General features: G+C 39.6%; 1 protein-coding gene and 2 pseudogenes across 1 annotated transcript; all 3 read right to left on the bottom strand.

The window, feature by feature from the left end:
- Positions 1-3,880: 3,880 nt before the first annotated feature.
- RNF169 (ring finger protein 169) lies at positions 3,881-86,599 on the bottom strand. Its single transcript, XM_043907185.1, has 6 exons — positions 86,066-86,599; positions 55,481-55,554; positions 32,837-32,983; positions 27,143-27,261; positions 8,875-8,974; positions 3,881-8,440 (listed from the first exon to the last, which is right to left on the bottom strand). Exons 1-6 carry the CDS (start codon positions 86,565-86,567, stop codon positions 7,256-7,258), a joined length of 2,127 nt encoding a protein of 708 aa, XP_043763120.1. The 5' UTR covers positions 86,568-86,599; the 3' UTR covers positions 3,881-7,255.
- On the bottom strand, positions 41,026-41,163 carry LOC122703688 (annotated as a pseudogene).
- On the bottom strand, positions 46,809-49,885 carry LOC122681213 (annotated as a pseudogene).
- Positions 86,600-105,659: the final 19,060 nt, after the last annotated feature.

Genomic DNA, 105,659 nt, shown 5'->3' with positions numbered 1-105,659 from the left:
TGTTGGGAGCAGGGCTCAGGTGCAAAACTGAGCCAGGACCTTGAAATCCTTGAGGTTCTCTCTGCCAGGTCACCTTTTCCACTGTGATGGCAAATGGAAGGGAGAAGAGAGGACTGGGGATTTCCTTGTTACATGGACATCACCACAAAGTTGGGACAAGTTGAAGGAAGGGCTTACATGGAGTTTCCCAAGGTCTTCTAATCCAGGATGCAAACCAAAGTCCCATGTGCAAATACAGTGGGATGTGACTCTAAAACTGGACTGTGGATTGTGCAGGGTCAGCCTGGACGCAGGGTAAGCAAGCTAGTTCTGGTCAAGGCAGCTGAAAGGGCTGCTCCATTACTGTGCATGCACAGTACTCCGCACCTACTGCAGAGGAGGGTCAGGAGGGTCACTGGGGCTGAATTCTGGAGAATGCACTTGGGGATGGACACTGGGCCTGACCTAGTCACCTAGCCAATGATTGCTCCTTGGACTGCTCTCCTGTAGGTGCCTACAAGCCAGACCTGGGGCAGGCCTGTAGTTCCCAGGGTCCAGGAAGCAGTGGCATAGAAATGAAGGATCCACTGCAAAGCACAAAGTCTCACAACCTAAGGTGTAATTAAGGCAATTACAGAAGTAGTCTGGTTGCCACAGGTCTGTGGTGCAGTATCTGCTGTATCTTGAGTGTGAGACTATTAGGACACAAGTGTTCGCATGTTATCATACTCAACCACAGCCACAGACAGGGGGCCAGATACATATTTACACCAAGCTGTGTCATACCAGACATACACATTCCAGTTCAGACAGTCTCATGCACGATCACACACATTCTCATAGACATACCAAGTTATGAAATCAGTTACATCTCACTCACACAGGCACCTGGACCAATTCAGGTAATACCTACAGTGCTACCCTCCATGGCACTCCTGTGCTGGGGCCTGTTGCTGAATTGCCACATTGGATCGCCCAGGCCCAAAACCACCCTTCTGCTAACGTTAGGAAAGAGAATCCACCCCAACATTCACGCTGTAAACCTCACTAGGTTCGAATTCAGGAGATCTGGGATGCTCCCTTCAGCCAGAAACACCTATCAAACCATAAGCTCACAGGCCTGAAAGGCTCCTGAGAACATGCTGTCCCAGCTTCAAGGCAGGAAGTCTCTTGCCGTCTCCCCAGCAGACCACTGTTTGTGCTTGCACGTCTAGTGACAGGAAGCTCATTCCCTCCAAACGCTGTTCCTTCCTTTGTTGGGAAAACTATTGGATGGCTCAAGTCATCAGGCTAAGCATCTGCCCAAGTCCCTCAGTAATCCTAACTCTGCTTTTTGGCCCAGAGCATATCTGCCCTCTCTGCCCAGTCAGGCCAGTCCTTTACCTGTATGAGACTATCCTGAGCGGTTATACTTATCTAGATCAGATGCTCTTACCTTTCTGTTATTCCACATGGATACCATCTGAATAAACTGGTTTTCCTATAATTTTGAATACTGAAGCAAGACATTCCAATATGGGGCATCTTCTAGAGCAAAAATGGCATCAGAACTCATATACAGTCTACACTTGTCTCAGATTTGCTTGAGATTGCTCTCCAGAGATAAGACTTTGACCAGAAACAGAACATTCATGAGTTTGCTTTACTGTATTCTCAACTTGGGCCTCTCCTCAGCCTAGCAAACCTACATTGAGGAATGCACTTTAGTACTGTTCAAATAACGCATCATCCCATTTGGTCTTGTGTGGGCAGAAGCATTCCTGATAGGCATGCTCTGAGTCCTCTTTGTCAGAATGCTCTTTTTGAAGAGTTGGAGAGGAGGCACCTAGCAGGGGCACTGCCAAGGATCAAGGCCCCTTCTGTGCTCTACTGCAGACAGCAGGTTGAATAAAACCAAAATCCAAACCATTTTCTTTCTGGGTAGACGGGGATAAGGCCTTAAGGATAACTGTATGAAGAATTAAGAGTAAATAAATAGTACATCAGTCACACACAGACAAGAAAATCCATTAGTTGGCACTTGAGACAATCATATTTCCCTTACATAATTATCCATTCTCACTGGAACTTTTAAGGTTCTGCTGGAGATTAAGGGTTGAACCACTGAGCAAAAGCCCCTGCCCCCACTGGTGGCAAAGCGTGGGGAGAGGGCAGGGCCAACAAGGGAGAATCTGCCACCATCTGGAGCCAGGGCCCAAAAGCTGCTCTTGAGCTCTCTCGGCTTGATCTTTGAGGAGTATACTCCCTTTATTATTTTTACCCTTTATTAAATGAGAGGAAAGGAAGAACAAGAAGCCTGGCCTTGCCTTGGCTTTGTCCAACTAGTTCTTAAGACCCCAGAAAAGGTAGAAAGGGAGGCACCCCAGTTTGAGGTTGCCTCCCACAACTACTGAGACTAGGTATTAAGGAAGCATTTACTCACAAAGTGTGTAAATATTTTTCTTAGGGAAAAAATACTGATAACACATAGAACAATGTGCACATTCAGTCTTGGCACGTTTCCTTCATCCAATATAACCAGTTTCTAAACTGAAGACTTCTGTATATGTATCTTACTGTGGATGACTTGTGTCAGGATGCATTTCTGGATCATCTTTGGAGGACAGTCTTCAAGCAGCCTCTTTTCCTAGTATCCCACCCCTCAAAAAGCAGACCTGCTTCCTCATTGGCACAAGAATAAGTCATTCTCGTTGAGTGACAACATAAGTAGCTATATTTACTTCTAAAAGCCAAGCCAAATGACCAATCTGTGGGTTGATGAGGAAAGGCTGGCCAATAAAAATTAAGTACCTATGGAGTTTTTGATTTTCAAAGAAAAATGAAGGGCTGACTGGGTTCTAATCCCTGGTAGTTAAAAATGACAGGCTGTTCAATCAAAATACATCACTTCCCAAGATTTCATGTTCACATTACTCTCACTATGGCAGGGGGGGGGGGGGGGGGGGCGGGTTCCCTACCTGGGTGTGTATTCAAGGGATCTGGGTACATTTTAATTCTATCTGAAAAAAAGCAGGAAGAAAAAGCTGTTAAAATAATCATTTGGATATCTCCTTCATTAGCAAATTGTGTGTGTGTGCAGCTTAGAGGACTTCATTCACACCCTAGATAACTATAGTACAAAATATGACCCAGTGCACTGAACCCCAAGTTCCTTGTTTCTTAAAGAGAAGGAGGGCATCAGGTGGGATAGTGTGACTTGGGTAATTCCCATGCCCATTCCAGCTATATAACATTTTGTGATTATGATCCAGCCTTCATTTTTCTTCCCCTCCTTACCAGCTGGCCTTCCATCTTAATGGAAAGCCGTGCAAGAAAAAGGAAAAAATTCCAAGTTGCTGCCAACTTTGGTGAGAGGTCTGGTTTGTGGAGAGGTTGGTAGGTTGCTAAGTTGAGATCTGAGTCTCTTCTAACCATGTCAGTGATCCACAACCTTCCTCATTTCTCGGGGCTTTATGCTAAAAGCAGCTCCTGGAGAACTATAATTGTCCTATAATCGTGGGAGGAGAAAGATCATTCTCCTCTGGTAAAAGTACTTCAGAAACAGAAAGCAATATTGCAGTCAAGTTCACAGAACTGATGGGGGTATCTAAAATGTCCAAGGGTGCTGGACGATACCTTGAATGGGCCATCCAAGATCATCACTATGGCCCTTTATGAAACCATTAACAAACTCTCCAGCCACACATACATTCAAATACATTCCAGGAGACACTGAGTTCAAGAGCACGGACTGTCCTTTCCTTCTTTATATCCATGACCCCGCACAGGGTTGGCAAAAGTTCAAAACTCAGGAAATATCTGTCAAATGGAACAAAAAGGATGAGCAGCACAGCCTTCGGTCATCAGCTTCACCAGTCAAGCCAGTGGCAGCTTTCCATCTTAGTCAGTTTGTAATCACATAGCAATTAATTAAGCAGCTTTAATCTCTTAAGGGCATTTTTAAGAGAAAATGAACAACAAAAAAAACACAGAAGGCATTCATCACTAGTGCTTCCTCCAGGCAAAAATTCAGAGATTCCATTTAAAAAAATAAATGAAGCCATTTACAAAAGGTTTTCTTGGGAAACTTCAGCCAAAAAGAATCAACCTTCTAAAAAAAGGCAATTATATGAAAGGGGCCAGGGGCTGGATACATAATCCCCAAACTTGACATCAACCCAACAGGCCCAGGTAACTTCTCTCCAGCAGATACAATCAATGGATCATGAACATGTTCCCAAAGTATCTTGTTTAAAAGGGCTTCGAGCCCCCTTCTCAGGAACCACATTTCTTGGATTTCCCATTAGAATGACCTCCATCCTCCAACCTCTCATAACTTCCCCTTTAATAAGAAAAAACACAATCCATATACACAAAGAACAGAGTAAACAGAACATGGGAAATTTCTATGGTGAAGCAGATTCCAATGATTTGTGAGAAATGTTTGTTTTGTGAGATAGCGTATCTTTCATTCTAGCTCACAAACCCTCCCCATCATTCTGTTTTCCTTCCATGTCTTTTTCTCTAAAGAATTCATGTCAAAAAAAAAAAAAAGAATTCATGTCAGCAACTCCATTTGTGACCAACTTCACAATTAAGCAACAGGGGAGGGGAATTCTTTCAGAAAGAAGTATTCAGGTTTTAGTAGTTAAGTATGGGAAGCATGTTAAAATACAGATAATATCTTAGTGGTTTTACCCTCCTCCAAAGCCAGGAAGATGAAAGATTAAGCCTCCTCCTTCCTTAGCCTAAACTACTTTGCCTATATTTGAAGGACTGCTGCTCAGCTGGAAGTCTGGAAACAACTGTCAGTACCATTCAAGGCTCCACAGTAGGTGGTCATTAAACTGGATTCAGCTTTTGGAATATTCACGTAACAAATTTTCACTCTGAAACCTGGCGCTAAAACTTGTTGCTACTACTAAGCAATTTCTTAAAATGAAAGTATTACTTTGGGGAAATATTTAAAATATATATCTTTTCTATTAAAAATATTCATCTTTTTTCCAAAAACTAAAATTAGCTCCAACTGAAAAGTGTTTTTCAAATTATTGGAGATACAGAAAAAGGTGACAAGTGGAAAAATAAGTGTCTTTGCTACTACCAATGAGACTAGCCTTCCAATAACATTTACTAAGACTGAAAAGGAACTCCATGAAATGGCAGTAACTGACGTCTTCTCTGAGGGCATTTAGTAAGTCACCCTCCCTATCCTCTACAGACTACTGCCAGCTTTTCTATCCTGGGCACCAATATGCCCTCCATCGGCTTTTGGAGGGCCTATGTTGCTGGGAGGACCTAAAACTAAAGTGGTATGAATATGAAGTAATGAGATTGGTGTATATTTTTTAAACATCTGCATGTGTGCACGCACAGACACACAGAACACATATATTCAGGTGAGTGACACTCCCCACCAAAGTAGTCAATGAGGAGGTCCCACACATCTCAGTGATTACCCAGGTACTTCAGACATCTCTGGAACTCCTCTGGGAATTGTGTATGAGTTGCCCAAGAAAACGGCTCTGGTGCTTTACAGCTGCGCCTCATTTCTGACTCCAAACCCTCTTGATAACTTACTTTCTCTTCCAAAGGTTCCCAATAGCTTCTGACTAGTTTCAAATTAAAATTCTCTTTCCTATAACCCAAAGATTAAAGAGAAGAAGGGAGGCAAATCTTCTGAGAAGAATCAAAAGTAGGTGATACAGTAAATCCTTTGTGATCTGGATAAGTGAGTCATTGTTCTGAACCTTAGCTTCTGCCTTAGTAAGAGAAAGAAGCTGGAATAGACAACCATTAACGTCCTTTCCAGTTTGAATATAGATGTCTAGATGTCTCTAGACTTTGAGGACAGTTCCAGAAATGTTTTCACCAATGACGGCATCATTGGAAAAACTGTGCAGCATCCAGCTGAGGCCACCGGAGGGGGACAAGGTACACCGGGATACAGAAGATCTGAGAGGTTTGTTAAAATGCCAGTCACATGACTTTATAGTAACAGCGCATACATGCACAGGGAATGCCAGCCCACCAGATTCCCTAAAATCCTATCCTAATCCCTACTCTCAAGGAGCCCAGATGGGCAGAAGCACCAAGCTCCACCAGAGATGCAAAAGACACACGGTGTCACCTGCTAAGGAGAGGAACCCCAAAGGTCCATGGGACTGAACTGACCAGCTGCACCAGCTAGACACCGTGTCTCCACAGTAGGGAGTCGCAGTACTGTTCTTGCTTGACTTCTGCGCAAGTTTTTTGGATTTTAGAACAACACTGCAGATAACTCTTGTCCAAAAGGAGAGTAATAATGAGGTCCAATCATAGTTTATCTAACAGAGTGGAACCCCAGGAAAACAGAAGGCTGTAAACTGGAGGGATGTGGATAACTGTACAGTATATGTTTACACTTCCAGTCAATCTCAATTATCTGCATGTGGATTTTGCACAATCAATATTCAAAGCCCAGCCAGCTTTCTCTAGGCTCCCCTGGTGTGTCCTTGGATTGCTGTCCATTATGGCAACCTCTTAAGTGTGGAAAAAATCCATGGGATTTGTTGTCGGGAGACCCGGCAATCAGTCTGGGCTATGTATGCCCTTAGTAGCTGAGAGAACTTGAACGTCTGCAATGCAGTTTCATCATCAAAAACGGGCTAATACCACTTACATGTGAGGTCTCCTGAAAAGACCAAATTAAACAATGACTATGAATGTGGTCTGTCAACTATATAGTATTAATCAAATGTTATTTTTTTAAACAAGGAATGTAAATTAACTTTTGTAGAAGCATAAAAACTGATTTCATTAGGTATATTTACTTGAAGCAAAGCTAAGGGGGAACACAATCTTTCTGGATCTGGCAAAGAACTACACTGTTGCACTTCTTGGGGGGGTGGGGGGAGATGGAACTAATTTTTATCTGCAAGGCTGATTTAAAACACCACCTGCTGAAAGAAGTCAGGAGGTCTATCAATGTAAGAAGGCATCCCCTTTCTCCTCTACCATCTAACCCTGGCCACTCTGCTTCTGAATCTCATGCCAAGCAGGTGCTGCCAGATTTGGCCCGGATGCCCTAAGGGGTGGGCCACCCTAGGGAGTGAGGAGTGCTTCTGGCCTGGGTCACAGGGAGGCAGAGACGGAGTTCCCTTGGATATAGTCTACAAAGGCCCCGAAACCTCTCAGAATCATATTTGACAGTGTTTTGCCATTAAAAGAAACCCAAAGTGAGAACACTCATTTCTTCGGTGTAAATCATCAAGTTCAAAGACCTCTGAGAAAAACAGGTAACACTGTTCATCAGGTGCTACTTGGCCCCCGCCATGCTACTGGACCGCAGGAGATACTGATCCACGCTTCCTTTTCGCCGACTCACAGTCCGCCTCTCATTGTCAAACATGCGCTGCAACTGCAGAGCCAGCTGCCGGTCCTCTTCCTCTTGCTGCAATTTCTGCTCCATCTCTCGCAGCACTGGGTCTGTTGGGGCCAGACCCACCTCACCACTGCTTTGTCGCAGTTTCTTAAGGGAGCCATTCTGTTCCAGGTGCTTGGTCTTACAGCGTCTTTTCCTGCCCCGACGCAAAGAAGGAAGTGGCTCCTCACCTAGGCTGTCTGCCAGAACACCATTAGGCAGATCAAAATGATTCACTGTCTTCAACTGTTTCTTTGTTTTGAGGACCCCACCCAAAACACTGTTTTTAGGTAGCACTGAGTTAACTGCCGAGATTTTCATAGTTGCTGTTATACAGGTTTTATCTAACTTGGCATCTGGGGATGACCCTGACCTTTCCAGCTGCTCTCTCTCCAAAGAAGTCCCACTGGCCCCCACTGGGAGTTCTGAAGAGCAGCAGGTTTCCAAAGGGATCTCAGCGTTCTTTTTACGGTCACCTCCCTGTTCTGCTTTTGTCTGGCTAGCAGAGGAGAAATGATCAAGGTCAGGGGCGGTAGGTCCTATACACTCAGAGAGAACTTGCCCACTGGACAGTCTTGTATTTAAAGCCAGAAGAGGCTTCTCCTTGCTAGACTGGGTAACTTCGGAGACCAGTAGGTCATCCCCTGTTTCTGGAGCCAGGGAGGTGAGGGTGGCTTTTGAAAGGGTCTTTTTGATCTGCCGTTCCTGAAAGATCTGCTCCCACTTTTTGAGGATCCGTGGACTAGCCTCATAAGAAGTCTGCTTCTGCAGGCTTCTGTTTAGGTTGCGGGGTGTTGATTTGATGATGAGGGGACTCAGCACGCGGCCATCAGGGAGCCTCTTGGGAGGAGTACACGGTGAGCAGACAATGGGCTTGAAATGGTTTAGTTCTTCTGAGATGCTGTCGTTACTCTCAGGGCTGATAGAGCGTTCTGGCTTATGTAAGGAAGCCAAGGATGACAGGGAGCTGAAGGGCAGACGCTTTTCAATGGTTAAGTCAGGGGCCGAGAGGCATCGGTTGTTTTGGGTGGACAAAAGGACACCAATGATGGGGTTGGAGGTCGGGGTCATGGTTGTGACCTAAAAGAGATTAAAAAGATTATGTATACATAATTTTTTTCTTCATCATTCCTTCTTGATGGTAGAGGGGTAGAGAAGAGAAGGATAAGAAAAGGGTGATACAAGCCTAAGAAATGTAGAAAATCCCTAATTTAGAGTGCACCCACCATTTAGAGAAATTCCTACACACGAAACAAATAATGAGATTGAAAATCTTTATGAAAAAACCTCATCTAGAATTTTTAAGAAGGTTTTTCTAGGAGCCCTCATTCTACCTATCTTGCTACTAATTCAAACTCTCTTCCTTCACATCTGTTTTGTAAAATTCTCCAACATAATGAGTTTGGCTAGGATCCATTGTGCCTCTTCTCTGAAATCGTTCTTTCGTGGCCATGTGCAGGAGGTTATGGGACGGGACGAGAGAGCCCCAGGAGAAGCCTGTGTCTGAGGTCTACCTTGGCTTTGCTGGTTGGGGCTGCTCTGAGTCTGCTCTTTGCTCTGTCCTGACCAGTGTCACTGCAGCTCTGACTCCTTTCCATCTTGGAATTTAGGTTCCTAAAAGAGAATAAAGACAAATAGTCAACCGTAGCCTATGATTGCTAAGGAAAAAAAAGATGACAATCTCTTCTGTGCTTTCAAAGCTATGCAGCTATAACAGAAAATGTATTAATTAACAAAATAATTCTAAGAACAAATCCTGTCAAAAGAGCGAGTTCTCCAGAGAGGACATTTGGTTTAAGTCTTTAAACTTAGATTTAGATCCAAACTTAGATCCTGCCTAAATAACACAAAACCAAAGGCTATTTTACTCATGCTTAGAGAAATGTAGGGGCACCTCACCTTCCTTAATAGAATGGATACACAGACTTCCCTGGTGGTCCAGTGGATAAGAATCTGCCTTCCAATGCAGGGGATGCAGGTCTGATCCCCTGTCAGGGAACTAAGATCTCACATGCCTCAGGGCAACTAAGCCCATGTACTGCAACAAGAGCCCAAGCTCCACAAGAGAAGCCCCTGTGTGCGCAACTAGACAAAGCCCATGCACTGCAACAGCCAGTGCAGCCAAAAAATAATTTTAAAAAATAATCATTTAAAAAATAGGATGGATACAGTATTAAATCATGTTTAGAAACATTTTTTTTTCCTTTGCTTAGGCCCAGACCTCTTCTCAAGCAATCTAAATCATCCATGAAACAAATATTTAAGTACTTACAAAACACATAGCAATGCACTAGATTCCCATGTAGGGAATAAAAATTAAATATACTCTCTCCCTTAATCTACTACATTTAAGCTTCCAAAGACCTATATCCTGGTGATTAAGAGATTTCAACATCACAAGATTTGCCTTGTGCATTATGATTTTACAACGCAAACCAAAAACCAAAGTAGCTGTACTGTAACCCTAATCTCACTGTGTGACAGCTCTACTCAGCAAGCATTCAACATACACTTACTATACGCCAGTCCCCTGTGAGCACTACCTGGGCACTGGAAATACAGAAAAGAATGAGGTACAGTCTAGGTCTTCAAGGAATCAGTCCAGTGGAGCAAATAATTCAATATAACACAGTTAAATGGTACAATGAAAAATTATGCCTAATAATTTTGCCTAATAATGGCATAAAAGAGAGTTATTAATTAATTACCTGGGATGGAGTGAGAACAGGGTTGGAAAAGCCTTCAGTGGCATATATATTTTGAAGGATAAGTAAGAATTTACCAGAAGACAAGGTGGACACTTAGCCATGTTGATGATCCCAAACAGAAATTATTTCCTTGAGTGATTTTATTTAGCTCTGGAATGGAGTAGTCATATCTACTCTTGTGAGCAAAAAATTTAAAATTTTATGATAGCAGATTAGTTCAGAGAAAACTTATAAAGGAGGTAATGAGGTACATGTTCTCTCCCAATTTGGGACCAGTCTGTTGTTCCATGTCCAGTTCTAACGGTTGCTTCTTGACCTGCATACAGATTTCTCAAGAGGCAGGTCAGGTGGTCTGATATTCCCATCTCTTGAAGAATTTTCCACGGTTTGTTATGATCCACACAGTCAAAGGCTTTGGCATAGTCAATAAAGCAAAAATAGATGTTTTTCTGGAACTCTCTTGTTTTTTCAATGATCCAACAGATGTTGGCAATTTGATCTCTGGTTCCTCTGCCTTTTCTAGATCCAGCTTGAACATCTCGAAGTTCTTGGTTCATGTACTGTTAAAGCCTGGCTTGGAGAATTTTGAGTATGACTTTGCTAGCATGTGAGATGACAGCAGTTGTGCAGTAGTCTGAGCATTCTTTGGCATTGCCTCTCTTTGGGATTGGAATGAAAATTGACCTTTTCCCATCCTATGGCCACTGCTGAGTTTTCCAAATTTGCTGGTATATTGAGTGCAGCACTTTCACAGCATCATCTTTCAGGATTTGAAGTAGCTCAACTGGAATTCCATCACCTCCACTAGCTTTGTTCATAGTGATGCTTCCTAAGGCCCACTTGACTTCGTATTCCAGGATGTCTGGCTCTAGGTGGGTGATCATACCATCATGGCTGGCTGGGTCATGATCTTTTTTGTATAGTTCTTCTCTGTATTCTTGCCACCTCTTCTTAATATCTTCTGCTTCTGTTAGGTCCATACCATTTCTATCCTTTATCGTGCCTATCTTTGCATGAAATGTTCCCTTGGTATCTCTAATTTTCTTGACGAGATCTGTAGTCTTTCCCATTTTATTGTTTTCCTCTATTTCTTTGCATTGGTCACTTAGGAAGCCTTTCTTATCTCCCCTTGCTATTCTTTGGAACTCTGCATTCAGATGTATATATCTTTCCTTTTCCCCTTTGATTTTTGCTTCTTTTCTCAGCTATTTGTAAGGCTTCCTCAGACGACCATTTTGCCTTTTTGCATTTCTTTTTCTTGGGAATGGTCTTGATCACTGCCTCCTGTACAATGTCATGAACTTCCATCCATAGTTCTTCAGGCACACTGTCTGTCAGATCTAATTCCTTGAATCTATTTGTCACTCCCACTGTATAACTGTAAGGGATTTGATTTAGGTCATCCCTGAATGGTCTAGCAGTTTTCCCTACTTTCTTCAATTTAAGCCTGAATTTTGCAATAAGGAGTTCATGATCTGAGCCACAGTCAGCTCGCAGTTTTGTTTTTGCTGATTATATAGAGCTTCTCGACATCTTCGGCTGCAAAGAATATAATCAGTCTGATTTCAGTGTTGATCATCTGGTGATGTCCATGTGTAGAGTCTTCTCTCGTGTTGTTGGAAGAGGGTGTTTGCTATGACCAGTGTGTTCTCTTTGCAAAACTCTTTTAAGCCTTTGCCCTGCTTCATTTTGTACTCCAAGGCCAAACTTGCCTGTTACTCCAGGTATCTCTTGAGGCCAAATTTGCCTGTTAATTCCAGGTTATCACTTGACTTCCTACTTTTGCATTCCAGTCCCCTATGATGAAAAGGACATCAGGGAGGCCCGGGGTGCTGCAGGCCATGGGATCGCAGAGTCGGACACGACTGAGCAAGTGAACTGAACTGAACTGAACTAGAAGGTCTTGTAGGTCTTCATAGAACTGTTCAACTTCAGCTTCTTTGGCATTAGTGGTGGGGGCATAGACTTGAATTACTGTGATACTGAATGGTTTGCCTTGAAAACGAACAGAGATCATTCTGTCCTTTTTGAGATTGCACCCAAGTACTGCATTCTGGACTCTTCTGTTGACTGTGAGGGCTACTCCATTTCTTCTAAGGGATTCTTGCCCACAGTAGTAAATTTAATGGTTCAGTTCAGTTCAGTTGCTCAGTCGTGTCCGACTCTGCGATCCCATGGCCTGCAGCGACTCCATGAATCACAGGCCTCCCTGTCCATCACCAACTCCCGGAGTTTACTCAAATTCATACCCATTGAGTCGGTGATGCCATTCAGCCATCTCATCCTCTGTCGCCCCCTTCTCCTCCTGCCCCCAATCCCTCCCAGCATCAGGGTCTTTTCCAATGAGTCAACTCTTCACATGAGGTGGCCAAAGTACTGGAGTTTCAGCTTCAGCATCAGTCCTTCCAATGAACACCCAGGACTGATCTCCTTTAGGATGGACTGGTTGGATCTCCTTGTAGTCCAAGGGACTCTCAAGAGTCTTCTCCAACACCACAGTTCAAAAGCATCAATTTTTCAGTGCTCAGCTTTCTTCACAGTCCAACTCTCACATCCATACATGACCAATGGAAAAACCATAGCCTTGACCAGACGGACCTTTGTTGGCAAAGTAATGTCTCTGCTTTTTAATATGCTATCTAGGTTGGTCATAACTTTCCTTCCAAGGAGTAAGTGTCTTTTAATTTCATGGCCGCAGTCACCATCCGCAGTGATTTTGGAGCCCAAAAAAATGAAGTCTGACACTGTTTCCACTGTCTCCCCATCTATTTCCCATGAAGTGATAGGACCAGATGCCATGATCTTAGTTTTCGGAATGTTAAGCTTTAAGCCAACTTTTTCACTCTCCTCTTTCACTTTCATCAAGAGGCTTTTTAGTTCCTCTTCACTTTCTGCCATAAGGGTGGTGTCACCTGCATATCTGAGGTTATTGATATTTCTCCTGGCAATCTTGATTCCAGCTTGTGCTTCTTCCAGCCCAGCGTTTCTCATGATGTACTCTGCATATAAGTTAAATAAGCAGAGTGATGATATACAGCTTTGACATACTCCTTTTCCTATTTGGAACCAGTCTGTTGTTCCACGTTCAGTTCTAACTGTTGCTTCCTGACCTGCATACAGGTTTCTCAAGAGGCAGGTCAGGTGGTCTGGTATTCCCATCTCTTTCAGAATTTTCCACAGTTTATTGTGATCCACACAGTCGAAGGCTTTGGCATAGTCAATAAAGCAGAAATAGATGTATTTCTGGAACTTTCTTGCTTTTTCAATGATACCTAAATTAAATTTGCCCATTCTGGTCCATTGTATTTATTTTTTTTTCATTCTGGTCCATTTTAGATCACTGATTCCTATAATGCCGATGTTCACGCTTGCCATCTCCTGTTTTACCACTTCCAATTTACCTTGCTTCATGGACCTAACATTTCGGGTTCCTATGCAATATTGTTCTTTACAGCATTGGACTTTACTTCCATCATCAGTCACATCCACAATTGGCTGTTGTTTTTGCCTTAGCTCAGCGTTTTCATTCTTTCTGAAGCTACTTCTGCACTCTTCTCCAGTAGCATATTGGGCACCTACCGACCTGTGGAGTTCATCTTTCAGTGTCATATCTTTTTGCCTTTTCATACTGTTCATGGGGTTCTCAAGGTAAGAATACTGAAGTGGTTTGCCATTCCCTTTTCCTGGTTAAATTTACTCATAACAATGCTGTTTTTGTTTTTTGTTTTTTATGCTACTGCAAATAAAATTGCTTTCCTAATTATATTTTCACAGTGTTCACTGCTAATATAAAAAATGCAGCTGATTTCTGTGTGGTGTTCTTGCATCCTGCAACCTTCCTAAATTTGTTTATTAGCTCTAATAGTTTTTTCATGAATTCCTTAGGATTTTCTATGAGTAATACCATATCATCTGTGAACAGAGATGTGAAAGGAAGAATACTTCCTCCTCTGCAATCAGGATGCTTTTCTTTCACAGTTTTACTGAGCTATGTTTGACATATATTGTGTAAGTTTAAGGTGTACAAACTGTTGGCATTTGATACACACACATTGTGAAAGGATTCCATGGCAAGGTTAGTTAACACCTCCGTCACCTCACGTAATTACCATTTATTCTGAGGTGAAGAACATTTAAGACCCACTCTCTTAGCAGCTTTCAAACACATAAATACAGTATTGTTAAGTATAATCACCACACTGTACATTAGATGCCTAGAACCTATTCACCTTAGAATTGGAAGTTTATACCCTGTGACCAACATTTCCCCATTTCCTCTGCCTTCTGCCAACCCCCTGTTTTTATGAGTTTGACTTTTAAAGATTCCATATGTAATTGACATACAATATTTGTCTTCCTCTCTGACTTAACTTTGCTTAGCACAATGCCCTCAAGGTCCATCCACACTGTTGAAAATGGCAGAATTTTCTTATTTCTCATGTCTGAGTAATATTATATATACATATATGTATCTTACATTTTCTTTATCCATTCATCCATGGACGGACACTTGAAGACTGTTTCCATGTCTTGGCTATTGTGAATAATGATGCAATGAATGTAGGAGTGCAGATATCTCTTCAAGATTCTGATTTCATTTCTTTGTGAATATACCCAGAAGTGGAACTGCTGGATCATATGGTAGTTGGAATGTTTGCTTTTGAATTATAGAAGTACCTTAGATATTTTGGATATTAATCCTTTATCAAATATATGATTTGCAAATATTTTCTCTCATTCCATAGGTCGCCTTTTCATTTTGCTGACTGTTTCTTTTGCTGTGCATAAGTTTTTTTAGTTTGAGGCAGTCCCACTGACATTTGCTTTTGTTGCTTAGTGTCATCTCCAAAAAATGACTGCTAGACAATGTCAAGGAGCTTTCTTTTACAGGTTTTACCCATTCAGGTCTTATTGGTTAAAAGTTTAATCTATTTCAAGTTAATTTTTATGAGTGATACAAAATAGGGGCCCAATTTCACTTTTTTGCCTGCAATTTTCCAGTTTTCCCCAGCACCATTTATTGAAGAAACCATCCTTTCTCCACTGAGTTTTTTTTGGCTCTCTTGTCTCATATTAGTTGACTGTGTATGCATGGGCTTATTACTGAACTCATTGGTTAGCTCTAATTAGTTTTTGGTGGAATCTTTAGGATTTTCTTTTCTTTAGGATGATATAAGATGATATCATCATAAACAAAAACAATTTTACTTCTTCCTTTCCAATTTGGATGCCTTTTATTTGTTTTTCTTCCTTGACTGCTACAGTTGGGACTTCCAGGACTATACTGAAGAGGAGTGGTGAGAGTGGGCACCCTTGTTTTGCTCCTGATCATAGAGGAAAATCTTCAAACCTTTCACTCATGAGTATGTTACCTGTGGCCTTGTCATATACGGCCTGTATTAGTATGTTCCTTCTATACCCAATTTGTTGAGAGTTTTTATCATGAAAAGATGTTTGTATTTTGCTGAACACTTTTTCTGCATTAAGACCTTACAATTTTCATTTTTCATTCTATCAATGTGGTATATCACATTTATTGATTTACCTATGTTGAACCACCCTTGTGACCCAAGGGTAAAACCAGTTGATCATGGTGTGTGATTCTTCCAATGTGTTGCTGAATTCAGTTTGCTAATAGTTTGTTTGGAATATTTATATCTGTATTAATCAGGGATATTGACCTCTAGTTTTCTTTTCTTATAGTATCTTTATTTGGCTTTGGTATCAGGGTAATGCTGGGTTCATAAAATGAATTAGGGAGTGTTCCCTCCCCTACAGTTTTTTGGAAAAGTTAGAGAACGGTCAGCATATTAATTCTTCTTTAAATGTTTGGTAGAATTCACCAGGGAAACCATCTGGTCCTGAGTTTTTCTTTGTTGGGAGGTATTTTACTACTGATTCAATTTCATTACTCATTATTTATCTATTCAGATTTTCAATTTCTTCATAATTCAATCTTGGTAGGTTGCATGTTTTTAAGAATTCATCCATTTCTTCTAGGTAATCTAATTTGTTGGCATATAATTGTTCACAGTAGTTTGTTGGGCTCCTTTGTACTTCTGTGGTATGGAGTGTGATGTCTCCTCTCACATTTCTGATTTTTTTTTTTTTTTTTTGAGTCTTTTTCCCCTTAGTTAGCCTAACTAAAAGTTTAGCAATTTTTTCTTTTCAAAGTATCAGCTCTTGGTTTCACTGGTCTTTTCAGTTGTTTTCCTGGTCTCCATTTATTTCTGCTCTGGTGTTTGTTATTTCCTTCCTTCTGCAATCTTAGGCTTAATTTGCTCTTCTTTTTCTAGTTCTTAGAGGTATAAAGTTAGATTATTTGAGCTCTTTCTTTTCCTTAATAGGTCTTCCCTGGTGTCTCCATTGGTAAAGAGTCTGCCTGCAATGTGGGAGACTGGGGTTTAGTGCCTGGGTTGGGAAGATCCCCTGGAGAAGGAAATGGCAGTCCACCCCAGTATTCTTGCCTGGAGAATTCCATAGACAGAAGAGCCTGGTGGGTTACAGTCCACGGACTCACAAAGAGTTGGACACAACTGAGTGTCTAACACTTTCACTTTCACGTTTTTCTTAATATAGGTGTTTATCATTATATACATCCCTCTTAGAACTGCTTTTGGTGCATCTCATGTGTTTTGGTATGCTGTGTTTCCACTTTTGCTTCTTTCAAGGTATTTTTTATTTCTCTTTTAATTTCTTCTTTGGCTAACAGGTTGTTCAGGAACATGCAGTTTATCTCCCTTTATTTGTGAATTTTCCAGTTTTCCTCCTCTTATTCATTTTGAGTTTCATACCATTCTGGTCAGAAAAGATACTATTTATGATTTCAACCTTCTTAAATTTGCTGACCTGCTTTGTGACTTGTATGATCTATCCTACAGAATATTCCATATGCACTTGAGAAGAATGTGTATTCTGTTGTTGGGTGGAATGTTCTATATATGTCTGTTTGGCTCATTTGGTCTAAAATATAGTTCAGTTGCAACATTTCCTTATTGATTTTCTGTCTGGGTGATCTATCCATTGTTGAAAGTAGAGTGCTGAAGTCCTCTACTAATATTTGTATTGTTGTCTATTTCTCCCTTTGGATCTGTTAGTATGTGCTTAAAATATTCAGGTGCTCCAATTTTGGGTGCATATATTATATGTTTATGATTATTTTATCTTCTTGATAAATTGACCCCTTTTAATGCCTTTTTGTCTGCTATTACCATTTTTGGCTTAAAGTCCATTTGTCTGATATTAAAATAGTTATTCCCATTCTCTTTTCCCACTTTGGTTTTCATTTGTATAAAGTATCTTTTCCCATCCTTTTCACTTACAGCCTACCTGTATCAGCAGAGCTGAAATAAGCCTCTTGTAGGCAGTATATAGTTGAGTCTTGTTTCTTTATTCAACTTGCCACTGTATGTCTTGTGATTGGAGAATATACTTCATTTACAGTTAGAGTAATTATTGATAGGTAAAGATTTACTAATGCCATCTTAGTCAGTTCCTAGTAGTTCTGTACTTGTCTTTCTCCTTTAGCCTTCTCTTGTGGCCTGCCTTTGTGAACTGCTAATTTTCTATAAAAGTAGGCTTTGACTTCTTTGTATTTTTTGTGAATTTACTGTAGGTTTTTGCTTTGCGGTTATCATGAGGCATAAAACATGAGGCATAAAACACAGATATGAGAGTCTATTTTATGCTTGATAACAACTTATCTTCAATCATGTACAAAACTTTATGCTTTTACTCTCCCCCATTTTGTTTCTGATGTCACAAAACACTTCATGTCTTTTTATATTGTGTATTCATCAACAAATTAGTTTAGCCATAGTTATTTTTCATCACTCTTATCCTTTTAACATTTATACTAGAGTTAAGTGGTTAATTGAGAACTTCCCAGGTGGCTCAGTGGTAAGTGATTAATGAGGACAGCCTGCCTGCCAACACAGGAGATGCAGGTTTGATCCCTGGGTCAGGAAGATGCCCTGGAGAAGGAAATAGCAATCCACTCCAGTACTCTTGCCTGGAAAATCCCATGGACAGAGGAGCCTGGTGGGCTGCAGTCCATGGGGTCGGAAAGATTCAGACACAACTTAGTGACTAAACAATAACAATAAATGTTAACACATCACCATGTTACATTATTATTCTTAATCCTAACCCCTCCCAGCTAGTGACTATTCTAATGTTTAGATCAGAACATCTCTACAATGATAGTTTTATCAAAGGGGCAGTGAGGGGTGTTTCCTTGGTGCCAACTGATGCCAACCTGACATCAGTTTTCCTTAATTAGTAACCTCCCTTTCTCTCTGGTTGTGAAGACCACTGCCGTGTCCTGCCCGCTATCTGCTGCACACAGTGGGATGTCACTCTAGTACCTTGCTTCAGACATGGAAGATCCCTCTTTAATCCCATTAAACTACTCATGTCTGTATTCCTGCCTCTGGGCTCTTTAGTCTTGAGGCAGGGCAAATACAGGCTTGCAGACCTACAGGGTACAGCTCAACAGACACTGGGAGCATGCACAGGGAGCTGGCCACAGGGTGAGAGCATGTGTGAAGGAGGCATGTGGAACCACAGGCCGACGGGGAGGATGCACAGGACAGGTATCCCCAGTGGCTTCTGGGTGATGTCTGTAATGTAATTAGTAAGAGCTTCATCTCTTTAAAACCCTCTGGAGTCCTATCTACTGCTTTCCCAACCTGTTTCTTCTGCTCAGTCATAGAGCTCAAGATTCAATACCCTGATTGAGGCAGGAGAGAAATGGACTTCATCTACAGTTGGAGCCTTTTAATTGGAGAGTTTATTTACATTTAATGTAATTACCGATAAGGAAGGACTTCTGCCACTTTTCTATTTGTTTTCTACATGTCTTACACCATTTTTATTCCATAATGCCTTCAATAATGCCTTCTTTTGTGTTTGATATCTCCTACTGTAACCATTTTGATTTTCTTCTTATTTAACTATATGTGTTATTTTCTTAGTGGTTGCCCTAGGGATTACAATTAACATCTTATTTGAAAGCAATATTTCAAATTAATACCAACTCAATTTCAATAGCATATATGAGCTTTTTTCCTATATAACTCTACTCTCCCAATGTTGTTATTATCACATGAAGGTCACAAAAATCATGAGTGTGAAAATATTGTGGAAACTATCAACATAACATATAGATATTATTATTATTTCAGTATTTGGTCAGATTAAGAGGCTTTGATGCTGGCTGAGAACAGTCAGCAGTAAACTTGATAATGTTCCTAAGATTTAAGAGCTCAAACAATACCTTTGCTAAACAGGAGAAGTAACTACACCTCCCACCTTTGTGCATATCCATTTCTATATTCCCAAGCCCTAACAAGTACCTGGAACACAGTGAATATGTTTAATAAATTTCTTATAAGTGAATAAAAATATGTACAGAAATACCTATGACCTCCTTAAGGAAAGGAGAGAAAACCTCAATATTTATTAGGAATCTATTATCTGTCAGGTATTGTGTGTTTTAAATATATTATATCTCATTTAAACCATATAGGGACCCTGTAAATCAGCATCCCCAATTTTATAGACAAAGAACTGAAGGAAGTGATTTTTTTTTCCAGGTCACACAGCTGAAACCAAAGTTTAACATGAATCTCCAAAATTCTAAGACATGTGCTGTTTCTACTTCAGCATACTGATCTTACAGTCTGCTCTAGTCTGCCACAGAACAGATCCAGCATATCTAGGGAAGTTCTCTTTTCCAAACACATAATGAAGTCGTAAACAAGAGAAAGCAGCATTGTCTGAAAGGTTACTAGCTTAAAATTTCCACTGCCAAGGGACCAGATGGTTTCTGGGATGTCTAGTTAAGCTAAAAATACCCACAACCACAATGAATCTGACTTACAAACAAAGAAGAGGAGGAGCAGCCAGTGTAAACATGCAGCTGGAAAGCTAGAAGATTTAATGCTTATAGAACACTGCTTACAGGGTTTTCAAATGGAAATACATGATATAAAACATGAGACAGCTCATGTTATTAATTGCTTACTCATCACTCTCTCACACATACCCATACCACATTAGTTTCTTCCCCCACCCCCCCACATTATTTTCTTAATCAAACTCTTGGGCCTGGCAGAGCTGAGTCCCACCAAGAAGCTGAAGGCAAGAGAGGACCCTCCTCCCAGCCCCTAACCTGGATGTGTGAGGCCCCTCACCCCAACACATACGTACTTGAGTAAAAGCAGCAGCAGCCTCCTAGGGCCCAACTGTAGCTGCCATGCATCCAGAAATGGGCAAGATTTTGTTACAATCCTTCCCTTGAATATTTATTACTGGGTTATCTGCCTTGTGTACACTAGCATTCTTTTTAAGTGTACAATTTAATGGTTTAAGTATATTCACAGAGTTATTTAACCATTACCACAATTTTAGAATATTTCCATCACCTCATAAAGAAACCTCATACCCTGTAGCTATCACTCCTAAACCCCCGCTTCTCCTCCAGCACTAGGCAACCACTGACCCACTTTCTGTCTGTCTGTGTTTGCCTACTATGGACACACACTGCTATTTGTTTGCTGATGGATGGGACCATTGTTTCCACAGCTACATTTCAAAAGTAATGCAAAAGGATTTGAATTCCCTCAAACAACAGGATAACTGGGCAGCTTCCCACCCAACTCTATACAACTTTGTGGTTTTTTAGAACAAGATAACGTATAAATTATTTAAACCAACAGAAAGAAGGAAGCTCTCTGTTACAAAGGTAGATCATTTCAAGACAAAGATCTAAGTGCAGAGTCTTTTGTCATAGGATTTTGACAATGGTTTGCTAGAAAGAGCACAGGTTTGTGGAGTCAAGAGAGACCTGAGTTCCAATTTCATCTCTGTCACTTTACTGAAGTGAGAAGTTCTAGGGCGAATTGCTTAATCTCTTTGAACTGCATTTACCTTAGCTGAAAAATAAGAATGTTAGAAATCTTACAGGATTAATGCAGGATCTAAAGGAAATGAGGTATGTAAAGTACTAAACCACCAGTATATTCCTATTTTAGTGTGATAGAGATTCAGTTCAGTTCAGTTTTTGCTACACCTTGGACTGCAGCATGCCAGGCTTCCCTGTCCATCACCAACTCCCAGAGCTTACTCAAACTCATGTCGATTGAGTCAGTGATACCATCCAACCATCTCATCCTCTGTTGTCCCCTTCTCCTCCTTCCCTCAAGCCTTCCCACCATCAGGGTCTTTTCCAATGAGTCAGTTCTTTGCATCAGGTAGCCAAAGTATTGGAGTTTCAGCTTCAGCATCAGTTCTTCCAATGAACATTCAGGACTGATTTCCTTTAGGATGGACTGGTTGGATCTCCTTGCACTCCAAGGGACTCTCAAGAGTCTTCTCCAACACCACAGTTCAAAAACATCAACTCTTCGGCATTCAGTTTTCTTTATAGTCCAACTCTCACATCCATATATGACCAATGGAAAAACCATAGCCTTGACTAGACGGACCTTTATTGGCGAAGTAATGTCTCTGCTTTTTAATTGCTGTCTAGCTTGGTCATAACTTTTCTTCCAAGGAGTAAGCGTCTTTTAATTTCATGGCTGCAATCACCATCTGCATTGATTTTGAAGCCCCCCAAAAAAAAAGTCTGACACTATTTCTACTGTTTCCCCATCTATTTGCTATGAAATGATGGAACCGGATGCCATGATCTTAGTTTTCTGAATGCTGAGTTTTAAGCCAACTTTTTCACTCTCCTCTTTCACTTTCATCAAGAGGCTCTTTAGTTCTTCACTTTCTGCCATAAATGTGGTATCATCTGCATATCTGAGGTTATTGATATTTCTTCCGGACAGAGAGATTACTGACACCTCTAAAACCTACTACTTAAGTTCCACATCACTTCTCCTTAGGCTCTTTCTTTTCCAACTGTAGCTGCCATGCCTACATGAAATCCATACTTTTAACAAGATCTGTCCTCTTAACCAGTTCATCTACTTGATTTCTGTTCTTTTATCCCTCCCCCAACACACACACATGCACATACACACATGCACACATACACACACGATCTGCCCTAGACCATCATTAAGCCTTATGGTTTCTTTTAAATCACTACCTCAGTTTTCTCTCATAGTCTCTTTTCCCTGACAGTTATTGTTTGGACTATTCTCCACATATAACTTGCTAAATCCTATCCTGAGATTTTTATAGAACTCACCAACTGCCCTTACCCCTTCCATTTCATGCCCTGGCCACATTTCCTCCACCCTTTAAAACCCTACTTTAAGCCACTTCTAGATACTTCAATCTTAGAGGTGAAAAGAATCTTAAATCATTCAGTGAAATCCCCTGCCCAGCAAGCAAAAAGTAGGGCATAACAACCTGTATTTTACATAAATCATATAAAATGAGGTCAACTGATTTTACTCAAGCTCACACTACTATTTCCCTAAAACCTCCCAAGACTGGCTCCTCCATCCTCACACCTCTCTGGCTTGTCTCTTTTCATCAGTTCTAAAGTTAGTCCTCCAGTATCACATCATTTATATGTCTGGTATCTGTCAGCTGAAAGAGTTCATATTTTCATGTGTTTGTTTTAAAAATGAGGAACAAGTCAGGATAGTTTAATTCATCCCAACACTAACTGGGCATGCAGTTATTATGACTGACTCAGGAGTCAGTCTCTGTCTCTCTCTTCTTACACATATACCTTACAGGAAACACAGACACTGCAAGGTTCTTTTGCTGAGCCCCACTCTGAACCACAAACTCAGGCTTAAGGTATCGGAACATGAGCAAACAAAATAATGTAGTTAATTTCTACTTAATTAAGGCCTAATTATGACTTGGTGTAATATAGGCTTTTCTCTTACAGAATCTATAAAAGGATCCCCATAAGCTACTGCTAATGCATTAAAGGGAAAAGTTAACTTTATAGTATAAAAGCTTTATCAGTGTGGTCACTAGGTCCCCCCCACCCAAATCCCATATTAATCCTATAGAATCTACTCTAAACAACAGCCACCAGCCAATCTGTTTCCTCCACAACTCCCAGAGTCCTCTCCTAGAGACCCTGCAAGTTTGACAATTCTGACAAAAAGCCTCCTTTAACCTACCCACAGGCACAAAGACCTATATCATTAAACACTTCACAAGTATTTACTGAGCCTCTACTGTGGGTCAGGTACTATACTAAGTACTGTGAATACAATGGCAAACAAGATTTTTGCCACTGCTTGCCAAGGATTTAAAGTCTAGTGGGAAAGTGACTTTATAAGCGATTTTATAAAAATAGGGATCTATAAGAAGGTCATGGGGGACAAAAGAGTACAGTGGAAAGAGCCAAGAAATCTAAGTTCTAACTCATCGTCCTTCTATTCTAGCAGTCTAAGATTTGGCAAGTCATGTTTTCTTGCTGGCCTTTAGTCTTTTCACTCTGAAATAAAGGAATTAGATAAGACAATATTTATGGTCCTTTTCAGCTCTGGGTTCTAAAAGAAGATAACAAAATAGTGGCAGCAATACTCACTGAAGACTTAACATACGCCAGAAATCTCACCAGGCACCGTCTGCGTCACTTACAGTTTTGTACAGCGGTACAGGCAATACTGCCTCACTTTCCTTTTTTCATTTTTTAAACTAGAAGGAGGACAGACAATTTGACAATATTTTTTTAATGGTTATATCCTATTTCCCAAGTAGAAGTTTAAGTGATTTACAGTAAAAATATGTAAAAACTGAGCCTTAATAAAGACCACATTAAGTAATAAATATGAGAAGAATATACCAAATGTTATTTTTGAAAATTATATGTCATGTTGTAAAGCCATGATGACCGAACTGAAAACTCTGCCATAATCCTAAACTTCTTGACAGCCAAAGCACAGAGGAAAATGGAACTGGACATGTAGCTCTTAGAAAAGACACTGGCTGAACAGAGAACGTTTTTCCAGATTGAGCTTTTAGTATAACTTGCAATCATGTTTTTATTTTTGATTCTTCAAGTGGTAAAGAGAGTATGAGGAATGAAGGGAAATAAATTTAAACAAACAACAAACCAGTTTTTCAGATATCTAAAATAAGACCTTAACTTTATGATTTATATCTTATGGTTCAAGTTATTAAATCTTTTCAATTCACATACGATTAACTTAGAGATGACCTTGGGTTAACTATTACTCTACCTGCCTATTTGAAAGAAGCTTCATTTTCAAAGAGCTATAGGACTTTATTAATAGTGTAGCAAAACATTCTTTGTTTTGAACGTTTCAAATGCAAATAGTCTGAGCTGCTCTTGCAAGATTCAGCCAGAATCTATTGATGGACTTCTTCCAAAATAACCATCCTACCAGGCCTACTCACTCTTACCTCCATGCTTCTGGGCTTAAGCAAGAAAAGTTTAAAAAAAAAAAAAAAAGAAAGAAAGAAAAGTTTATAGAGTAGATAAGTAAAATAAATGCAGATTAATTTGATTTAAATACAGATGTTAAAAAAAAATTTTAAACTTTTACAAATGAACTCTCATTAGGAAACAAACTTGAAGAGAAAGCCTATTCTTTAGCTGTTGCTTACCAGATAGAAAAAAATGTATTTGAAATATTCCCAAACTATTACCAATGCTAATTCCTTTTTACTTGTGCCAAAACATATAACATAAAAGTTACCATTTTAACCATTTTAAGTTCAGAGGCACACTATATGCAACCATCACCATGCTAATTCTTTTTTAATATATCCATAAACCTCATCTCAGTGTCAGCACTAACAACTCCATACTACTTTCCTAAATATCATTTAAAATTGAAACAACATTTTCTTAAGTAAGAAATAAAACATGTTGACTCAATAAGAGACGCAGTTCACAGTATTACCATAATAGATTTTCCAACCTTAAGTTTCCATGACATCAACAAATTATTTCCTAAAAAGATAACCGTACCAACCAAATCCAATTAAGCTTTTTTTTCAATTTTACTAGTAATTGAACTCAGCCCACAACCTTGGATATTTGGAGGAAAATGCTGAAATTCATAAATGTATAATATGACTGTAAACATCTCTTAACAATAAAGTGTTAAGTCAGTATTTTCCTATAAATTAAGCCCATTGTGACTCAGTGTTACAAACTAAGGGAAAGTATGATCCAAGGAGCAGGAAAAGAAGATGTACCACAGATATCCCAGAGCCACACATCATCAGAAGCACACCCCTTGGTATACAGACGTTACGCTTTGCCCTTCAGAGAAGAATTTTCAAAGTTTCTTGCTAGGCATTTCCAAGTAACAATATTAACCTTCTCATCACCTTAAAAGAATGAATTACAAGGGCAGAGATCAGGATTGGTAATAAGTAGTTCACCTATACAACGTCTACTCCAATTAACTGGGGCAGTTCGGCCTTGACATTGTTTTGGGGTTTTAATAAAATTTCCTTTTTTTCCAAGTAATTTCAAATGAAGAGATGTTAATTGACTAATCACAGATTGCCTACAGCAACATTATTTTGTTTCAGGGGATATTTATTGCAACTAGACTGGAATTAATAATATGATCTTTTTCTCTTTTTCAGTAGATCCCTCTAATAATCATTAAGATATATCTGCTATAAATGGGGAAAAGTTCTGTATAAATATTCTGCAGCTGACAATTCTTAGTCAAGCAATCTTGAATTTTTTAACTTTACAGAGCATCTATATTTCAAGCACATATGCACAAAGCAAGAGTTTCATCATCACCATAAATGGTTATGTACACTGGCTTACACTTTATATACTGGGTCCTTATTACATCAGTCAAACTTCAGTAGCTTAGTGGCCATTCAACAAATTTCAAATGAATGAAAAAACAGTTTAGGAAACAGCCTTCCTGGAAGGAGTTACCATTACCCAGAGAAAAGAAGGCATTTAAGGGAAGGAGAAGTTTAGTGAATTTTACTCACAGAAATACTCAAATTCTGTAATTATCTACATGGGAAAAGAATCTGAAAAAGAATGAATATATGTATAACTGAATCACTTTGCTGTATACTTGAAATGAACACAACATTAAATCAATTATACTGCAGTAAAATTTTTTAAAAAAGAACAGGAAAATCAGAACATATACAAAAAGGGTTCAGGGATCACAACAGTATGAATGAACTTTATAACATTATTAAACTTGGTAGATTTTTTTGGTCTTATTTATTAGTGACTAACAATAAAGAGCCTTCAGATAAAAAGGATCCAGGTGTATGTCCACAAGAAAAGCAAGAAAAGTCCACTTCATAATGCTGTGGGAAGGGAAAGAAGAACCCTAGAAGCAAGAGTGAGCAACGCCAGCTTTAAACCAAAACAGACAACAAAGTGGGGTAAAGATTGTGTCTTTTCATATTAAAACACAGAGTATATGGCATGTAGTAGCTGTCCCCAAAATGTCATTTGAATAAATGATTCAAATAAATGATTCCTTCCAGCCTTCCTCCCTTCTTTCATTTTTCCTTCCCTTCCTTTCCCTCCTATCCATCCATCCTTCCTTCCTTCCACTTAGGCCTTCATTATTCTTCCATCACCCAACATCCATCCAATTCCTCCTTCCTTTCCTCCCCAGTGCCTGCAAAGTCCAAAGTAACAAGAGATTACTTGACAAGGGTCTTAAAAACTTTTCAGTTTGCCCTCTTGAAACCTATCAAGATATATTTTAGTTCCAGGCACTGAAAAAAAAATCAACTTTGGCTTCAAGTTCTTACTAAGAGAAAAAAGTTCACAAAGAAAATCCATGGCTATTGTCTTTAGTATCAATGGATATTGAATAAGACTTTATTGTTTCCTCCCAGAATAGAAAGTTCTTCTATTCAGCAGAGCAATTAGTACAATCCTATCCTGAGGATACCAGAAAAGGATAAAGTTTACTTTTCTTTAAAAATTCAGTACAGTCCCTTATTTCTTTATAATCCATATTTGAAAACCAGTTTCCCCCTTCCCCAACTCCCACCTCCCCCAAAGTAGCTACAATAAATACTTTTGCTGCCCCGCCCCACCCCCCACCCTATCCCTTTTGTCTCATACCCCAAAATGAATGAACCCTGACTGAGTTCATTATCAGTCTCTTACCCTGCCAGGAAAGCTAAGGAGTAGGAGTTGTTCTTGGAAACAAATGCTGAGCGGTGTGTCTGTATCATCTTGCCTCGGGAAGGTTCTTCATTCTCTGAATCTGAGAGACGTGCAGGACACTGGCAGGAGACAAGGGAGACAACACTGTCCATTTGGGGTTCCCATGGAATCTCCCATAGCTATTGTTCAAATCTATTATATGCTACTTCTCTCTGAGCCAATTGATGTTTCTAACTGCCTCCTGGGATCCCAATCTGGATAGTCCAAATACAGCTCAAACTTAATATATCCAAAATCAAACTCACTATTTCTCTTCTCTAAGTCCCACTACCAACCCAGTTAGAAGCCTCAATGTCATCCATGATTCCTTTCCTTTTTTCAAAGTCATAATAACATTGCATAGAGCTCTTGAGTACCCCAACACATCCAAGTATTTTATTTCATTTACTCTTTAACCAGTTCCACTAAGAAAGACCTATTATCTTTTACAGATGGCAAACTGAACTGAGGCTCAGAGTAGTTAATTTGCCTAGGATTTTAGAGTTAATCCGTAGCTAATGCTGGTACTCGGATCCAGAGCATCTGTTTTCAAACTGCCTCCATGTTATTCCTACTTTGTTCCATTGCACTCCTCAAATGTCTCTCAGATCTAACTTTACTTGTGTGTACTCATCATCATTGCCTTTCCTTAGATTCTCATCTCCTACCTTGACTACTGCAATAATCTACTTACAGGTCTTGCTCTTGCCAGCCTTTTTTCCCTCTAATCCTCTCCATCCTATTAAGCACACAGATCCCATCACTCCCCTGCTTAACTGTTGGTGACTTCAGGATCAAGTCTAAATACCTCAGCATGATCCAATAACCTTCAAAAACTAGATCCAACCTTCTTTAAAGTTTTTCCTCCCCCAAGTTCCAACACAGGTAACTCCTTGAGCTCTAGAGCAATCAAACTATTCTCAACTCTCCACATGTACCACCATAGTCATTCAAAACTTCTGTTCTTTTGGACATGCTATTAGTCCCTTTCCCTAAGATTCTCCTTCCACATTTTCTGCCTATAAAACATTCACTGGTGTTTCAGAGGCATCTTAAATACTACTTTCTCTTGAAAGATTTTTCCATCAGCTTTTTCCATCTTGCTCACACTATTTCATTTACCTTCACTTTATTTTTGAGTTTCTTTTTGAGTCTTTAAATTTATATTCAATGTTTCTTTTATGTGTGCCTTTTACATACAACATATGAGAATTTGCTCATGATTTAATATAAGTTTCTTCTTTATAGTGTGTACGTGTGGGCTAAATCACTTTAGTCATGTCTGACTCTGTACGACACTTTAGACTGTAGCCTGCCAGGCTCCTCTGTCCCTGGGATTGTCCAGGCAAGAATACTGGAGTGGGTTGCCATTTCCCTCTCCAGGAGATCTTCCCAACCCAGGGACTGAACCCGTGTCTCTTGCGTCTCCTGCATTAGCAGGCAGGGGGAGCAACTATCACACTGCACTGTAGCTTCTTATTTAGGAGTCTGAATTCTGTTTTAGACAACTGACTTGGAGAGCAAATGATTTCCTTTTCTCTAAAACATCTGATACCGTTATACAGTAGGTAAACAAAAAAATGTCTAATCATCTAATGATTAACCAGTTTTCTAATGATTAAGTTAATATCAAAGTTAGAGTTAAAGACAGAGGCATGCAAGGCATCTTACAGCTCAGAATACACTGTATTCCTTAAACGTTTTGCTATTCTCTAGGCTGATAGGCACATTCATACAATAGACTAGGTTTCCAACAGCCTGCAAGAAAGAGTTGAAGGATTATAATTTACAGAGAAGCTCTTCAGTTTTGTAGGGTATCTATCACTCCTTAAAACCCTGTTGTACAAACTATTCACTGGAGAGATGTTAACAGCACTAGTTCATTACCAAATAGTGTGGGAAGCAAGAAAAACCTTTGACATCAATAGACTCAACAGGGGGGTAAATAATGGCAATTTTTCTTTATTTAGGCTTTTCTACACAATCAATTCAGTACCGAATAAAAGAATATTCAAATTCCAGCTCTACTATTAGCTACCACTGTCACTAAAGGTTAGTTGCTTTACCTTTGTGAGTCTCAGTTTCTCATCTATAAAATTAAGAATGATCTCTCTACTATTAATACACCTATTGTGATAAACCATTAAAAACACATGGTGCATTAGCTCACAAGTAGTAAATGCTCAACAAAAGATAGATTTTGTTTACATCAACTTAAGTACTATTAATCTCTTAAGAAAACACTTTAGTGTTACCATACAAATATGCCAGGTTTCTTTTAATTATTGAAAATAAATTTAATTATAAATAATTACATAAAGAGAAAGTACTCGAAACCCCAACCCCTCTATATTTCTACCCCCACAAAAACCTAAAACCATTAAGATAGGAAAATATTTACCTCTCATCTTTAACACTGCATAAAAATAAACCTATAGCACAGATCCCCTGGAACAGAATATGGCAAACCACTCCAGTATTCTTGCCTGGACAATTTCATGAACAGAGGAGCCTGTTGGCCTACAGTCCATGGGGTCTCAAAGAGTTGGACCTGACTGAGAGACTGAGCATGCACGCAGGCAATGAGACATGAGGATATCATCACAGTGGTGGTTTAAGACAGCAAAATATCAACAGGAGATTAATTAAATAAATCCTACAGTAAAGAATAACTAGCAGACCACTAAATAATGATGTGGGATTCTTTATTTACATGGCAAGACATCCATGATTTATAATTTATTAAAATAGATTATAAAACAGTATGTATACTAGGTTGCATTTTCTGAAAAGAAAAAATATCTTACACACACACACACACACACACTTGGAAATCTGGAAGGATATTCACCAAAATGTTTTTAGGAGTTATCTATAGGTTATGGGATGACAAGCAATTTTCCACTTTCAGCTTTATAATCTTTGGTATGGCTATAATTGTTACACCAAATTGTTTTCCAACAATTTGAACTATTATTGGTATTAACTATCATTAACAGATCATAATAAATTAAACACTGTGCCTATATTATTTCCATTCTAAACAAATAACAGATAACTGCTTCCAGAATCAGCCCTTGCCTTCCTCTATTCGAATTCAACTTGATAAACATGTATCAAACTCTTGTGATGTGCAAGGTACTATGAGAGATTTTTTTTAAATGGTAAGACATTTCCTATAACCAAAAAATTTACAAATCAAGAAGAGAAATACAAACACACAAATAACCATAACATAAGGAAGAATTAAATAAGTCATACAAAAGTTACAAACTGAGGAGAGGAAAGTTGAGGGGGAGAGAATGGATAATGGGAGTGGCGAAACAAGAAATTCCTACCAGTTCCAGAAAGGCAACAGCTTTTGAACTGGACACAGAAAGATTAATGGCTTTTCATCAGGTAAGGTTAATGGCGTATCAAGGAGATGAAATGCAAGAGCAAGGATCCTCAGAAGAGAAAGCATGGGTTATATGTTTGGGAGAAAGCAAACAGCTCAGTTCCCTAGAGTTCTGGGATGTAAGCAAGGATAGAAAGATAAGCTAGACTAATACTAAAGACTTAAATGTGAAGAGTTCTCATTTAGTTCCACAGGAAATGGGGAGCCACTGAGGTTTTTTAATCAGGAGGGTAAAATGATCAGTCCAGCTCTAATCATAATACTCTCTCTATTAAATATAATCCTTTAGCTGACTTTCCACTGAGACCACTTGAATGTCTCTTCAGTCCCAATGAATGTATCGTTGGCTAAACTAAATGAAATTACTTGTCCTACATCAAAATTTCTTAAGAAATATTTGATTGTAAAAGTCTCAAAAATATGAAATATAAAAGCAGACACAAAAAAGGTAAAATCACAAAATCTAAAACTTGAAGTGTTCATAGATCCAATTTTATTCAATGTATAGGCAATTTTGCAAAACTAGCCATGACCAATCAGAATTGGTATTAATACTTCCTGATTCCTTTTAAGATTAAATTTTAGGTTGATGTAATTAATTTCTATTTCAAAGATTGAAGTGGCAAAAGAAAAAATGATTAGAGCAAATTTCCATCTTTGTTATGAGTGGATATTCAAGATCATTTCCTCGAGTAAACCTGGGTCTGGCAAGGTCAACAACAACAGGTTCTTTCTATCAAAGGGCCATAGTAAAGAGTAAGCTCTCTGAAAAAATTGGTTTGTTCTGAAAAGAAATCTCTTTCTGGGCAGTTTTCGATGAGAACAATAATGGATAGTCCTGTTGGGGTGAAGAGGCAGAGTTTGCAGTTTTTAGAGACCACAGACAACTATTAGTTCGGGGCTATTAGTCAGAAGAAATACTATATACACAACACTATCATGTATTTTATTCTTGCCTTCCTAGATGAACTATATTCTCTCCAAAAGCAGTCTTTTTCTTTTTGTAGTTCCCGATGAACAGAGTTTTAAGAGTACATAAGCATTTCATATTTTTTAAACTGAATCTTTTCAGAAGGTTGAAAAGGTTGTTTCAACCTTCAAAATGGTTGTTTTTAACAATCAAATAATAACAATTATTATAACTGGGATCAAAAAGCCCCACATACACGTTGACAGTCAGCAAATACTATCAATTCAAGAAAGCTTATGTGATCTCAGTTTCTAAAGTTCAGGAAAAATGCCTTTGCAAAGAGTAATCGACAAGCACTGAGAAATTAAGTAACATGGCCAAAGTTGTACAGTCTGTTATAATGCTGGGACCTGTTTAACAGGCAAACTTCAAGTCTAGAGATTGTTTTCCCTCTATTCTGTTATGCTATCTCTCTTTATATATAGTAAAGCTTTATTAATCCACCTAATTAAAAATATAACTTGAAATACTAATGAGACAGAATCATAAAACATTTTAACAGGTATGACTCGAAAGGTATGCTAAGTACATACAGTAAGTAATAGATGTCCAAGCTAATATAAATTGCTAAAGGAAAAGAAAACCAGTTGTAATCATACATTTAAACCATAATCAGTGGACCCTCCAAAGGGCTTTCTTGTATTAGTTAAATATACCATTTACAACCTTTTCCAGTAATTTGCTTGGTAAATAAGTAACGAAAAGAATTCAGGCAAGATTTGGCCCAATTAGAAGTTTAATTAAGTTAAGTTTAAACAAAGTGTCTAATCTAATATTGAGGACTGACCTTGTAAGCCTGGTGGGCTACAGTTCATGGGGTCGCAAAGAGTCGGACATAACTGAGCACACACACATACCCCTTGTAAATAGAGAACTGTGCTGTTTGGGTTATTATAGAGCAAAGGGAAATGAAATACAAACTTTAAGAAAAGTTCATCCTCCTAGTTGGGGATATAACACATACAGAACCCCATAACATAACAATACCTAAGTCAAAATGACAATATATGTATAAAGCTTACCCCAAGTAGCATATACCACACTAGGTTTTTCTTCTCACTCACCATTTTTCCCCACTGCTCCCCCTTAATCTTTCCACACAAGTCTCATTGTCCTGTTCACAAATCATTTTCTCCAGCTCTCCATCTGGATGCTAAGTTCTTCAATACTCGTAAGTAGAACAGTCAATGACTGTTACTGTTCACCAACACAGGTTTTTCAGATCCATGTCACCTAGGCTAATGGCTGATTTTGAGACAGGTGTCCATCAAAAAGGTGATCTACTTACACGCTCTAGATTTGTCTTCAGTACTAATGGCTCATCTCTTTTTTTCTGTTCATCCATTTTCCTTTTTCCTATTTCTGTGTCCTCTGGTAACAACTTGTGGATTTGATCTTCAGAGGTTTTCTCCTCTGGTAACTTTTCTTCTCGCAGCTAAAAATACAAATCACATCGAGACAGTAGTTTTAGACCACAAAAGACTTAAAAATATCTTTTATTCAGTAGTCTATTAGAACAAGCAGGGAAGTTCTGAGACTATTTTCTTATTGGATATAAAGCCCTCTTATTTTTTAAGAGAGTCAACTTCCACTTGACTCTTGCCAAACATCCACTTCATGGCTTAAGATTTAACTGCTCTGCATTCTTGAGCAATATGAAATCACAAAAACTAAGATAATACACATAATCAAGAACTAAGGTTTATTCACTTAGCCAAAAAATGATGAATCTACAAACTTTCTTTATTCCCATAATCCAGATATAACTGCACTAGGCCAGGAGAATAGCAAAGATGTGTGCCACAGAGGGTCAGGGAAGTTGGACTAAGCAAGAGAGGTCTTTGGGCCTACTGGCAACAGGAAAAATGGGATATAAGAGTCCCAATGTCCTACAATTTATACTGTTATCTTGTTACCTACAGGATAGGTCAAGTACATGGTCTACAAAGAAAGTTAAGGCAGACTGATATGCTCCTCATTTGAGGCAGGTAGCATGGCATTACGAAAATAAATGGCTTTTGAAATTAAGTAGTATCTTGCTATATACTTACGGTGTATTAAGAGTTCCTTTCCTAACCTCCCTTTATTCTCTTTTCATTGCCTGGGACTTTAATAAAATTTAAATGGCATAATGTATATGAAAGCAATTTTAGGCTACTAGTATTTTTAATCATACTTATAAAAAATAAAACTAGAGAACAAATTTTTTCATTGGCTGTCAACTCAGATTATAAAACAACAATAACAATAAACAAAAATATTCAGTTTTTTAAATTAATATTTCTTTTTTATTTTTTTAAGTTATGAAAGTATAACTCATTTATGGAAGACTTGGAAAACACAGAACAAAGTTACATATAGTCCCACTACACATTACAATTATTTTTTAAGTAGGCAAATTACGATTTTTAGTTAGAGTTTCAATATCAAACTGAAAAATTAATAGAATGAATACACAGAAAAGTAGAATACAGTAGACTCGAGGGCTTCCCAGGTGGTGATCATGGTAAAGAACCTGCCTGCCAGTGCAGGATCTCTTGGTCAGGAAGATCCCCTGGAGGAGGACATGGCAACCCACTCCAGTATTCTTACCTAGAGAAACCCATGGACAGGCGCCCTGGCAGGTGCCTTTGCAATCCATAGGGTTGCAAAGAGTCAGACATGACTGAAGCGACTTAGCACACATGCACGCACACACAGCAGATCTGAGAAGTACCATGAACCAATTCCATTTAAATTAAGATTTATACAATTTTCACACAAGTGTAGGATACAAATTCTATCAAGTTCCTATAGACTATAAACTAGAAGACACTGGAACATATGCAGGGACATAAAATAAGGTGTGAAAATTTCACGGTCTAAAGGTAATAAAATCATACAGAGCCTGTTCTCTTATCACTGTGGAATTATGTTAGAAATCAATATCAAGAGATATTTGAAAATAACCCACATATTTTTGAGTGCAGTGTGACATCTACCAAGAGTTCACTGACTTAGTCATTTAAAGCCTCAATAAAGTTAGACTGAAAAAAACACAGACGGTGATTGCAGAAAAGAAAGCATTTAAATGAGAAATTAATATCAAAGCTACTTTAAAAACCCCATGCATCTGGAAACTAAATATCCACTTTAAAATGATGGATGCATCTAAGAAGCCATAACAAGGAAAATAAGAAAACATCTGTAACAGAATAAAAATGAAGAGAATTTATCAGAATTTGTTACATGCAGTTGAAACTGCTCAGTGTAACTTAAATACAATGTGGAATCTTGAAAAAGGTATGAAAACAAATAATGGACACTGGTATAAAATTTTATGAAATCTGAACAAAGTCTGTACTTTAGTTAATAATACCATATCACATGTTAATTTCTTATTTTTTATAAAGATTTAGCCTTATATTTCCAATTTCCATAGGTATGATTCCAATAAGCCTGAACTGGTCTTAACACGCTGGGTCTAATTCAAGAGGTTATGAATATGCAAAGAACACCAAATACAATGTTATATAAGGAGGAGATTCAAATGAAATAATGTACTACCAACTTCTCAAATCAAACAAGAAAACAAGAGGATGAAAGCTAATCCATAGCTAGAGAGAAAGCTGGAGTCTATGCTAACTGCCTACATGAAAGATCAATCCCTTTTAACGATCTTAGATGAGAAATTCTTATTCAACAACATGACCACAGGCTTCATTAAGGAGCATTTCACTTGAAGAGAATAGAAAGGCAGAGTGGCAAAAAGAAAACAAGTTTCAGCGTCACCTTACCATTTACTGAACAGTGTGTGTCAGGTGTGCCACTAAAAAAACAACTAAGGTTCACAACTGAGGTTCAGTTCAGTTCAGTCGTGTACGACTCTGCGACCCCACGGACTGCAGCACACCAGGCTTCCCTGTCTAACACCAACTCCCAGAGCTTGCTCAAACTCATGTCCATAGAGTCAGTGATGCCATCCAACCATCTCATCCTGTCGTCCCCTTCTCCTCCTGCCTTCAATCTTTCCCAGCATCAGGATCTTTTCAAATGAGTCAGATCTTTGCATCACGTGGCCAAAGTATTGCACCTTTAGCTTCAGCATCAGTTCTTCCAGTGAACATTCGGGACTGATTTCCTTTAGGATGGACTGGTTGGATCTCCTTGCAGTCCAAGGGACTCTCAAGAGTCTTCTCCAACACCACAGTTCAAAAGCATCAATTCTTTGGCACTCAGCTTCCTTTATGGTCCAACTCTCACATCCATACATGACTACTGGAAAAACGATAGCTTTGACTAGACAGACCTTTGTTGGCAAAGTAATGTCTCTGCTTTTTAATATGCTGTCTAGGTTGGTCATAACTTTTCTCCCAAGGAGCAAGCGTCTTTTAATTTCATGGCTGCAGTCACCATCTGCAGTCATTTTGGGGCCCCCAAAAATAAAGTCTCTCACTACTTCCATTGTTTCCCCATCTATTTGCCATGAAGTGATGGGACCGGATGCCATGATCTTAGTTTTGAATGTTGAGTTTTAAGCCAACTTTTTCACTCTCCTCTTTCACTTTCATCAAGAGGCTCTTTAGTTCTTCTTCACTTTCTGCCGTAAGGGTGGTGTCATCTGCGTACCTGAGGTTATTGATATTTCTCCTGGCAATCTTGATTCCAGCTTGAGCTTCGTCCAGCCCAGCATCTTGCATGAAGTACTCTGCCTGTAAGTTAAATAAGCAGGCTGACAATATACAGCCTTGACGTACTCCTTTCCCAATTTGGAACCAGTTGGCTGTTTCATGTCCAGTTCTAACTGTTGCTTCTGACCTGCAATACAGGTTTCTCAGGAGGCAGGTAAGGTGGTCTGGTATTCCCATCTCTTGATGAATTTTCCACAGTTTGTTGTGATCTACACAGTCAAAGGCTTTAGAGTAGTCAGTAAAGCAAAAGCAGATGTTTTTCTGGAACTCTCTTGCCTTTTCAGTAAACCAACAGACGTTGGCAATTTAATCTCTGGTTCCTCTGCCTTTTCTAAATCCAGCTTGAACATACGGAAGTTTATGGTTCACGTACTGTTGAAGCTTGGCTCGGAGAATTTTGAGCATTACTTTGCTGGCGTGTGAGATGAGTACAATTGTGCGGTAGTTTGAGCATTCTTTGGCACTGCCTTTCTTTGGGATTGGAATGAAAACTGACCTTTTCCAGTCCTGTGGCCACTGCTGTTTTCCAAATTTGCTAGCATAGTGAGTGCAGCATTTTCACAGCATCATCTTTTAGGATTTGAAATAGCTCAACTGGAATTCCATCACCTCCACTAGCTTTGTTCGTAGTGATGCTTCCTAAGGCCCACTTGACTTCGCATTCCAGGAAGTCTGGCTCTAGGTGAGTGATCACATCATCATGGTAATCTGGGTCATGAAAGATCTTTTTTGCACAGTGTGTATTCTTGCCACCTCTTCTTAATATCTTCTGCTTCTGTTAGGTCCATACCATCTCTGTCCTTTATTGTGCTCATCTTTGCATGAAATGTTCCCTTGGTATCTCGAATTTTCTTGACGAGATCTCTAGTCTTTCCCATTCTATTGTTTTCCTCTATTTCTTTGCACTGATCATTGAGGAAGGCTTTCTTATTTCTCCTTGCTATTCTTTGGAACTCTGCATTCAAACTGGGGTTATCTTTCCTTTTCTCCTTTGCCTTTCACTTCTCTTCTCAACTATTTGTAAGGCTTCCTCAGACAACCATTTTGCCTTTTTGCATTTTTTTTTCTTGGGGATGGTCCTTATCACTGCCTTCTGTACAATGTCACAAACCTCCATCCACAGTTCTTCAGGCACTCTATCAGATCTAATCCCTTAAATCTATTTCTCACTTCCACTGTATATACATAAGGGATTTGATTTAGTTCATACCTGAAAGGTCTAGTGGTTTTCCCTACTTTCTTCAATTTAAGTCTGAATTTGGCAATAAGGAATTCATGATCTGAGCCACAGTCAGCTCCCAGTCTTGTTTTTGCTGATTGTATAGAGCTTCTCCATCTTCGGCTGCAAAGAAAAGAATCAATCTGATTTCAGTATTGACCATCTGGTGAGAGTCCATGTGTAGAGTCTTCTCTTGTGTTGCTGGAAGAGGGTGTTTGTTATGACCAGTGCTTTCTCTTGGCTAAACTCTGTTATCCTTTGCCCTGTTTCATTTTGTACTCCAAGGTCAAACTTGCCTGTTACTCCAGGTATCTCCTAACTTCCTACTCTTGCATTCCAGTCCCCTATAGTGAAAAGGACATCTTTTTTGGGTGTTAGTTCTAGAAGGTCTTGTAGGTCTTCATAGAACCATTCAACTTCAGCTTCTTCAGCATTACTGGTAGGGGCATAGACTTGGATTACTGTGATACTGAATGGTTTGCCTTGGAAAAGAGCAGAGATCATTCTGTCGTTTTTGAGACTGCACCCAAGAACTTCATTTTGGACTGTTTTTTTGACTATGAGGGCTACTCCATTTCTTCTAAGGGATTCTTGCCCACAGCAGTAGATATAATGGTCATCTGAGTTAAATTTGCCCATTTCAGAGTTAGCTAATGTGTTCAAATTCAGAGCCATAACCTTCGACCTGGAATTCAAATCTATGTTTACCTTGGTGGTTCTCAGCCAAGGACGATTTTACAGCCGGCGATGTCTGGAGACGCTGTCCCAGCTGAGTGGACAGGTGTATGCTGCTCCTAGCGTCTAGTGGGTAGAGGCCGGAAACTGCTACTAAACGTCCTAAATGCGTAAGACAGCCCCCAAAATACATACCTACACAGATGCTGCCATTGCAAAAAACTAAAACATTTCCTGTTTTATGTACTTCAGTGTTACTTTGTTCAGTGCTTAATTGTGTTTACATACAATGTTCTCTGGCTTCTTAAGTGTTTCAGAATGCATCCTTTGCTTCCTAATAATGTTTATTGCTGCTCTCAAAGTTTTTGACAGTGAACTTGTACTATTGACAAAACAACTTTTTCATTGCAATGTTGAGTCTCTGTGAACACAGCACCAACTTGAAGTTAAAAATTTACAAAATTGAAAACCACATATATCCATTTAAATCTTCATATGAATCATGTTGGTATTTTCTCTATATTGGATTCTGTAGATGCTAGTTTTTGGTCCCTTTTGATGGTTATTTATAAGCACTTGAGAACTTGGTCTCTAGGAAAGAGTTTTTATACTCAGGGAAAATGGCTCAGATAGTGTCAGACAACAGCATATAAACCTGAATGAGAAGTATTGATAGCTGCTGTTTATTGAACTCTTCCATGTTTCAGACATGAAGTTTATAGAGCTTACCTTATTTAATCCTCAAGGGCTTTGTTTGTACCTATCATTACCATTTTATAGACACAAAAATTAACACTCAGTGGTTATTACCTAAAGTCTTGTGTTTGAATACTGAAGAGCTTAGATTTTAAAGCAAACCACTGGCTTCAAATACTAGGGTTCCCCAACCTCAGTACTATTGACATTTTGGGCCAGATAGTTCTTTGTTAAGGTGAGCAAGTCAGAATCTGAGTAGAAGGTTTATTCATGAGTACTTTACTGGGGAGCAGGAGTTAAGGATGGAATGGTACAACAAGACACAGCAAGCCAATACAAGTGGTTGGCCTAATAGCTGTCCTACAGAGGACAATGTGAGAAACTGTATGAAATGCAGCTCAAGACTCAATCTGAAGTGAGAAAGGGGGAAGCAAATGATATATACATGTATATGTATGTGTGTGTGTGCGCAAAAATAGACTCCCACCTCCTGCTGACCAAAGTTTGCTCCACTGGATGTTAAATATCCCTCACACTGGCTTGAACAACTCCAGTAAGTTCCCATGGTAAGCACTGTACAGCAACCACAGAGGAGACCTAGAGCTAAAAGCAAGAAGCAAGCAGTGTGAGCCGAAACAAGAGATCTCAGACTATACCAAGTGAAGCTGCCCACTTCTGTAAAGTGGAATGCTTTTTACTGCCTCCATTTTTTTAAATGCTTATTTATTTATTGGCCATGCTGGGCAGCTCACAGGATCTTAGCTCCCTGACCAAGGATGGAATCTGTGCCCCCTACAGTGGAAGGGGTGAGTCCTAATCACTGGGCCACGAGGGAATTCCCTGCATCCATTTTTAGGTACTATTAGAGACAACTATTGACTTCTGTACAGTAATCTCATTCTCAGCCACACTACCAAGAATACCATGTAATTTTTTTCCTCAAAGTATCTTTACTTTGTCATTATTAATTTTTTAAAGTAAACTTTTCTTTTTGGCTGTGCTGTGTAGCATGTGGGATCTTAGTTCCCCAACCAGGGATCAAACCCATGCACCCTACAGTGGAAGCGTGGGGTCTTAACCACTGGACCATCGTGGAAGTCCCCAAAATAAACTTTTTGAAATCAAATCACCATACACACAGTGTACAAATGATAAATGTAAAACATGAAAAATTCTACAAAATAAGCACATCCATGTAACTACCACCCAGATCAAGAACCCCTTGTGCCTACTCCTCACCCCAAGGTATTCATGATCCCAGCTTATAACACCAAAAACATACTTTCACCTATTTTTGAGTTTTATATAAATGGAATTTTATGTATGTATTGAATCTCTTCCTTCAGGCAACATTTCATTTGTGAGCCAAGAGGGAGGGGATATAAGTACACATAGAGCTGATTCTCTTTGTTGTATAGCAGAAACTAACACAACATTGTAAAGCAACTACCCCCCAATTAAAAAAAAAAATTCCATTTGTGAGATTCATCCATGTAGGTGTATTTAGTAGTCTTTCTCATTGTTTTATAGTACTCCATTGTTTGACTACAAAATAACTTAATGATTCTATTGTTATAGATATTTGCATAACTATTAATTTATTTTATTCACAAATAAACTACTATAACCATTCTTGAAAATGTATCCTGATACATATACTGTTCTGTGGGATACATTCTAGTAGAGAAGCTGTTTAGGCATAAAGTAGGGGTACACTGCCATAGTTTCCCCAAATTGATTGTACAAATTACACTCCCACCCCAATCTGCAATATAGCAGGAATGCTCTCAACCTTGCTAACACTCAGAACTGTCTGTTAGCCATTTCAGTGCATACATATTGATACTACATTATGACTTCAGTTTGTATTTCTCTGATGACTAAAGATCTACAGCAGTTCTTCATGTGCTTATTGACTATTTGGAAATTCTCTTTTATGACATACCTATTCACATTGTTGCCCTTTCTCCTTTCAAATATTTGGAACTTCCCCTAATAATTTATAGGAGTTATACTTTTTGGATATGAGGCAATTTTTAAGAAAAAATACATACATACAAGAAACAAACACACACATTATTCCCCCTTCTCATACTAGCCTTCATTCCTTGGTAGTGCCTTTTGAAGACAAGAAGCTCCAGGTTTTAAAGTAGTTTAACATTAGTGATTTTTTTTTAAAAGAAATTGTCTCATAGTATCGTTTTTTTTTTTTTGGCTCTGTGTCTTGGCACTTGAGGATAGAACCAGCGGACTGGAAGCTGCTGGTACTGAAGACATGACGCCAAGGGGGCCAGAACCCATTCCTTCTACCTCTGTACATTACATGGATCGGGAATCCCTGCCAAGAAAAGGACGGTCCACAGGCACCATCCCCCTCCCCAAGACCCCCAGCACAAACCCCATGTCTACAAAATCACACTCACTCAGTCACCACCCTCCTCATGGTATCTTTAAGGAATTATTATTTGACATTTCACATACAGATCTACAATCCACCTTGAGCTTTTTTTTTTTTTAATCAACTATGTTAAAGAATAACCTACATATGATCAAATGATCACATACAGAATGCATAGCTCAACGAATTTCAACAAATGTATATATCCATGTAACCATATCCCTAATCAAGATACAGAACATTTTTACCACCAAGAAAGTCACCTCAAACCCACTAGTGGGAATTCCCTGGCAGTACAGTGCTTAGGACTCTATACTTTTACTGCCAAGGGCCCAAGTTTCATCCCTGGTCAGGGAACTAAGTAAGATTCCACAAATCACGCAGCATGGCCAAAAACAAAAACAATAAAAAAACCCACTAGTAATCAATATCCCACCCTACTCAGCTCAAAGCAACCCTTAATTTTGTAACTATGACTACAGATTAGTTTTGCCTACTATAAAATCATACAGCATATATTCCTTTATGTCAAGATTCATTCACAGCACATTTTTGATATTCATCCATGCTACTAAGTTCATTATAACACTATATTCCTTATATTCCTTTTATGGATAAGTTATATTCCATTGCATGAATATACCACAGTATGTTTATCCATTCAAGTATTATACATGTGGGTTGTATTTAGTTTGGAACTGTTATGAAAAAAGCTGCTATGAACATTCATGTCTTTTTCTGAACAGATGTTTTTATTTTGCTTGTCTAAATAGCTACAAGTAAATTTGCTCTGTCAAGTAGTTGCTGCTGCTGCTGCTAAGTTGCATCAATCATGTTCGACTCTGTGCAACCCCATAGATGGCAGCCCACCAGGCTCCTCCATCCCTGGGATTCTCCAGGCAAGAACACTGGAGTGGGCTGCCATTTCCTTCTCCAGTGCATGAAAGTGAAAAGTGAAAGTGAAGTCGCTTAGTAGTGTCTGACTCTTAGCGACCCCATGGACTGCAGCCTACCAGGCTCCTCCATCCATGGGATTTTCCAGGTAAGAGTACTGAAGTGGGTCGCCAGTGCCTTCTCCGTCAAGTAGTTAAGTATATGTTTAAATTTATAAACTGCCAAAATGTTTCCCATGGAGATTATACCATTTTATACAATCAGTCCTCCATATCCGTGGGTTCCACATCAGTAGATTTAACCAACCGCAGATCAAAAATCAAATATCACTCTGCCAGAGTTCCCTGATGGTGCAGTGGATAAGAATCCCCCTGCCAGTGCAGGGGACATGGGTTCCATCCCCAGTCCAGAAGATTCCATGTGCTGCAGAGCAACTAAGTCCGTGCACCACAACTTCTGAGCTCGCACTCTAGAGCCTGTGAGCCTCAATTAATGAGGGCCTGTGCCACGACTACTGAGCCCATGTGCTGCAACTACTGAAGCCTGTGCATCTAGAGCCTGGGCTCCGCAACAAGAGAAGGCACTGCAGTGAGGAGCCCACACACTGCAATGAGGAGCAGCCCCAGCTCTCTGCAACTAGAGAAAGCCTGCATGCAGCAATGAAAATCTAGTGCAACCAAAAATAAAATAAATGTTTTAAAAATATCAGTCTGCCTTTGGTAGAACCTGTGTACACTGAACCTGCAGATGCCAAAGGCCGACTGTACTGTTTTTCATAAGGGACTTGGTATCCATGTGGTTTCTGGAACCATTACCCTGCAGATATGGAGGGAGGGTTATACTCCCACTAATAATTCATGAGAAATCCAGTTTATTTTCATTCTCACACTCATTTGGAGACATGGAATTCTTAGCCTTTTAATTTTAGCTATTCCAGAGAAAGTAGGGGATATCCTACATGGGATGTTCGTGAGTATCTCCCTGCTGGTTAACTATGTTGAGCATCTTTTCATATTTTCGGTAGCATGTCTTCTTTTGTGAAGTGTCTGTTTCCAATCAAGTTTCTTTTTTAAAAAATTCTAAATAAAAGTCTGCTGTTAGATATTTTGAGAATATCTTCTCCCAGTATTTGCTTTGTTTATTTTCTAAATGCGTAGAAGATTTTATATATATATGTGTGTATATATATATATATATAAAACTTTAATACAATTCAATATATCATTTTTTTCTTCTGTGATTAGGATTTTTGGGGTTCTTGTCTAGTAAATCTTTGCCTACCCTAAGGTCAATATTTTTTTCTTCTGGGTCTTCTTCTGCATAATTTTAGCTTTCATGTTTAGTCTATGATCCATGGTATACAGATCAAGACTGACTTATTCACAAGATAAGTCTGTTCCAACATCACTGTTGAAAAGACTGTTCTTTTGCCACTGAATTATTTCTGTGCCCTTAGGAATATCAATTGACTGTTTATGAGGGGGTCTATTCAGGTCTATATTCTATTCCATTGATCTATGTCTTTTCCTTATGCCAACACTATACTCTCTTGATGACTATCATTTTAAAATCAGGTAGTAAAAGTCCTCCAATACAAACAGTCATTATTCACAGACATGATCCTCCATGTAGGAAATCCACTAGAATCTACAAAAAAAGCTACTGAAACTACTAAATGAGTCTAGCACAGGGATAAAGTATCAAAAAGTATCCTACTTTGTAGGATAAAGTATCAAAATGTAAAAACCAATAGTATTTTTACATACTTGCAAGAACTGTAATACCACTTACAGTAATATCCAAAAATGTGAAATATTTAAGATAAATCTGATAAAAGATCTGGAAAGTGAAAACCACAAACCACTGCTGAGAGAAACTAATGAAGAACTAAATAAATAGAAGGATATCATGTTGATGGGTCTGAAGACTCAATTACTAAGATATCAATTCTCCCCAAACTGATCTATAGACTCTGGGCAATCCCAATCAGAATGCCAGCAAGTGTTTTTGTAGAAATTGGCAAGCCAAAACTAAAATTCAGATGGATATACAGTGAACCAAGAAGCCAAAATAACTTTGAAAAAGTCAAAATAACTTCTTACTATCAAGCTACAATAATCAAAACAGCATGGTACTGGTGTAATAATAAACAAATAGATCAATAATACAGATACAATATAGAGTTTGGAAGCAAACCCACAATATGCAGGTAACTAATATTTGACAAAGGTGCAAAAAGCAATCCAATGGAGAAAGGACAGTCTTTTCAGCAAATGTGCCAGAATAACTGGGACATCCATATGCACAACATATATAAAAATTAACTCAAAATGGATCACAGACCTAAACGTAAAGCCTAAAACTATAAAACTTCCAGAAGAAAACACAGGAGAACATCTTTGTTGACTTTGGAAAAAGAATTCTTAGATATAACACCAAAAGCAAAATCTACAAAGGGAAAAAAAAATGTACAAAGTGTATTTTTTCAAAGTTAAAAACTTCTACCATTCAAAGGGCTCTAAGAAAATGAAAAGACTGATACAGGGAGAAAAATATTTACAAAGCATACACCTGATAAGACTTGTATTCAAAAATCTCTCAGACTTCAACTGTAAGAAAATACAAATAAACACATGAAAAGATGCTCAACATTATTAGTTATTAGGGAAATACAAATTAAAACCACAATGAGATACCACTACATAACAACTAGAATTGCTAAAATTAAAAAGACTAACCCTACAAAATGTTGGCAAAGACTGCGAACAACCAGAACATTCATACACTACTGGTAAGAATTAAAATGGGAAAATCACTTTCGAACAGTTTGGCAGTTTCTTAAAAAAGGAATCACACCTCCCATATGATCTAGCCATCTCAAGCTTAAGTATTTACTTAAGAGAAAAAAAAAATTATTTTGTACAAAGATTTGCAAGTGAATGGTCACAGTAGCTTTATTTGTAATAGCTAAGAACTGGAAACAACCCAAATGTCTATTAAGAGGCAAAGAGATAAACAAACTGTGACATGTACAATGAAATACTACTCTGCAGTAACAAAGAATAAATTATTGATACATGTAACTAGCTGAATGAATCTCAGAATTACTAGGCCAAGTGAAAAAGTGAAACAGAAAAGCATTAAGCAATTCAGACCAAAAAGAAAAAAACATTCACTGGACTTCATCATAGAGTGAAAAAGTGAAACAGAAAAGCATTAAGCAATTCAGACCAAAAAGAAAAAAACATTCACTGGACTTCATCATAACTAAAAACTTTTGTGCAAAGGATACTAACAAAAAAGTGAAAAGACAACCTACATAGTGGGAGAAAATATTTACAAATCATGTATCTGATAAAGAGTTACTATTTAGAATACATTAAAAAAAAAACTTACAACTCAATAGCAAAAACCCAACTCGAAATTGAGCAGAAAGACCTGAAAAGACATTTCTCCAAAGAAGAAATACAAAGTTATCAATAAGGACATGAAAAAAGGCTCAACATCATTATTCATTAGGGAAATGTAAATCAAAACCTAATGAGATACCCACTAGGATGGTTATTTTTTTAAAAAAATCAATAAATAACAAGTGCTAATAAGAACATGGAGTAATTGGGGCCCTCACACATGGTTGGTAGGAATGTAAAATTGTAAGGCTGTTGTAGAAAACAGTTTAATGATTCCCTTGACCTGGCACTTCCACTCCTAATAACATACCCAAAATAAGAGAGGGGGAGTCAAACGGACACTTGTATTCCAATGTTTACGCAGCATTGTTCACAACAGCCAAAAAGTGAGAACAACTCAAGAGTCCATCAGGAAATGAAAGGATTAACAAAACGAAATGTTGTTGTTGTTCAGTTGCCCAGTTGTGTCTGACTCTGGAACCCCATGGACTGCAGCATGCCAGGCCTTCCTGTCCCTCACCATCTCCCAAAGTTTGCCCCAGTTCATGTCCATTGCATTGGTGATACCATCCAGCCATCTCATCCTCTGACGCCCTCTTCTCCTTCTGCCCTCAATCTTTCCCAGCATCAGGGACTTTTCCAATGAGTCATCTGTCCACATCAGATGAACAAAACACTGGAGCTTCAGCTTCAATATCAGTCCTTCCAACGAGTATTCAGGGCTGATTTCCCTTAAGACTGACTGGTTTGATCACCATGCTGTCAAAGAGAGTTTCACGAGTCTTCTCTAGCACCACAGTTCGAAGGTACCAATTCTTTGGTTCTCTACCTTCTTTACAGTCCAGCTCTCAGAACCACACGTGACCACTGGGAAGACCATAGCTTTGACAAAATGGAATATCCAGCCATAAAAAGGAACAAACTACTAAAACATGCTACAATGTGAATGAACCTTGAAAACATGCTGCGTGAAATAGGCCAGGTCATAAAAGGACAAATATGATATGATTCCACTTACATATCTAGAATAGGCAAATCTGTAGAAAGAGAAAGTGGGTTAGAGATTAATGGGGGTTGGGGGGTATGATGGAATGGGTAGTTATCGACTAATGGGTACAGAGTTTCTGTTTGAAGTAATAAAAATATTTTGGAGAAAGAGAACAGTGATGATTACACAACACTATGAATGTACTTAAGGCCACTGAATTGTATACTTAAAGTGGTTAAAATGACAGATTTTATGTCATATATATCTCACAGCACTTAAAAGTTTTTCTGTGTCATGTAACTTACTACGTAAGTATCATGAAGTTCCAGCTAGCATTCTATCCTTTTAGATACTAAATAAATAACCTGTATGACAGGTTCACTCAAGGCAATCATCTAGCAGGAGGCTTCAACTAATCTTCTGGTTAGAATCAAACAGCTGAATTGTCTGACAGTTAAACACAAAAGCAAATGGAATTCCTAGCCATAGGGCAAGGCTCCACTGAAGGAACAGGCTGTGGAGCTCACTAGATTCTTCAACCCTGTTCTTTCAAGGGTGGAGATACCTACAGAATATTTGTAGCTAATCATGTCATGAATAATACCCACTTTACCATGAAAAATTATTCATCTTCATAATTGCAAAAGCTGAGTGATGGGTATACAGGTGTTCATTTTATTATGTAAACATTACAAAAATTAAAAATTTAGAAAACATTTATAATATTCGTTATGCTAGTCAACAAACCTCAGGCACTGGATGACTCCAGAAATAACTGAAGGGCTTATAGGAGCCTCTGCAGAGAAAGTTCTGATTACTGTCTTTCAAATGCTAAGTAACTACCCCCAGAGTATGTATTCCCTACTATTAATAGTACTTCAAATGTTAATTAGCCATATTTAAGAGTTTAGAATAAAACACATATGAACTACTTTCAATTTGGAACCATGTCCCATTCATCCTTGATGTCTTCTCTCCCACTTTAGTACTATACATAGAGCCTGTATGCAGTAAGTTTAATTCCACAAACATTTACAGCACATGAGAATCTGTGTTAGGCACTGCTTTTAGAGCTAAGGATATAGCCCTGACCAAAAATGACAAAGTTTTTTGTATGAGGCTTATATTCTGTAAGAATGTGATTGAAATGAAAGATGTGATTAGACTAATCAATTTTTAAGAGGTCTTTCAACAAATATTCCCTGCAATACAAACTATATCTATTTTAGTGACCGCAGCAGTCCCCACGTTTTGGAAGGGCTTCTCTCAATTTCACAGTAAAAGATAAGCAATGCAATGGCGTCATGAACACAGGCCTCGTGGGAAGAGTGCTGTTCAATGGCACTTTAAAAAAAATCTGGATATAACTGTTTTCATTAAAGTTACATGCTTATCAAAATTCCCTCCACCCCCAACCAAAGGTAATGTTCCATACAGCTGTCTCAGTCTAGAGAAGAATTTATCACTAATGTAATACAGTCACACATAGAGTGTGTCCTTCCAGGGATGGCAAGGATGACAGTGAGAGTTCTCCTCTTAATGGACTAATAATGATGGGATTTTTCTAAAATATATCAGACCTGTCAAAGATTAAAATACACAGATCTTTACCACCCCAGCCTCTCTAGCTGTGCAGGAAACAACCAAGTTATGAGAGCATTTATCACACAATGCATTAGGCCTCACAAGTGTTGAAACAGGAAATACTAATGCTTGTTATTCATGATGTCCTCCGTTAACCTGAAGCCTTGTTTTATTTTGTGAAGCAAACTATTCCTCACTTTCATCTTCTGCCATTGCATCAGCCAATAATCTGCTTCTCTCTGGATCCATCTTTCAGAGTTTTCAAAATGCTTCATCTCCCACAAAGCAAATTTCATGTCCATCAGGGTCAGGCAGAATGATCACTTGCACTGTTGCTTTCCCTAGTGTGTCCGGACTCACAAGGAGAGTCAGAATTCCCCAGTTCTCCCATTTTATCAAGTCACCTGACAACTCTTTCTAGGGGCAAGAAAAGGCAATTTGTCCAAAAGCTGCTGCAAGATCACTGCCTCCTGGATGTCCTGTAGCTCCAGCTTATACTGGTTATCAGCCTAGACCAGCAAAGTCCTCTGCTTCTTTTCATCTTTTTCATAAACTTTCATTCCTAGTAAATTATACCAGTAGCTAAAGGACTTCTCAAGATCAGACTCTGGTAGAGTTACTTTTAATATAAGATCTGTCTGCGGTGGACTACAGTTCTGCAAACAGAATTTATATCCTCCAGGAGCTTTGGTTTCAAAAACACCTCCTACAACCTCACTGAGTGGCCACTCCAGCTTCCTGGCATTGCTGATGGCCTGACAAGAAGAGTGAAAAAGTTGGCTTAAAACTCAACATTCAGAAAACTAAGATCATGGCATCCGGTTCCATCATTTCATGGCAAATAGATGGGGAAACAATAGAAACAGTGACAGACTATTTTCTTAGGCTCCAAAATCACGGCAGGTGGTGACTGCAGCCATGAAATTAAAAGACGCTTACTCCTTGGAAGGAAAGTTATAACCAATCTAGATAGCATATTAAAAAGCAGAGACATTACTTTGCCAACAAAGGTCCACATAGTCAGAGCTATGGTTTTTCCAGTAGTCATGTATGGATGTGAGAGTTGGACCATAAAGAAAGCTGAGTGCAGAAGAATGGATGCTTTTGAACTGTGGTGTTGGAGAAGACTCCTCAGAGTCCCTTGGACTGCAAGGAGATCCAACCAGTCCATCCTAAAGGAAATCAGTCCCGAATGTTCACTGGAAGAACTGATGCTGAAGCTGAAACTCCAATACTTTGGCCACCTGATGCAAAGAACTGACTCATCAGAAAAGACCCTGACAGTGGGAAAGATTGAAGGCGGGAGGAGAAGGGGACAACAGAGGATGAGATGGTTGGATGGCATCACTGACTCAATGGATGTGAGTTTGAGTAAACTCCAGGAGTTGATGATGGACAGGGAGGCCTGGGATGCTGCAGTCAATGGGATCGCAGAGTCGGACACGACTGAACGACTGAACTGAACTGGTTAGAAGCAAGTGTGATAATCATGAAGTCATTGCCAAGTTTGTAGTCTCCGATGCCCTAATTGTCAGTCAGTTCTGCAACAAAATGATCATCCTCAGGTTCAAATCCATTCATTGTTTTACTTCATTTCCCATTATTAAGGCCTTCATTCCCAGGACATCACGATAGAAACGCCGTTAGGAAATGGTTTTCCACTTTGAACATGAAGTGCAGAACCCTGCAAGTCACCATGACCTCCTACAGTACCCACCCCTCACACAGACAGCGCCACACCACCCACAGATGACGCCAGCACAGTAGTGCCAATGGCACTTTAACAATTAGAGGCTTGTGCATCCCTAATTGTCTCATTTTCTTATCTAAATTGGTAAAATGGTCTACCCAATGATAGCAGACTACAGAAATAATTTGTGAGAGCTGTAGGACCTTCTGGCCTTTTGGCGCTTCCTTAATCTTTCCCCTGTGCTCAGTCGTTTCAGTAGGATCACACTCTTTGCAATCCAATAGACTGTAGCCTGCCAGGCTCCTCTGTCCATGGGATTCTCCATGCAGGACTACTGGAGTGGGTTGCCATGCCCTCCTCCAGGGGAACCTCCCAAAACAGGGATCAAAGAATGAACATAACAAAATTCTTTCCCCAATCAATGCAACAAGATGGAGGGCTGAGCACATTCTAATATTCTCCTTCTGTTTAAAACAACATGAAAAGTCAGGAAACTTCTCTTTAATGGAACATATGTATAAAAGCACAGAAAAAAATAGCATGCCACTAGCAAACAAGATCACAAATATGCAGAAGATGGAACTAGTTTTCACACTTAAAGGTGTGAAATTGCTAAATAAGCAATTCACAAAAAAACCCAGAAATAGCCAGTAAGCATAAGATGCTCCTCCTCTCTAGTAATCCAGGAAATGTAAATGAAAACAATGAGATATTTTATTCAGGAGATAGCAAAATATTAAAAATAATGAAAAGGGACTCTTTTACTGTTGATAAGAAAGTTAGGTTGAAAAAGTCTTTTTAATATCCACCAAAATGGTATATACAAAGTGTATATACCACTTGACCCGCACTTTCACTTCTAGGAATCTAACTTAATATTTGCTCAGATATATTCATACATGTTTAATGCAACATCTCTTCAAAATTGGGGGAAATGGGAAACCATTTAAATGACCAGTGGTTAAATGTATTATGTACACCTCATCCACACCATGTAATATCATTCGGTATGAAAAAAGTACCTACATGAGAACACTTGCTTCCCATCCACACATACAAAAAAAAATACTGTCAGAAAAAAAAACACTCCTAGGTTCTTTGAAGTCTTTACCATGAGACCATAACACTCACAACCCTTCTCTGTGGAGTCACCTACTTGGCCTGTCAACTCCCCTTATTCACAGAAAACCTCAGCACAAAAGTTTCTGCCCAACTACTCCAGTGATCATTCCTAAAGATTTCAATAGCAATATATTCTCTCAGGTTCTTCACTTCCTTCTAGATAAATCTTTTCTTCCATCCTATTTCAGTTACCTCCTCCCATAATCATACCCCAAACTGTCATGTTCAATAACTAAAACTACCTCTCAGCATCACATTTAAGCCTTTCACATTTAGGCCACCACTTCTAGGTTTCCAACTTTACTAATATGCTAGTCACCCTACTTTCATAATTCTTTATCACCATCAAAACTTCCAGTCCACTGACTCTACCACTCTCACTGTCCACCATGTCCCTCATGTTCTCGATTCCTTCCTCAAACAACATCCTTAAAGTAACCACAGTCCAAAATTACAACTTCCTTGTATACACCTTCAGGTCCACTGCATCATTCCCTCTGTCATACTTCTTAGCATACTTTCTAATCCTGGTTAAACCCAACCCATTGCTTAGTCCATGTTCTAATTGGTCTTATTTCCATTTTTGTCCCATGAGGCAGAGATAGCTAGCTGCCTACCCAGTATTCATTTTTTCATTTCTTACTAAAAGAATCCTAATTTTACCGAGGAAGCTAATGTGCCCAGGTAAAACACTGTTACCCAGCTTTCCTGACAGCCACAGGGAGTCTGTGACACTACACTACAAAATATAGGCCAAGTCACTGGGTGGGGCTTTGGAGAAAGCTCTTTAAAAGACCAAATTCAGCTGACATATGCCCTTCTGCCTTACCTTCTGTCTAGATGGAATTACAGAGAAGGATCAACCATCTCACACCACAAGGAGACAGGCACACTAGATGTCTAAACAGAAAAACAAAAGGACCCTGAACCTCTGATGTCCTAGAGCTGCCATATTAGTCCTGGACAATTTACCTCCAGCTTTTTTGTTCCTTAAAAAAATACAACTCCTAATTTATTTGAGTCATTATGTTGGGGTCTCTGCTGCTCTGCTTAGTTGCTCAGTCATGTCTTACTCTTTGTGACCCCATGGACTGCAGCCTGACAGGCTTCTCTGTCCATGGGATTCTCCAGGCAAGAATAATGAAGAGGGTTGCCATTTCCTCCTCCAGGGAATCTTCCCAACCCAGGGATTGAACCCGGGTCTCCTTGCACTGCAGGTGAATTCTTTACCATCTGAGCCACCAGGGAAGCCCAAGAATACTGGAGTCTCTACTATTGATAGTAAATACAATTCTTAATTCCTAAGCCCATTACAGTTTATTCCCCACAAGGCAACTAGAGACCTCTTAAAAATATGAAAGTGAAAGTCACTCAGTCATGTCCGACTCTTTGTGACCCCATGGACTGGTCCACGGGATTCTCCAGGCCAGAATACTGGAATGGGTAGCCTTTCCCTTCTCCAGGGGATCTTCCCAACCGAGGGATCGAACCCAGGTCTCCACCAGGCGGCTTCTTTACCAGCTGAGCCACAAGGGAAGCCCAAGAATATTGGATTGGGTATTCTCCAGTGGATCTTTCTGACCCAGGAATCGAACTGGGGTCTCTTGCATTACAGGTGGATATGTCAGATCATATTACTGGCTTCCCATCACACTTAAAATAAACTTAGGGTCCTTACTAGGCAACTAGGCCCTCTCTAATATGTCCCTCCTCTCTCTCGCAACTCACATGATACCAAATCCCCATACCACACTTCCATCTACAACTTGTACACTCAGTTCCATCCAAGGTGTTCCTTTAGCAAGGAAAACCTGTTTCCATCTCAGGGCCTGTGTGTTTGCTGTTCCCTTTACTGGGAATGCTCTCTCCTCACAACTTTACTTGGCTTGCTCCCTCACCTCTTCCAGGTAGCAACTCAAATGTTGCCTTCTCTGACATTTTCCCTGATCCCTGTATTAAAAACAGTCGCTTTGTGTCTCAAGTTTCCCTTCCACTGCCCTGTGACTCTTCCTACCTTGCTTTATTAATATGTATTAAATACTTTTTTGCTTATTTACTGTTCATCTTCCCCATTAGAATGGAATCTCCCTAACAGCAAGAACCCTGGGTGTCTTTTTCAGCATCATATCCCTAGTACCTGGCACACAGTAAGGACATAATAAATATTTGCTGAATAAATGAATATACATCATGATCTCATTTATACTGAAAAAGACTGAAGCATATGTGAGTGTGTGTGTAAGTACATAAAAAATCTAGGATATACACTAAACTGTTGATGCTAGTTATCTCTGGGGAAGAGAGTGGAAAATAAAAAAAAGAACTTTCACAGCTTGCTCTGCATATTTTTGCATAAAAAAGACAAAATTAGCTATAACACATGGCAGGAAGAAAATTTTAAACATATTTAGAAATATAAATCTATTTATAGAATCATAAAATTTAGACACTCATAGTAACCTCAGTAAGCATAACACTACACCATGGGTAGAAGGATCTATGATTAGCAAGCAAACATCTTCTAAAAGACCTAGAATCAGGGGAATAAAACTTTATAGCCTTTATAAAGGTTTTTACTGTCATTTAAACAAAATAATAAAGTATACTATGCAAAGTGTATTGTACATCAAATTAGTAATGAATTGTGTAGAATTAATTTCCATCACTTGCTCAGTAAAAACTTTTAAATATCTTCCTTCCCTAGGGATTCATCTAGATAATTATATATTTGCTTTGTTTCAGAAAATATGCATTCTAAGACACATCTTTTTTATCAAGTTCTCCATCCAAATGTCTAGTATATTAATTTTTTTACTTTATGGAGGCATATTTTTACATGTTATATAATTCATCCATTTCAAATATATAATTCAATGGTTTTTAGTAAATTTACCAAGTTGTGGAACATACCATAATTCAGTTTTAGAAACCTTTATCACTGCAATAACACCATTTATGTCCATTTACTGTTAACCCCCATTCCCACCTCTACTCAATCAACCATTAATCTACTGTCTCTATACTTTTGTCTATTGTGGACATTTTCCATAAATAGAAACATACAATATGTGGTTTCTTTCATGATTTCTTTCACTTAGCATCTTTTCGAGGTTCATCTATCTGGTAGCACGTGTCAGTGTTCCATTCCTTTTTGTTGCTGAATAGTATTCCACTGTATGGATATGCCACAATAGTGGCACAATAGTGGCATATCCACTATAATTTGGTTCTATGACTTGGATTTCCATTCTCCAGATAATACAATGGATTAAGGATAACTTAGGTACTTGGGGAAGGGGGGCAGGGAGTATCTATGGTTAAATTTATTCAACACAATGACATAGGTGAGTGTTTTTCAAATCCAATCCAGTTTATACAGAATGAGATTGTCCTGGCTTCACTCAACAACATTATGCTATCAGTCACTTTTAAAACTATTTTTTCTGTCCCTCCCTCCTAACAGGAACAAGAGGATAATTCCCCAAGGTTTCTTTCTCTCTACTAAGGTTTATAAAAAATCTCTACACTTACTATGCCTTCTGCTTTACTTCTTTTTTCTACCTCCGAGTCCTTATTTTCTCATTATCTTCAAGCTGATAGCTTTAAAATTTCCATATTCTCCAAATTTCTAAAAAGTTACATTAAAGCTAAATATCTGCATATTCTGGAATTTTATTTAAGAGAAATCTGTGGTTCTCTTCATGTAGCCCCTGAGAACAATTTCTTTCTATGTATAAAAAAGCTTTGTAACTGATTTAAAATGAAAAACAAAAAACTCACAACTCTAATATAAAAGGAGCAAGAGGACCCATGTCAACATTTGACACTCTCATTTAAAAGAAAAGATCAAATATATAGTAGTTAAGCACAGTCTTTTTTCTCTTTAACATGACCTTTCATTCAGTCTAAAATGCCACAATAACGTTATTGTTTTGCCTCTGCTTTATGATGGTGTCCAATTCAGATTAAGTGGATTATTTGTCTTTATAAAATATTAAACATCTACATGTAGAATAATTATCTAATCATTATGATCTTAGGTAAGGGATGGTGGTTCAGGGAGAGGGCTGGGGAAGGATAATACAAATCTTATACTTCTTATAACCAGACTTTTTGAAGTCTTAATTTTCCAAATGATTCCCAGACTATTAGCTTGAAAACATCAAAAATAAGATGATGGGGACACAGCTAAAAGCTTTCCCAATGGTAAATGTTCTCTAACTAGAAAATTATTCCACTACCCCTTTATCAGTCTAAGTTACAGTTCTTACTGAACACCACATGTAATTAGAGTAATCTTATAAGATAATGAAAAATAATACAAGCTATTATTATTAAAGGTTAAATGTTAGCTTTTAACTAACATTTAAATGCTAAGAACACCTCTCCTGGTGGCCAGTTATTGTGGCAGGTGTATGATAGGCTCTGTGAGCTACATTTTCATCTGTTTGCTATAATGCAGACAGGTTCTACGTTATCAATTTTAAAATTCCCTATTAAATCTAAACTTCCACTAAGTACTCTTTAATGTCATTATTCCAATTTACTTTAAGAAAATGAATGGCATAATAATATGCATACTATACCTTTTTCAGGCTTTCATATTCCTCACGAAATTCCCCAGGCTTGCTTAATTTGATTGGTGCTCTGAATATAAACTCTGGAGAAATGAGAAAAGAAAACACTTTTTAACAGAACTTTCTAGGAAGGAACCAAGATCTTGTCTACATCATAAACCACATAAAAATTGTGGTCACCTTCCCACAATTTGAATATTCATTCATTCATTTAACCAATACTTATTAAAGGATATAAACCAGGCACAGTCCTAAGCACTGGGGAGAAGCACTGAACAAATAAAGTCCTTGCTATCATGGAGCTTACAAAATTGTGGAGGGAAACAGATAATAAATACACAAGTGTGTGTGTATAATACCTCTGATGGTACTAAGGGCTATGAAGGAAAATAAACATAAGGTAGAAGGAAAAAATAGTACACAGAGTGGTCTGAAGGGTCTCACTGATAAAAGTAACATGGTAAAAGACCTCAAGGAAAACTATATCTAAAGCTCTTAGTTCGGGACTTCCCTGTCAGTCCAGTGAGTAAGACTCCGTGCTTCCACTGCAGGAGGCGCAGGTTTGACTCCTGACCCAGAAACTAAGATCCCGCATGCTGCGCCACTGGCACAGCCAAAAATTATTAACTTTTTTTAAAAAGCTCTCAGTTAAATATTACCAAGTGACATTTTAAATAAGCTAAAGTTTTACTCATACTACTGTTTCTTTCTACTTCTTTTCAACACTGCCAACAGATTACAACCTATAAATATTTTCAGTATATACCCTGATTTTTTCAGCGGTTTTGATCAGCCTATAAAATGAAATCAAAACTTTTCAATGTCACTGAAGGTCTTCCAGAGACTGATCACAACTTCATCTTTCTAACGCACTGTCTCTCTCAACTCTTGACTACCTAATTACAACATACATGCCACATATTTCTAAACCTTTTATGTTGCTTTCTCAGCTGAAATTCTGTGTTCTTCTCTTTTCTATATATAATTTTAAATCCAAGATTCCAGGCCCACAAGAGGCACACAATACACATTGGTTATATAGAAAATAAAAATCCAACTTAGGAACAAATAAAAGATAAGTCCTAAATGCTATAAAAACGAAGGAGAAAACACACACTTCAGCCTTCTTAAATGTACATGACACTTCTATACACCCCCATATATATATTTAGTGACTTAAACACAGTATTTAAGACTTACTAATAACTCTACATCCATTCAGGTTGATAATATTTGTTGTAGAAAAGTGGGCTCCTCAAAAAGGTGACTTTCGTCCTTTTTCAGTTGTCTCAACTACTTTAGAAAGACTCATTTACACCAGAGAAATGTGGAAGATTCTTAGAAACACTGGACCTAATGCAGATGCAGAAAACAGGAACTTAAAGCTGTACCAAACAGGAGAGAATTATTAGACCCAGGGCTTGGGAGGAAAACATTCCATCACCTTCATCCACTTAAAAAATAAACTCCTGATGACTATTTTAATCGTATCTCTTAAGAACATTTCTAATTATAGGCAAATAGTATTTAAAAGCAGATGCTGTAAAAGAGCAGTGGAAGAGGGAGGAGAAAAGCAAAACCCTTAAGGCAAAAGAAGGAAAATACTTTTAATCCATTTATGAAGAACTTATTCCTGAACAATACTTCACATACATTTTCTCAGTGAATCTTCACAGAAACTTTGTAAAGCAGGTATTATAACCATTTTACAATAAGGAAAATGAGGGGTTAATGACTTCCCCAAGACCACAGAACTAGTACATGGCAAAATTAAGAGAAAAAGAATTAAGGTATAAAGACGGAAACTACATAATGATGAAAAAGTGAAGTCATCAAGAAGATACAATAATTATGAATTTGTATGAACCTACCACAGAACAAAACAATAAGACTATAAGAGAAACTAATAAATCCAAAATTATAGTAAAAAAATTTAACATATCCCAATTAAAAACAGATCGGGCAGAGCAAAGGTAATAAAAATACAGAAAAATTGAACAATAAAATTAACAAACTTGATTATGTATTATGAATTCAATGAACAAAATATATATTCCTTAAAAGCACAAGGAACAATTAAAAACACACTAGGTCTCAAAGAAGTTATAAAAATTTTCAAAGAATTCACATTATATAGACTTTGTTCTTGGATTTTAACTGCCATTTTCCAAGCCAAGTTCTGTAGCTACCTGGCTGATAACTTTAGCTTACCCAATATTCTTTCTCAATAAATTCCTTTTCTGCCAGAGTAGATTTCTACTGATAACAACCACTGGCAGGGAAGTTTGGGGGAGAATGGATTCATGTATATGTATGGCTGAGTCCCCTTGCTGTCCACCTGAAATTACCACAACATTGTTAACTGGCTCCAATATAAGTGATTTAGTCGCTAAGTCCTGTCCAACTCTTACGACCCCATGAAATGTAGCCTGCCAGGCTCCTCCATTCATGGGATTTTCCAGACAAGAATGCTGGAGTGAGCTGCCATTTCCTTCTCCAGGGGATCTTCCCAACTCAGGAATCAAACTCTAGTCTCCTGCACTGCAGGCAGATTCTTTACCAACTGAGCTACCAGGGAAGCCAATATAAAATAAAAAGTTAAAAAAAATAACAAAACTAACACCTACTGGCTGATTCTATTTTTCACATGGTACTATGAGATGATTCAGAAGCAAAACTCAAAACTGGTTAAGGAAAAAAAAGAGAGAGAAGACAAACTACTCCTAAGCATAAAAATGAGGACCAAGTTAGAGGTATGAAGTGAGTTTAAATCTCCAGTAACTATTAAAACAATGTTACAATGAGTGATCTTGCATATGAATCATTTTGCATGTCTACAAGTATAGCCACAGATTAAGTTGCTGGAATCAGAACTGCTGGGTCAAAGAATATGTGCTTCTGTAATTCTGGCAGACAATACCAAATCCCCCTTCATAAAACCTGTACACAGAGTCCCACCAGTGATGCATGAGACTGCAATTTCCTCACACCTTTGCCAACACGATGAGTGCTGAAATTGTTTAGCTTTCCCAATATAATTGGTGAAATTCTGCATCTCATGCGCTTAGTGAATGAAACTGAGTACTTTTCATGTATCTGAGTAATTTACATTTCCTTTGATGTGAAAAGTACATACATTTCCCTTACTCCTGCTGGAGTTAACTTTTTCTTCCAGATCTGTTAAAGCTCCATGTAAGAAAAATTACCCTTGTGTCACATGAATAGCAATACTTTTCTTAGTTTATCATCTGTCTTGACTTTGCTTACAGTGGTGATTTTTGTATAGTTATATTAATCAAACTTCTCCTTTATGACTTCTGCATTTTGCATATTTGGAAAGACCTTCCTCAGGCCAAAATATAGTAACAAATTCTACCAGTTTCTTCTGGTACAAAGTGTAAGACTCTTCTCATATCTACTTTTAAAAATTCTAAATCTATTTTTTATTTGGAAGCAACATAAGGAGCATAATCTTATTCAGGCTTTTAATAAGTCTACTATCCAACACAAGGGACCAAAAGTACTTTAGTGACAGACTAGTAAAAATGATTATAATTTTTACTTACTGTTAGAGAATTTGTTTTCTTTAAAATAATTCTTGATGGCATTTAGAAGAAAATGTCCAAAGAGCCTAACAGCTTTATTATATAGTGTAAATAGTACAAAATTAAAAGCCTGATCCCAAACTTAGAAGCTTCCAGAGTCTCAAATAAGTCAGTCTTAACTTCCTCTTCTAAAAATCAGAAAAATACCTACTATGACAGCCGAGTATGAGGATCAAATGAATATAATGAAAGTGAAAACACTTTGTAAACTATTTTCAGACAGTAGAGTGGCATGCAGTAGAATCTAATAACTATAAAACTGCCTCTGGTATTGACGAGATTAAGAAATGGTAGTTTGGTCTGGTTTATTTGCAGGTATAACTTAAGAGAAATGAAGATAATTACCCAACTGCTTGGATACATTTATTATATGAAAAGTTAAATTCACTTTGGGATACTTACTAAGAAATCTCAATGTTCATATATAAGGCCAAGTAAGAACTCGGCATATTGACTGAAATATTACTATACCTTGACTCATTTGAGGGTAAAAGGTAATGACAAGGGTAGGATTAATTTCTACTCACCAAGATTAGTACTGATATAGATTAGTTTACTGTTGGATTAAGATTAATGAAACTTGATGCTTTAAAAATAAAAAATGCTAAATAGTCACTTTTTGCAAATTCTCCCAACAGGACTGTGCTGCATTAAGTGGCATCATGCCCAAAAGTTCAAAAAATTACACACTCAACAAAGTAATTCTTGAACACAAAAACAGTTAAGAATAAAAGGTCATGAACTGGTCCAATCTGACATTAACTTAAATATTTAAGCCTTTTCCTATTTTAATAATGCCCTCTAGAAATGTCAACAAGGCAAAAATAATTTTTTTCTTCCCTGTTGGCTTGCAAAAAGAACATACTAGGTTCTGACACCTGCTCTGTCAACTAAGTGAGAGTATCTAGATATATCAAAGATTCTCTTTGCCTTGGTCTCATCTATCAAGTGGAAATTAAAATACTGGCCAAATCTACTTCACAGGAATGCAGAAGACCACATTTAGTAGTAGCAGTAATCAATGAGGAATCCCTATAATAAAAACACAGCTAACATTTAATAAGAGCACACCACATGCTAAATGCTACACACATGTACACACACACAATGCAGAAAAGACAACAGCAGGCCTAACTGCCTATCTTAAGGCTTGAGTACAGGGTTAGCCTTTAACTGGTGGTTAGGAAGACTGGGGAGAGTTCTCAGCCACCTTGATTAGGTACAAGCTCACTGTTACGTAAACTGTCTTACTATGTAAACTGTATAAACGATGTAGTTATGCTGAATACCTTCTTTCCTGATGGGATTCTGGAATTCTGGAACATGTTAGGCAGACAGTCCCTATATGATCAGCCCCTAATAAAAACTTTGGGCAATAAGCCTGTAAGAAGCTTCCCTGGTTCACACCACTTAACACATGTAGTCACAACTTGTTGCTGGGGAAAATAAGCATGTCCTGTGAGACTCAACTGAGAGAGAACTCTAGAAGCTTATGCCTGGTTTCCCCTGGACTCTGTCCAATGTTCCTTTTCCCTTTGCTGATTTTAATCTGTATGCTTTCACTGTAATGAATCATAGTCACACTAGGACTATATGCTGAATCCTGGGGGCACTGCTAGTGAACCATCAAACCTGTGGGGGGGGGGTGCGGTGTCTTGGAGCCCTCCTGAGTTACATATACACAAGGCATGGACTAAAATCTCTTCAGATCTCAGTTTCTATTAGAGAAATGAGATTAACTTCTAGAGCAAATGATTCAGCACAGGCTTATCTAGCTTTATTGTGCTTCACTTTCTTACACTTGACAGGTATCGTGGTTTTTACAAATTGAAGGTTTATGACAACCTTGTTATTGTCAGATGATGATCAGTATTTTTAAATTAAGGTATGTACATTGTTTTTTAAACCATGATGCTACTGCCCACTTAACAGACTACAATGTAATATAAAATGAACTTTTATGTGCACTGGAAAACCAAAAACTTTGGTTTCATTGCTTTATTGCAGTATTCACTTTATTATGGTGGTCTGGAACCAAATTCTCAGTATCTCCAAGGTATGCCTGTAATAATATTCTTATTTCATTTTCATTTACTACTCAATAGATTTCTCTAAATTCTGAAACACTCTATTATATAATGGGTAAGAATGCTATTAGGATTTAAACTTACATAAGTGTAGCTATAATATCAAACTAATTTCTTAGAAGCCTTATGAAATATGGTTTCAATCCACCTAGACTATTATGAGAAATGAAGCAGGAAAAAAGGTCAGAGAAATGAAAATCTCCCCTTTTAAATCAAAGTCATTTACAATGCCTCTTAAAGCTTACTGGAGAACATTTTAATTATACTAAGATATTTATCAATCATGATTAACCTTTCAGGTTCCCTGAATTTTAGCACAGAAAGAACATTAATTTAACAACAACAACAAAAAAAGTTGCTGTCTGCTGATGTGGGACTTGACTTTTCTTAATTTTCTCTTTACTTCCCTCTACCTTTCTAGAGTCATGTCAACTCCCTCCACTCCAAAAGCTGAAACTGTAGTTGAAACACCTGCAATACTATCAAAAAAGGAGAGCAACAGGAGAAAATCTACATGATTTGGTAAGGTGATGCTTTTTTAGATAAAATATCAAAGACATGACTCATAAAATAAGTAATTCATAAGATGGACTTCATTAAAATTAAAAATTTCTGCTCTGCAAAAGACAATGTCAAGAGAGTGAGAAGAAAAGCCACAGACTTGAAGAAAACATTTTCAACAGATGTATTTGATATAAGACTGTTATCCAAAATAAACAAAGAACATCAAACTTAATCAGAAAACAACAAGATTTTTTTTAATGGGCAAAACCTTAACAGACACCTCATCAAAGAAGATTTACTGCAAAAACGATGTAGCAAACAAGCAAATGAAAAAAAAAACCAATGCCCAACGTCATATGTCATTAGGGAATGACAAATTAAAACAAGATGCTGCTACCCAATGCTATGGCTCAGCAGGGAAAGAATCCGCCTGCAATGCAGGAGACACAGTAGATGCAGGTTCAGTCCCTGGGTCAGGACAATTCCCTGGGTCAGGAAGATCTCCTGGAGGAGGGCATGGCAACCCACTCCAGTTTTCTTGCCTGCAGAATCCCATGGACTGAGGAGCCTGACGGACACAGTCCAAAGGGTCACAAAGAGTCTAAGCATGCACACACACACTACATTCCTAATTAGAAGCACTAAATTCCAAATCTCTGACAATAACAAATGTTGGTGAGGATGTGGAGCAACAGAATTCTCATTCATTGCTGGTAGGAATGCAAAATGATAGAGCCACTTTGAAAGGCAATCTGCCAATTTCTTACAAAACTAAATACACTTTTACCGTGTGTGTGTGTAGGTCACTTCAGTTGTGTCCGACTCTTTGTGACCCTATGGACTTATAGCCCACCTGGCTCCTCCGCCCATGGAATTCTCCAAGCAAGAATACTGGAGTGGGTTGCAGTACAATCCAGGAATTGCACTCCTTGATATTTACCTAAATGAGTTAAAAACTTATATCCACACAAAAACCTGTAAATAAATGCTGATAGTACTTTTGGTCATAATTGCCAAACCTTGGAAGCAACCAAAATATCCTTCAGTAGGTAAATGGATAAATAAACTGAGGTACATACTGTGAAATTATTAATAATCAAAGAAAACTCAGCTAAAATTAGAGTAGGGCCAGGCCTGCAGGGGGAGTGCTCATGCCCCTCTGTATCTGTCAATTACTCCAAATAGGAAGAGCTATACACCTGTCTACCTGTGACAGAAAGATGTTGCTTACTTTACTATCTAGCAAGAAGAAAACTTCTTTCCATCCAAAATCAACTGTAGCAATCAGACATGCAGCAGCTCAACCGATGAGAAGCCTCCATACTTTGTACTCCCAGCTTCCTCCATGGACTCTTTGGCTATTACAGCCCTTCCCAACATCCCTCTTTTCCCTGTAAAAGCAAATTCCCCTTCCTTGTTCTCTGGATTTGCCTCCAGTCTGCCACAGTTTGCATATCTTGAATGTCAATTTTTCTGGCTATTTCCAAATAAACTCACTTTTTCTGGTAATATAACTGTCTATTATATTTGAAAGCCGATAATCCAGACAATGGAATATTATTCAGTGCTTTAAAAAAAAAAATGAACTTTAGACACTCATGAAAGAAATTAGAGATGACGCTAACAGATGGAAGGATATACCAGGTTCTTGGATTGGAAGAATCAATATTCTCAAAATGAATATACTACCCAAGGCAATTTACAGATTCAGTGCAATCCCTATCAAATTACCAATGGCATTTTTTCACAGAATTAGAACAAAAAATTCTAAAATTTATATGGAAACACAAAAGACTCCAACCTGAGAAATAAAAACGAACTGGAGGAATCTGACTCCCTGACCTCAGACTATACTACAAAATTACAGTAATCAAAACAGTCTGGTACAGGTGCAAAAACAGAAATACAGATCAACAGAACAGGACAGGAAGCCCAGAAACAAACTCACACACCCAACTAATCTATGATAAAGAAGGTAAGACTATACAATGGAGAAAAGAGTCTCTTCAGTAATACTGGGAAAACTGGAAAGTTATATGTAAAAAAAAAAAAAAAATGAAATTAGAACACTAACACCATATAAAAAATAAACTCGAAATGTACTAAAGACCTAAATATAAGGCTGGACACTATAAAACTCTTAGAGGAAAATAAAAAAACAGAACGCTCTTTGACATAAATCACAGCAATATCTTTTTTGATCCACTTCCTTGAGTAAGTTAAACTAAGGAATTTGAGTGATTTATGAGGTGTTACTGTACGGCCATCCTTGGTAGCAAAGCTACCATTCTGGTGAATGATAGTGATAATAGGGGTGGCTGTGTATGTGTGGGGGCAGGGATCATATGGTATATCTCTGTACATTCCTCTCACTTTGCTATAAAACTAAAACTGCTCTAAGAAATATATTTGAGGGCAGGGGAAGCACAGCAACAAGATGTTAAAAGAACCAGAAAAGGCAACATCACCCTCCCTAGTCCAGAGGAATCGGTCCCAAGGCCCACCAATCCCTCCCTGGGATTTTCCAAGTGTTTCAGTAGCACAGAAACAACATTCACCCTTCCTTCATCTCACAGAAAAGAAATACTAGAAACTATTTCAGGTGTCACTGAATGTTGAGTATCTAAGCATTTATAAATGAATCCAGTGGTGGAAATACTTTCTTAATGCCTGTCCTCTGACAGTTACAGTTGACCCTGGAACAACACACACTTGAACTGCACAGGTCCACTTATACACAAGTTTTTTTTTTTTTTTTTTCCAGTAAATACCTACTACAGAATCATGTGATCTAAGGCTGAATCCAAGGTTGGCTGAAGCCACTTATCCATCATAAAGCTACATACAGATTTTCAACTGTGCAGGGGGTCGGTGCCTCTAATCCTCTCATAGTTCAAGGGTCAACTGCAACTGCACCATGTATAAAAGGAAGAGAAACTCTGTAAGGCTATAATACCCTAAGAATGACAAACACCCATGGTCAATGACCAAAGCTGAGTGCTGCATTCAGTCTAATGTGAACTGTAGGAGCAGCTGTACTTCCTTGATGGTCCTTCCTGAAAAGGATCTTCTCTAGGGTGGTGTGACTGGTTATTAATAAACACAAACAAACAAAACAAACTATATGACTGGTATCTTGCTAATTGCAGCAAACCCTCAGGAATAAAGTGTCATTGTCAAAGCATCCACACTCAATACAAAATCAGAAAAAGAACCTCCCTGAACTATACTCAGAAGACACTACCCCAATAACTCTGAAATCCAAAGATACCTATGCTTGAGTTTTTACCCCTGTGGGTTCAATTTCTTATCAGTGCAGCAGAATGAAAAAGAATAAAAAGAACTCTAGACTTAAGAGTCCCAAAATCTAGATCCTAATCTGGACACTCCCACTTACTAGTTATTTGTCCTTGGGCAAATAAAAAAATCTCTTTGCTAATTTCCATCTCTATCTCCACCACCAGCATCATTCTGATGACTGGCAGTTATGTAGTACTTTCATTATGCCAGGTCTATTTCTAAGCACTCTGTGTATTTTTAACTCACCTAATCTTCATAATGACCCAATGGGGAGATGCTATTATCCCCATTCTACAGATAAAGAAACTGAAGCACAGAGCATATAATTTGCCCAAAGCTTCACTGTTATAAGTGAAAGAGCTATGATTTAAATTTGGGCAATCTAGCTCCAGAATCAGTGCTTTTATCCATTATTCTTCATTACCTCTTTAATATAAAAAAAAAAAAAAGAAAACAGGAAAAAAAATCTGAACAACCCTATATAACAATGGGCAAAAGGACATGTACAGGCAGTAGATGTATTTTTTATAGAAAAAAATAAATTCAGATGATTTATATTAAAATATGCTCAATTTCACTCATCTTAAGATATTAAAAACTTTTAATTTTTACTTATTTATTTTATTATGCATTTTTGGCTGCACTGGGTCTTAGTTGCTGCACGTGGGGGCTACTCTCCAAGTGCCGCGTGTGGACTTCTCATTGTGGTGGCTTCTCCTGCTGCAGAACACTGGCTCTAAGGTACTCGAGCTTCAGTAGTTGCAGCACATGGGCTCTAGAGTGTGTGGGCTTCAGTAGTTGCAGTGCATAGGTTTACCTGCCCCAGGGCACGTGGAATCTTCCTAGACCAGGAATCAAACCCAAGACCCTTGCATTGGCAGGTGGATTCTTAACCACTGGACCACCAGGGAAGTCCTATTAAAAATTTCTGAAACAAAATACTTTTATGTATTAGATTCACAAATATGAAAAAAATTGATAAAGACCAGAGTTAGCATGGGTATTCATTATCTTAATACATACATATGTACAAAGATGTAGAACAAGAATATTCACTGCAGATCACAATACTGAAGAGTGGAGACAACCTAAATGTCCTTCAATTTTAGACTAACTGAATACGTTATCAGTGACTAGCATACAATGGATCCTTTTCTGTACTGTCTGTTTTTATTCCTGGTCTGGTTTCTTGCTTTACATGGTAATTTTTTTTAGAATGCCATCTACTGTGCAATGAAAAACTATAAAGGCTGTGAATGATATTATACTCCTATAAAAGATTCACCATGTTCTGTGACTGGCAGTCAGACTCAAAGTAGATCACTTCACAATCCAATCAGGACACGAGCTGATTCAAGGTTGGCTGCAGGCTTTGTAAAGCTTGAAAACATCTATCTTAGTCGGTAGCCCTCCCAGTCTAGGGTATTTACCAAGCCTGCCTTCCTTGGAGAGTCCTGAACTCTCTTTCCTCAACGATGAAGAAATGCTGAGACTGCTTTGCTTTTCATTAGACTTCTGCGGAGCTTTTTAGCCTTTTACCCTGCACCAAGACTTTGCCTCAAGAGAAAAAAAGCAGGTGGAGAGGCTGTGGAGGTGGGTGGTTGTGGGGAGATGCACCCCTCTTCTCTCTGGGATCTTGGCCTCTCAAGTTCTGGTTGCCTTGGCAGCCCTGAACTATAATTTTTGTATCCCTAGCCCCATGAAGAAAGCTCTGCTGGATTTTTTGCTTCTTAATAGCAATACTCACCCTCTGCCAAGAATCCACAAAAGTCTGAAGCCCTGGCTGCCTTGGCAACTTACCAATGCCTTCATATAGATCTTTTTTTTTTTTAAGTCAGGCTTTTCTAGTTATTCTCAGCAGGAGTTTTGGTCTGCGACAGTCTGCTCCATCATAGCCAGAAGCAAAATCTACATTCTTCATAAGCAGTGGAGAAGACAAGGTTTTCATCATGAAACCACAAACCATTACTGAAGAGGGAATAAGCAATGAGGGAGAAGACAAAAGGAGAGAATATTCTTTCGAGAAAGTCAAGAAAGGAATCCAAAAAAGGTAGGAACACATGTGGCCAATTCCTAGGGAAACTTACAATCTTACAAGGAAACAAAAAAATGTATGTGAGTGAAACTACTTCAGAATGTCCAAGAGTTATAAAACTAAACAGCTAAGTGCTGCATGAGGTAGAGGTGCACAGCAGCAAAAGAAGGCAATGCATCAAAATCCATCTTCTACAACAAAATCTATGCAAGGGCAGAGGTGCACAGGAAACAAGAGGCCATTATCCATATTAATCTCAAGGTTACCTGCTTATACTACCCACCAAACTTCTGAATTACCCTCAATAAGTAGAAACTTAAATGTTAAATTAAGCATTCCATTTAGAAGTAGGAAGGTGGAAACAAGGGGAGTGAACTACAAACATGTTCTAAAACAAAACTAAAGTGCTTTCCATTTCATCTGTATTTTCAGTTTACCCCTTCTAACTCTCCAAGAGTGCATATGACAGAGTAGTGCCAACTGTCTTAAACTAATGCAACTGCTTATTTACCTACTTGCCCAAGACAGTAACAATTTATAGTAGGCAATATGAATATGTACTTCCTCTTCTTTACCTGGAAAGAAGAGGAAGTACACAGAGAAAGAATTAAAAGCTAATAAAATGTTCATGCCAGATTTTAAGCCTGCTTACCTAAGTACCATAATTAACACTACAGATCACTACTCTAATAACTTAAAGCCATGTTTTAAAACTATCCTTGGCAAAGAATTAATAAAATCAAAGGTCACCACTCACATACCAAGAAGTTAAAAGATGTTTATAATTTTTGACCTAATAATTTCATTTTTTGTCAACAAAGGTCCATCTAGTCAAGGCTATGGTTTTTCCAGTAGTCATGTATGGATGTGAGAGTTGGACCATAAAGAAACCTGAGCGCCAAAGAATTGGTGCTTTTGAACTGTGGTGTTGCAGAAGACTCTTGAGAGTCCCTTGGACTGCAAGGAGATCCAACCAGTCCATCCTAAAGGAGATCAGTCCTGGGTGTTCATTGGAAGGACTGATGTTGAAGCTGAAACTCCAATACTTTGGCCACCTGATGCGAAGATCTGACTCATTGGAAAAGACCCTGATGGTGGGAAAGATTAAGGGCAGGAGGAGAAGGGGACGACAGAGGATGAGATGGTTGGATGGCATCACTGGCTCAATGGACATGGGTTTGGGTAGACTCCGGCAGTTGGTGATGGAGAGGGAGGCCTGGCATGCTGCGCTGTTCATGGGGTCGCAAAGAGTTGGACATGACTGAGCGACTGAACTGAACTGAATAATTTCTAGCAATCTAAGAAAATAATCTAAGGTATAGAAAAACTTTATGTAAGAAGATTTTCATTGCAACATTGTTCACAATTGCAATACAAAGACTGATTATAACCTAAATATCGAATACTGAGGGAATGACTAGGCTAACTATGCAAGTCGCTAGACTGAGTATGCCTTATAATTTCAAGAACATTAAATATGGAAACAGCAATAACAAATGGAAAAGAAATAGTAATATAATTATAGAAGTCACAAAGAGAGAAGAAAATGTTAGTGATAACATATCAAGTTATCATACATAAGTGTGTCAGAATAATGGAAACCATGATCAGAGATCAGGAAGTTAAAAAGGGAAGTGAGCAGTGAGGAAGAGGGAGGTGCTGTGGGAAGAGAAAATACACCAAAAAAAGGCACAAGACCCTTTCCCAAAAGCACTTATTAATAGAGCTTATTAGTTAAGACAAAGTCATAAAAAGTTGTAAGAGATTTAAATAATTATAGAGACAATGACAGGTGCAAAATCACAAAATGAACAACTGCCAAATGCATCTTACAAGCAAATGCTGCAATAGACATCAGTAGGAGCAAGAGAACAAAGCCTGGGAAGGAGAGGCAAGGCTTTGGGAAGGTGGGATGAAGCTGAGTCTAACTGGTAAAACTTAGATAAGTCAGAAGATGGAGGAAGAGCAATTCATGTGAACAACAAAGCATGACCAAGAGTGTGGTAACACTACTGAACGGCACACTTAAAAGGTTAAGATGGTAAGTTGCGAATTATGCTTTTATTACCACAATTTTAATTTTTTTAAGCATGAAAGCTGGATAGTAAATAAATATGTTCTGCCCTAGCAGAAAGTTTATGTAGGAGGTCGTATAGGCCAGAAAGGGTAGGTTGGGGCCAAATTAGGTTAAGAAATCTAAACTCATCCTGTCAACAACAAGGATGATACTACCATATTTAATATTATTAATAAAGTAAAATTATTAATAAACAATAAAACCCCAGTTATCCAGCATGCTTGGGGAATACAATATTCCTTAAGTTTATGGGGTAACAATGCCAAATTTGGGCAGGATCTTCCCCATACACAGTTACAGCACTGTACCATCCACACATGTCTGCCTGGTAACTTCCATAAACAGAAAGATCCCAGGCTGTGGAGACCAACCAGATTCCATCACTTACCAATGTGCACTCAGCACAATACAACTTGTCTAGCCCTCAGTTTCCCCAATCCTCAAATAAATTGTTACAAACGATTAAATGGCATGATTTAAAGTAATGCCTTATACAATGTTGGATATATAACTGATAATTATTAAATGTTAGATACTTCCTTAAAAGGAAAAATTCTACTTAATCTTTTCAGGGATAGCAATTTCTCAGACTTGTAGGAAAGTATAAGGAATTTAATGAAAAAAATGGCATCAGAGATTTTTTTTTCTACATATATAGTGCTTATTAACTGTTAATGAAAATTAACAATAAATTTTCAAATTCCAAGTTGTATCTTGCTTCCTTAGTTTAAAAAATTAACATGATTTGTAACTTGATCTGGGAGGAATAACAAAGGAGTCTTTTTTTTTTTTTTTTTTTTTAAACAAAGGAGTCTTAAGCAGCCTAAGGCTTTGTAGACTCACGGCCAGATAGTAAATACCCAGCTTTGCCAACCAAGACAGTCTCTCAATTCTACCATTGTAGCATGAAAGCAGTCATAGACAATATAAACAAGCATGGCTGTGTTCCAGTAAAAATTTACAAAAATAAGCAGGAGGCTGGATCTGGCCTGCTGAATATAATTTCTTAACCCTGGTGCTATAGATTGAATGTTGTGTCCCCCACAAAATTCACACATTGAAACTGAATCCCCAACATGATGGTGTTTGGTGAGGTCTTGGAAAAGTGACTAGGTCACAAAGGCAAAAAACTCTCATGAAAGGTTAGGGTTCTTGTAAAAGAGACCCCAGAGAGCTCCTTTGCCCCTTCCACCAAGTGAGGACACAGCAAGAAGACAGCCATCTATGAACCAGGAGGCAGGCCCTCACGAGACACTGAGTCTACCAGTCTTGATTTTTGACTTGCCACACTCTAAGACTAAGAAATAATTTCTGTTTTTTATAAGCCACCCAGTCCATGGTATTCTGTTGTCACAACCCACATAGATTAACACACCTGGATTAGAAAAAGACAAAGTAAGAGAGTAGAATTTGCAAAAGCAGGTATTAAATAACAGTTGAGTCAAAGTGTGAAGAGTAGAGTCAAAGTGTAAAATTCCTTGCTGAATCCAGCAATGGCCCAAACAATAACGCAGAGCAAGGCAGCCCATACTGGATCAGGACAGTCAAAGCATGAGGCACACAATAAAAGAGGTCACAAAAGCAAATGTAGGTATAGGAATGCTGCAGAGACGAAGGTCCTGCAAACCAAGACCATGTGGCTGTCTCCATCACTATATCCACAAACACCCTGATAAAAATGCCTTTGGGCTTAACTTCCGCTCTTAGAGTGTAGGATGTGGAACCATATCAACCTGCATTCAAATCTACTATCCACGGGCTTTGTAATTACCAGTATTTATCCTTGTGAAGCCTGTTTCTTCATCCATAAAATGGGAGTAATACCTACCTAACAGTAATACCTACCTTATCATCTAATCTTCCAGTACTTTCTTGGTACAGACTGTTAAATGGTAGCCTAACTGGCCTGTCTCGAAGACTCTTTTTCTATCTATCTCCAATACTACTTTCCTAGTTCTTTACAGAGATCTGATCCTACCATCCTCCTGCTTAATAACTTTCATTGGTTTCCCTCTGCCTCCAAGATTTATAAACAAGACCAAGACTATCACTCCAGCCACATTTCCACAATACCTCAATACTCTCCCCTTCCCAGTCTTCACACAATCACTGTTCCTAGATATGCCAGACCCAGTCTCTCTCTGACTGTACATATGACCCTTTCTCTTCCCACAATGTTTTTCTCTTTTTCACTGTAGTTAGTTCAAAGCCCTGTTTATTGCCCTCTCTTCTGCAGGCCCTCGCAACATTCTGCACTTAACTCAGTATTGGCAGGCTTTATTATCTGTGTTATAATTACTTGTTTCTGCCTCTGATTCCTCAAACTAGATTTTCTTGAACCCATGGGGATGATCTCTAGGTATAGTATATATAAAACGGCGACTTAAAAATTTTTTTTGTTGAATGAACCAGTGAGAAAGTGCTTTAATACCAGCACCACTTTGTACGAAGTTCTTTTAAAGAATTTGTTGTCCGAAAGAAGATCAATTTGTAAAGTTTTTCTTTACAATGAAGGCAAAGGTAAACTTTTGAACCTGCGTATATATGTCTCCTGCTTTGGCAGGTGGATTCTTTACCACCAGTGCCACCTGGGAAGCCCGGGTAAACTTCAGTAAAGTCAAAGTCAACTTCAAATTAACAGAGTCCAGTCTTTTGAGGTTTTACCATAATAGTTTTACAGAAACAAACACTAGACCAAACACAAGAGAAATGGCAAGACATCAGTTAAGGAAAAATAGTTCCACTGCTATTTAGAAAAATAAAAACCAAAACTGGATAAAAGTTGTCTTCAGGCTGAAAAATTTAAGTGTACATACCTCTGATGAGGAAGACTGGCTTAATAGCAGTTTATAAAAAAAAAAAAAAAAGAAGAAGTTCTAATGCCTGCAATTTCAGGATAAGCAAGGCCAATGCAACTTTTGGCAGTATTAATAAGAATTTAGCATCCTGGAGTTTCCCTGGTGGCTCAGGGGTAAAGATTCTGTCTGCCAACGCAGGAGACACAGGTTTGATCCTTGGTCTGTGAAGATCCCACATGTCGCAGAGCAACTAAGCCCGCACGCCACAACTACTGAGCCTGTGCTCTAGAGCTCAGGCACCGCAACTACTGAGGCCTCAAGCCTAGAGCCTGTGTTCCTCAGCAAGAGAAGCCTCGGCAACGAGAGGCCCAGGCACCACAGCTAGAGAGCAGCCTCCACTTGCCAAAACTAGAGAAAAGCTCATGCAGCAACAAAGACCAACAACAGCCAAAAATATAAATAAAATCCTTTTTTTTGTAAAATCATTTTTAAAAATAAAAAATAGAACCAGTTGTTATATAACTTTTTAAAAAAAAGAATTTAGCATCCAGATGGAGAAACAGTAAACCCCACTACATTTTTTTTTTTTTTTTTTTGCACTGGTCAGGCATTATTTAAAGCATGAGGGTCAATTCTGAGTGGCATATTTAAAGACGAGCAGAAGGGTAAAGGAATCATGATATATATTCAAAAATCTTTTTAAGGATTTTTTAATATATTAAATGTTTACTGAGTATCTAACACAGTCTAGGTACCATGTTAAGTGCTGAATACACAAAGATATAGTCCCTGACCTCAGAGAGTTCAATGCAATATCAGAGACAGACACACAAACAAGGAACTGAAATCCAGTGACATGACCAATACACATACTTGCATGGTGGCACAAAGGAAGATAATCAACCCCTCTATGAGAAAAAATTCAGAGTACTTGTTTCACCTGAGTATAATCTGACAGAAGGATAAGAGGGAAGAACATTCAAGGCAGACAAAAGGTCAAAAAGGTTTCAAAAAGCATTCTATATTATAAGAACTCTAAGTAATGTAGTATGACCAGAAATTTGGGAAAGGAAGATAGAAGCCAGAGAGACGAATTTGAGAAGTATAACCAAAAAATTTAGATGGAAACAATCCTGGTCTTTAAATATCTGAATAATGAAACTAAAGAAGAATGTCTTGATTTACTGGAAACTTAACTCCCAAACACTGGAGAGTAATGAGTACAGAGTTGGGAGAAACATCCCTATATCTGTATAAGGTCTATCTTCCCCTGGTATTCTAGATCTCATCCCTAATTACTAACGATAGCGAACATCATTCCAGATGTTTTATTGGTCTTTCAGTTTCCCTTTTTTGTGAAATGTCTATTCAAATTCCCTCACCATTTTTCTAATGAGGTGTCTGTCATAATGATTTGGAGTTCTTCATATATTTTGGACATTAATCTTTGGTTAGTTATTACATTGGAAATATCTTCTCCCATGCTGTGGTCCATCTCCCTACTTCATCTTTTATCATACGAAGTTTTGATTTTAATGTGACCAGATTATTAATCGTTTCCTTTATTCTGCATTTCTTATTTGTATAAAGATTTTTTCCTATCCCATTATAGATACTGTTAGTATTTTCTAAGTTTTACAGCTTGACCTTTTATCCATTTGCTATTAAGTTTTCGTGTATGGTGTGAAGTAAAGATGTTTTCTTGTTCTCTATAAGCTAACCATCCACAACTGAAAATACCTTTGCCCCACTGATTTGTAATGCCACCTGTCCTATATCAAATTCAAATATATGAGGACATATTACTGGACTCTTCAATTACTTTTTTGGACCTGTTAACTATTTAACCCTGGTTCAGTGTTCTTGGCCACTAATCATTTGTATTGACAAATTCCACTAAAAAAATTAAAATTAAAAAAAAAATTCCCACCTATTCCAAGTGTTCTAGCTTTTAAAATTAATAAATGAACAATAAATACTATCAAATGCTCTTAAGCATCTACTTAGATGATATGGTTTTACTCTTCTTTAATTTAACAACATAGTAAATTACACTAGAGTCTTAATATTGAGCTGAACTCTCATTCCCAGAATACTACTACTTGATTGTGATTAAAAAAAAAAAAAATTACACTACTAAACTAGTGCAGATTTCACTTGGACTGGCCTATATTGTTCCTTTCTTATATTGTCTTTGTGTGATTTTGATATCACACTGTAAAAGCCCCCTGAAATGAGTCTAGAAACATTTTTTATTCCCTGAAATGGTCTGTACAAGGATTATCCATCTATATCTGAGTAACCTGTAAAACCATCTGTACCTTGTGTTTCTTTAATGGGTAGAATCTTTTCCTGCTTTTTACCATAAAAATATCTCAAATATTAGAGAGACCAGTACGATGAGCCCCAACATACTCCTCACCCAGCTTCAGCAGTCAATCGTCAATCTTATTTCATCTTATTTCCCTAATAGTGCTTGTCCTCTCTCCCCTTGAATGAATTATTTTGAAGAAATCCCAGACACCATATCATCTAACTTCTAAACTTACCATCTCTTAAAAATAATGACTCTTTTAAAATATGTAACCGAAAAACTGTCACATTAAAAATCTGGTAACTTAATACCAACATCCAGTCAGTATTTAAAGTCCAACAAATATCTTTATAGTTTTTCAAATAAGAATCCAAATTAGTCCATACACTTAAATTGGTGGCATCTTTTAATCTGCAGGTTTGTTTTTTTTTTTTGGCTGCACTGGGTTTTCATTGGTGCGCTCGGGCTTTCTCTAGTTGTGGCGAGCAGGAGCTCCTCTGTAGCAGTAGTTGCAGTGCATGGGTTTTTCACTGTGGTGGCTTCTGTTGCAAAACATGGGCTTTAGGGCACACGAGCTTCAGTAGTTGCAGCACGCAGGCTGAGCTGCCCCGTGGCATGTGGAATCTTCCCAGACCAGGTATCAAACCTGTGTCCCCGCCATTGACAGACAGGCTCTTAACAACTGGACTGCCAGGTAAGAGGGAAGTTCCAGGTCTCCCTTCTACGGCTTGCTTTCTCCTTCTTCTTCAGTTACTTGTGAGGAAAAAAATTTGCCACCTGTCCTATACTTTTCCACATTCTAGATTTTGCTCATTGCATTCACATATTACTCAGTGGATAGGTTTTACTATTTGTTCCATTCATTTTTTTAATTACATTTCGATTAATAAGTTCTACTTACTCTTGACTCAGCTGCAGTTAAGTTGTATTTTTTAGGAAACTGATTGTTTTATACAATTTTTAAAATTCATGGGCATAACCCATACACATAGAATCCATATTCTATGTGTATGGGTTTTCAAAAATCCTGACATTTACAGCCATATTTCCTGCTTCATTTCTAATATTATTTATGCTTTCTTTTTTTTTTCCTTGATCAATCTTGCCTGAGATTTGTCTATAATACAGAGCCTATATTAACATTTTCAGTGAATTAGATTTGGGGTTTATTAGTCCTCTTTGAAAAAGCAAGAGATTCCAGAAAAACATCTACTTCTGTTTTATTGACTATGCCAAAGCCTTTGACTATGTGGATCACAACAAACTGTGGAATATTCTTCAAGAGAGGGGAATACCAGATGACCTGACCTGCCTCCTGAGAAATCTGTATGTAGGTCAAGAAGCAACAGTTAGAACTGGACATGGAACAACAGACTGGTTCGAAATCAGGAAAGGAGTACGTCAAGGCTGTATATTGTCGCCCTGCTTATTTAACTTATATGCAGAGTACATCATGAGAAATGCTAGACTGGATGAAGCACAAGCTGGAATCAAGATGGCTGGGAGAAATATCAGTAACTTCCGATATGCAGATGACACCACACTTATGGCAGAAAGTGAGGAACTAAAAAGCCTCTTGATGAAAGTGAAAGAGGAAAGTGAAAAGGTTGGCTTAAAGCTCAACATTCAGAAAACTAAGATCATGGCATCCAGTCCCATCAATTCATGGCAAATAGATGGGGAAACAATGGAAACAGTGACAGACTTTATTTTGGGGGCTCCAAAATCACTGCAAATGGTGACTGCAGCCATGAAATTAAAAGACACTTGCTCCTTGGAAGAAAAGTTATGACCAACCTAGATAGCATATTAAAAAGCAGAGACATTACTTTGCCAACAAAGGTCTGTCTAGTCAAAGCTATCGTTTTTCCAGTAGTCATGTATGGATGTGAGAGTTGGACCATAAAGAAAGCTGAGTGCCAAAGAATTGATGCTTTTGAACTGTGGTGTTGGAGAAGACTCTTGAGAGTCCCTTGGACTGCAAGGAGATCCAACCAGTCCATCCTAAAGGAAATCAGTTGTGAATATTCATTGGAAGGACTGATGCTGAAACTGAAACTCCAATACTTTGGCCACCTGATGCAAAGAACTGACTCATCAGAAAAGACCCTGATGGTGGGAAAGATTGAAGGCAGGAGGAGAAGGGGATGACAGAGGATGAGATGGTTGAATGGCATCACCAACTCAATGGACGTTGAGTTTAAGTAAACTCCAAGAGTTGGTGATGGACAGGGAGGCCTGGGATGCTGCAGTCCACAGGGTTGCGAAGAGTCAGACACGACTGAGCAACTGAACTGAATCCTCTTCACTGTTTTCTACTCTATTAATTTCTATTCTTTATTCTTTCCTATCTTCTACTTCCTTTGGGCTTAATCTGTTACTTTTCTAGCTTCTTCAGTTGGCCACTTACCTAAGTAATTTTCAGCTTTTTTTCTATTCAAAAAGGACATCAACTTTTTCATATTAATATTGCTGAAACTGGGATATTTCTTACAATTAGCCTTACAATCATTGTCAGAAAGCAGTGATGGCGCCACTGTCACTGTTTATATATGTACTAACATAAAGAATAAGCTTGCAAAAGTAGTAGTTATTTGATAGTTATCTCTGGTGGCATGACTAGACTATTGTTAACTTCTCAATGTTAGTCAACAAACCTTTACAGACCATCTGAGAAAGAACTATGAGTCTCACCTGAAAACCTTCTGTTGATACCTTCTGGCCAGTTCAAGAAAACATGAGAATCAAAACTGGATGAGTGTCAGCAGTTTGAAGAAAATGCTGGGGATCGCTTAAGAAATGTTCTTCACCAATGCTTTCAATGACATAGTGAGCAATACTATATAGGAAAACACAAACCTCTATGACTCCACCAGAGAGTGATTTAGAAAAATCAGACTGTGAATACAAAGTCATAGGAATATTCTAATAATTTATTACTTCACTTCCTTTTATAAATATGTGCCCATATTTAAGTGCCTATATTTCATTGAATCTTAAGATGTCATCATCATGAGATGGACTATTGCTTTCCAAATACAGTGCTTTTCTAAGATTCAATGAAATATGATATAGGCACTTAAATTTTATCCCAGACCAGAGATAGAACCCATGTTACCCTATATTCGCAGGCAGATTTTTATCCACTGTACCATCAGGGAAGTCCAATCCATACATTTTTAGTTTATTTTTGCTTTTAATTTTTAAATTAAAAAGTTAGGAGGTGAGGGGAATCAGTCATATCAATATTTGTCATTAGTTTCTAATTTTATCGTATTGGGGTCAGAAAACATGGATTATATATCAAGCTCTGGAATTTGATGAAATTTTTTGTGCCTAATTACATAAATATTTTACATTAAAAAGAATTTGGGAAGTGTATGGTTCTATATATGTATAGTAGATCGTTATACATTGTATTTCTTTTAGTGGTTATGCTTAAATTTTTAATATGCATTTGACTGAAAGCCTAAAGTTAATCAATCTCTCTATCCTCCTCCTGAACTATATATAACTCTTTAATGCTGACCACTTTCCCTCCCAGCTTACACTTTTATCATCTGGTATTTTAGTTCCACTTAAGTTTTAGCCCTCACAAATCAACCATAATTATTTTTGTTTTATACAGTCAATGCTTAGTTTACCTAACCAATTTATTTGTTCATTATGATTTCTTGTATCCTAGCCTCTCCTCTAAGCTACATTTCTTTCTTCCGAAAGTGCATACTTTCACATAATAGTTGTTTCAGAAACAGTACAGTAAATTCTCCATCTTTTTGTTCATTTGGAAATACTCTCGATTTCACTCTTGAATGATAACTCAGCTGAGTATGAAATTCAGATCTCTCTCAGCACTTGGAAGCTATCAGTCTGTCTTCTGGTTTTTCTCAGAGAGACATCTGCTCTCAGCCCGATTCTTGGTCCTCTTTCCTTTTTGTTTGCTTTTTAAAGTGTCTTTGGTGTTCTGCAGTTTCATCGCAATGTATTTAGTTGTGGGTTTATTTTGGTTTGCTTGTTTAATCCTTGCTAGGCTCTCATGAACCTTAAACTTAAAAATTCACTGTCTTTTATTAATTCCAAAAAATTCTCATCTCTTTTAATTCCATGTCTCCCTCATTTTATTTTTCTCCTTCTGAAATTGCTATTAGATGTTGGGTCTTCTTGTTCAGTCTTTCATTTCCCTACCTCCTTCATACTTTCCTTCATCTTACTATTCTGCATTCTTAGGATTTCCTCATACCTAACTCCCAGCTTACTATTTTCTCTTCATCTGTGTAGACTATTGCTTATTTGTTGTTGTTGTTCAGCCGCTAAGTCGTGTCTGATTCTTTGCAACCCAGGGACTGCAGCACACCAGGCTTTCCTGTCCTTCACTGTCTCCCAGAGTTTGCTCAGATTCATGTCCATTGAGGTGGTGATGCTATCTATCCATCTTATCCTCTGCTGTACTCTTCTCCTTTTGTCTTCAATCTTTCCCAGCATCAGGGTCTTACTGAATGAAGCAGCTCTTTGCATCAGGTGGCCAAAGTACTGGAGCTTCAGCATCAATCCTTCCAATGAATAGTCAGGGTTCATTTATTTTTTTAACCTGATTGTATTTTTCATTATATTTAATTCTTTTTCAAAGGTATGTTTCATGTCTTATGCATTCATTGGGCTGTCAATTAATTTTTAATGTCTTTCATCACTTAAAATAGGCTAATTTAAATTACCTTTCAAGCTGCTATTCTACTATTCCAGTTCCTAGAGCTATAATCGTGCTTGTTTTATCTGCTGATTCTCATTTGTGGTAGAAAATGGGTTTCCTTGTGTGTCACTTTTAATTATAAATTTATCTTCTGCTGAGTTTATTTCTTCTGTGAGAATTCCTTGTGGCCCAGGATATGGGAGTACCCCTTCAAGTCTTTCCTTTCTCCAGATGATCCAGGGGTATCACTAGCTTGAAGCTAGCTTTTATATTAATTTCTCAGCATGGAGATACCTGAACTGTATAATACAAATTCAGGTCCCAAATATGAACAAGGCACAGGTCTTGTACTTTAATTCCTCAGAGAAGCTCTTTTCCATTTTCTCTTTGTATGGAGTCCAGGCAAACCAAGACAAGATTTCTTATTAACGATATTTGTGTCAACAGGGAGATTTTTCTTTATCTCACCCTTTCATCTAGGATGCAGCACATCAAAAATCCCAGCTTGATGAAAAACTCTTGGTCTTGGTTCCTTTTTCCACCCAGTTAAAACTCAATTACTAGGAATAAAAAGCCAGAAATAACCCTTCACTCCATTCCTTCATCCTTGTCCAAGGCAACACAGCATGAGCTCAAGGGCTTAATGAAGTTCTGGGTTTTAGTTTCATTTTTTTTTTGGAACGTAAATATCTTTCTGTCTTTCCTGAAAACTCAGAAATGCATTTAATGTAAAAGAACTCTTGTTTATCACCCAGCTTTTCTGGATACCCGTAGCAACAGAGTCTTTAGCTAATCTCAGTGACTCATCTTGCTAAAAGAAATCCGGGATCTCCAATCCATTTGCTACATTATTCCCTATAGGAGTGATCTCTTTAAAATGCAAAGATGTGCTCCTCTTTCAAACTCTTCCTAGCATGGCATTCAGAGTCCACTATTATTCAGTAACTGCTTATTTCTGCAATTCTGCCTCCCTCCACTCTCCCACACATACTCTGTGCTCAAAAACTATCCATATTTGCAATCCCTACAACTCTCCTTTTGTTTAATACTCCTATGCTTTTTTTTATTAGGGCTTCCCTAGTGACTCAGATGGTAAAGCGTCTGCCTGCAATGTGGGAGACCTGGGTTCGATTCCTGGGTTGGGAAGATCCCCTGGAGAAGGAAATGGCAACCCACTCCACTACTCTTCCCATGGAAGGAGGAGCCTGGTAGGCTACAGTCCATGTGATCACAAAGAGTCAGACATGACTGAGCAACTTCAATGCTTTTAAATGTACAGATTTCCCTCACTTTTATCCTGCCTTCATCCACCTACTGAATATTCATGGTCAAGTGTCTGCCTTTCACTGAAGCCACTGCTGACCCATCCAAGCTAGGTTCTCTTTTTTTGTGAAAAGAGCTAACATTTGTTGAGCTCTTTATATGTTAATAACTCGCTGTAATAATTCAGTTAGTCTTAACAACAACCTTACAACTTTGTTACCATTACTATCTCCATTTTCAAAATAAGGAAACTAAGGTACAGAGAAGTTAAGCAACTGCCCAAAGACAAACAGCTATAAATGGCAGACCTGGAATTTGAACACAGTGTCTCCAGATCCTGCTCCATTAACTTGCCCTATTAATATATACCGTACTGCCTTCTACAATTATATCTTGCATTAGTTATTGCACTTATGACTCCACATCCCAGCTGCATGCTTATATATCAATCTTCTTAACTACACTGACCTTAAGAGGCAGAATTATGTTTTATTTCTATTTGCAGCCTCAGTGCCTAGTACACAGAAGGCCCTCACCTGAAATTGTTACTAAATTAATGAATAACTAAAGGAAACATCTCCAAAGTCACTTCTTTAGCCCTTATTCATCTCTTGTCTGAACTACTAAAACAGTCCCCTAACTCCCTTCCTTCAATTTCTATTCACATTTCTTCCACACTCCAACCAACACTGTCTTTCTAAAGCATGTTATGACAATGTCATGCCATTACTTAAATATTTTCAAGGGCTCCACACTGTCTATAGGATAAAGTACCAAATTCCTTCAGCATGACATACCATGACCTTCATGAACCAACTTCTGTAGTCTCTTCTCTCCTCCTTCCCCACTGCAGCCCCACATTCCATCTGTATTTAACTTCCTGTCATATCTGAATATGCCAAGTGCCTTCATGCCTTTGTACATGCAGGTTCTTCTGCCAGGAATGGACATCCTCTCCTCCTTCACCTGGTAAATTCCTACACTTTTTTCAATACACAGTGCAAGTGCCTTCCTCAAGTTTCCTCAAACGACTGTCAGTTACCCCGCTGCTCTACTCTTCCTGGAATTATGCATTTACCTACCACTTGGTATTATTATTTGATACGGTGTGCTGCCCCAGCCAGACTCTAGAATCTTAAAGGACATGAACCATGTCTTATTCATCATTTTTACTGTATTATCTTACACAAGTGTGTGCCCTAAATGCTCACTAAATTAGTGAAATGAAATTTGGCAATTTTTTCCTACATCCTACACTAAAGCAAACTCAAATACAAATGAATTCAAGGCAGGCAAGTCTTCTAAGATTAAATGGAAGTTGGAAAGTGGAAATATGAATGAAAAACAAATACCACCTAAATTCCTGCTCCTCAATCCTGAAGCCTATAGCAAGAAACTATTCTGTCAATGGTAATTAAGGCTTAGTTTATAAGGCAATCTCATCCTGAGTTCTAAAAAACACAAAGAATGTATTTCCACATTAGTAAGACACATGAGGACACTCAAATTCTGGAATATGTGTTAGTATGGATAAAAAGTTGAGTCATGTTATATATCTTAAGACAAATCCCTTCAGACAAGGGAAATTCCTGTCCTTTTACACTACAATCACATGATTTCATTATTCACTAGTCCTAAATGCAATTTAGGTTGCACACATAGCAAACACTATCTGCCAACTGAGTAATAAACCAGAACTACTTGCTTTTCACAGAAAGAGGAAATTTTTTAAATGTATAAATGTTAACCCTAAGTGAAGAGGGAGGTTGGGATGGGATAAAGGGAAGGAATAAATGGGGCACTATTCAATTTTTTTTTATTTATTCAATTTATGAAATGCATTTTAACACTACAAAGAGAAAAAAAAGTTAAACTGTCAATCTGAAAGATTCATCAGCCTTTGACTACCTTTTCTCTTCAATAGTTACCCATGGCAAAAAGAAAAAGAACTGGCCTAAAAGATATTGGTTTCAAGTACAAAGGCAGCATAATTTAGAATTATCATCCTTGATCTCAAATCAGAAGACTAAATAACTTCTTAAAATTAATTATTATCAACGAGGCTTAAATGTTCTTACAGTTGCAAATCTACCTATGTACCATGTGGTAAATTAAAAAAAAAAAAAAAAAAATCAATGGACCACGGACCCCCCTGGTGGTCCAGAGGTTAAGAATCTGCCTTGCAATGCAGGGGACACAGGTTTGATCCCTGGTTGGGCAACTAAGATCCCACATGCCACAGAGCAACTAAGCCCAAGTACCAGCACTATTGAGTCCAAGTGATCTGGAGCCCACATGCCACAACTAAAATCCAATGCAGCCAAATAAATAAATAAACATTAAAAACAAAATCAGTGGAGCAGGATTGTTTCTAAATTTAGAATGTAAGTTCTAAGAGGGAAGGATTTCCAAACATTTCATTCACTGATGTCACCCAAGGCTCCAGAACAGTGTCTGGCACAGAGCAGACACTCATTACATATTTGCCGAATATTGCTCAAGACGGTCCAAATACTTTATATGTCAAGACAAACAATGAGCTGCAGATCCTCAAAGAACACAAAGTTGAAATCTAGGTTCATCTTGAAATGATCAGGGCTGCACAAATCAAATGATATGGTATTCAAAAGCAAATTGAAAATGTATATAAGAATAAAGTAAAACATTTTATACAGAAGTTCTTAAGGTTCTGAACTTTCAAGACTGCCAAAAAGCTGACAAAAACAAATACATCACCAGCACAACCAAAATTTTCAACACACACAAACTCTTGCACTTTTTTTCAGAAAAAAAAATTCAATTTGATTCAATTTCAAAAGAGCCACAGGGCTTCAAGAAATTAAAAAAAGAAAAAAAACTAAGAATTTCACTTAAATACCAGTGACTTTACTACAAAATTTCATTTCCAGTTTTACAAAGCAGGACTACCCTTTCTTTTATCAACAGACCTAAGTATGCCAAAAGAATACTGCTAAGCAATATACTTCAAAATATACTGAAGTATAACAACATTACTAATTCTGTTGTTTCCCACTCATAAAAGTGTAATGTAAATATTTATGAAGCTGGTGTTTTTTACTTTTTTTATTAAAAGCCATCATGGGACTTCCCTGGTAGTACAGTGTATAAGAATCCGCCTGACAATGCAGGGGACACAGGTTCTATCCCTGGCCCAGGAATATTCCACATGCCACACAGGGCAACTAAACCCCTGTGCCACAACGACGCAGCCCGAGCACGACAATTACTGAAGTCTGAGTGCCTAGACCCTGTGCTCTGCAACAAGAGAAGCCACCACAATGAGAAGCTCCCGCACCAAACCAAGAGTGGTCCCTGCTTGATGCAGTAAGAGAAAGCCCACTCGCAGCAACAAGATCCAAGGCAACTAAAAATAAATACATAAAATAAAAGCCATCATGAATATTTAACTGTGAGTTAGGTTATGTTTTAGCCCTTAAGTAAAGTTTAGCCTTTCAGCCCTTGTTATCTACTACTAACCTACAATGACCTGGTCACACTGTTCTGGGCTTCAGTTCTCTCTTCTGTAGAATGAGGAACCTGGGTTAAAACAAAAATTCTTAAATCTTTTTCTCTGCAACCCTTTGGAGAATCTGATGAAAGCTACAGGTGAACTCTTCATAAAACTGTACATAAACATTGTATAACAATGTTATAAACAATAATTTATAATGGCAAAACATTGGAAACAGTCTAAATATCCCCCAGTGGATGATTAAGTAAATTATGTTACATCCATTCAATGAAATTCTTTGTAACTATAAGTAGAAACAAAAAAACCTTCTATGTACTGATATGAAAAGATATCCATCATGTATTGTTATATGAAAAAAAAAAGCAAGTTACAGAACAGTATATATAATACATAACCTTTTGTGTAAAAAGATAAAAAAATAAAATATTTGAATTTCCATGTATAAGCACAAAGAAATTGGAAGAATAAACATTAATCTCTGGTAAAAATGGAAAAATGAAGAAAGGGATAGGAGGAACCTTTTCATTGTACATTTTCTTTTATTTTTGTTTGAATTATGTGAATTGTCTATTAAAGTCTTAAATTTTAACGTACTGCACATAAACTCAAGAGATCTAGACAACCTGCTAAAGCTAGGTTATTATTCCCAAACTCTATTCAGCGATATTCTTCTATAATGTTTTGACTTAACAAGTATATAATTATATACACTCAATGATCCAACAATAAGAACATTTAAGGAAAAATATTTTTCATGATGGTCCTCATACAAACATATAAAGTAATTGGTTACCCTAACCCTAACCCAGTGGCTCAAAAGAGCCTCATTTGGAATCTCATTTTCTATCATTTTTCTTACTCACTGATACACAAGTTTCTTCAAGGAAAAAGTTCGCACCAATCATCGTCATATGTCCTCTTATGGTTCAAATCTCAGACCTGTTATTTGACAAAGGAGCCCAGGTTTTGGAAACAAATTTCTTTTTCACTTAACCATATAAACCTATAGTACGAGTAGGAAGACCAGAGAAATATTCTCTTATTTTTTTACCATAATCTCAGAATTCGAGGCAAATTAAACAGCATAGGAGATCATCACACGCATTCAAAAATTAGATGATGTTTGGGAAGTCCTTCATCTTATCTGAGCAGGAATCAGATGGAACTGGTTTTCATCCTTGGGCAAGTTACTCAACCTCTCTTGGCCTCAGTTCCAGGTGTAAACGGCAATAAAAGTGCCTATCTCATAAGGATGTTATTAAGCTTAAAACTAATAGGAAGGCACATAGAAAGTAAGACATAGAAATAAAAGGATACCTGCCCTAGGATAGTGGCAGGTATCTGACTGCTTGAATCAAAACAGACTGCATTCTGGAACCTGTAGTTTTTAGGGACTGAACTTTCATATACAAGCAATGCCTCTTTTTCCCTACTGAAAATAACACATGGCAGAATTCCCGACGCAAAAGGTGCAAATATCTGGCGTTTCCTAATTATGTTTCTTGAAAAATCGCTTCCTAGGTAAGCTTTTATCAAAGAACTCTAGCCGTTGTGTTGACTGGATGTCTGAGTCCTAAGTTATAACATAATTTTGTTTTGTGACAGAGAAAGGGCACTTTCTCTGTCAAGCTCAGCACCAGAGTGGCAGGCTGCTGGGGGGCGGGGAGGGGAGGCAAAGCCGTCGAAGGCAACAACAGTCCTTCAACAGACCTGTAACTGGCAGGAAAATAGTAGGAAACTTACACTGCCATGGAGACAGAAGCAGCCGCCGCCAACCAATCTCGACTTCCAAAACTTTTAAACCCCATCCGTCTTTTTCTGCAGAGCACTACTGGAGCTTATTATTAGTATTATTATAAATATAAATAGCAGTTACTTATTACTTCTCTACACGCCAAGCTCTTGCTAAGCATATGTTTTTCAAGATTCTGTGAAAACTGCACATATGAGCTCATACTCTCAACCCACTCTACCCTCAAGTCTGAAAAGCTCCCTTCACATCTTCGAAATCAATGTGCCCCCTAAACTTCGTATACTCCACACCTCTCACAGACCCACTCAGGCTCAGGAGTCACATTTTCACAAGCCCACGCTCTTCACCCAACACTAAACCAAGCACTTCTCGGAGCGACCACGGCCCCTGCGAAGTTTGGTACCCTCCTCCACTCACCAATTCCAATCTGGCCCTAACTTGTTCCAAGAAATGCTGATTCCCTCCAAACTTCTGACTCCAAACACATCGTGCCTGTACTTCATTCCGAAGTTCAAAATTCAGAAACACAAACTGAAACTGGGCAGAGCCCGGTTCCAACCCCACGAGAACTCTTTACACCCGCTCGAGTAGGGCCTGGGACCCTCCACCCTCTAAGCAGGCCAGGCCGGGGCGCGGCGGCCTCGCTCCGGACCCCAACGGGAGGAGGGAAAGCTCCACCTGGCTCCGCGGGCGCGGCGCGCGACTCCTGCTCCGGCCTGGGCCCCGCGGCGGCCGCGCCCCCGTCCCGACGCGGGCGGCAGCGCTCCGGTGGGCCGCGGCGGGCACGCTCGCCCAGCACCTCCGCGTCGGCCTGCCAGTCGTCGCGGGCCCGACGGCGGGCCCAGCCCGCTCCGCGGGCGCGGCAGCGTGGGCAACCCGGGCCCGCCGCGTCGGCAGCGCGTTGGGCGCAGCCTCGGCACAGCGAGTGGCCGCACGGCAGGGCCGCCGCCTCCCCCGGGGTCTCTAGGCACCCGGCGCAGTCCGACTCCTCCGGCCGCGGCGGTGACGGCGGCTGCAGCAACGGTGGCGGCAACACCAGCAGAGCGGGGCCAGCGGCCGGGCCCGGGGTCCCCGTTTTGGCTGCCGCCATCTCGTCACAGCGGCCCCGCCGACCCCGCCGACTCAGAGCTGCCGCCGCCGCCGCGGAAGAAGCCCGAGTACTCGGACCTGCCGCCGCCATCTTGTTTCCCGTTTGTAGGGAGAGTCCGTTGCGAGGGAGAAGAGTAGAGGGCGGGGCAGTGGGCGGTGGGCAGCGCTGTATACATATTCATGAGGGGCGGGCCCCCCGACGTCGTTCTCCCCGGGTCGGGTTGGCGGGAGGTGAAACCTCATTAATATTTATTAGTTATCCTTTATATATCTGGTCCTCGGCCTTGCTTTCTAGTCTTTGCCACTTCCTCTTAACCAAATCACGTTGAGAACTGTGGGGATTTATTTGGAAATTCTGAGCGATATTAAACTTTATGAAGTTATTACACGTATTTATCCTGCAGTATCCTGATAACTTAGGCTAAAGAGAGTGAGGAGTACGTGAATTATCCAGAACCCTGCCTCAGTGCTTCATTTATTGTGAGGTTAGCTGTTGTGACTTGAGACTAGTCCTACTAGCGGCTTCTTGTCAGTTCACATCTCAGTATACGCTCTCTTCAAATTCCTTCCTGAAATTTCCCTCCCTTGGCTGGGAAAAACCACAGTTTCCTTGAATTTTTTTCCGCCCTCAGCTCTTTTTCAGCTTTTGAGTCCTCCCGCTTGTTTTAGGGGCTTAAATATGGTTATTCCTCGAAGCCTCAGACCTCAGTCCTCTTCTCACTTCTTGCCGTGTATTGCCCCCCAGCCCCTACCCTATGTCACATTTTCTTCCAGCTGAAACTCCCGAATTGATACTTGCGGTCCAGACCTCCTGAGTCCAGCCCTGCATAGTCCACTGTCTGATGGAAACATTGTTTTGGATATCTGCATCCCTCATGTACCAAACTAAAGTCATTGTCTTCCACCCTCCTTTCAAAACAGTTTTTCTGATTTGCCTCATTCTAGTTCAGTTCAGTTCAGTTCAGTTCAGTCGCTGAGTCGTGTCTGACTTTTTGCAACCCCATGAACTGCAGCACGCCAGGCCTCCCTGTCCATCACCAACTCCCGGAGTCTACCCAAACCCGTGTCCATAGAGTCAGTAATGCCATCCAACCATCTCATCCTCTGTCCTCCCCTTCTCCTCCTGCCCTCAATCTTTCCCAGCATCAAGGTCTTTTTAAATGAGTCAGCTCTTCGCATCAGGTGGCCAAAGTATTGGAGTTTCAGCTTCAGCATCAGTCCTTCCAATGAACACTCAGGACTGATCTCCTATAGGATGGACTGATTGGATCTCCTTGCAGTCCAAGGGACTCTCAAGAGTCTTCTCCAACACCACAGTTCAAAAGCATCAATTCTTCAGCGCTCAGCTTGCTTTATAGTCCAACTCTCACATCCATACATGATGACTGGAAACACCATAGCCTTGACTAGACGGACCTTTCTTGGCAAAGTAATGTCTCTGCTTTTTAATATGCTATCTAGGTTGGTCCTAACTTTCCTTCCAAGGAGTAAGTGTCTTTTAACTTCATGGCTGCAGTCACCATCTGCAGTGATTTTGGAGCCCCAAAAAATAGTCTGCCACTGTTTCCACTGTTTCCCCATCTATTTGCCATGAAGTGATGGGACCGGATATTTCTAGTAAAGGTGCTTTTCTTCCAGTCCCTCAAGCTCCAAACCTGGTAATCTTTACTTTTCCCTCACTCCCCCCATCTGTCAGTTTCTTAGTCCTGTCAATTCTTCCACCAAAATGAACGTTTTCCTACCTATCCTCTCCTCTTCATCCCATTCCCACTGCCCAATTCAGTCTCATCATTCTCTCACCTAGATTATTGCAATAGCTTCTATCAATTGTCTCCCTACCCACAGACACTCTTCCTCCAATCCATCTTCCATAGCTCTAGAGTTACTTCCTGAAGAACAGCTCTGACCACGCCATTCCTCCTTGACTTAGTCACTGAATGAGGTGCTCAGACTTTGGTGCCAGGGCCCTTTCTGGATGCAGAGGGTATGGGAGAAACAATGGCTTCCCTCTGACAGAGAGACGGTCCTGCTACAGCAATTCTCCCACCCTTTGCTTTTTTTTCTTTGCACTTAAAGTAGATTGGGAGCAGGAAGGCATTAAGCAAATGCATTTCCTGTTGGGAATCTTTATAGGAAAGCACAAGTTTCATAAAGAGAGCAAAATAAAAAAAGTACATAATGTAATGGAAGGGATCAGAGGCCCTGGGTTTCCATGAGATTGCCTGGAAACAGTGTCTGAGCTGATAGTAAACCAGTCCAAGGCAAAGTGATTGGTGGAAGTCAGACAGCAGAGAAAAGAAAGACGTGGATTCCCAAAATGAGAACCAGATGGCTACAGGACAGTGAAGAATTGAAGAAGGGTCAATGAGTAATTGAAACAAGGGCTTGTGTGCACAGAGGCCCAGACAGTCCGAATCCTGCCAAACACAGAAGTATGGGCTTAGCCAGGCTGTCCTTCATCCCGAGGTCTTCTTTGTTTCATTTCCCACTTTAGGTTCTTGAGGACACTTTGGCAGGATTGTGACAAGGGCGGGGTGGGGGGGGGGGGGCCTGTGGTCCAGAGATCAAGCCAATTACCGTTAGAGATGGGGCCCTTGGTGTGGGTTGTTCACTCTTGACAGTTTGGGGCTCTTAATCTGAAGTCTGTTTACTATTGGAGAAGCTGAACCATAGAAGTATAGCATGCCTTCTTAGATATGAATAAAGACAGGAGATTTCTTTTTGCAGTGGGAAAAAGCAAGAGTTCAGAGTAGTACTAGATCAAAAGCCAGGAGATCTAGAATTGATCATAACCACTTTCGCCCTTTTGCTGGGCTTCCCTGGTAGCCCAAATGATAAAGAATCTGCCTGTAATGCAGGAGACCTGGGTTCAGTCCCTGGGTGGGGAAGATCCCCTGGAAAAGGAAATGGCAACCCACTCCAGTATTCTTGCCTGGAGAGTTCCATGGAGAGAGGAGCCTGGTGAGTTACAGTCCATGGAGTCACAAAGAGTCAAAAAATTACTTATTTATTTTTGGCTGTACTGGTATCTTTGTTGCTTCAAGGGCTTTCTCTTGTTGGGGAGAGCAGGGGCTACCCTCTAGTTGTGGTGCATGGGCTTCTCATTGCAGTGGCTTCTCTTGTGGAGCACAGGCTCTAGGATGTGTGAGTTTCAGTAGTTGTGGCACATGGGCTTACCTGTTGTGGTGCATGGGCTTAGCTGCTCCATGGCATGTGGGATCTTTCTGGATCAGGGATTGAACGTGTCTCCTGCATTGGGAGGAGGATTCTTTACCTCTGAGCCACCAGGGAAGCCCCTAACTTGTATAATTTCTAAGAGATAAACTCTCTCTGGACCTCAGTCACCTCATCTTTAAAACAAGAGTGCTCAAGTTCATCAGTTCTCAACCTGGGGAGCGTTTCAGAAAGACACACACACACACATATACACTTATATGCCAAAGTCCCTTCTCAGATCTACTGAACCAAAAAACTGAGGATGGGATGCCAGCAAGTAAATTTTTTTATAATGCCACAGGAATTCTAATGAATACTCCTAGATCAGGCCACTACAATAGAGTGGTCTATTCAAAGACCAATTCAAAGGTCCTTTCTAGCTCTAACAGTCTAGAAGTTTCTGTTTGGGGGAATGCCTCATTTTATGCAGTTTCACTGAGACTGGGGAAGCTGAACCACAGAGGTAGTCTTCTCCCTGCCCCAGGGCAGCCAGAACATGACATGTGACCTAGGCTCAGCCACGTGGCCACTCCTCTCTGAACTTTGAATCTTCAGGGGATGACACAAAAACATACTGACAAGCTTAGAATTATTCACAGGAACGGATGGGCTTCCCAGGTGGTATGGTGGTAAAGACCACGCTTGCCAATGCAGGAGACGAAAGAGACACAGGTTTGATCCCTGGGCCAGGAAGATCCCCAGGAGTAACAGTAACGGACAGAGAAGACTGGGGTCACAGAGTCAGACACAACTGAGCTCACACACAACAGGAATGGACACAGTAGGTGTCTAACCACAGTGGGTCCCTTGAGGGTTGCGGTAGAGGGGGCCCTATCCCTACCATGGTGACGGTGGTCATGCCAGAGTGCTCCTGAGGCATGAACTTGACTGTAGTGCCTGCTGCCTGGCCTTCCTAGGTTACAATCTGTTTTTCCATATGCAGGTTACCAGGCTTCCTGTCAGCTCTATACCCTTTGATCCCCATTAAATTGCTCACAATGTCTGTTGTTTGTAACAAAGTACTCCAACTTAGAAACAGGTTTGTTGTTTCTAAAGCATCACCTGATCATAGTTGTCAGGGCTGCTTCCTACGTTATGAAACCATCTGAAAAGCTGAGCCCAACAGCCTGGAGCAGAGGAAGCCGAGCTGCAGGTGATGCTTTTCCCCTAAGCTCCCACCTGTGACACAGTCACGTCGATGCTCTCATCGAGGATGCCAGCTGGAACAGGTCATGGCACAGCCACACCTACCAGGGCTTCCTCTCCAGCTACCTTTGCTCTGCCACTCATGCCATACTTTGTAAGGATTGCATCACTGCCAAAGCTCCCTGCCATCCTTCTCATAGTGGTCCATACCACTGCTCTGGCTTTAGCCCTCCTCATCCGCATCACAGCGAACCTTCCCTCTTCCAGCCAGCTGAGGCTCCAGCTACTTCCTGCTAGACTGAAGGCTATTGGCTTGGTTCCAGGTGGAGGCAGGTTTTTCGTCCCTGCAGCCCCCAAACCCCCTCTCTCCAGCACTGAGTCCCTCCTGCAGGCCTCACACACCTAGGAAGGCTCAGGCCCTCAGACCCTTCCAGCCCCACCCCTCCCTCACCTTCCTCATCTCTCCTGGTGGCCTCCTCTTCTCTTCCTCGCTCAAACCAGATTTCCCCTTGTGATTTGGCCCCTTCCCTTTTGCTTTAAAGATTTTTTCCTGCATTCCTAACTATCACTTATCTTCAGGGCCTTCCCTTTTGTTTCAGGGGAAGTAGCAGTTTTTGCAAAACTAATCCTTCTACCTGTCATCTTTCCAGCCTCCTCCAGATTCATTCCAAATACTCTACAAACACAGAAAAGACTTGGTCCCTGCCCCACTCAAGGTCACAGCATAAACAGAGAGACAAAATTATGCATAAATATTTGTCATAAGGGGAAAAAAAATACAATTATAACAGAACTACAAACTCTAAAGCTGAGACACATACAAGGTGCTTTGGAAGCAGAAAGCAAAGTTGGGGTGGGGAGGGAGGGAAGGTTTCACAGAGGAGGAGACCTGTGAACTCTGATTAGAGGGTGAGGAAGAGTTCGCTAGGTAGACATGGGGAAGGCATTCCAGGCAGAGGGAAACCAGGAGCAGAGGCACGAATGTATGAACGTTCAAAATCTGTGTGGGGCTGATAAAGAATCTGATGTGGCCGGAACAGTGGGTGGACGTGAGGCTAGGAAACTGGAGAAGCAAAGGAACTAGAATTTACTGAGTGACTGCCTACAATGAGGGAGACCCAGGTTCGATCCCTGGGTTGGGAAGATCCTCTGGAGAAGGAAATGGCAACCCACTCCAGTACTCTTGGCTGGAAAATTCTATGGATGGAGGAGGGTGGTAGGCTATAGACCATGGGGTCGCAAAGAGTCAGACACAACTGAGCGATTTCACTTCACTTCACTTCACCTACCACATACTAAGCACATGCCCAGCAGTAATCCATCTATCTCATCTAAACCTAAAGTAACCCTGTGAGCTGAGTATATTATTGTCTCCATTTTACAGAGCAATAAATTCAGGCTATTGGGTGATCATTGAAAGGTTTAATAGTTGAACCAAGGGAGTGATAGGTATAGATTTGTATTTTATAAGGATGCCTCTTGATCCTATAATTATCAGTGAAAAATAAAAACAGTCTAAGCAGACTTCATCCCACCCCTGTGAAGTTGAGATATCACTGGAGAAAACACCTAACATTCATATATTCAACAAGTATCTAGCAAGTACCTACTATGTGGTAGGATAATACAGTTTCGGAGAATTCAGCAGCAGACAAGACAGAGGGGTGTGGATGCTGACCCAGCTTTGGTGGGACCAGCTTTCGTTACAGTATCGGGCACATTCCAGATGTTGTGGAATGAATGCATGTTCCCTCCTTTAGTTATGTCTTTAGTGTTTAGCAAGATTCAAAGTTCAGCACATTGCCAAAAAAGAAAAAAATTCTGTTTAACACATAAGCACATCGGTAGAAAAAAAGAACTCTTTAATTTCTTCCCTCTAGATACCTAAATTAATTTCTCCCTCTAGATACCTAAAACTCCACCTTGAGTCTGCAACTGGTTTCACTTTCTCTCTCTGTCCCATCCCCTTGGTCTTGCCTTCTCCCTTCCCTACCCCCAGGTTCTGGTTCAAGATACCAAGCAAAGAATTCCCTCTTTTATTTGGTTGTTCTTTTAAGGGAATAAAGGTGGCTCTAAGAAACAACCTCAGATATGCAGATGACACCACCCTTATGACAGAAAGTGAAGAAGAACTAAAGAGCTGCCTGATGAAAGTGAAACAGGAGAGTGAAAAAGTTGTCTTAAAACTCAACATTCAGAAAACTAAGATCATGGCATCCAGTCCCATCACTTCATGGCAAATAGATGGAGAAACAGTGGAAATAGTAGCAGACTTTATTTTGGGGGGCTCCAAAATCACCGCAGATGGTGACTGCAGCCATGAAATTAAAAGATGCTTACTCTTTGGAAGGAATGACCAACCTAGACAGCATATTAAAAAGCAGAGACATTACTTTGCCAACAAAGGTCCGTCTAGTCAAAGCTATGGTGTTTCCAGTCATCATGTATGGATGTGAGAGTTGGACTATAAAGAAAGCTGAGTGCCGAAGAATTGATGCTTTTGAACTGTGGTGTTGGAGAAGACTCTCCAGAGTCCCTTGGACTGCAGGGAGATCCAACCAGTCCATCCTAAAGGAGATCAGTCCTGGGTGTTCATTGGAAGGACTGATGTTGAAGCTGAAATTCCAATAGTTTGGCCACCTGAAGCAAAGAGCTGACTCACCTGAAAAGACCCTGATGCTGGGAAAGATTGAAGGCAGGAGGAGAAGGGGATGACAGAGGATGAGATGCTTGGATGGCATCACTGACTCAATCGACATGAGTTTGGGTAAACTCCGGGAGTTGGTGATGGACAGGGAGGCCTGGTGTGCTGCAGTCCATGGGGTTGCAAAGAGTCAGACACGACTGAGCAACTGAACTGAACTGAAACTGAAGAAGCCCTTTAGGTCCAACAGATAGCAATTAAGGAAATAAAATGGGAAAACACCCCGCCTTAACTCTACTCCAGAGTGAGACACCTAAAAGGCAAAACTTTTAGGGCCACTTGGAGTCCACGCAGGTCAAATTTCTGGGACACAGAACAGGTGGAGTGGAGGGAGAGCATTTCTGGCAGGACCAACAGAAAGTGTCCAGCACACTTTCCATCTCATCCTGCTTTCTTCTGTTTTCTAACTCACAGTCTAAATGATCTTTCTGAAGCATGAATCTGGGGAGTGGGGAGAGGAGGGGCTTAGATGAAGAGAATCAAAAAGTACAAACTTCCAGTTATATACGATAACAAGTACTGGGGATATAATATACTACTTGATCAATATAATTAACACTGTTGTATGTTATATATGAAAGTTGTTAATGAGAGTAAATCCTGAGTTTTCACCACATGGAAAAGGAATTTTTCTTTTTTTAAAATAATTTTATATGAGATGAGGAATGTTCCCTGATTTTATTGTGGTAATCATTTCATGATTTCTTATTTGTTTGTTTAGTCATTCAGTCTTGTCTGACTCTTTTGCAACCCCATGGACTGTAGCCTGCCAAACTCCTCTGTTCATGGGATTTCCCAGGCAAGAAGACTGGAGTGGATTGTCATTTCCTTTTCCAGGGGATCTTCCCGACTCAAGGATTAAACACACATCTCCTGCATTGGCAGGCCGATTCTCTACCATCGAGCCACCAGGGAAGCCTCTTTCATGATGGATTTAAGTCAAAACACTATGCCATACACCTGAAATTTATAGTGTTGTATGTCAATTATATCTCAATAAAACTGCAAAAAAAATACAGCATGAATCTAAAATATACTAATAAAAGACAAACTTTTCTCTGCTAGTATTGATCACCTTTTACAATATAAATAGCATGTCTTATTCTAGTCTGTTCTTCTCATCTCATCAAAAAAGTCCTTCTGCAATTATTGTTGCTGAGAGGAAGGGACAGTTTGGGAATTTGGGATGAACATGTACACACTTTCATTCCCTGGTGGCTCAGACGGTAAAGAACCTGCCTGCAATGAGGGAGACACAGTTCGATCCCTGGGTCCAGAAGACCCCCTGGGGAAGAGAATGGCTACCCACTCCAGTATCCTTGCCTGGAGAATTGCATGGAGAGAGGAGCCTGGTGGGCTACAGTCCATGGGGTTGCAAAGAGTCAGACATGACTGAGCAGCTAACACACACACGTACACACTGCTATATTTAAATGGATAACCAACAAGGACCTACTCTATAGTACATGAAACTCTGCTCAGTGTTATGTGGCAGCCTGGATGGGAGCGGGGTTTGGGGGAGAATGGATATGTGTATATGTATGGCTGAGTCCCTTCACTGTTCCCCTGAAACTATCACAACATTATTAATCAGCTCTACCCCAATACAAAATAAAAAGTAAAAAAAAACAAACCCTTCTGCTACTTTCACTTTTTTTGGACCAGGTATCCCAGAAGGAGGGACTCATGGCCCTTCTCCTGGAAGAGTGGGAAGGAGTGAAACCCTCATTTTGTCATAAAAAATGGATGGACAGTCAGTTCAGTTCAGTTCATTTGCTCAGTCATGTCCGACTCTTTGCGACCCCATGAACTGCAGCACGCCAGGCCTCCCTGTCCATCACCAACTCCTGGAGTTTACACAAACTCATGTTCATTGAGTCGGTGATGCCATCCAACCATCTTATCCTCTGTCGTCCCCTTCTTCACCTGCCTTCAATCTTTCCCAGCATCAGGGTCTTTTCAAATGAGTCAGCCCTTTGTATCAGGTGGCCAAAGTATTGGAGTTTCAGCTTCAGCCTCAGTCCTTCCAATGAACCCTCAAGACTGATCTCCTTTAGGGTGGACTGATTGGATCCCCTTGCAGTCCAAGGGACTCTGGAGAGTCTTCTCCAACACCACAATTCAAAAGCATCAATTCTTCAGCACTCAGCTTTCCTTATAGTCCAACTCTCACATCCATACATGATGACTGGAAAAGCCATAGCCTTGACGAGACGGACCTTTATTGGCAAAGTAATGTCTCTGCTTTTTAATATGCTGTCTAGGTTGGTCATAACTTTCCTTCCAAAGAGTAAGCATCTTTTAATTTCATGGCTGCAGTCACCATCCGCAGTGATTTTGGAGCCCCCCAAAAAATAAAGTCTGCCACTGTTTCCACTGTTTCTCCATCTATTTGCCATGAAGTGATGGGACCAGATGCCATGATCTTAGTTTTCTGAATGTTGAGTTTTAAGCCAACTTTTTCACCTCCTTTCACTTTCATCAAGAGGCTCTTTAGTTCTTTTTCACTTTCTGTCATAAGGGTGGTGTCATCAGCATATCTGAGGTTATTGATATTTCTCCCAGCAATCTTGATTCCAGCTGTGCTTCATCCAGCCCAGTGTTTCTCATGATGTATTCTGCATATAATTTAAATAAGCAGTGTGACAGTATACAGCCTTGACATACTCCTTTTCCTATTTGGAACCAGTCTGTTGTTCCTTGTCCGGTTCTAACTGTTGCTTCTTGACCTGCATACAGATTTCTCAAGACGCAGGTCAGGTGGTCTGGTCTGGATGGACAGTAACACTGACCAAACTGAAAAATTTGCCTCAGCTTTGTTCTGGATGTTCAATTGCTCTCCTATAAAATATGTATTGGGTTTCCCTGGTGGCTCAGTGGTAAAACAACCGCCTGCCAATGTAGGAGATGCAGGTTTAATCCCTGGGTTGGGAAGATCCACTGGAGGAGGAAATGGCAACCCACTCAAGTATTCCTGCCTAGGAAAACCCATGGACAGAGGAGCCTGGTGGGCTACAATCCATGGGGTTGCAAAAGAGTCAGACACAGCTGAGCAACTGAACACCACCAATAAAATATGTATTAGAAAGCCTGAGAGGGAGGGTGAGAGTTGGAGGACACTGGGATTCAGGGCTGGAGCTTCAAATTCACCTGTCTTTAGATTCGAATTTGGCCAAGAGGGACAATGGATTTTGTACTAACATCACTGTCTAGTTCTTCTGAACCCAAACTAGCTGGCAACAAGAGGTGGGGCACTAAGGATCAGTGTCTTTTCATGTGAAATAAGAACAAAGAATGGAGGGGTACAATTCCTCAATTATTCTGAAAACAGGGGGGAAAAAAAAACTTTCCTTAGAAGAGAGTACTGTGATGGGAGCAGAAGAAAAACTCAGCGGGAATAAAGACTGACTTCCGCTGGTTTGGACAGAAACAGATATGACATGGGTTTAGTTCCTTCATCTTAAAGGAGGATAGGATTCTATACCAATCCACCAGGGACTGACTGATTTGTTCTCTAGAATGGTCACTGTTCCACAGTTCTTTGTTTTCTAGACTTTCGGCTCTCTGCTACCTCCATCCCTGAGAGGAGCCAAAGGCCAAGTCTCCTGGGACTGTAATGTGGCTGAGTGACCACCAGGGGGCAAACCAAGACTACTAAGCTCTCCCCACAAGCCCTTCCCCTCAGTTTCCATGGAGTCAAATTCAGCTGGAATCCGCTTTAAAAATCATCCAAGGCTTTTGATCAAACATCTTTCTTTACAGGCAAGAAAGCCAAGGTCTAAAAAAGAGAAATCATTTGTCAAGACCACGTAGTGAATTAATGGTGACGTTGGAACCAGAAACCAAGTGTACTGGCTATTCCAGTGTTACACCGGTTCTACCACATCAAGCTTTCTTCTGTCTCACATGTTATTCTAGAATACTCTGGTTTTTAGTAATATATTTTCCATAAAAACGACTTGTCTCTCTAGTTAGATTGTAAGTCCTTGGGGCCAGGGACCATGGTTTTCCCAGCACTGGATATCTTCTCCTTCAGAACCTAGCATATGGCTCTGTAGACAACCCATGCCCAATACCAGATGCAGGATTTCAACAGACATTGTGAAACTGCTCTGTGGTGGGCCAAGCCATGGTTCCCGAGAACACAGCTGCTGCTAAGTCACTAAGTCACTTCAGTCGTGTCCGACTCTGTGTGACCCCATAGATGGCAGCCCACCAGGCTCCCCCGTCCCTGGGATTCTCCAGGCAAGAACACTGGAGTGGGGTGCCATTTCCTTCTCCAATGCATGAAAGTGAAAAGTGAAAGTGAAGTCGCTCAGTCGTGTCCGACTCTTAGCGACCCCATGGACTGCAGCCTACCAGGCTCCTCTGTCCATGGGATTTTCCAGGCAAGGGTACTGGGGTGGGTGCCATTGCCTTCTCCGCCTGAGAACACAGAGATGGAAACAAATGACTATAATTCAGGAGGTGAGGTTTTTTTGGTGTGGTTTTTTTTTTTTATGCCACACTGTGATCTTAGTTATCTCACCAGGGATTGAACTCACTCATGCTCCCTGCATTGGGAGCACACAGTCTTAACCACTGGACCACCAGGGAAGTCACAGGAGGTGAGTTTTTAACAGTGGTGTAGACAGAGTGCTGTGGAAGAAGAAGAAGAGGAAGTGACTAATTACCTGGATGGGATACAAAACTGAGTTCTAAAGGAAGAATGAGAACTCATCAAAGACAGGAAACGGGAATTCTGAATAGAAGAAATGGTAGAATAAGCCAACATATGGAGGCATGATAAGCTACCCTCTCCAGTATTCTTGGATTCCCTTGTGGCTCAGCTGGTAAAGAATCCGCCTGCAATACAGGAGACCTAGTTTTGATCCCTGGCTTGAGAAAATCCCCTGGAGAAAGGAAAGGCTACCCACTTCAGTATTCTGGCCTGGAGAATTCCATGGACTGTATAGTCCATGGGGTCGCAAAGAGTCAGACACAACGGAGCGACTTTCACTTTCACTTTCATAGAGGAATGAAGGCATGGTGTGTCCGGTGAAAACGATTGGTTCTGAGTAGCCAGAGGGTAGTAAAGAAGCTTGAGGTCAGCTGCAAAGCTGGTGTCTACTCGTTCACTTTTCATTCTACAGACAGTAAGTACCCTCCAAGTGCCGTGCAGCCCTGTTGTACATAATGATGGTTGTGACATGATAATAAAAGTAAGGTCAGTAATAATAATGATGAAAATACAAGTGTGGCTTAATTCCAAGGATTTGGTGTCTTGAATTTAGGGTTCATTCCTCATGGGAATCAGATAATCCAGATAAATATTCTATCCTTCATTTATCAAAAACATATTCAGTAAGCCCTTTGTATGTGCTCAGCACTGTTCTATGAACTAGGAATATAACAGTGACCAAGAATTGAGGTCCAGGCTATTATAGAGTTGTCATTGCTCATGGGGGAGGCAGGTAATAAACAAATGAAATGCCTTGCAGATAATGATGTGACACAAAGGAAGTAAAAGAAGGCAATATGACAGAAAATAACTGAAGGGGGACATCATTAGATAGGTTGCACAAAGGACACCTTACTGAGGAAGTGACATTTGAGCCGAATGAACTGTCTGCTGGGGGGAAAGCTGAGGGAAGAACATCCCAAGGAGGAGAAATCTCCAGGGCAAAGATCCTGTGGCATGTACAGGCAGCCTGGTGTACCCAGGGACAGAAAAAACTACTCGAGCCTAGCAGGCACCAGCAGGATGGTCTAAAGTCAGAGGGCAGGCAGAGGCCAGGTCATGGAAGGGTGTTCAAAATGTGGCAAAGGGTTTAGATTTTACTCTAAATGCAATGAAGACTTTTGAAGCAAGAAAGTGATGTTGAATGATTTACACTTTTGAAAGCTAGCTCTGATGGTTCCTCACTCTACCTGTGGGTGGATACAGTGCCTGCCACTGTCTGGCTGTGGAATCCAAAGTCATGTAGCGCTGTTTACTGGTACTCTAGCTTCATCTTCACAGACCTATGGAAGGAAGTCTCTGAGGACAAACTGCTTTTTGAAAGTCCCTCTGAGCCTGGGGGAGGCAGGAACAGAAGGTCCATTCTCCTTGCTGCTTGGTGAGTGATGATGCTGGCAGTGAAGGAGGCCTCTGGTCAGTTGCTAAGCTTAGGACCTGGATGAAGGATGCTCCCACTCCACGCCTTCCATTAAAGATACTTTGTCCCCACTCAGCGTCCCTCCTGAGGGCTCTGTGAAATTAAGAGCTGTGTGTTCCTTCATCCTGCTTTCCTCACACCTCCTCCCTCAATCACTGTGTGCAGGCTATCCTGGGAAGAGACATAAGGAGGAAAAAAGAACTTAGGAATATTCACATAGCTACATAAGTACCCATACAAATAAATATGGATGGGGCCAGGGACCATGTTTTTCCCAGCACAGTATATCTTTTTTCATTCTAAAAGCAATTTATTTAGACTAACTATATGCACAATATCTGGAGATCCAAATGAACATGTCCTAAAATAACTATAGTTTTTTTTTAAGCATCAAAGCTATTTATTTATTATTTTTGTGGTTGTGTTGCCTGGCATGTGGGATCTTAGTTCCCCAACCAGGGATTGAATCTGCACCTCCTGCGCCAGAAGTGTGGAGTCTTAACCACCGGACTGCCAGGGAAGTCTGAACAGTAGGTCTTAAATGATTTTTACATGGATGAATAACTCTGAGTTGACTGAAGGGTAGAAATGGAATGGGGATTGTTCACTTTACAACAACATCAACTTTAACAGCTCTTTTAAATAAGACTCTCCTCTTAATGTATCTAAATTGGATACAACTTTCAAGAGTCAATTAGTTCACCTTTCTAGGACATCAAGTAAAGACAGTGTACTGGAACTAGCTTATAAGTGCTCTGGAGAAAGTGAAAGTTGCTCAGTCCTGTCCGACTCTTTGCAACCTCATGGACTGTAGAGTGGGCTTCCCTTGTGGCTCAACTGGTAAAGAATCCGCTTGCAATGAGGGATACCTGGGTTCGATCCCTGGGTTGGGAAGATTCCCTGGAGAAGGGAAAGGCTACACACTCTAATATTCTGGCCTGGAAAATTCCATGGGCTCGATAGTCCATGGGGTCACAGAGTTGGACACTACTGAGCAACTTTCGGATACACAGAACTATAGATTCTCGAGGCACAGCCTTTCCCTTACTCCAGGGGATCTTCCCAACCCAGAGATCGAACCCAGGTCTCCCTCACTGCAAGCAGATTCTTTACCAGTTGAGCCACAAGGGACGTCCAAGAGAACTGGAGTGGGTAGGCTATCCCTTCTCCAGTGGATCTTCCCGACCCAGGAAATGAACCAGGGTCTCCTGCATTGGAGGTGGATTCTTTACCAGCTGAGCTATCAGGGAAGCTGGAGAGCCCAATGGTAAATTTTCAGCAATTTTCCAAGCTGCTTGTTAAAGCAGATCATTACTAAACATTAAATTAATAAATTTACAATTAAATGTTATACTTAAAACATTCAAATTCTTGCCTCCTAATTAGTTTACTGCATTTTATTATCAGTGTTTTTGAAGTTATTTACATGTACCTGTAAGATGGAAATACTGCATAATTGTGTCCTGCTCTTTGTCACAACCCCATATTCAATGATTCCATTTGTAGCCTGAAATTGGCCCTGATGGGAATATTTATACCATGGGAATTGGCAAATGCTCTAAACCAGGGCTTTTTTTCCCCTGGAGAACTGACTGTTAAACATTTATCAGCATACCTCAGGTGTAGTATGTACTATGTAGTCATCTTATATTAACTCGCATATGGTGAATCTGCTTTTAGAATCTTACTTACAGAACTAAATGGACTGAGTTCAGAAAACTTACCTTGACACTGAAATAAGCAAGCAGCCTGCAGTCCAGGAAGCCTGTTGGCCACAAATAACAAGTCACAAGAGGACTATTTGAAAGAATAAGAATGTTGTTCAACAAACCTTTCTTTAGCAGTTACTATGTACAAAGATGTATGCTAACGGCTAAGGAAAATATTAGATAAATAACAGTGTATGTTCTCCTTTTAGAGGAGATGACAAAAAACCTTTGGTGATACAATGTGATAAGTGCCATAATGGAGATACAGAAGCATGGGGGAAAGAAGGTCATCAGAGAGACTTCAGTGAGAACCTGGACTATAAGCATCAGTGTCTTCTCTGGCTCTCCACTGTGTTCCTAGCACCTTGCACAGTGCCTGACACAGGGTTGGTTATCAATAACTGTTGGATGAATGCAGGAGTTTACCTCGATCCTGGAAAAATAAGACAAACAGATAAGAGTGGGGAGAGGCAGGGTGTTTGAAAAACACAGGGACTTCCTTAGTGATCCAGTGACTAAGACTCCGCATTCTCAATGCTGGGGGCCCAGGTTCAATCCCTGGTCATGGAACTAGATCCCACAGGCTGCAGCTAAGAGCTCACACGCCGCACCTACAGATCCCCTGTGTCGCAACTAAGACTCGGCACAGCCAAAAAAAAAAAACCAAATAATTAAAAAAAAAAGAAAAAACATAATGTGCAGAGACCTGGGTAGGGGAGGGAAGGGGAAGAGCTCAGCATCTTTCAAGAGAGAGAAAGTTTAAATCTAATGTGGCGTGAGGGGTCCAGGGGCTAGAAACTGGTAAGGAGGAGTGTACAGAAAAGGAGTTCTCTGCCTCAAACCTCTGTAGAGCTCTAAAAAGACCAAAGCAGTTGGCTTGCTCTGTGCAGCCCTGAGGTCAGCGTTAGGAGCAATGTGGGGAATCTCAGAGAAATCAGATTTAGTTAGAGAACTTTCTAACAGATTTGTCCGAAAGTGCAATGGGCAGACTAGGAAGGCGGTGAGTACAAGTTCTCTAAGAGTGTAGCAGACAGGTGGCAGACAAACTTAGTGCAACAGATTGCTATGGGTAGATAGTTTGTTTTTTATTTTTTCCTGACTAGATTTTGGAAGAATTTATCAAATCTCCTTTTTAAAAGAGTATTAGATAATATATGGGCTTCCCAGGTGGCACAGTGGTAAAGAGTCTGCCTGCCAAGGCAGACCACACAGGAGACATGAGTTTAGTCTCTGGGTGGGGAAGATGCCCTGGAGAAGGAAATAGCAACCCACTCCAGAGTGGGTTTCCAGGCAATTTTCTTGCCTGGAAAATTCCATGGACAGAGAAGCTTGGCTGACTATAGTCCATGGGGTCTCAAAGAGTCAGACACGACTGAGCAACTGAGCACAGAGAATATATGGACAACCATCATGAACAGCATTTCTACAAAGACACAGAAACTTTCCTCAAGGGCTTCTTTCTTTTTTTTTTTTCTTCTTTTTGCTGTTTTTATTTATTTATTTTCTGGCTGTACTGAGAGGCATGTGGGATCTCGGTCCCCAAGCAGGGATCGAACCTGTATCTCCTGCACTGGAAGTGCAGAGTCTTAACTGCTGGACCACCGGAAGTTCCAAAGGCTTGTTTCTTATGTTGATCGTTGAGAACAATAGGGGTGCTGAAGGGTCTCCAATGAGAAAGTAAATATCTTTTCAAGTCATTGAGGTCTTCACTCCATCATGAAGCAGTTATCTATTCAGTATCTTTGTGTATCAGGGACTTTGCTAAATTCTGAAAATATAGATATAAAAGGAAAAAAAAAAAAAACCCTGCCCTCAGAGTGCAGGGTGGAAAGGCAAATATTTACACTTCAATAGTTAAAATACCATTTGCTACCAGAAATTTGCTTTGCTTAGGGGATGCAGGGAAGCCCTGAAAGAGAAATGACTTGGAGCTGACTTTAGAAAAGTAAAACAGAATTCACTACATGAAGGAAGAGAAAGAGTCCAGACAGAAGGGAAACATAGACGAAACTATGGAGATTAGAAAATGCATGGACAGGTGGGGAGGTGAGTGGTTGGTGAAAGTACAGAGTAGGTGGCAGTAAGAGCCAAAATGCGTGTGGCCTTGAATCCAATGCTAACAATTTTGGATTGTAATCTGTTAACAATTGGAAGTCGATAATGTTTTATCCTGTTATTTATTTAATACACTTTTTATTTTGAAAGAATTTTAGACTGACAGAAAAGTTGCAAAGGTAGTACAGAGTCTTTATCTAAGAACCATGGGTCTTTCACCCAATTTCACCCAGTGTTATCACGTTATAGAGCCATGGTACCTTCATCAAGACTAAGAAACCAATGTTTGCACATGACTATAAACTAATAGACTTTATTTACCAGTTTTTCCACTCATGTCCTTTTACTATCCCAGAATCGAAGCCAGGATATCACATTGCACTTAATGTTTGTTTTTTTTTTTCTTTTTACTTCCAATAATGGGTTTTAAATGGGAAGATGATGTGATCAGGTTTGTCAGTAGGAATAATCAACATAATTTTTATGGCAAGTATGAAGAAAATAGATTGGAGGTGCCCACACTAGGGGCGGAAGACTTGCTAAAAGACTACTAGAGAAGTCCAGTAAGAGATGATGATGGCCTGAATTCTGAGGACATTAAGGATGGAGAGGTGTGTTGACACCTTTTTGATCTCATGCTAGAGACCTTTCCTGAAGTAGAATGGATAGGATATAGGGGAGGGGAATCTCAATCCACCTCCTTTATCTGAGATGAATCTATGTATATAGCAGACTTTAAACAAAGATGGAGAAAGGAAAAGATCTCTGTCCAGATCCTTGGGATGAGATAATTTCTTCAGTTAAACACTAAACTTAACTCTGAGTGCCCTGAAAGCCTAAGCAAGAAGGGAAGCATGATGACATTTCCTTCTCCAGAGGATCTTCCCCACCCAAGGATCTCATCATCTGTTAAAACAAAGCATACTCAAGGGAGAGGAAGTGGCCAGGTTGGAGAAGAAGAAATTAAGCCTGGAGGGCACCAGGGGCAGATCATGTTTGTCTCTGATTCAGAGGGCTCTGGGGGAGGTTCTGCTTCTTTTATTTATTTTTTTAAGATTTCATTGATGTGGACCATGTTTTAAGTCTTTATTGAATTTGTTATAATATTGCTTCTGTTTTAGGTTTTGATTCTTTGGCTACAAGGTATGTAGGATCTTAGCTTCCAAACCAACTATTGAACCTGCACCCTTCCCACCCCCACCCCTACACGCACTGGAAGGCAAAGTCCTAACTATTGGACTGCCAGGGAGGTCCCCCAGAAGCTCTGTTTCGGGGAACACTGGTTCCTCCAGCACTCTCTGTTCTTGGAGAGCATCAACTGGCAACACAGGAGGTGGGGACCCCAGCCTTACCCCAGGAAGTTATCTTTACAGACACAGTCAGAAGTGTTTCAACCTGGAAATGTGATTCCCTGCCAGAGTGGGATGTGATTCAACATCCCTTCTGTCTCATCTCTTACTCTTCCTAGTCTGCTCCCCTCCAACATTTACTGAATTTCCAGCAACTCTGCAAGAAGTTCCTCTGCGGATGAAGTTGAGGTCCAAAATGGGGATGAATGAACTTACCCAAGACATCCAAGCAAGCTAGGGAGAGAGCCAGGACAGGGGCCCTGTCCTTTTGAGTTCAGAGTTTGAGCGTTTCTTGTCTGGACAGAGCTGGTGGTTCTCTTCTTGGGTCCTATTAATTCATACACTCATTTCATTAATTTCATTAAATCATACCACGAGGTATGGGGCAGCAAGGCTGGGCTGAGGTGGGGGGCTCCAGGCCCTTGCCCCCACCCCCACCCCATCACTTTCAGGTAAGAAAGACAATGCTTCGACCTAAAGCCCTTACTCAAGAGGATTGAGTATGACCAACCCTCTCAGAAAGGTTCAGGCCCTGCCTGCAGAGGCAAAGGAAAGACTGTGTCCTGCTTCTGGAATGCCAGGGTGGGGTGGGAGGGAGCAGAAGACTCGCAGAGGAAGGGCCGAGGATCCTGCATGGTGCCTCTGGATTCGGGGATAACTGGTCAGAGCATTCCAAGCGACTGGAATTGGGACCCCTTCTTTTTGAGATCTGAGTGCTTTGACGTTCATTATCTCATCCCACGTGAGAAACAATTGTGGGAAGACATTAAAAACATTAAAAGGTACTTAAGATACTAAGATCCCCATTTTAGCAAGGGGATCTGGGAAACAGACTCAGGTGGAGTGGCCAAGTGCACAGACAATTAA

This window comes from Cervus elaphus, chromosome 1, assembly GCF_910594005.1.
Source record: "Cervus elaphus chromosome 1, mCerEla1.1, whole genome shotgun sequence".
NCBI lineage: Eukaryota > Metazoa > Chordata > Mammalia > Artiodactyla > Cervidae > Cervus > Cervus elaphus.
This window is presented reverse-complemented; position numbering and strand designations above follow the sequence as displayed.

Excerpts from the sequence above, each read along its gene's own strand:
- RNF169 (XM_043907185.1), bottom strand. The coding sequence starts at position 86,567 with ATGGCGGCGGCAGGTCCGAGTACTCGGGCTTCTTCCGCGGCGGCGGCG. Across the intron at positions 27,262-32,836 it reads TGAAGACAAATCTAGAGCGT|TGTCCTGCACGTCTCTCAGA; the intron begins GTAAGTAGATCA and ends GTCTCCTGCCAG. Across the intron at positions 8,975-27,142 it reads TCCTTAGCTTTCCTGGCAGG|GAACCTAAATTCCAAGATGG; the intron begins GTAAGAGACTGA and ends ATTCTCTTTTAG.